Source organism: Microcaecilia unicolor, chromosome 6 (genome assembly GCF_901765095.1).
Source record: "Microcaecilia unicolor chromosome 6, aMicUni1.1, whole genome shotgun sequence".
In the NCBI taxonomy this organism is placed as follows: Eukaryota; Metazoa; Chordata; class Amphibia; order Gymnophiona; family Siphonopidae; genus Microcaecilia; species Microcaecilia unicolor.
In genome coordinates this window covers 282,724,105-282,868,283 of record NC_044036.1, presented here as the reverse complement: position 1 = coordinate 282,868,283, position 144,179 = coordinate 282,724,105, and the positions used below count along the sequence as shown (strand labels likewise).

The following is a 144,179-nucleotide window of genomic DNA, read 5'->3' as shown; positions in this document are numbered from 1 at the left end:
GGGGGCGTTTCAGCAGGGTAGTGAAGGCGGGACGGGGCGTGGCTTCAAGATGGCCGGCTTTGCCTGATAATGGAAAAAATATGGCCGGTTCTGACGAGCATTTCGCCTGCTTCACTTGGTCCATTTATTTTCAGGACCAAGTCTCAAAAAAGTGCCCCAATTGACCAGATGACCACCGGAGAGAATCGGGGATGACCTCCCCTTACTCCCCCAGTGGTCACCAACCCCCTCCTACCCAAAAAAAAACACTTTTTTGTCAGCCTCTATGCCAGCCTGAAATGTCATACCCAGCTCCCTGACAGCAGTATGCAAGTCCCTGGAGCAGTTTTTAGTGGGTGTAGTACTCTTCAGGAAGGTGGACCCAGGCCCATCCCCCCCTACCTGTTACACGTGGTGGTAAATGGGAGCCCTCCAACCCCCTCCAAAACCCACTGTACCCACATCTAGGTGCCCCCCTTCACCCATAAGGGCTATGGTAATGGTGTAGAGTTGTGGGGAGTGGGTTTTGGGGGGGATTTGGGGAGCTATGCACCTGGGAGCTATTTTTAATTTTTTTTTAACATTTAGAAGTGCCCCCTAGGGTGCCCGGTTGGTGTCCTGGCATGTGAGTGGGACCAGTGCACTACAAATGCTGGCTGCTCCCACGACCAAATGCCTTGGATCTGGCCAGATTTGAGATCGCCGGCATTAGTTTCCATTATGGGTGAAAACTGATGCCTGCCATCTCAAATCCGGCCATCTTTGACATTTGGCCGGCCCCAACCGTATTATCGAAACAAAAGATGGCCGGCCATCTTTTTCGATAATACGGTTCGGGACTGGTTTTTGCGGCGCCGGCCATCTAGATGGCCGGCGCCGTTCGATTATGCCCCTCCAAGTCAACAACGAGCAAAGTAAGAATCAAGCAAACGGTCAGGATCAGGGCAGCAGAAAGCCTTTACCTCTCCCTTTCAGAAGCTTCCAGTAACATCATGAAAGGGTCATTCCTATAATACCTCTAATTGACTTTATTACACCATAACTGACTTTCCAGAACAGAATCCTCATATTAAGTCATATACATTTTCAGACAGTTATAACAGACAATAAAGTACACTAACAATTTCATGAAGCAATATTTAAGGCTCTTGAGGGCCCTTTGCAGCCCAAGAGGAAGTGCAGAGCTTGTATGGGCAGCTGGTAAATGGAGAACTGGCCGAATCAAGAAGAGATGGATTTTACCTCAAGCCCAATGAAATAAAATAAACAGAACCATGTCGCCAACTTAATTCCATGTCTTCAAGCAATATTCATCTTCTCTGTTTCCTAAAACTCTCCCCTTCATAGTTCCTACCTTGCTCAGTCACAGAGTACATAAAATAAGTAGAAAATTAGAACTGATGAAAATTGTATGAGACCATGCAAGTAATCCAGCAACAATGAAATATTTTCCATAGTAAAAGGAAAATCTTGTACTTTTTCACGCATGTGGGAGCTTTTCAGGTTGAGGAATTAGCAAACAAAAATTGGAAAACCAAGACTGACTCACTTGTTCTATAAGGCCTGGGACCAAATGACAACCTGAGGCATTGATATGAATGAGAGTCGAAAGTAACTTCATGCCATAGTAAGATGAGAATCGTCAACCCAATGCACTCTGTAGGTATAAGAAGGTATGCATGGGATGGAAGTTGTGAACCTAACACTGGACCTCATTTCAAAAGTCACAGAAAAAATAGTTGCTGCTCAGCTTATTTAGATCAGACAAATGCACTCCATTCTCATCACAACACTGAACATACACTCCTTGTAATATTAGGCTTTATTATAACAAATCAGGATTAGGGGAAAAGATGCCTTACTGCTCTCACTTGCTGTCTCTGCTGCCTTTTATCATGTGGACCATCCTATCCTTCTTTATAGATTCTCTGAGTTGGGTATATCTGGGCTTGCTCTTACCTGGTTTCAATCATATCTTGGTGGCAATTCCTTTAAGGTTCTTTGCAGAACTCAATTTCTACATCACATTCCATTCAATATCTTGTTCCTCAGGGATCTATTCTTAGAACCATACTTATCAATGTTTTCCTGTCACCTTCAGCACTCTTAATTCAATCATTGGGTTTAGCTTTCTTTCTTTGCACAGACAACATTCAATTACTAGGTCCACTTGAGTCCTTCTCCTCTATAACAGAGCTCTCAAAGAAGGTAGATACCATCGTGGACTGGATAGCAAGAAATGGCTTAAAGCTAAATCCCTCTAAAACAACTGCCATCCTATTCCCCTGGTGCTATCGTCTGCTTGATTTACTCCTACTGCAAATCCAAGGGATACCTATTCCATTTAGCACATCTGTTAAAATTATTTCATGATGTCCTTACTTTGAACAACATATTTCTTCTGTTATATATATATATAAAAAATCATTCTTCACATTAAGTAGAGGAGTGTGGTAGCCGTGTTAGTCCACTCTTAAGGTTATCAATAGAAATCAAACAAAATAAAACATGGAAAAGAAAATAAGATGATACCTTTTTTTATTGGACATAACTTAATACATTTCTTGATTAGCTTTCGAAGGTTGCCCTTCTTCATCAGATCGGAAATAAGCAAATGTGCTAGCTGACAGTGTATATAAGTGAAAACATTCAAGCATTACTGTGACAGTCTGACAGGGTGGGAGGATGGGGGTGGGTACGAGGTATGCATGGGGACATCAAAGCATATCATTGATATTCTAACAGGATGGGTGTGGATAGGTGAGGGGTGGGGTGGGGTGATCAACAGAGAAATACAGCTTTATGGTTTATAATGGGCTAGGAACCCCAGATCTTTGTTAAGTCCTTTCTGTTGGGTGTTAAAATATTCAATCATTCTGACTTCAAAGGTCTTACGTTCTTGTATGGTTTTAAAGTTACCTTTCAGGATTCTCACTGTGAAGTCACTGGTACAGTGTCCTGGTCCTGTAAAATGCTGACCAACAGGCATGGGAGCCCTACTGGCACCAGTATTGTCCTGTAAAATGCTGACCACATTGAAACAGTTACCTATAATAAAACCCCACTTAGATCAGGATGCACTTCAACTATTGCTACATATATTAGTTCTATCCTGACTTTCATAAAATAAGATCATCACAAATCAGGAGACTGAAGAACATCCAAAACACATCAGTGAAACTCCTGTTTGGGACTAAGAAATTTGACAGGATCAATGCATCTTGTGAACACTGGCTGCTTATCTCTTACCACATCCTATTCAAAACCCTTGTCATAGCTCACCAAAGGGTCTTTTTATCTGTGCTAGCAGGTAGAAAGGCTGAAAAAAGAAATGGTCATGTGATAAGATTTCACTTACTGTGTGGCCATGCAGGGGGGAGGGGGTAAGCACTTACCGCCACCCATTGAGGTGGAGGTAAGGACTCCCGTGCTAACCTGGTTGTAATTAGGTGTACCATGCACACTTTATTTCATAAATAAGTTGATATGGAAAAAAGTGTGCATGACATTTTACATCTCCCTGGTATCATTGGAAGAGTTGCGTTGACCACGCTACTCCTTCATCTGACTAAGTATATTTGTAGTGGATCCTGTTCCTTCACCTTGGTGGTTGACCCCTACAATTAAAGGAAATAACATAAAATATAACATAAAAGCTCATTTATAAGTGTCGAGGTACTACTCTTTACCTAAGGCACAATAGGGGGGAAGTGGTATTACCATCTAGCAAGACATAGTATCAATACAACTAGGTCAACTATTTTCTTCAGTTGTAACATAGGGGTCCTAATGTGTGCTCCCATCTAAAAAGTCTTCTTGCTGAATTATGTTTCCATTATACTCTGCTTAGAAAAGCAATTCTATAGGTGGTATATCAAATAAAATCAAACTATGAGCTATATCATAAACTATGTTTTTGGCAAAACCTTGTGGCCTTTTTTTAAAATATATATTTATTAGAGTACAGAATGTCCATATGCTGTGCAATAACAAAGCTTATGCAACAGCAGCATCTTGGAGACCTGAACAAGCTCTATTTTCTGAAAACGAGTCAAACTATTAGGAAGGAAAGTATGATCCTTCCTTTCCCTCCCATTTAGCTGAAGTCCAGACATACTTTATGCAGAGAAAGCGTGCCTTCTGAAACATAGAAGCGCTGTTAATATGGTTGTGGCTTCTCTGTCCATCTGTCTATCGCAGGAGCTGTCCAAACTATGGTGCTGAAAAGTGATAACCCCCAGATTTAGCTTTTGTTTCCCTAAAAAGAAATTCTAAACCAAATTTATTGAGCACCGTTTAAGCTCTTTGTCAGCCTGATTTATTAGGCTGCCAGGGCACAGCTGTGGTCTAGGTTTCCCTGAAGGGCAGTCACAATTGAAACTCCTACCATTCAGGAAAATCCAGTTCCCCGGTTTCTGACATGACCAGGGCACATTAAGATTTTTGTCATGCCTGTCTGGCAGGCTCCTTCCAGAATTACAGAGGAAGACAACACTGGAATTTTAAGCAACTTTAACTTTTAATTTCTGTTTTCTTTTTAAAATTACTGTTTATCCCTAGTATGCAGTTGCCCTAATGACAGGCAATGTCTACAGCTGAGTTTAAATCTACCTATTTGTAAAAAAAAAAAAAAAAAATCTTCTAAAGGTTTGTTTTTTGTTTGGGTTTTTTTTTTTTTTTTTTGCTAAGGAACAGCATTCAATAAGCATAAATCACTGGAGCCAGCTATGTGGAATTTGCAAATACAAGGAAGGTGTCACCTGGGTGTATCTGTAGCAGGAAGTGTCATCTAAAACTCAGGGACACAGCTCACCTAGTGTAACCTTAGTCAGCCCAGCTATAAGTCTTATTTTAGCCATCAGCCTAATTGTTTTGTGTTTGTATTTCAGTCCTGATGAAGGATTATTGCACACCAAGCAACTGCATTAATAACTGTGAAGTATTTGCTTGAATAAAAATATATTTGACTGCTTTATAGTCTTAGAACTGAATTTGATTCCCACGGCAGCTCCTTGTGACTCTGGGCAAGTCACTTAACCCTCCATTGCCCCTGGTACAAAATAAGTACCTGAATAAATGTAAACCGCTTTGAATGTAACCTCAGAAAGATGGTATATCAAGTCCCATTTCCCTTTCCATTCCCTTATCCCCAATGCTTTACTGATGGATTCTGATTTATCTATCAGTGGATGCATCTATACCTTTAATGATAGAATTGTACAGTTCACCAGAGTGATGCAAGACATTGTATGACTTTGAGCTCAGAGTCCAGCAAATTGTACTAATTTTTGCACATATGCCACCTAATTCTATAAAGTTGTGTGCCCAAATTTGTGATTAGTATACAGATTTGCACATGCAGTTTATAGAATAGTGTCATTTGTTTACATAACTTAATTTAGTAATTTATTTATTTATGAACATTTATACCCCACTTTTTTACACTTGAAGCAGACTCAAAGTGGCTTACAATGCACAGAAGAATCAGTTACAATTACATTAGATAGAGGAGAAGGAACAGGATAAGAAGGAAAAGGGAAGAGAGACAAGAGAGCAACAAAAGCGGAAACATCTCTTCCTCCCTAAGCCATTTTAGTTTTAGGGCAAAATGTTTCCAACAGCAGACAATCTTTCCATTGGACCACAATAAAATAAAATAATGTATCGCTGTAGCCGTTTGGAAGTTCTGGAACCCAGTCTATTTGGCGGCTCTGGCCGAGTTTTTGCTCTCCATTCACTCGGATTTTTGTCCCCAGGAACACTAAAGTGTGCTCAGCTACCTTTTTTGAGCATTTCTACGTCTGCGGGAGACCCATCGCCCACGACCAAGCTCCCTCTTTTAGGGCTTCCAATGTCCCCGGCCGAGCTCTCTCTTTTGGGGCTCCCAAAGACGCCCCCCGGCCAAGCTCTCTCTTTTAGGGCTTCCAACGCCCCTGGCCGGGCTCTCACTTTGGGGGTTCTCATCAACCCCGGCCAGGCTCCCACTTTTGGGGCTCTCTGCGTTTCATTCCTCCGAAGAACCGGAAATCAGAACCTCCGAATCAGCGCAAAGTGTTTCGGTCACCATGGCAGCATCCACGGTTTTAACAATCAATTATTAGCTATAATTGGTGATAATTGATGCTAATTGGTACTAATTGGCAGCTATTCCCCTAATTCTATAAAAGTTGCTGAAAACTGCATGCAAATTTGGGCACATGCCCAATTTGCATATGTAATTCAATTGAATGAGCTAATTAGTGCCAGTAATTGGCTTCTAACAATCAATTATTGGCACTAATTAGATTTAATTGGGATTTGCATGCCTAACGTTTACACGCAATCTGAAAAGGGGGCACAGAAATGGGTGAGTCATGGGCATAATGGGAGTGTTTCTAAAATTTACACATGTTGTTATAGAATATCAGAGAAAGTTATGTGCAGTTCCCAAGGTATAAGTGCTATTCTATAAATTGCGCCAAACTTTAAGCATGGCTTATAGATTAATGCTTTTTTCAGCTCTGATTTTTTTGGCACCATATATAAATTCTAGTCCTAAATGTGTAATTGCTCTTACTTGGCATTCTCTAAGATTCACGCTGAAATTCCAGAGTGTTTAAATGCAAGGGGGCGTGCACCTGGGAGGGGCATGGGTGGGATCAGGGGTGTGCCAGGCAGTTACATGCATAAGTTTTAGAATACTTAACTGCCTACAGTTAGGTGCAAGCATTTACACCAACATGCAACTGTCATTATAGGATCCGCACTTAGCATGCATCATCCCAGTGCATAACTAATTCTATAACAGGGCACTTATAACTATGTCAAAAAAAGTAGGGAAGGGACCAGACTGAACTCCAGAGGTAGAATGTAGTAAAAAAATATGTATTGGAAAACTATTGTAGCTGGTTTTCCAATAGATATTTTTACTACAATAGTGCCATACTAGTGCTTGCATTTGTTCCTGCCTGATGATCAGAGCTGGCGAGCACTAATTGCATGCAAATGTATGTAAATAAGGGTCTCCTGCATTCCACCCTCATGATCAGTGGGCAGCATGCCAAACAAGGGCACTGCTCCCACTGCAAACCCTACACCAGCTCGAAGCTGGCATTAGGGTTTGCCAGCAAGGGAGAAATGGGCGAGACCCACTGAAGAGGTTTGACAGGTCTGGGATTTTCTCCTGGACCTGTCAAACCTAAGCCCGCCCCCCCCAAACACAAGACCTGGAGGTCCAGTGGACCTACAGGCTCACCACCCCCAAAACACAAAAACCCTAGTGGTCCATTGGAACCCCTAGTTTCCCCCTCCCTGAATATAAGGGTTAAGCCCCACCTGGCACATTCCAGGATGCACCAGGAAGGGAGAGATGTTGCCATTTTGAGAAGGCGCCTGAAGAGGAGACAGGGAGTGCTAGTCCCTCCCTCCTCCAACTACTACTATGGAGAGGGAGGGCGGGCTAGCTAGATAGTGGTCCTACTGGACCACCAAGGTGTTTTTATTCGATGTGGGGGGCTATTACCTTTGATCATAGGGGCCCCCATGATTAACGGTACAGTGTGCTGAACAACGGCACTCTATGACTCAAAACCGTACATCAGTTTAGAGTTAGTGTTAGGGCAGGAAGAAAAACAGGACAGCAGCCTGGCAGCAGGATGCAGCTCTCCACCCAGGCTGTATCAGCCTGAGATCCAGTGGACCCCCCCCCCCCTACTCTCCAATCCTTATGGCTCTGGTGATCGCAACCCCCCCAAGCCCCCACACACCCCTATCAATGAAAGGTTTTACTAAAATTCACACTGAGCAGCAGGTGGCTCTTACGTCTTGGTTGCTCAGACAGCATATGTCTACTTGATTTAGGAAAATGTTTTTTTTTAATTATTATTATAAGAAAAATGTCAGGCCTTGTAAAATCCTCAGGAAATCTTGAATGCCCCAACTTGACGATCCCTTTTCTGTCCTGATGTCCTACACACAATGGGGCTTATTATCTATTTGCACTGAAAAAAAAGGACAGATATACAAGTATAGTGCATGGCAACAGTATAAACATCTTCACAATTAGAGCAACTGCTAGACAACAGTGGTGTAAGCTAGTCAGGGCTATATCTGCCATTAGGAATGATATACATATACTGTAGCTATTTTAGGGCTCTGAGTAAATCAGGGCACCATTGCTATGATAAAACTGGGAAGCAAATAATGCTGGAATTTGTGCTCAGTGGGTATTATTCAATAAAGATATAGGGGTCCTTTTACAAAGCTGCTATTTGCATACTGATGCATGAATTTAAATAAATTAAATGCATCTCAGTTTTATGGTAAAAGCCATGAAGAGAATAATTTAACAAAATGTATTCAAATATATAAATCAATTTACAAGAAGCACCTTGCTTTAGAAAAGAGAAACAATAGAGAAGAATATTAAGGAAAATCCAAAATTATGAAACAAAAATTAAATTGCCCTATAGTCCACAATAAAGGAAGAAAAAAGGGCACAATTCCAAGAATCTACAATATCTACAAGACAAAAAGGAAGAAAAGAAGTTACAGTCTTTAAATTCATGGAGTACATGTCATTGTAACAATTCCTAATGGGGGCAGAGTGGCCACCTGCTTAGAGTCCAGGAGAGAAGCCAAGTGGACAGGTTCAAAAAACACACACTTCACATAACTCAACTTCACCATACATTTACAGGGGAAATTGAACCAAAACATGCTCCCCACTGCACCGCCCTTGAAAGTAATTTAAGAAAAACTTGACACCTCCATTGGGTCTGTCTAGAAATATCAGGAAATACAAAGAGAGTAATTTTATATACCCTTTTACAACTAAAATGCTGTTTGAGGAGCATAAATATGCTCTTAGAGATTTAGGTCAGGTATAAAAATATGCATGGTTCAAGCCACTGTGCACTCTTACATCAATTGGCAGTTGCACATGCAACTGCCCTTAGTCACTTTTCTAGAAGCTGTGTGCACAATTTCTACAGTTTGACCATGGGAGGGGCATGAGTGGGTCAGGGGCATGGCAATGAGTTATGCATAGTGGTTATTGAATACTAGACTTACTACCCAGGAATGCCAAAAGATCATCCCACACATTCCTTAATCTGCACTTCCCTAATTGCAAAGGTCTAAAATACAAACTAATGCACGCATCAAACTTTACCTACTTGACCACACAGTTATGGAACGCATTGCCGCGTAACTTAAAAACGATCCACGAACTAACGAGCCTTCGCAAACTACTGAAGACCCATCTCTTTAACAAGGCATACTACAAAGATCAACCAATGTGAATACACACAACTCCTCCACATATATTCAGGACTTCTTACAATATCTGCTTGTAACATTACTATCATGTTTTATCATTATCATGTTGACCAAGATCCTTCTGTAACACTAAATGTTTATTTTCTAATATATTTCCACCATTCATGTATTGTAAGCCACATTGAGCCTGCAAAGAGGTGGGAAAATGTGGGATACAAATGCAATAAATAAATAAGGGGTTATACATCTCACTGTCAACAGTTAAGAAAGAGCACTTACACCAGCTTTTGACATGGCACAAGAGCTCATGCCTAAGGTTAGGCTCGAAACTGTGGAATTTACTATTATTCTATAATGGCAGTTCTGCATGGAACTGCCATTATAGATTTTGCGCTTAGCACGCATCATCCCGGCACCTAAGCTTTAGCAACCTTTTGAGAATTTACCCTTAGAAACTAAATGCAATGGTGCAACTGCATAACTACAAAGGAAACATGCACGTGGGTAGGCGTGTCTTGCAGTTTTGCACATAAATTATAGAATATTATCACTTATGTGCACAACTGCCAGCTCTAGATGTGAACATTTACACCAGCCTTTGGCATGGCGTAGGTACATGCATGCTGACTTACACATTATAGAATTCACACTTAGCGGGAAATTCTATATATGGCACTGAATGTTAGCATTATTTCCATTCTGAATTTTTGACATGGAAAAGCATTCTGATAGATGCAAGGCACTGAAATGGGGCAGCAATGGCAGATTTGTTAGGCGTAGTTTATAGAATATGCCTATATGTTATTCTTGTGTCTAAAATTTAAGTTCCACCATTTAGGCCACCTAAAACCAGGCCTAAATACCTATGCCTAAGTTATGCATAGATTGGGTGTGTTCCATAATAGAGTGCATAGTTCTTTGAAATGCTTGCAACCCACCCATTCCATGCCCTTGGCCATGCCCCCTCTTCAACTGGACACATATGAACTTAAGAGCACCGCACTGTAGAATACGCCATAAGTGTTTTTCATGCGGATCTGCAATGAGGTGTGGCCATGGGAGGGGCATGGGCAGATCAGGGGCATTCCCTTAAAATGCGTGCAGTGTTATAGAATTCAGGGGATCTGTACCTACCTTGTGTGCTAAGATTTACACCTGGTTTCAGCTAGTGTAACTCCTTGCACCCAAAGTTGAGCATGGATCCCAGAGCCTATGCACTACTCTTTCAAGGATGCTGATCCTGCAACACCCGTTATAGAATACTGTTCAGCATTGATTTTTTTTTTCAGCACTGAATTTTGAGTGCAGTTTATTGAATTTTCCCCTTAGTGCCCATATGTTTTGCACCTAATTTTTGGTAGACTTTCTTGAATCTACCTTATAGTGACAATATTCAGCTGCTTTATGTCTACCTAACTTGTTTAATTTAGGATAGCACAAATAATCCTATGCATATGAACATACAAACAAACAGACAGACAGACAAATGGACCCTCCCCAATGTACTATTGCTTGAGCAAAACGTGCCTTAAAAACATTTATGCAATTGGTGCTGCCATCACCTTCATAAATGCTTTTAAATATCAGGCTGACAGAGTAATAGAGTCCATAAAACTACTGCTTGGCAGTTCTATTTTCCCCTTCTATAAATTAATTCTGCAGTGCATTCAAGGTACATAATTTCTTTTCAAGGATGTTTACTGCTGAAGGTAAGAGAGTGCTTTTCATTAGGAAGATAAATCGGTTGTCTGTTGATGATCTCAGGGTAGAAGGACACAAGAAGCCAAACCTGAGAGTATTCCTGTAGAGCACAAAACTACCTCACCTATATTTGTCAATCTCAAAAAGCAGGTTCAGGAAAAATATTTACTGCTGTTTTCCTCTTTCTCTTCCTCTTCCCTTCTCTTTTTAAAACTAAATCCCAGGCCATTCCTTGGAAACAGGATCACTAGTGGTCTGTGATTCTGCAGATGCCGAGTACCAAGGAATCTGCTCTCTGACATTCAATTTCTACCATTAATACTGGAGGGAAAGAATGCAAATGACTAAAGAATAGTGAAAATCAAATGTATTGTCCTGCAAAAGCCAGCTCATCTTTCTTAGAGACTGTCTAGAGCACTGAGCAAGCAGACCAACCATGATCATCTTGAAAAGGAACAAAAGTCCTTTAGCGTTCGATAAGAAAAGTAGCCTAAAAGAAAGGAATGAACATAAAAGCCTACATGGAAATAAATTCAAGAAAAACAGGATTTCAAATGAAGCATCTTGTTATGTTATGTTATGTTATGTTATGTTATGTTATGTTATGTTATGTTATAGGAGACTTATCACCCACCAGCTCTCTCAACTGAGATTCAAGGCGAGAATACAATAATCAAAAGAGGCTGATAAACACATTAGGAATTTCAAAGTATAAAAGAGATAACATTTTTTAAAATACAGCATTATATTCTACTTAAACTTAAACAAATACGTTTTCAAACCTTTGCGAAAGAATATTAACTCATTGAGCACAATTCCACTGGGAGATCATTCCATAACTGAACAGCTAAAAATAGAAAAGAGTGAGAAAATAAAGCCTTAAATCTCACATTCTTAATCATAGGAAAGGCCATGAGTAGCTGATTACACCTTCTACAGGTTGCATTAGAGTTTAACATTCTCCCAATTGAGATAGATCTTCTGGACAAGCACCCATTAAGATCTTAAAAACTAAACCTACTCTTTAAAATATATCTGAGCCTGTATCAATAACCAATGTATCTCCATCAATAGATGAGTCACATGATCTGTTTGAAATTTGCAAAAGATTAATTTAGCAGCCAGGGGCAGACTGATCATTCAGGCAATTGGACAGTACTTGAGAGCCCAGCCAGCTTATTTTCGAAAGAGATCGCCGGCCATCTTCCGACACAAATCGGGAGGTGGCCGGCCATCTCCTGAACCCAGCCAAATCGGTATAATGGAAAGCCGATTTTGGCTGACTCCAACTGCTTTCCGTTGCAGAGCCGGCCAAAGTTAAAGGGGGCATTTCGGAAGGGTATGGAAGGCGGGACAGGGGCGTGGTTATGAGATGGCCGCCTTCAGACGATAATGGAAAAAAGATGGCCGGCTCTGATGACCATTTCGCTGGCTTCACTTGGTCCATTTATTTTTAGGACCAAGCCTCAAAAAAGTGCCCCAATTGACCAGATGACCACTGGAGGGAATCGGGGATCACCTCCCCTTACTCCCTCAGTGGCACCAACCCCCTCCCACCCACCCCCGCCTCTATGCCAGCCTGAAATGCCATACCCAGCTCCCTGACAGCAGTATGCAGGTCCCTGGAGCAGTTTTTTGTGGGTTCAGTGCACTTCAGGCAGGTGGACCCAGGCCCATCCCCTCCCTACCAGTTACACTTGTGGTGGTAAATGGGAGCCCTCCAAAACCCACCCAAAACCCACTGTACCCACATGTAGGTGCCCCCTTTCACTCCTTAGGGCTATGGTAGTGGTGTAGAGTTGTGGAGAGTGGGATTTGGGGGGCTCAGCACCCAAGGCAAGGGAGCTATGCACCTGGGACCAATTTTTGAAGTCCACTGCAGTGCCCCTAGGGTTCCCGGTTGGTGTCCTGGCATGTCAGGGGGGCCAGTGCACTACAAATGCTGGCTCCTCCCACGACCAAATACCTTGCATTTGGCTGGGTTTGAGATCGCAGGCATTAGTTTCCATTATCGCCGGAAACCAATGCCGGCCATCTCTAAAGCCGGCCCAAATGCTGAGATTTGGCCGGCTCCAACCGTATTATCGAAATGAAAGATAGTTGGCTATCTTTTTTCAATAATACAGTTGCAGCACCACTTTACAGCGCCGGCCAAATAGATGGCTGGCCAACTATTTGGCCGGTGCTGTTCGATTATGCCCCTCCAGGTAGTCTGGGGGGCCCAGATGCTCTCCTCCCCCATTGCCATCACTGCTGCCACACACTACAGCCCCTGAGCCTCAGAGGGCCCTCCCCAGTCCCACCTTGAAGGGCCCTGGTGGTTAAGTGGCCTCTGTGGGGGCAGGAAAGAATAACACCCTTTCCTGCCCGGTGCCGCCATGTTGTAAAAATGGCTATCAATACTCCCTGCGGCAGTCTTGCAAGACTGTTGAGACAAGAGAATACCATGGGAAGTCTTGGCACCCATTTTGAAAACATGGCGGCACCAGGTAGACCAGCGTTAGTAAGCAGGATAGAGTTGGGTTCTTTCCTGCCCCCAAAGAAGCCACTAGATTACCAGGGCCCTTCAAAGTAGGACCTGGAAGGGTAAATTGAGGCTCAGGGGACTGTAGTGGGCAGGAGGGGGTGGCAACTGTGGTGGTAGGGGGGTTGTATTGTGTGGGAGGGGGCAGCAGTGGGCAGTGCAGGGGTGGGGGGGCCCAATGACCATTACTGCCAGGGGGCCCAGATCATTGTCAGTCCACCCCTGCTAGCAGCTGAATGTTGAATTAATTGAATTTTAGAAGGCATGTTATACCCAAATACAAAGAATTTTCATAATCTAATAGAGTCAAAATTGAAAGCTGTACAATGATTCTGAAATGATCTCTCAGAAAATAAGAACATAATAGATGCAATTTTTTCTATTCAAAATAAGCTTTCCAAACCAAGCTATTAATCTAGGGTTCCATCGTCAGTGAGGTATCCAACAGCATCCCCAAGACTTTGGACATCCTCTCAACATTTAGTTGTGCCCCATCATGAGTTGGAATACACTGTGGGATATTTTGCAAATTAATTTAAGCTCCTGGGCTTATCTTTTAATAGATAGCTCATTTTCATCATTGAAAGAATGTAAAGTCAAGACATTTTGATTTTCTTAGGATATTCACTTAGAGGACAGTTTTCAGAAGGCTTTACCCAGCTAAGTAAGCAGTTAATTGGTTAAAATGAGGAACTGAAGAAACTGCCCTCCATCTTTGCAGGGGAATGTACCTATGCTATTTCATTGCATGTAGACTTTTACCTGCTACAAAACAGAGCACAGCAGCACAAAATCTCTGTGGGGGTCCCCAAATTGCCCATTTAAGGGGTGAAGTTATCATTGTGGGTTACTGTTAAGACAAGTTATTTCACCACTAACATTTGCTATTTTAGTACAGGTCCCATTTTATGCAAGAAGACCTAGTTACTAATAACAGCTTAATAGCAAAATAACACATCTTAAACGGCAGCTATGTTGATAAATTCTCTGCCTAATAAAAAAGTAAGCAGTCAAAGCAATCATTATCCCCAAACAATAACAAAGCAAATATTTTGAGAAAATACAATAGAAAACAATGATCAAATTATTTCTGAACCATTAAATAGTGGATTCCCAATGTCTAATTAGTGAAAGAAACATTTTCCTTCTACATCCAATAACTCTGCAATGACTGCACAGAAATTTCTAGTCCTATTTGTCACTGCAGAATTTCCACAAAATTAGGAAATTTCAGTCATAAGATTCTGCCCACCTATCCAGATGCTGCTGCAGAAAACTGCAGTTTGTCTGGTAACATATCCAGGAAATGACATTTCTCCATTACTCTGACTGTCATCCAAAACTCCCTGTGACCTTTCACACTGAGCACTCCCAATCTCCTCCCTCTCCCCCCCTCAGTCATCCAAAACTCCTGTGGCACCTTCACAAGGAGACTTCCCAACTCCATGCACACTGCCATTCAGCACCCCTAAAATGGCCACACTGAGGCATCCCTATCCTTCTCCCGCCACACACTGCATCTAGGGCTCCCTGTAACATCCTGTCACACCAACCTCCCAGCCAGCAGTATCATGAGACCAGAAATCCCCCTTCTGTTGCCCCATATGGGGGTGGAGTTGCCTCCCTCTCATGTTATGGCCTGCTGGGATTGGGGGAGGCCAAATATGTTTTTAACCATGTCATGTGCAGATCTCAGTGCTCAGTGTTTTTTTTTTTAAGAGATTATATCTTGAAAATTCATTGAAGAAATTGGATTGCTGAACTTTCATTTCAGGTCTACTGAAGATACAGATCGCAAAACATGGCCCACGTCAGAACTCTACTTTTATGGATTCCAGCAAAGGGGCCCTTCTACTAATGGGTTGGTGTTCGTAGCGCTGGTGCTTACCTGGTGGTAATCAGGCAGCACTGGATGCTGCCCAGTTACCACTGGGTTAGCATGGGAGTCCTCATCGCCAACTCAATGGGTGGCGGTAAGTGCTCCCTCCCCCCCCCCAAAAAAAAGGCCACATGGCAAATGGTTCACTTATCGCATGACCATTTCTTTTCCTGAGAAAAAGACAACCTTTTACCTGCTGCAGTAAAAGGAGGCCTCAGAGCGTGTCAAAAACAAGCATTGACGCTAGTGCAGGCCCCTTTTTACTGCAGCTTAGTAAAAGGACCCCTAAATTTCCAAGATAAATACATTATTGAAGAGTTCACATAATGTTTGGGGTATGTTATGACTTTAATTCCAGCACAAGGATTATACTCTGTTGAATGCAATACCAAATAATCTATTCTGACCAAGGTTGTCCAACATCGAGGGCTGCAATCCACGCGGGTTCTCAGGATTTCCCCAATGAATATGCATCAGATCTATTTGCATGCACTGCTTCCATTGTATGCAAATAGATCTCATGCATATTAATTGGGGAAATCCTGAAAACCCAACCTGGCAAGGGCTCAGGTTGGACACCCCAGGTTTAGACTCTGGCAGTGCATGTGTTTATGAGGCTTTGTATAAATGTTTTCAGATGCAAGGCTTTTTGTGTTTTTGGGATTGGGAGCAGGGCAAACAGTTCTCTAACAGTGACATTGTGCACAGTTTCATTGGTGTATCATATCTTCCCCATGTGAAGGCAGCTGCATGGTGTGCTGATGCTCCCTGGCCTGGTGCCCATCTTGCCCACCATTTCAAATGACCTTGCCTCCAATCCCACATGGACACACTGCTGTCCAGCACTTTGTGAGACAACCCTGCAGTAGGTTTTCTGCAGCAGGCACATAGTAAGTTTGACCTTTACTATGGAATTTCTCAGTGCTTGTTTGCAAAAATGAGGCTGAGGTCTTTCTCCTTACATGACTCAGTTTTGAATTTATTCTGATTGGAGGGTCTGGTATTTTTTGAGCCATCTTTTTAACAAGCATCCATTGAGATTCATCCTAGACTGAAGCTAATTCTGTACAAATCTGGTGTGAGATTAATGGATGCAGTCTGGAACGTGCCACAATTCATCAAGCGTCACTCGTGGCATTTAATATCAGTATATCTAAATAGGGAATATATTGTAAATCCCAGAGCCAAATTTACAAATAATATCAAAACAGCTCTAGTAATAATTCAAAAAAATATACGTTTAATTATTATAATTACTTTAAAACATATTTCTCTAATCGGTATCACTGACTTCTTGCCCTATGCTGCTCTAAACAATATTTACGATAACATTGGTAGCAACATTGAAAACAGCACTCGTTTGAGCATTATATGTTTTACAATTATACAACTGTCTTAATTAATATCAGATTATTTAGTCTCTGTTAGATACTCAGTGAACGCCTCGCCTTCCACGTGGTCACTATGTTGAAATTAGTCAGTTGTATCGGTCCAAGAATGTGTCGCTACTTCATTGACCATCCATGCTTGTGTTTCTCATTGTGCAGCATTATATAGGACTTAGCGAAGTCAGGGAAAAACTCCTTTTCAACTTCTAATGTTTGCCATATATGCCGGTTCCCCAATGCTGATCCGCATTTCATAAGATCTTCCTCAGGAGGAACCACCGTTTTGTCTTGTATTCAGCTCCATGCCGGATAAAGGCTCCCTTAGGCGTGGGCCTTGTGACGCCGCATCAGTGCCAGACAGTCTCCCTGCTAAATAACAAATGGAAGGTTTTGTCTGATGAAGGTTCCTAAGCTAAAATCAAAAAAGAGTAAGTGAACACTACTGGCCTTTCCAAAAAAAAAAAAAAAGTGAATTGTTTGCTTTCTGAGTAACTTTCTTTGTGAGAAATCAAAGACTTTTGACCTCCGTTTTAATATAAAAACTTTCATAAAATGCAGAAATCCTGGCAAGGACCTTCGTTTCTCACTTTCACTTGGATTATTTGGAAAAGTGATGTAGTTGTTATCTTGTCCATGTGAATGCACAAAAAAAATAAGAATTGACAAACAACAACATATATCTAAGTTGAAACCTTCTTATTGGGGTAAAGATTCTTGACTAGTGTTGGGGGCTTCTCTAGAAGTCTGAACAGGTCAGAGCAAAAGATGTGGTAGCCTGAACCTACTAGTGAATAATAAATGAAATTTTATTTATTTATTTAGTAGATTTGATAGTACAACCAATGCGTTTTACATTTATTATATGCAGATACTCTCTCTGTCCATAGTGGGCTCACAATATAAGTTTTTGTACCTGGAGCACTAGAGGGTTAACCTCTGGATTTAATATATGATGCCTAGATTTGTGTGTCAAAATTTGGATGCGCTCACAAGATGCTCGTGCAAATTAATTGGCTAACAAGTCAATTAGCATCAATAATGATGTTAATTGGCACCCATTAAAATTTGTGTGCATATCTGGCTGTGCGCTATGTTATAAGGCATGGCACCCAACTGTAATAGCATGTAGCTCAAAAGGGGGCATGGCCAAGAGAGGGGCATTTCTTGCATGCAGGGCCGGTGTTAGACATTTTGGGGCCTAGGGCAGGATCCCAATCCCCTCTCCTCCATGCTCACCCTCCCCTGATCTGCCCAGCTGCTATTACTACCACACAATAAAACAACTTCAAATTACTTCTCCACACACAAAACACAGACAGATCTTCACTAAATACAGAACAAGGAATTATAAATTAGCAAAAGAAATGTGAAAGCCAAACTTGAACTTGGAATCCCAAGAAATTAAGCTCCGCAAGAACTGTAATACTGGAGAAATAAAAACAGAAATACACTTGAAATGCACTTCCTTTTGTATTTGAACAAAATACACCTGCGAAGCACATATCCCAAAGCTAACATACTCCAGTTAATAAATCCAAAACAAAACACTTTTATGTCCGGACATTTTATTTTTCCATCATTTTGGTCCCAGTTTCTCTCTTCTGTTTTCCTAGCTGTCTTCTGCTAATTCTCTTTCCATGGATACTGATCATTTGTCTTTTCTCTTCTCTCTTGTCTTGTTCCATTCCCTCACTATACCTGTCTCTGACATATTGATCTTTTTTTTTTTCTTTTCTGCCTCTCTGTCCACTCAGATTTCACCTTCTTTCTCACCCTTCTCTTTTTTCAGCTATCAATCTTCTATCTCCTTCTCTAGCTCTCCCATTTCCAATCTCATTCCTTCCCTGGTCTCCTATTCCCTTTCATCTTTCATCTACTCTTCACCACCACATTTCTACCTCTGTACTCACTATCCTTCTGTCAATCATCTCCTTGTCACCACTCTGCTTGGCCTCTCCACATGGTTCCACCATTTCCAGTATCTCCTCTCCCTCTACTCTTGTAGCCCAGCATCTCCTTTCCTTCTTCCTCCCCACCCCCCACCTTTGCAGCCTGGTATCTCCCTGTCCTTTTCTCTCCACCCCCAAGCATCTTCCTGACCCATCTCTCTTCCCTTCTGCCCCCCCCCACCCCCCACCCATGGTCCAGCATCTCTCCCTCTCTTTCCTCCTGTTCTTCCCTCCCTCCATGATCCAACAATCACTTCCTACCTCTTCCCTTCCTCCCTTCCATCCAGAGATCCAACATTTCTCCTTCTCTCTTTCCTCCTTCTCATTGTGCAGCATCTCTCCTTTCCTTCCATCCCTAGGTCTCCCTCTCCTCCTCTCCACCCCACCCCAACATCTCTCCTTTTCCCTTCCCTCTCTCCCTCCCTTCTGTCACTAGGTCTAATATCTCTCCCCTTCCTGCTTCCTGTTGTCCAGTGTCTCTCCCTCCACCCCAGAGTCCAACATCTCTTCTTCTCTCTTCCCTTCCTCCATCCCATTGTCCACCATCTCTCCCTTCCTCCCTCTCCTCTGTCCCCGGGCTCATTTCTTCCTTGTACCCTCTCTCTCACCCTGGTCTGGCATTTTCCCCGTTCTCTTAATCCCTCCTCCTCCCCGTGGCTACTTTAAAAATTCTCCTGAGGCCCTCATGGTCTGGCATCTCTTCCCTTTCTCCCCCTTCTGATCTACCTTACAAAGCATTCTTCTTTACAGAGTTTGTTGGCAAGACAAAGATTCTAATATGTTGTCCATGCCAGCTTCAGAGCTTTCCATCTGCTGTGCTTTCCCAGGTGGAAACGGTAAGTTGCATCAGAGGGGGGCTGAGTTTGGCAGCACAAAAGCTTCAAGCCTGGCACGGATAGCTTATCAGAATCACTGCCATGTTGGTGACCTCTTGTCAGGCTTCTTCCCTGGAAGCACTGGGTTTGTGAGCCCTTGGACCACTACCGTGGAGCGGCAGTGGCAGGCAAGGTCACCTTCAAAGCAGAGATGAGGCAAGGCTGGACAGGAACCCCGGACTGGAGTTCTGCGCTGGAATACACAGGACTGGAACGCACCAGATGCGTGCGCACTGGACTGGAACCCACTGGACTGGTACACACTGGAGTGGAGCCCACTGGACTGGTACACACGGGACCGGAACCTGCTGGACAGGAACACACTGGACCTAGGCTTCACCTACGCTTAGCCACTGTTCCCTGAGGGTTGAGCCCTCAGGTTCGGGCAGCCTGCAGGGCTTACAGGAAAACCGGAACTGGAACTAGCAAGCAGGAACAACAGGAATCAGGATACAGAAGTGTCCCCAGGTACCTAGGCGAAAGCAAGGCAGACAGGCAGGGAATGTCCGGGTTCCAGCAATAGTCAGGTCTGGCCACAGGCAGAGAATATCTGGGTTCAGGCAGCAGTCGGGTCAGGCAGCAGGCAGCAAGACTATGGCTTGAGCTCCAGTAGCAAGGAGTACTGGCAGCGGACAGGACTAGGGCTGAAGCTCCAGAAGCAAAGGAAAACACACACGGGAAAACCAGAAAGCTAAACACAAGAAAACTAGTAAAGCTGTACACAAGCTAACAAGAAAGCTATGCCCAAGCTAACTAGTCACAAGCTAGAAACTCACACTAAGCAAAACACAGGAGAACTAGTATAGCTGTACACAAGCCAACAAGAAAAGCTATGCCCAAGCTACTAGTAACAAGCTAGAAACTCACACTGAACTGGACAAGGTAGCAGTGCACAGAGCACTCTAACATACCAGGGACCTTAGACGATGCAAAGGCAAAGGCTGCAGGCTTTAAGTGATTAATAAATCCCTTCATCACCTGAGGAGCAGCTGCAGCCATCAGTAAGCAACTAAGGAGGCTGTCCAGGCACAAACAAGAGAGACAAGTCCAGCAGCCTGGAAGAACCGGACCGGACTGGGCTAAAGTCTGGAACGGGTAGGAACAGCAAGACAAACTATGGCAGCCACTGGCTCTGGCCACCAGCGGGTGAGAGGAGCACAAACCAAAGAGCAGGCAGAGCGCACACAGAACATAGAGAGACTTAGAATACCTAGGTGCAGCACAGAAGAGCAAACAGAGCCAGGCTGGAGACAGAGGTAGAGCTAACTCAGGCAGCACCCCCAGGTGCAGTAGGGTGGAGTAATTAGAGCCATGCTGGAAGCAGCCAGCACACAGAAGGAAAACTACTCCAGAAAGGATAGGCAGAAGCCAACTTAGAAGCCGACCCCCAGAAATAAGGTAAGTCTGAGGGTGGTCACGGCCACAGACGTGACACCTCTTTAAAAAAAGAATGCAAAAAGTGGAGGGAAAGAGAGATGCCAGACTGTGCTGGGAAGAAAGTGAAGAGATGGTAGACCTCAGAGGACCCCTGGATCTATGGAGCCCAGGGCAGCTGCTCTGTTGCCCCCCCCCCCCTCCAATGCCAGCCCTGCATGCATGGCCCACTTGGGACCCATCAAGATCAGAAATAATATCCAGCAGAATTTACCCTTTTTCCTGCCAACTAAGTCAAGTTCTGCAGCCCAGGTCCAGGCTACACCTCATTTTAAAACTAAGAGCCCTCTCAGAAAGTGGATATCTTCTACTACACTATACCAAGTCACCCACCTGGAACCTTTTCAAGATGCATCTGGTGGGTTTTTAGTTAATGTTTCATATTTCTACTCTCTTTTTTGCATTTTTGGAAAACATTGCTTGCATTGTGTCCTCAGTAACAGCTTCTTTCTGCCCTTACCCCAAAGCACTGCAGTGTTAATTGGTGCATGAGCAAAAACATACAAATCAAAGCTGACAACAATAACATTTAAAATTGATAAGCCAGGCTGAGATAAGATGTCTGGCAAGAAGAGCTGACATTTGCTGGAACTGATTGAATTTTTAGACTGCAGTTCAGAGTCTGTAATCTAAAGGAAATGATGCTCCCTAACTAATGATCAGTGGAACTCACATCATACACACCTGCATGAACATTTAGTAGCACTGTTGTACATAATCAGTCTTAATTATTCTTATCTACTCCCTTTCCAGTGGGGTTTTCAGCAGGTCTAGGTGGCTAGCCAGGTTTTTAGTGATTTTAAGAAGGCAGAAAATGCGTGATCATACAGGTGATTTCGAAAGCTCTCTAACAGTATCCAATATATTTATTTAAAAACTTGCATTCCAAGCAATCCAATCATTCTTGGCAGAGGAGTGGAGTGGCCTAGTGGTTACAGCACCCCTCTTGAAATCCAGAGGTGGCCAGTTCAAATCCTGCTGCTGCTCCTTGTGATCTTGGGCAAGTCACTTAACCCTCCATTGCCTCAGGTACAAACTTAGATTGTGAGCCCTCCTGGGACAGAGAAATACCCAGTGTGCCTGAATGTAGCTCAAGGTAGTAACTCACCTTGAGCTACTACTGAAAAAAGGTGTGAGCAAAATCTATCTATATATATATATATATATATACAGTATATATAACCAACCACATATAATTAAATATACAAATGCCTCCTACACATACAGCTCCATACCAAGAGCTAAATGAGTGGTGGGGTGCCTGGTGAAATGAACGAGGTACACAGGGTGCAACTAGAAAGTTGTTACATTCCAGATTACATATAATATTGACTATAGGATTTGCTTTTAAGATACAAATGTGGTTCCTTTTCATAAAAGGGGAGGAAAGGAGGAGACAGGCTCACACAGTGCATAAAGCAATGGAAATTCTGCTTACACAGGGGGATGGTATAGATGCTGGAATCCAAGAGATTATAGGGCTCTAAGGAAAAGGGTTTTACTGGTAGTAAGCTTGTCAGCCAAATATAATCAATGTCTTTGTTGAGTAACTAGATGATTAGATCTGGGTAGAGCACTAGGTAGTGTTTTTGGTTCTGAAGAGATATCTGCTAAACAACCTCAGCACCCTAGCTATGAGCCTTGGGAATGACTGGGTCAGGAATTGGTTGAGTGGAAGACAAGAAAGGGTAGTGGTAAATGGAGTCACTTTGAGCTAGGAGAAGTTATGTGGTTTGTTGCAGGGACTTGACACTGTTTGTTAATTCCATGAGCAATATTACAGAAGAGCTATCAGGAAGGGTTTACCTCTTGCAGATTTTACCAAGACCCTTATTTTGCATGGCACATGGTAGCTTTTACATGTATAGATTGCCTATACATGCAAATAGTGATTTCAGAATGCCAGTATTTACACCATGTACAGGCTTGAAGGGAACGCTGTTTGGGCAGGCTGAAAACCTACACAACTGTTCCCCCTTTCACAAAGGGAATACATGTGGTGACCTAAAAATTTCCACAGCACTCAAAATCAATAATATTCAGCCCCCTGAATTCCTTCCTTTACCCCAACAAGGGCCTAGGACCTCTCTGGTGTCTCTTGGGAGCAAGAGTGATCCCCAGTTGCTCCTGCCTCTTCTGGCTTTGGGTTCAAAAGGATAATGGTTGACCCTCTGTGGTAGTCTCATAGTACTATCCGCCAGGGTTAAAGTTGCCTAATAAGGATGAAATGTGTGCTGTGGCTGCCAGAAAATCAAATAGAATTAAGAATTATTTGAAAAAGGATGGAGAACAAAACTGAGAATGCCTCTGTATAGGTACCTAGTGTGTTCACCTCTTGGGTATTGTATGCAGTTTTGGTTACCCCAGCTCAAAAAGGATATCACAAAACTGAAAAAGCTCAGAGGCAACATCAGCTGCAGTACTGGGTAAAATGTTGGGACCACACCTTCAAAAGGATGGTAATGGGATGAAGTTGGTACAGAGGATGGACACTAAGAGGTCAATTTTCAGTAAAATACTTTGAGAATATTTGGAAACATCTAATCTAGACATTTCAAATTATTCTTATATTCTATGACACTTCACTATCCCCTAATTCTATAAATTGCACACACAATTTAATTGAATAATCAGCCAATCCATGCCAAGAATTGGCACTTAACAAGCAATTATTGGCACTAATTGAAATCAATGAATATGTACGCATGTAAATTTAAGTGCATGATCCATGCCTAAATTTTACACATGTCCTGGAAAAGGGGGCATGGAAATGGGAGGGTCATGGGTGTTTTGGGTGGAGCATGGGCGTGGATTTGAGTTACATGTGCAATTATAGAATAAGGGGGTTCCATGTGTAAATTTAGGTGCGGGCATTTGCACCACATTTTTGTTGGTGTAAATGAATGTGCTTAAATTTACACATGACCCCTGTGTTTAAGCACTATTCTATAAACCGTGCCTAACTTTAGGAGCGGCTTATAGAATAGCATTTATGTGTTTTTTTTGCATGCCAATTTTTTAGATGTGATTTATAAAATTCACCCCGTATGTATAGCTAGCACTGCTGAATATGCAAATATAAATTATAGATATAATACATATATATATAGAACATCTGAATATCAGGGTCTCTATGTTTAAAAAGATATATGTATAAGACTCTGAATATTAGTGCTGTAAGGATAAGTTATATGTTTGACTCTGATGGCTCAAGTGGTTTTGGTTTTCCCACATCTAAATGTAAACTAAATGTACAGAGGCCGAATATTGGCCCCCATATGCATCATTTCTATGTATTTGCAGCCTCACCCCTCTTTTTCTCTAAGTTTAGAACTATATTTGTAGTCTATGTATAAGGCCCCAGCTATTGACAAAAAAGGCTATTATATGTTCATCATGGTACAAAATGTGTAACTACGTTTTGAATATTGACATTAAATTACCAACTGCCTTCATTAGGAACTCTATGACAGACTTAAAGGTCTAAAGAAGCATGCCCTTGAGAAAATGACGGGAAAGGGAGACACCCGAGACATTGAAATACCTCCAAGGCAAAAAGATTCTTTCAGGAAGCTAGAGAATGAGCAGGGCCAGGGCATAAATTTGGGAGGGGCCCCAAAGCCCATCCAGTGGACTTTATCTCCTGCAGCTTCAAGCAGATTTGGGGCCCCCTATGGCATGTCCTGTTTGCACTCCCCTAATTGGCCCTGTGAGTGAGGAACCATGAAAAGCAAATGAAAGAAGGTGAATTCAGGAGCAAACTAAAGAAATATTTCTCTAGAGGACAAATAGTGAGGAGCTAATTACTTCCAATCTACAATTCAGACAGCAAAGTCTTGGGGAACACGACCCACCTGTATTGGAGTGGAAAACACACCCTTCTGTGGGTTGACAGTTACATACAGAAACATACAGTTACATTCAGTAATGTCCATCTAGTCTGCCTAATTGTGCAGCACCACGGACCCCACTTCCATCTTCTATTACCCCTTCATTTTTCTGCAGCTGGGGAGTTTTCTGTGTTCTAAATCCTATTTTACCTTCACTTGCTGCAGCGAAAGGCTAAGGTCTACCTAAGTTTATGAGAAGTCATTTAGCCTGATGTACCCTTTGATCTACTCCAATATGCTTCTAGAGGCAGTATAATACAACTAGATTTTATCAAGAGACTGGGGCAGTACAGCAGGTTCCTCTGATTTATCAGGACTCAGCAGGATCTAGCTTCTGGCTGCAGTTTCTGGAAACAGGACGGCACATTCCTTTACAACTCACTCTTAACCCACTGGGGTTTAAGAAAACAATGTTTGTGATACTCAGTTACAAGAAGCCACATTTGTGCACAAGCAGATTAGTTTACTAGAAAGATAAGCAGACTGGAGAATATTAAATACACCCAGATAAATGACAGGAAAGTTCCATCGCGCAGGGTATCTTAAAATATATCCGAACACTAAGCAGCCAGCATAGGAGCCAACTTTTCAAAATTATTGGGGGTACTAAGACCAGTGGAAATAACCCTTCCTTGGACACATACAAGGAATATTCTCAATATTGGGGGTGCTCAAGCACCCATTGAGTCGGCTCCTATGGCGGCCAGTATGCATTTTTGTCAGGTATTGTGGTTCAACTTTTATCTTTAAACGGGTAGTTAAATTAAGTTCTGCTGTGTCTGTCAGTCTCCTCATGGCTTATCACAATCCTCTGCTTCCTTGTAAAAGCGAACCTTCCTAAGGTCTGATTGGGTCAGTCATCACTTGCTTCTGTATCCTGTTATCCATCCAGATCTAGTTATTAGCAAAATTACCCTCTTATGCAAACAGAAATTATTAAAGTTCCCTCTTGGTCTATATGAAGGTCTCTTTGAACCAGGCTGGTTGAGTCTCCTCCCCATCTGCATCTTCTCAGATTAATCCTAAGTAAAGGGAAAGATACCCCCCTCCATGCCCCCCATGGCAGCTGTCATTCTAAAAGGCATTTAGACAAAGGATGAGTTAACAAATGATCAAGCTAAAGCGACTTCCTGCTTATTATTCAGCAAATACTAACAAACACAGCAAGTACAGACATGCAATTACATCACTGCTGTACTGACACCACTAAGTTCATTCATGTCACCACTGGTGTAATGCAATCTTGGATAATTAAGGGATTACATATTCCTTCACATTTTGATTAATATGTAAAGCTTGCTTAATGAGACTGCAAGAAAATTTTGACAAGGATGTTTGGTTTCTCATGCCATAACTAGCGCAAAGCTTTTTGCTACAAGAAACTGTGCACTTTCCTTGGCCCTAACTAGGGCTGTCAACTGGGCAGGCAAATCCATGCATGGATTTGTACATCTGATGAAGCAGAACAAGTATTAGATCGGCCCGTTCAGTTGTCCTGGGGTGAGGTGGTGACCGTACTTAGGATGTATTTACATAAACCATTAAAAACAAACTGAGTTACATCCTCCATTGCTCAGAGGAATGGAGAACACTAGAAGAACTTCAGCTTTTGGGTACATTTTTAGTGCCTCTGGCTGTACATGTAGATTGCTCTATCTTTGGATGCATGTTTGTCCGCATATCTGTTCCTGTACAACTCTTGGCTTCATATACATTTGTAAATGTATGTATGCCTGTGTATTGTGTGGAGGAGTGGCCTAGTGGTTAGGGTGGTGGACTTTGGTCCTGAGGAACTGAGTTTGATTCCCACTTCAGGCACAGGCAGCTCCTTGTGACTCTGGGCAAGTCACTTAACCCTCCATTGCCCCATGTAAGCCGCATTGAGCCTGCCATGAGTGGGAAAGTGCGGGGTACAAATGTAACAAAAAAAATTGTGCCTCACTGCATACGTGTCAGCATGTGCAGGTCTTGGTACAGTACAAGTCCAAAAACTCTGGATGCCAAAAATCCAGACACCCAAGAATCCAGACTCTTTGAAACCCAAACCTTTTCTGGTAAAGATGCAGGCACAGGAATATTTTCATATGTGCATCGCTTCTAGATCTGCCGGTCTCACTCCCTCCAATGCAGGAAGTTTACGGCATAGGGGGTAGGATCGACAAACCTAGCAGCGACCTGCATAGGGAAATGGTAGGGCACCTGCATCTTTACAGCTGCATTTACAAAGCTGATTTGAGGACAGCAGTAAGAGGGTAAGTGGGAGGGAGGGGAAATACTGTACTGTAGAGAAGACATTGAAATTGGGATCCAGAAGAGTACTTTGAATCTATGCTATTAATGTTGGAACGCTTGAAATCTTCCTTTGGTTTTTCATTATTAGTCCTCCCTCTCATAAAGTGTTCTAATTCATTCAGACATCATATTTGTTTCTTTGTATGTTTTGCCAGTAAATATACCCATCTTAATAAATGAAGCATCTATATATGTTATTGAATAAATCAACAATACTTGCCTGTTCCTCTTCTTTATTTTTAAATGTGAATTTTAAAAGTACTGCCTAAGAATCCAGACAGTCCAAGAATCCAGACTGACCCAATCCCCAAGCAGTTCAGATTTTTGGACTTGTACTGACTGTATCTACTTGAAGGCATATGACAGCCTCACATTTCATGGACAAGTATCTCCCATATTCTGTATAGGTTGCCCAAAGTTGGGTGCCCAAATTTGAGCACAGATCCCACTAAAAACCATTTATTGGTGATAATTGGGGTTAAGGACTTAATTGGCAGTAATTAGGAGTTACATGTGCATCTGCACTACACACTATTCTATAACATGTGTGCCTAAATTTCATAGATTGCAACGTTGAAGGGGTTGTGGCCATGGGAGGGGCATGGATGGGTCAGGGGCAAATTAGGTGCAATGTTAAAGAATACAGTATGGCTATTCTTATGTTCCAGTGGCGTACCAAGGGGGGGCGGTGGGGGCGGTCCGCCCCGGGTGCACGCCGCTGGGAGGGTGCCGCACGCCGGTCAGCGTCGTTTGTTTCCATGCTCCCTCTGCCCCGGAACAGGAAGTAACCTGTTCCGGGGCAGAGGGAGCATGGAAATGAACGACGCTGACCGGTGTACGGCACCCCACCCCAGCAGCATGCACCGGGGGGGTTCTTTCGTTGGGGTGGGGGGGGGTGTACTTTCGCCGGGGGGGGGGGGGGTTGCGCTGCACTGGGGGGGGGGCGCTGCACCCAGGGGGCGGGACACATTAGCGATCCGCCCCAGGTGTCAGCCCCTTAAAGGAACGCTACTGTTATGCTCTTATGCTATGGGTGCATAAATGTAATACATTTATGCACCCATATAAATAGCCATACTGGGTCTGATCTATGGTCCATCCAGTCCAGTATCCTGCCTCCAACAGTGGCCAATACAGGTCACAAGTACCTGGGAGAAACCCAATTAGTAGCAACATTTTGGAATATCAAATAGTAGCAACATTCCATGCTACCAATCTCAAGGCAAGCAGTGGCTTCCCCATGTCTGTCTCAGTAGCAGACTATGGACTTTTCCTCCAGCTGGTCACAAATATTTACACCAGGTTTCCGCAGGCATAAGTCCTTGTGCTCAAACTTGGACACAGGAATCAGTGCTATGCTGTAGAGGTTGCATAGTGCTAAGTGACCCTTATAGAATTGGCCCTTAGTGTGGATCATAACAGTATGCCTTTTACTGAATCTCACCCTATAGGTCCACCTTTCTCACTGCAGTCACTGTGTGCACTGGTGATGTTCACTATATTCATCATGGCTATCTATACATTTGCTCTCATGTAAACACATGATTTGCATGAAAGAACTGCCACATGACAGTGAGGCTGACAGAACGCCTTCCCTCTCTGTCTCATAGTCAGCAGGCAGGACTACGTGTCCTCTGCAGTTCATTGCACAACTGAAATTATGTGCCTTAGAATCAAGGCTTCAGTTCACAAATTACTGAAACTGCTCAGCCTCAGAATATAGCAAGGTGGCATCAGATACTAGGGAACACCAGCATGTGCCTGCCAGCAGCCGCAACCTTTTTCCCACTTGCTCATGGGCACTGTAGCACAGCAGCCCTAGGATAGTGAGTCACATCCTAGAAGATTCACACTAAGGCAGGGGTTCCAAACCCAGTCCTTTGGACACATATAGCCAGCCTGGGTTTCATGATATCCACAATGTAGACACATGAGATAGATTTGTATATGATGGAAGCAGTGCATGCAAATTCATCTCATGCATATTCATTGTAGATATCCTGTAAACCTGACTGGCAAGGGGTGTCTTAAGGACTGGGTTTGGAATCTCCACAATGAATATTTATTTATTTATTGGGATTTGTTAACCTCCTTGATGAAGAGATTCACCCAAGGCAGTGTATAGCAGGCATAATTTGCTACATAGGGCAGAACAGTGGAGACATCAGAGGCAGCAATGGCAGGAAGGAGAGAAAAACAGAGGCAGAGCTGCATAATGGAGCTAACCACTTGAATTTGACAGTTAGCATCATCCTCTGCAATGCTCCATAAAGCTTCTATTTCTATGCTTTTCTGATAATGCATGTGGATTTCCATTTCTGGTGATCATCATTAAAATGGCTTATTTCATAAGGATAGTTCAACATCCCTTTCTCTTGCAAACACTTGTCCAACACAAAACCCTTTATGCAAAGCCAAAACTGAATTTGTTTTGTAAGACAAGCTCAATTTGGACTAGTCAGGGTGTTTCAGCTAGCAAAGTCGCCACACATAACCAACCCCGGTATTCTATATATCGTACCTTACTTTCCATGCAAAAATCAAAGTGCACTCTATAACAGTGCGTGTAACCCAATGTAACTGGCATTAAGATCCACGCGCATAACTCACCAAGCGCATTCTGCAATGTGGTGCACCCAATAGTTGAAAAGGGGGCATGGCCATGGGCATTTCTAAAACTCATGCACTTTGCTACAGAATACACCCACTCTGGGTCAGATTTTACTTATGGTGCCTAGAAAATCCATGCAGAAAACATTTTGAGACCAATTTACACAGAGTGGGTTTCCAGCATATGTCAATTGTGGATATCCTGAAAACCTGACTGTCCCCAGCACCAGTTAGGGAATTCCTATCTTAAGATGTGCACTATAGACGATGCTAATTTTATGATTCTGTGTGCGGGTATATCATTAGAAATGTTTGATTCCCATAGGTAGTCTGCAAGCAGCTACAGTTAACTCCCATCACTTCCTCTAGACTTACTTGCACACTGAAGAAAAGATAGTAGGAAGTAGACCATGCACCCAAGAAAACCAGGACAAAAGGTCTAAAGTTTGTAGTGGGTTTTATTGATCAGAGACTCAACACAGTACTGTGTTTCGGCCACAGGCCTGCTTCAGGAGTCTTTTTTTTTTAACTGATCTGAAAGACTTTCACTATCAAATGTACCTCAGATATTGATACTGTCGGTTGGTCTTGAAAAAGATCTTTGTTGACTGTAGGACTGAACACCAAGTGCAAGTGATTCATGAAAAAATGGCTGAACACTGATTAAAGCCCAACCGACAGTATCAATATCCGATAAGACCTTTTTGTCCTGGTTTTCTTGGGTGCATAATCTACTTCCCACTGTCTTTTCTGTTGCATACCTTTCATGGGATTTCAGCGTTCTTACGCCTAGGCGGATTTTCACTGGACCTTATTTGCACACTGACCAGAGCTTTCCCCTGGCAGCAAAAGCAAGCATCAATGTAAATAAAATTGCCAGGCTATACTGTCTACCAGACACAAAGAAACTCATGAAGAAGGACCTGAGTCTATTGCCTGAGGCAGGAAGGATGTGTACATCCAGTTTGAAAAACTGAACTCCAAGCCTAGAATACTAATTCACAAGCACAGCAGGAGAGTTTGTGCATGAGCGCTCAGCAGAATGGCTTCGAACTGCAGCTGGCTGGGCTGGGGGATCCCTGTGATTATGGCTACATCCATGGCTGCAGCCTGTTTACTGGAAGACAGCACCAGTGAGTGCAGAATGCAACAGGGATTATAAGGTGGATAGTGGAATGTGAATAATTAGTTCCCACAGCTGGAGAGAAGCTGCAGTATTTTTAGAGTGGATACACTCTGTATAAAAATTACAGCTTACAGGGAAGAAGACTGAATGAGTATATGAAACCAAATGGCAAAAGAGCTGACATTGAAAGCATTGTACAGGAACTCCTCACAATATCCCTATTATATGAAAAATGTTACAATAACAAATGTCTAAATAGAATATACAAAACTTCTAGTGAAGGAAAAAAAAGTGATTAGACAGACACATTTTATTTATTTATTTAGTACATTTGTACCCCGCGCTTTCCCACATAATGCAGGCTCAATGCGGCTTACATAGTAAATTGAAATACAAAGTCATATAATAGAAATTTCAAAACATTATAGTTGAACTTGATATCTATTTGGAAGATGAGAAGAATTGATAGATACATAGCACATTAGCACCTCCATGCTAATATCAGTGCACCTAGTTTAATACAAGTTATTGGTTCATGTTCCACACTTTATGCTTCTGTTTTCAATGACATTATGAACCTTAAATCAGGTAACCACCTATATTACTTTTATATTTAATCCATATCTCTCATGTATTATAAGTTCACATATTGGTCCTTTACCAGCAATAAAGTTCATTTATTGCACTTTGTACAAGATGTTTTATTCCTTGCATTATTTTATTTCTTTGTATGCTTTACATGGACCTTTATTTATTTATTTATTTATTTATTTTATTTATTTATTTGTTACTTATATCCCACATTTTCCCACTCATGCAGGCGCAATGTGGCTCACAGAGAATTAAATAATAGTACAATCTTAATAGCTTAGTCAAACATAAAGAAGTAGGTTGGAGGGAAGAAACTAACAACGTGAACTAGGTAGGGTAAGGGACAAGGGATGTTTTAATCAACATGGCAAGTTGAGTGGTAAGTCTTGGCAAAGAGGAATGTCTTTAACAACTTCTTAAAAAGGGCATGATCCTCTTGAGTTTTAAGGTGACGAGGTAGTGCGTTCCAGTATTTGGGACTCCAATAACAGAAAGACGAGGCGAACATTTTCTTATACTTGACTCCCTTACAATTCGGAAAATGGAGGTGGAGATAGGACCGAGCAGCAGGGTTGGCATTTCTAGGCGGAAGGTCGATCAAGGGGAGCATGTAATCCGGGGAGGTCCCATAAATGATTTTATGTGTTAGGGAGCAGATCTTAAAAGCGATGCGCTCCTGTACAGGCAGCCAATGAAGTTTAAAGCGCAGGGGTTCAGCATGTGCAAAACGCCTTTCTTTAAGGATGAGCCTCGCCGCAGTGTTCTGAGCCGTTTGGAACATTTTCAATAAGGAGGCCTGGCAACCCACATAAATACCACTACAATAATCCAGGTGGGATAGGACAAGCCAGTGGACAAGGGTACGGAACAAGTCTCTGGGAAGGAGATATCTGATTCGCCGAAGTCTCCACATGGCCTGGAACATTTTTTTGGAGACTGATTGTACGTGATCAGCCAGCTGGAGATGTGAATCCAGATGCACTCCTAAAAGTCTCAGGCTTTTAGTAATCGGGAGGGTAGAGCCCAGAACTGGAAGCATTGAGTCAGATATATTAGAGTGCGTGGACGAGAGGATGAGACAATGAGTTTTTTCCCTATTTAGCCTGAAGCGGAACACCCTGGCCCAATGTTCTAAAGTGGAGAAACAGGCATCTATGAGGTTGGTAACTTCTGATATTGTGGTTTGAAAAGGGATGTAGACTGTAATATCGTCCGCATAGATGAAAGGGTTGAGGTCCAGATTAGCAAGTGCTGTGGCTAAAGGCATCATCATAATATTGAATAGTGTCGGTGAGAGGGGAGAACCCTGAGGGACCCCACAGGAGGCATTCCACGATTCAGAAGTATTGGAATTCACCATTACCTGATAGGACCTAGAAGTCAAGAAACCCTTGAACCAATGTAAAACTGGCCCTCCTATACCAAAAGAATCCAGTAGATGGAGCAGGAGTTCATGATCCACCATGTCAAAAGCACTAGACATATCAAATTGTAGCAGAAGAATTTTCCGTCCAACAGATAGTTCACGTCTAAAGTTGGATAAGAGGGTGACCAGGACGGTCTCTGTGCTGTAATGAACTCGAAAACCTGATTGCGAATGGTGGAGGATATCAAAATTAGTCAAAAATTCGTTGAGCTGAACATTGACCAGACTCTCCATCAACTTGATAACTAGAGGTATGGAAGCCACTGGGCGATAATTTGAGATGACATCTGGTTTGATCTTTGGATTCTTTGGGATTGGGGTGAGAAGAATGTTTCCATGACCTGACGGGAAAAGTCCTGCGCTTAACATATAATTGAGGTAACAAGTCAGTTCTTCAATATAAGATTTTGGTGCGACTTTTAGGAGATGAGTCGGACATACATCTAATTTGCAGCTTTTATTTGTGAATTTTTGTAGAGCAGCATTCACCTTGTCAGGCAACAAGCGATTAAATTTTATCCAAAAGCGGTCTGCAGGACAAGCACCCGAAGGCTCGGCCAAGGATGCCAGGAAGTCATCCACATCAGAGAGGCAGCTGACGGTTGAAGACCGTAGGGTAAGAATTTTCTCCTTGAAGTAAGATCCCAGTTGTGTAGCTGACGGAGGATCAACACTGGAGCGTTCTAGCTTGCGAGTATCTAGAAAGGTGTTTAGTAGCTGATATATCTGTCGTATGTCCCGGCCAGCCGCTTTCATCTTAGTTGAAAGGTAGGTGCGTTTTGCGTTTCGGGTAGCGTATTTATACTTGCGGTGACTACTTTTCCAGGCTTCCCTAGCCTGATCCGATTTACATTTTCGCCAAGTTCTTTCCATACGTCGTACCTCGCATTTCAATGCTCTCAATTCTGCTGAGAACCAGGGTGATAATCTACGAATGTACGAGGTTTTGAGCCTCAGGGGTGCAATTGTATCCAGCACAGTATTGCAGGTGTGGTCCCAGTCAGTGAGATAAGTGGACGAAGATGGTTGCATATCCAAGCCGTGATTATAAAGAGACCTCCAGAACAAGTATTTATTTATGATGATGTTTCTATCCCACATTTTCCCAAGAAAGCTTAGGTTCAATGCGGCTTACATACCAAATTAAGAGGAAACATTACAAGGCAATTAATATTAATAGAAGAATACAACTATTAAAAAAATCTTTTCATATTAGCTGAACACAGATCTAAAGAAGTGGACTTTAAGTAAACTTCTAAACGACAAATAATTGACTGAGTGTCTGCTATATTGGATTCTAGAATTTGGTACTTTGGTATGGATAGTTTTGTAAGTTAAATTTATAGAACTTGGGAAATGTATTATGAAATATTCTCTAGATGATGAAATGGCATTTCGCGAAGATAACTTAATGAGATCTATCATATAAGATGGTAAGATACCATAAAGAATCTGATGAACAAGAACATAGATCTTAAATGAAATTCTTTCACTGATAGGTTACTAACGTAGATCCTTAAGAAGAGGAGATGTTTTAATGTAATGCTGCGATCTATATATAGGGCAGGCAGCTGTGTTTTGTGCAGTTTGTAGTTTTCTTAAGAGACTCTGCTTAATACCTGCATAAATTGAATTGCAATAGTCAAATTAGATTAAGACTAACGACTGAACTAAAATGCAAAAGACTGACCTTGAAAAGAATGGTCTTAATCTTTTAAGTTTCCAAGATGAATTAAAGACATTCGAGACTACTTTGGAAATTTGGCAATCAAAAGAAAGAAACTAATCACGATCCCCAAGATTTTCATTGTTGAATCCAAAATATAAGTAACATTGAACGGCATTATCAAACGGCGCGGCCTGCTCCGCAATGGGGCGGAGCCAAGCATATTTTTGAAATACGCTTGGTGCCGGCCAAATCGCTCACCGGGTTTAGAGCAGGATCGCCGGGTTTATATGAGATGGCCGGCTTCATTTTTCAGCCATAATGGAAAGCGGGCCCGACCACCTCAAACCCAGTGAAATGCAAGGCTTTTGGGCATGGCAGGAGCCAGCATTTGTAGTGCACTGGCCCCCCTTACATGCCAGGACACCAACCGGGCACCCTAGGGGGCACTTAAAAAAAAACAAAAAACAAAAATAGCTTCCAAGTACTTAGCACCCTTACCTTGGGTGCTGAGCCCCCCAAATCCCCCCCCCCCCAAAACCCACTTGCCAGAACTCTACACCATTACCATAGCCCTAAGGGGTGAAGGGGGGCACCTACATGTGGGTACAGTGGGTTTTGGAGGGCTCAACATTAACCACCACAAGTGGAACAGGTAGGGGGGAGGATAGGCCTGGGTCCCCCTGCCTGAAGTGCACTGCACCCACTAAAAACTGCTTCAGGGACCTGCATACTGCTGTTAAGGAGCTGGGTATGACATTTCAGGCTGGCATACAGGCTGGCCAAAAAAGTTTTAGTTTTGTTTTTTTTTGGGTGGGAGGGGGTTGGTGCCACTGGGGGAGTAAGGGGAGGTGATCCCCACTTTCCTCCGGTGGTCATTCCTATCAGTTGGGGCACTTTTTTCAGACTTGGTCCAAAAATAAATGGACCAAGTCCGGCCGGCGAAATGCTTGTTTGAGCCGGCCATTTTTTTTCATTATAAGGTGAAGCTGGCCATCCCGTACCCATGCCCCCATCCCGCCTTTGCTACCCTACCAACACGCCCCCTTGAAGGTTGGCCGGCGCCGCGACGAAAAAGCAGTTGGGCCTGGCCAAAATTGGCTTTCGATAATACTGATTTGGCTGGGATTCGGAGATCGCTGGCGATCTCCCGATTTGTGTCGGAAGATCACCGACGATCCCTTTTGAAAATGAGCCTGATTATCAATCTTAAAATTTGAGATATTGGGTGATAAGGGCTAGTTACTATCATAAATTTTGTTTTACCAGTATTAAGTTTCAATTTAAAATTAAGAGCCCAGGATTCCATTAAGTCGATACCTACTTTGATTTTGTTTGCAATCTCATTTAATTCTTTGATGAATGGGATATAAATTGTAACATCACCAGCATATATGAATGCTGAAAACATGTTTGATTCTAGTAAATGGTCTAAAGGGATCATTATAATGTTGAACAAAATAGGTGACAGAGGAGAAACCTGTGGCTCTCTACCACAAGAAACCCATGATGATGAGATAATACCCAGTTGCTTAATTTGGTAAGACCTGGATTTTAAAAATCCAGAGAACCATTTCAAGGCAGTCCCACAGATTCTGTAATAGTCAATACTAATTTGACTATTTTTCGAGATTGGAGTTAAGGTTATGCTACCATTGCAAGTAGGGAATGTATCCTGAGATAGCGTTAAAGTTAGACTTGAATGTATGTGATCAATTAAAGATAAACAAAAACAAAGTATTCCACTCAATATAATCATATGTTTATGTAAAAAAGGAAGGAAAAGCCTCAAAGAGCTCCAAATCCAAAGATTTATAGAACTGATTATCCAACGATCTACTCTTCATCACTTTGCCTTTGTTTATCTTTAGAGATTTTTTGTGATTCCACACCCAATGTTTTGTTGCTTTAGGTGATCAATTAAAACCTTAGGGGCTGGTTCAAGAGATAATTAGGACAGGAGTCAAGCAAGCATTGTGATTCATTTATGGAGGTTACCTGTTGAATATTCTGCAATAAATTAACTAAATCATATCGTTTTCTAGGGTTAATTGAGTAATAAGTAATTTTAGCTTTGGAAATCATACGTTTGTATTTTCTTAGAAGATGTTTCCAATTTTTCCAATTATCATTAGTTTTACTTTTGGACCAAATACGTTTATATCTTCTGCATTTTCATTTCATTTCTAAGAGATCTACATTGTACCAGGGGAGATAATCTTGGATTAGGTCTGGATTTGGTTTTGATCGGTGCTGTGTTATCTAGAACTAAGCTACAGCTGTCATTCCATTTTTGAATGAAGTCAAAGGATGGAGGAGAGGAAAATAGTTGACTAAATTGCTCATTTGACCAAAAGTTTATAGGGTCAATTTTATCTCAGTTTGAAAGATGTGAGAATCTTTTCTTGTTTTAAGATTAAATGTAGCTTCCATCCAATTTAATGTAAATGTGAGGCAACTATGATTTGACCAAGGAATCAGTAACCATTGTGGATTAAACACAGAAAAATTAAATGAGTCTCCAAATTTGGTTGCTAATATATCCAATTGATGACCTTTGATTTGAGAAGATTGGCCACTGAAGATTGAGAATTGCCACAGCTGAAGAAACTCAAGAAATTGCTTGGTATTATGATTATTAGGATTGTCAAGGTTCTTATGTGTTTATGATTATTATGATCTTATGTGTTTACGATTTTAAGATCCATTTTTAACAAAGTGTTTGTATATTTTATATGTAGTCCTGTGACTCCTGAAGAAGGAGGGTGGTCCGCCGAACCACAGACCCATGTTGGGTCTTCGTTCTGGTTCCCCAATAAAGACTTCATTTCTGCATCCTCCTGGTTTGAGATTCTTGTGTCACCCTCTACTCCTCTTTGGTTCTTCAATATTACAACAGTAACATGGGTTTAGGTATCAAGTTTGAAGAGTGCAAGCATCAAATTCATCACCCAAAATCCTGGGCTCCATCAACATGCTTTTAAATCAGGACTTCCAAAACCAGTCCTGGGGATTGCAGAGCAAGTCAGATTTTCAGGATATCCACAATAAATATACAGGTTTATCATATGCATATTAATTGTAGCTGTCCCATAGGGATCATCTGGTAAAATGAGTAAGTCTGTGATCCTTTTGGTAATAGTCCAAGACGAATGTAATGATCCAAAACAAAAGTAATCCAAAGCCAAGGTGAGTCCACAATTCCTTGGCAAAAATCCAAAAGCAAAGGTTAGTCGGTGTCCTTCTACCAGAATCAACCAACAGGGAGTTCACGATCCTCCTCCAGAGTTCACATGTAGTCCACGACCCTCCACCAGAAAGGCATCTTACTTTCAGGAAAAAGAGAGAACCATCTCCAACTCCTCAGGTTCACCAGCCTTGGGGACTTGAACTGAATCCTCCTTTTTAGTCAGAGTGAATTGGGACTGCCTAGCAACCTACCCCCCTACAGATCCCCTATGGACCTGTGGGAAACAATATCCCCCCTTGTGCCCAACAGGGGTCTTTCTCCTTCCACAATCTTATTAGCAAGGAATGTCCATAGTTTAACTTGGACCTTGGGACTAACAACAAACCCAGGTTGGGCAGAGGTTCCTCCCCCCTCCCCCATGATGAGACATACACCCCATCACACTCAGACACAAACTTAGATTGTAAGGTTTCCAAGGACAGGGAAATACTATTTGTACTTAAATGAAACTCATCTTGAGTTAAAACTGAAACAGGTGTGATTCAAATCAACCACTATATGGGATTTATTTATTTATTTTTAATTTGTAACCTTCTCTAGCTACAATTCCAGGCAAGATTACAAACATAACCCCTGTTTACTAAGCCATGCGCTAATGCCGACAAAGACCATTCACAGGAGGGATAATTTGTAAAACAAACATATAAACAAGTCTTTCAAATCACACCAAACATATACAATATACCACTACACACAAGGTTAATGCACAGAATCTAAAACAATTAAATTAAATAACAATAAAATCTACACTGCTGCTAAGCAGCCTGGCTTCTTCAGTGATATCCAGTAAATGCTTGCTCAGATAAATATGCTTTTAACTGCTTCCTAAATGCTGCCAGTTAAGTAATAGATCTTAGCAAAGAATTCTATAGCATAGGACTGGCTTCTGGCTTCTGCATAAATGCATGCACAAGACTCATTTAGATCAGGTGGAAAAATGGAACATTACATTTTGCTCCTCTGATCTCAGAAAGCAAGGGGGCTGATAAATTTTACAAGTTGCACTGATACTAATTGGTGCTTTGCTATTTAAGGCTTTAAATACAAGAACTAAGACCTTAAACTTGATTTGTCACATTACTCAAAGCCAGTGAAAGCTAAAACGTACTGACATAATATGTTCAGACTGCCTCGAGCCAGTTAACATGCACACAGCTGCTTTTTAAACCAGTAAGGCCAAGATAAGCAACTTGAATTTAGTTCTAAGGGCCACTGGTAAGTAATGCTGGGCCACCAACAGGGGGCTAAAGTGGTCAAATCGCCTTGCATTCATAACAATTTCACTGTTAATTGAGTTTATAATTTCTAAGTTCCTTGGCTCCAATTCCACAAACCTGAAAGCACGTTGCCCATCTATCATTTACTTAGACCCACCATTCATTTTCTTCTCCAAAGTTCCATCCAAGATGTTCTCATTCTATCTTGTCTACTGAATCAGAATCCAGAGCCCTCAGCCAACAATAGGGATAGTGAAAACGGATTTACTACTACTAAAAAACAATTCAATCACCATAACTAATATAACAAACTACAGACCAGTAGCCTCCATTCCTTTGATGATAAAGGCGATAGAAGGAATAGTAGCAGAACTAACTATGGACTACCTTTCACATTTCTCCCTACTACACAAATCACAATCAGGTTTCAGACCATGCTGTAGCCCCGAGACTGTCCTTAATACCCTAGTATCAAATCTCAGAAAACAAATTAGCAAAGGGTCTAAGATCTTAATAATGCAGTTTGATATGTCTAGCGCATTTGATGTAGTAGATCATAATATCCTACTAAACATACTAGACAACTTTGGCATATGTGGCATAGTCCACAAATGGTTTCAAGGATTCCTGAAATCAAGGTCTTCCAAAGTGAAAATAAAGAAACCTTATCTTCTCCTTGGTCACCGGACTGTGGCGTCCCCGAGGGCTCTCCACTATCGCCCATTCTGTTTAATGTAATGATGTCACCACTAGGTAACGGACTAGAAACAGCAGGATTCAAAACATTCATATATGCTGACAATGTTACCATATACATAACCTTCAAGACATCTTACAAAAGGCAAAAACTTGGCTTAAATGTGATGGAAACCTGGGCCTCAGAATACAAACTAAAGCCAAATAAAGAAAAAACTAAATTCATGGTCATTACCAACCCTGAGTGGATTGGAGTGGACCTGAAAGTCACCCCGGAGAAGGCTGTGAGTATAGGCAGATGGGCTGCAAATCCTGCACAGCACCTGGCAGCTGGTGGGAGCACTTGGCACCTGGAGCACAGGCCCTGAGTTGAGCTCAGTGGCATTCTCCTGCAAAATTTGAGCTTGGATGTTTAGACCGACAGTTCTAGAGGACTAGGGTCTGCCAGGTACTATTAGAGACAGGATGCTGGGCTCAATAGGCCTTATCCAGCATGGCTTTTCTTAGGTTGATATGTTCTTAACATCTCTTTCAGTGGAGGGCATGAGAAAGCGACCCAGGTATTCTTTCCTTCTCAACCTCTTCTGCATTAGGAATAAGTCAAAGTCTCAGTACCAGAAGTGAATCCAAAACCATGTTGTTCAGAGACAACAATGCTACTGTCTACATACATACAAAACAATAGAAGCACAGACTCCAAGTGAGACAATGTAACAAAGTACACATTCTTTGCAAGAAAAACTTGCTGTTATCTTTATTTGACTGTAGAAGTCTATTCAGGATCACTCATTGTTGCATGATTTAGCCTGGCCAATATTCAATGCTATCTAACTGGCCAGAAACGGCTCCTAAGCGCTAATATTCAGCTTGAGATAGCCGGATATCTCCACTGAATGTTAGTGCATAATGGCTAACTGGCTATATCGCACGATATAACTGGCTGGCGGTGAATATTCAGTGCTTCGTTGGCTAAGTTTAGTGGCCACAGAGGATGACCAAAATAGCAGTCCTATATTTGTCTGCTATAACCTTAACTGGCCAGCATTGAATATTAACTTAGCCAGTTAAGTTTACACTGGTCAAACACACCCCCAAATTTTTGATGCTGGTCACCAGAAACGGCGCAGTGTTGAATATCCAGTCTCCGTGCTGATCATGGGAGGGCTGAATATCAGTCAGAATTTACTCAGTGTATGAGTTGTTCTACAGTCTTTACATACTAAGTGTGAATCTGTAACCCAGGAGGGTTCCACACACCTTGGGGACTGTAAGATATAAGGCCATGTGCATATTCATTATCTCAGGGGCACTGCAAGACCTTTCTGCTGCTTTATTATAGAGAGCAAGTGCATGGAAATAATAAATAAATCCTGAGATTGATTCTCTTAAAGGTTGAGATGCCATGACAGTTTTTCATCTGAAAATTATAGCACAGACAGATCATAAAAGTTCTGTGGAATAAAAAATAAAAATATGCTTAGTGGTTTCACCTGTACAGCCACCAGCAGACTTCCAAAGAAAAATCGAGAATGTGGCACTAAAGAGCAGTTTACTAACTTAAACAGGAATCCTTATGAATGCACAGCCCAGAAGTACCTTATTGCTATATCAAAAGAGAAAGAAAAATTAGGTTTCTAAAATGAATGTAAATATTAACCAGAATGTCAACAGCTTTAGCCAATAAGACTGTTCCATTTCTGCAAAAAAGCAAATCCCAACTTGTGCAAATATTATTATCTAAATTCCCAGGCCAGCAATTCTGATAAATGGGTAAGACATTAGAAGGGAAAAAAAGTACCACAAATTTAATATTATCGCCTATTCGAACAGGGAAATCATATGGCTTAAGAAGGACTTAAAGCTGCATCCAGATCATTTCAAAGAAAAGGAAACCTTGCTGAGAAAACACACTTCAAGAGCAAGAGCTTCCGATCAGGTACCGCATACAGTTCAAGCATCTCCTACTAACCTACAAATGCACTCAATCTGCAGCCCCTCATTACCTCTCTACCCTCATCTCCCCTTACGTTCCCACCCGAAACCTCAGCTCACAGGACAAATCCCTCCTCTCAGTACCCTTCTCCACCACCGCCAACTCCAGACTCCGCCCTTTCTGCCTCGCCTCACCCTATGCTTGGAATTAACTCCCTGAACCCATACGCCAAGCCCCCTCCCTACCCATCTTCAAATCCTTGCTCAAAGCCCACCTCTTCAATGTCGCTTTCGGCACCTAACCATTGTACCTCTATCCAGGAAATCTAGACTGCCTCAATCTTGATTGACTGCACTTTTTGTCCTTTAGATTATAAGCTCCTTTGAGCAGGGACTGTCCTTCTTTGTTAATTGTACAGCGCTGCACAACCCTGGTAGCGCTTTAGAAATGTTAAATAGTAGTAGTAGTAAGATAAAAAACTGGAGAAATCTAATTCAGTTGATTAGTTTCTTCAGAATCACCTCTTTTGAATGATACATCAGGGGAAAACTGGAAACAGAAAGGTGGTATATCAAATGCATGACCATGCCCATACCCAAAATCTTATGGCACGGCCCTAAATGTTTGTAGCGGAAGTAATAGAAATGTGTTGATAGGAGCAGCTATATCCCACGCATGCATGGTTAGACAAGGTGATTCACAGCGAGCAATAATCTATGCAAACAAAAACCTGATCTTTATCTGTTTGTTCATAGACTTGCAATAGTTCTGTGGCCTTTTCATTCTGTTACACTCAGCGCATGCCTCCTGTGCCTTAAATTCCGATTTCACTTGCTCAGGGCATAAGACAGTGCCTGCTGGTAGCTGCACATCCTCAAGCTCTTGTCATAAGGGTAGTTTAGGGCATGAATGGGAAGGGGTGCCCTTCTCCCTCTCCTCTCCCAAATACTGCAGGAGTTCATGTTGCATTCTCTCCCACCATTACCAATATGACTTCTTTCTCCTTCCCCCAAAGTAAGCAGTTAAGCTCCACTTATATCTCTTGCTTTAGAGTATTTTTCCTCTGAAAACGTTTGCTGCACATACCTGACTGATTCCTTGGAGACACTTAGAAGTCTAATTGTATTTCTATTTCTGAATGTCCCTATTATATTTCAGCTTTATCTACTGTAAGGGTGGGCAACCTGCAAGCTGAACGCAGCCCACCATAGAGTTTTATACGGACCACGGGAAGCATACACAGAAAATGTTATTAACCAGAATTTTGGGCAATTTTAAATATTGTATTTCACAAATATTTTCAGAAAAGTCACTCTAGCGGTATTTCTATCATTTTTAGTTAACTTTTTGCTTATTTATCGCAGGTCTCTGTGCATTTCTGCTCTCGACATTACATAATGTTGTGGCTCTCTAAGGGTAGTACTGACATTCATGCAGCCCTCTATGTATAAAGATTGCCATCCCTGATCTAGTGTATACATGTTTAGTTTATTAATAACATGGATGGCCTCTTTACAAAATACCAAAATCTCCCAATTCAACAAAGAGACAGACATAGCAATGGGAATGAAAAGGCTGTAGTTTCAGTATAAACCACTTGAACAGATACCTGACTCACAACAAGGTTATAACCTGCCTCCTCCTCCCTCTTTCTGTGGTGCACAGTAAGCATCTGCTACCTCCTAGCAAGAATGCTTCTGAGCCAGGAGGGTGGGGGCACCTGTACCCAGATGCCCCTTTCTCCACTTCCTGTGCCTCTCCCTAGCTAGATCCAGGCGCTACCCAGCCACTGATCTTACTTGGATAATCTGCAGACCCCTTGCCCCACCCCCACTAATAGATGCACAAATTCCATCAAAGCCAATAGCAGGTTGATGGGCAGGAGTCAGTGCCTGTCACAAAGAGAAGTAGAAAGACAGCTGCTCCCTCCCACTGGCCATTAAATGGCAATATCCAGCACATAGCAGTTTTGTAAGAACTGACCACAACTATCTAGAAACTGGCACAGAATATATTGGTGTTTAGCAATGCCCAGAAGTTATCCAGGTATGGCTGATATTCAGCACCATACACTAGAAACTCAGCTAACCAGTTAGGAGAGGGAATGGGACTTAATATACTGCATTTGTGTAGGTACAATCAAAGTGGTTTACATATTATATACAGGAACTTATTATGTACCTGGGGCAATGGATGGTTAAATGACTTGCCAAGAGTCACAAGGAGCTGTAGTGGGACTCAAAGCCAGTTCCTCTGGACTTCAAGCCACTGCACTCTTCCACTCCATTGCATGCAGCCTAACATGCCTGATTAGCTATCAGGCCCACCAGCACTGAATAGCTCAGGTGCCCAGATAACTTCTGGGTCTGCCTTCAGACCACCCCAGGACTAACTGGAGAGCCCCACAGAGGTAGAACTAATATTAGCGGCATTCTCCAGTTAAGAATTGCTGAATATTAGCAGTTGGAGCATCTAGTGTGCTAGAAATGTAAGGAGGGGAGACAAAAATTTCTTCAGGTATATTAGTGAAAGGAGAATGACTAAAAAGGGAATTGTGAGACTAAAAGATACAGCGAAACGCTATGTAGATAATGATGAAGAAAAAGCCAATTTGCTAAATAGATACTTTTGTTCTGTTTTCACTGAAGAAAATCCTGGAGAAGGACCAAGAGGGACTGGCAAAAGTACACCTGAGAATGGAGTGGATTGAGCACCGTTCACGGAAGAGAGTGTGTATCAACAACTTGGAAAGCTAAAGGTGGACAAAGCCATGGGACCGGACGGGATCCATCCCAGAATATTGAGGGAGCTCAGAGAGGTTCTGGCGGGTCCTCTTAAAGATTTGTTTAATAAATCCTTGGAGACGGGAGAGATTCCGAGGGATTGGAGAACGGCGGATGTGGTCCCTCTTGACAAAAGTGGTGATAGGGAAGAAGCTGGAAACTACAGGCCGGTAAGCCTCACTTCGGTTATTGGAAAAGTAATGGAAGTGATGCTGAAGGAAAGGATAGTGAATTTCCTGGAAGCCAATAAGTTGCAAGATCCGAGACAACATGGTTTTACCAGAGGGAAATCGTGCCAAACGAATCTCATTGAATTCTTTGATTGGGTAACTGGAGAACTGAATCATCGACGTGCTATAGACGTAATCTACTTAGATTTTAGCAAAGCTTTTGACACGGTTCCCCACAGGAGGCTCTTAAATAAAGTCGATGGGCTGAAGATAGGTCCCGAAGTGGTGAACTGGATTAGGAACTGGTTGCCGGACAGATGCCAGAGGGTGGTGGTAAATTGAGTTCGCTCGGAGGAGGGAAAAGTGAGTAGTGGAGTACCTCAGGGATCGGTGCTGGGGCCGATTCTGTTCAATGTATTTGTGAGTGACATTGCCGAAGGGTTAGAAGGTAAAGTTTGCCTATTTGCGGATGATACTAAGATTTGCAACAGAGTGGACACCCGGGAGGGAGTGGAAAGCATGAAAAAGGAGCTGAGGAAGCTAGAAGAATGGTCTAAGGTTTGGCAATTAAAATTCAATGTGAAGAAATGCAAAGTGATGCATTTAGGGAGTAGAAACCCAAGAGAGACTTATGTGTTAGGCGGTGAGAGTCTGATAGGTACTGAGGGGGAGAGGGATCTTGGTGTGATAGTATCCGAGGATCTGAAGGCAACGAAACAGTGTGACAAGGCGGTGGCCATAGCGAGAAGGTTGCTAGGCTGTATAGAGAGAGGTGTGATCAGCAGAAGAAAGGAAGTGTTGATGCCCCTGTACAAGTCGTTGGTGAGGCCCCACCTGGAGTATTGTGTTCAGTTTTGGAGGCTGTACCTTGCGAAGGATGTTAAAAAAATGGAAGCGGTGCAAAGAAAAGCTACGAGAATGGTACGGGATTTGTGTTCCAAGACGTATGAAGAGAGACTTGCTGACCTGAACATGTATACCCTGGAGGAAAGGAGGAACAGGGGTGATATGATACAGACGTTCAAATATTTGAAAGGTATTAATCCGCAAACAAATCTTTTCCGGAGATGGGAAGGCGGTAGAACGAGAGGACATGAAATGAGATTGAAGGGGGGCAGACTCAGGAAAGATGTCAGGAAGTATTTTTTCACAGAGAGGGTGGTGGATGCTTGGAATGCCCTCCCGCGGGAAGTGGTGGAGATGAAAACAGTAACGGAATTCAAACATGCGTGGGATATGCATAAAGGAATCCTGTGCAGAAGGAATGGATCCTCAGAAGCTTAGCCGAAATTGGGTGGCGGAGCAGGTGGGGGGAAGAGGGGTTGGTGGTTGGGAGGCGAGGATAGTGGAGGGCAGACTTATACGGCCTGTGCCAGAGCCGGTGATGGGAGGCGGGACTGGTGGTTGGGAGGCGGGAAGTACTGCTGGGCAGACTTGTACGGTCTGCGCCCTGAATAAGGCAGGTACAAATCAAGGTAAGGTATACACATATGAGTTTGTCTTATTGGGCAGACTGGATGGACTGTGCAGGTCTTTTTCTGCCGTCATCTACTATGTTACTATGTTAGTGTGCTTTGACTGGGCAGAAGCCGCTCTCCTGTCAACCTCTAAACTTTATGTTGCTTCCCTTAGGTTTGGCCAGTCTTGAGAGGGAATTGGCCCCTGCATCATAAGAATTCTCTGATGGAGCAAAAGATCCTTTCCATGCCACCTGAGAACCTTCATGTGCTCCTAAAAGGCAGCTGAGACAAGGATAGGGCACCTCTGTTTTCCTGGGCAATCGATACCTGGTCCCGGGTTGCCCTCCAAATCTCTTCTCATGATGTTGTTGTTGTAGACCCTGAACCTGTTTCGTAGTTTTTCTACAAACTGCCTCCAATTTGTCTATAGCTTTGGGAGGTAGGACTTTCCAAAGTGAACACAATAGTTCAGGTGGGGTCTCAACGCACCATCTTTGGTATTGTGTTCTGCCTGGTTCTGCTTCTACATCCAGGGAAAGGTATTTTGTATTGTGTTTGGCATCCCCAATCATGCTGAAATGATGAGGCCTAGTACTGCTAAGTGCCAGGAGTGTGCTGATGTGTTACTGCAGCCTGTATAAGACCCTGTAGAAGCTCAAGCTAAGGGATAAATCAAGTAAACTGTACCACAAAGAAAATGTTTTACTCGATGTGGAAACTTAAACGGATAAAACCTTTCTTCCCGCGAAATGTGTTTCCGCAATTTAATACAATCAATGGTATTAAGTCATCTGGACAACTGTAATGGAATCTATGCAAGTTGTAAAGAACATCTAGTCAAGAAACTTCAGACTGCCCAGAACACAGCGGCGAGACTGATTTTTGGTAAATCTAAATTTGAATCTGCAAAGCCCCTTCGTGAAAGATTACACTGGTTTCCCATCAAAGAACGTATTGCCTTTAAGGTCTATACCTGTAATTCACAGGATCATTTATGGAGAAGTTCCCGAATACATGTTAGATCTTGTGGATTTACCACCCAGAAACTGTACCAGTTCTTCCTGATCATACCTTAATTTACACTATCCAGACTGCATTGGCCTTAAATACAAATCTACCTATGCCTCCAACGTCTCCTTCATAGGCACACAACTATGGAATCAGTGGCGTAGCCAGAAAACAATTTTTGGGTGGGCCAACAGGTTGGATGGGTGGGCACCCATGCTCTGTCCCTACCCCAATCCATGCTGGACCTCTACCTTACTCCCCACATGGTCCACATCTCTCTCTCCTTTCCCTTCAGCCATCCCCAATCCCCTGCATATCCAGCACCTATCCCAGCCCCCTTTCTACATGTCCAGCACCTCACCTCCCCTTTCCCGCCAACCCCCAGCCCGCATATGCAGCTCCTCTCCCCTTTCCCCCTGCAAATCCAGCACCTCTCCGTCTCCCCTTCCATGCAACCTCCCCCCTGCAAGTCCAGTGCCTCCTCACCTCACAGTCTCCGTGTCCTACCCCTGCTGCAATGCTTGCAATTTGCTATCGTCGGTGCTGCCTGACACAGCTGAGAGACGCGGCATGACGTCCTGCTCCGGGGCCTTCCCTCTGCCGCGCTAATTCAACTTCCTGTTTACGCAGGGTGGAACGCACGCGTCAGAGGGAAGGTCCCGGAGTAGAACATCACGCTGCGTCTGTCAGCTGTGGCAGCGCGCCCACGATAGCAAATTGCAAGCGCTGCCATGGGGGTGGAAAACGGAGACTGTGAGGTGAGGAAGCAGCGCCGATAGCGTTAAAGGGAAGCGCTATGGTGGGGGTGGGAGAGGGTGTGAGGAGACACTTCGGTGACGGAGGTGTTGGGAGTCTTCTCTGGATGGGTCTGAGACCAAACTGGGCGGGCCTGGGCCCATCCAGGCCCACCCGTAGCTACACCCCTGTTAATGGAATGCTTTACCCAAATCCTTAAAATCAACTCAGAACTATTTAAATTTCAGAAAATTATTGAAGACTATCCTGTTCAAGAAGGCTTACTTCCCAGACTAATCTTACTTCTTCCTGGATTCAGCAATATTCATGGACCCTATGTACACTGTTGTGCTCTGCCCAGGAAGCAAGAGCAGTCTAGCAAATCTAATAAAGTATAAGTATAAGCTGCCTCACTGAATCACAGCCAAACAAGGTAGATAATGGACAGGGCATAATTTTGGTGCCTTGCCTCCTTTGGGCTATGTGTGGGTGGTATGGCCACACACAGTGCACTGTAGCCCAGCTCCGTGGCCAGTGGCAGCCCCTATCATCTTTCGGGGGGGGGGGGGGCAGGGGTTCTGCTACACCCTGCCTTTCTACTCAAGGCCATGATAGAAAGGGGGATGTGGATAGGGGAGGAGCTGCATGCTTGAAGGACAAGTAAATGAAGAGAATGCATTTAGAAATGCTCAACACCTTGATACCCCCAACAGAAAATTTGAAGGTGGGCTGGAAATGATGGTGTCATTGACACACATCAGTCAGCAGTGTAGTAGCCCCACATGGGAAGATATTTGCCAGCTCATTTGGATCCAAAGTGATCCTGACTTAAAATTAGTGAAGGCCATTGCTGCCGTAGATTGTAAATTGTGGCATGGGGGTGTCTTTATTTGTTTCATTACAGCTCAGTGTGAATGCAAGAAGTCTATAGAAATGAGAAGCACTAAACTGTATAAAGTGTTATCAAGCCCTATGGAGGCTCCGAGTGAATCTGGAGACATTATTGAAAGTGTGTTTGTATGTGTGCGCATGCACTCCTAAAGTCTGCCATGGCTGCTGCTAACATTCATTTGCTTTTTAAAACACATGCTTTCCCTGGCTGCTTGAAACATTTTTGCCAGGCTTTCTGAAGCCTGTCAGTGTTTTGAACATTGGCCTGGTTTTGAACAGTGATTTATATAGACACTTTTTAGAGACCTCATTTTGATGTTCAGAGACATAAGCAAATAAAATGGCTCTGAAATTGTCATCAGTTATGGTTTATATAAAGTTAGAAGGTTATTCTTTGGCCGGTATGAGAATCCACAGTGATAAGGGAGGCACCAGCATACCAGATAAGAAGAGCTGGATACTACTTAACATTTCTAAAGCGCTACTAGGGTTACGCAGCGCTGTACAATTTAACATAGAGGGACAGTCCCTGCTCAAAGAGGTTACAATCTAATAGTCTTATCATATGTTAACCTTATTTTTGGGATACAATATTTATATGTTAAATGTTAGAAGACAGATATATATATCTATATGAAGAAAATGTCCTCCTTTTTGTTTAAATTTATAAATGTATTTATATGTTTTAATTTTAAATGGCTAGAATTATATACAGCACCTTTTTAGACTCCTGATGAAGGTATATTTTAGTGCCGAAACACAGCTGTGTTTAATCGAATATACATAATCAGCTATATACTATAAGACTCCTGATGAAGGCGTATTTTAGCGCCGAAACACAGCTGTGTTGAGTCGAATTTGTCACTGTTTTTCATGGAATAAAGGTTTGATTTTCAACATACTTCTGCTCCGGTTTCTTGGAAGAGCCTACCTTTCCTACTCTCTGCTTTGTGCTTTTCCTTGCTTAGGATTTTAGCGTACCTCCACCTTTTTGGTGGTATATCCCAGACAGTGAGATTCCCCAGGGGTCTGTGCTGGGACCACTGCTTTTTAACATATTTATAAATGATCTAGAGCTGGGAGTAACTAATGAGGTAATTAAATTTATTGAAGACACAAAGTTATTCAAAGTTGTTAAATCGCAAGAGGATTGTGAAAAATTACAAGAGGACCATACGAGACTGGGAGGCTGGGCATCTAAATGGCAGATGATGTTTAATGTAAGCAAGTGCAAAGTAATGTATGTGGGAAAGAGGAACCCGAACTATAGGTACATAATGCAAGGTTCCACATTAAGGTCACCAACCAGGAAAAGGATCTAGGCATCATTATTGATGATACGTTGAAACCCTCTGCTCAGTGTGCTGTGGCGGCAAAGAAAACAAATAGAATGTTAGGTATTATTAGGAAAGAAATTAAAAACAAAAATGAGGATATTATAATGTCTTTGCATTGCTCCATGGTGCGACCACACCTCGAATACTATGTGCAATTCTGGTCACCGTATCTCAAAAAAGATATAGCGGAATTAGAAAATGTACAAAAATGATAAAGGGCAGCAAAAACGATAACGCGGATGGGACGACTTCACTATGAGGAAAGGCTAAAGCAGCTAGGGCTCTTCAGCTTGGAGAAAAGACGGCTGAGGAGAGATATGATAGAGGTCTATAAAATAATGAGTGGAGTGGAACGGGTAGACGTGTCATTTGTTTCTGCCTTTCAAAAATACTAGGACTAGGGGACACGCAGTGAAGCTAAAAAGTAAATTTAAAATGAATCGGAGAAAATATTTCTTCACTCAATGTGTAATTAAACTCTGGAATTTTCTGCCAGAGAATGTAGTAAAAGCAGTTAGCTTAGCAGGGTTTAGAAAAGGTTTGGATAGCTTCCTAAAGGAAAAGTCCATAAGCCATTAGTAAAATGGATTTGGGGAAAATCCACTGCTTATTTCTACAATAAACAACATAAAATGTATTGTAATGTTTTGGGATCTTGCCAGGTACTTGTAACCCACTGTTGGAAACAGGATGCTGGGCTTGATGAACCTTTGATCTGTCCCAGTATGGCATGTACTTATTTCAAGAAGACCCTTCTCTGCACCCTGTTTGACCATGTCACTAGTTAAAAACCCTGACCTAAGACCTCTAGCTGCTGCTGATGTGTTGGTTAAAAAAAGGTCATGGCCCCTGTGGCCCATGGCTCAGGTAAAATAGGTACAGAAGTGTAACCAGGTTTTGTCGTCAGGGGGAGAAGACTTTTTGTAAAATAGGTGCTGATACAAGGTTGAAGGGCCAATCCAGATAGGCACCATTTCATGGTTAACTTACCGGACTTCAAAAATAGAATGTTATCGAATGGACGGGGGCATACAGTATTTGTAGGATGGGCGGGACAAATTGCTTGTTCTTTTGACCGCTGTCGGTGACAGGGTGCTGGACTCGATGAACCCTTGATCTGAACCAACAGGGCGATGCTTATGTACTTATAACATCCGTTTGCCCACCCACCCCAAGCAACACCTCTGAATAGGCATTTATCCCTGTTCACGGAGGGCTCACACCGCATCTCTCACTTTCTGCTAGACAGAAAAAGCGTGAAACTCGGAGCAGAGGACAAAAAAAGATGCCTTTCTCAAGCGCAGACGTAATCTTTATCATTTGTCCGGACCACACTCCCTCTCTCTGTAATGAAGTGGGCTCAGCCGGGGGGGGGGACGGGTCTTGTCCCCACAGTCCCGCCCTCGGCCGGGAGCGGCTCTTCTACTCCCTGTTTCTACCCCAAAAACCTTAGCCTCGCCCCAGCCCGGTCCTTCCCTCTCAATTCTCTCTCAGCCGGAGGCGATTCTTCGCTTCCTGCCCCCGCCTTTCTCTTCGCCCGAGGGCGGTTCTCCACTTCCCGGCCCCGCCCCTCCTCGCCCGAGGGCGGTTCTCCGCTTGTTGTCTCCGCCCCCTTTTCTCCGCCCGCGAGCTGTTCTGATTTCTGCCCCGCCCCTTTGCTCACCCGGGGGCGTTCTCCTCTCCCTGTCCACCACGCCCCCGCAGGTGACAGGCGGCCGGCGAGTCGTTAGCGAGTTGTGTGTTCCCGCCACCCTGAGTCGGCTCGAGAGCGCAGAAAGAGCCGGAGCTGAGCGCGGGCCCAGCGGGTGGCGAACGGATGGACGGCTGCTGGCTGCTGCTGTTGGGGGCGCTGCTACTGCTCCTGCCCCCGCTCCTTCTCATGGAGGCCTTCGGTGCCCTCCGCTTCCGACTCAAGATCATCTCCTACTGCGCCCTCTGCGTCCTGCTCTCCGCCCTGGCCGTGCCTGTCTGCCTGCTCAAGAGTGGGGGCCGAAGCGCCGACAATATGAGGCGAGTCCGGTGGGGGGGCGGATACTGATAAGATGAGGCGAGTTTGTGGGGGAGGGGGAGGATACTGGAAAGATGAGGCGAGTACGGAGGGAGGGATACTGATAACATGATGCAAGTCCGGGGGGGGGGGGGGACACGTTGATAATGTGAGGAGTTGGGGGAGAGAAACAAAGAGGAGACATTAATGGCATGAGACCAGTCCGGGTGAGGGAGGAAGTTAAAAAAGGAAGGGCACTGATAAGCTGAGAGAGTGAAGGGAGGACACCGTTAACAGGTGAATCCAGGGGGGGGGGGGGGGGGGGAAGAAATTCAGAGGATAATGGAGGAAACCGACAACATGCGATATCTGTGGGAGGGAGAAGGGAGATGAGGGTCGGTCAACACGTGAAGCAGGTGTGGAGGAGGATGAGAGGAAAAGATGGGGGGAGGAGGGGGGGGAGCCTGGAATTAACAACGTGAAGTATGGATGTGTGGAAGACTGAAAAGCAGGGCTAAAGAGGGGAAGAGCCAATAACACAAGATGTCCTCCGTGGAGAGAGGGAACAACAGATTGGGGAAAAGGGGAGCCCACAACATACGAGTCTTGGAGTGGAGAAGGGAGAGTGAAAGAGGGGGGACCAGGTGTAGAGGAGTAGAGGCACTGTTTTAAGAGGTAAGTCTTGAAGGACCTGTAGGGAAGGGGAGGGGAAGCTGTGAATCTGGGCTAGGGGTCAGGCAAGATGATGCAAATCCTGGGTTGAGGAGGGCATAGTGAAAGAAAGATGAGCCCTGGGAAGAAGGGTAGATGAACAAGGAGGGATCAGGAAAAGGGGAGCTGAAATGGTGAGATATCAGGGGGTCAGGGGATATCCCTCTGGAGTTTGGGGAAACAACAGGGGGAGGAAGACAATCCGAGGTAAGGAGAGAGATTGGCACCCAAGCTCTCAGATTGGACTTTGGGTAGATAATGCTGCTTCCCTCCTCTCAGGGGCTGGGGTGGTGGGCTATGGATCTTTATTCTCATCTGATTTTTAGGCTTTATGGTACCAGGTGAATGAGTGTGTCCCCTGTGGGAAAATGGTCCAAACCCTTATCTTACCTTAGATCAGTGTGTTTTATTGCATGGCCTAAATCAGAATCTTGCCCTGTGAGACACACTCCTTAGTTATGTACCCTGCTGTGCTCTGCCCAGGAAGCAAGAGCAGTCTAGCAAATCTAGTAAGGTATAAGTATAAGCTGCCCCACTGAATCGCAGCCAAACAAGGTAGATAATGGACAGGGCACAATTTTGGTGCCTTGCCTCCTTTGGGCTATGTGTGGGTGGTATGGCCACACACAGTGCACTGTAGCCCAGCTCCGTGGCCAGTGGCAGCCCCTATCATCTTTCGGGGGGGGGGGGGGGCAGGGGTTCTGCTACACCCTGCCTTTCTACTCAAGGCCATGATAGAAAGGGGGATGTGGATAGGGGAGGAGCTGCATGCTTGAAGGACAAGTAAATGAAGAGAATGCATTTAGAAATGCTCAACACCTTGATACCCCCAACAGAAAATTTGAAGGTGGGCTGGAAATATGATGTCATTGACACACATCAGTCAGCAGTGTAGTAGCCCCACATGGGAAGATATTTGCCAGCTCATTTGGATTCAAAGTGACCCTGACTTAAAATTAGTGAAGGCCATTGCTGCTGTACATTGTAAATTGTGGCATGGGGGTGTCTTTATTTGTTTCATTACAGCTCAGTGTGAATGCAAGAAGTCTATAGAAATGAGAAGCACTAAACTGTATAAAGTGTTATCAAGCCCTATGGAGGCTCCGAGTGAATCTGGAGACATTATTGAAAGTGTGTTTGTATGTGTGCGCATGCACTCCTAAAATCTGCCATGGCTGCTGCTAACATTCATTTGCTTTTTAAAACACACGCTTTCCCTGGCTGCTTGAAACATTTTTGCCAGGCCTTCTGAAGCCTGTCAGTGTTTTGAACATTGGCCTGGTTTTGAACAGTGATTTATATAGACACTTTTTAGAGACCTCATTTTGATGTTCAGAGACATAAGCAAATAAAATGGCTCTGAAATTGTCATCAGTTATGGTTTATATAAAGTTAGAAGGTTATTCTTTGGCCGGTATTAGAATCCACAGTGATAAGGGAGGCACCAGCGTACCAGATGATAAGAGCTAGATAAGTCTTCTCACTGGGTGTGAAACCAGAATTGCTGTTTCATTTTACCATTCTCGAATTTGCTGCTGTACTACAATAAATAGCGTGAAAATGAGAGAATATCAGGCCTGTGGCAGCTTTTAAATAGTAGAAACCACATTTTTTTTTGAGATTGCAGAATTGGTTTGATACTGATCTCTACTAGCATGGTCCACACCATCTAAGGTCAAACTTTCAGACTGTCATTTTTATTGCATTTCATTCACCACCATATTGGGTACCTTTGTGATGCTTTGTTATGAGTATACACCGTCCTTCAGCAGTAGTAGGTCCTTGGGTTGTCATAAGTTTGGAATGTGTAAATAGTGAGACTAACACATTTAAACAGGGCATTGAGGGGTGTAACCTGCACAGAGCAGCAGGCACAGCTCTGGGCAGAGTGGATGGAACACTTAGGATTTTATCTGCCGTCATTTAGTATGCTACGCTCCATGTGTTCACCTCTCATAAGGGCTTGATCTATGCTGGGATAAGACTGAGACTGTTGTCCTGTTGATGCCCTCTGTTAGAAAGTCCAGTTTGAGTGGGGCAGTGTTGTATGCTGGATGAGGGAGAGTGGAACCAGGGCAATTGGCTCATTCTCCATGAAAGAAAGAGAGAACATCCTAGAGAGGAATATTTGCAGAGCAAGACATGAAAACAGTATCTGAGAAATATCTAAACTGCCGGGATTCCTACCACTCCCTCCTGAGGAATGCATATCTTCTTTCCAAAACCCTGCTTGCTATTGTGTTCCTGAGTGCTAGTCTGATGATTTTCTGAGCAGGAGCTGTGAACAGGAGAGAGCTGAAGGGCCATTCCAAAGTCAGCCTTCTACAGACAGTCAGCTGTTGCAATCTCTGCTCTTGGGCTGCTGTGTAGTTTCAACGCTTAATACTTTGGACATGTGCAAGGGAGAGAAACACTTTAAGCTGATTTATGCATAGTTCTGAAGGCTGATTGATAAAAGTCTGTGGTACAGGGAAGAGATTAGGAACTTAGCAGCTGAAATGATTTTAGACCTTCAGATGCAAATATTTGGAGCCTCTACTATTAATGTATTTTGAAGGATATTTGTCCTTTTGGAAATGATCTTGTCTAGAAAACAACAAAATATAAATTTGGTCACTACAATAATCAAATTAATACTTGCCATGTATTGAAGTTTACATAGTCAGTAGGAAAGCACTACAACAAAAGGCTGTATTTGCCTTTTTAAGTCATTTTTTTTAATCTTTAGGTTTCTATGGCCTCAGCCATGTTGGCAGGTGATGTCACACATACTAGAATGCCATTGGTTCATTGCAGTCCGTGTGTGTGATTTCATTGGGTGTTCTTACCAATATGGCTGCTCCCAGAGAAGCAGGGATACAGCAGAGAGAAAACTTCTAGGAAGTTGATGGGCAGAGCGTTGGAAACAGTGTTAACAGTTGTATGGAGCAAGATATTATTACCAGTATTGTATTGTATATTAATAAAGTATAGTGTGACCTGGGAATTGAGATCTGCAATTGGATGCAGGAGTTCATCCCTCATAGCAAGTAGATAATATTGGTGGTTCTACAGACTAGAGTGTCCAGAACAGTCAGATTTGACTGTGGACTGTTCTTTTGTAACTGCTTTTTTCACTCCATGTTGTTGGACACCTTGTGGAATGAGTAATCACTTCAGTTCTTGGCTTGTGCAATGTGTACCTACTGCAACAGATCTTGGATTTTCTAATGACCCTTTTTATTCTTAGTTAATCTGTTACTGGAAAAGCTAAACAATTTCTTTTGACACTGTACTTGGAAATACATTTTAAATTGTCTTTTGATCATGGGCAGGTGATTCATAGAGATGACTTATCACCCAGCATATGTGTGAACTTTGTACTAACATGTCATTGTGCAGTTGTGTAATGACCTGGCAGTCTGGCACATGGGAGTACAGAATGCTTAAAATATAAAGCAATACAGTTTACATTGCCTCATCCCCAGTGCAGTAATACAATTCTCATATGAACACCTGGGCCTAAAATGGCATCACCTAGCTGACTGATTTTGCTGCTGTTTAAGACGATAGTAATGTGTTTTTTTTTATCAATCAGGCTGTCAATTAAAAAAAAATATTTGAGTAGACTTTTAATGTAAGATCATACAATGAATAGTGTCAAAGTAATTCTATAATAATTTGGCAGATAGAACAATTATCTATTTCAAGCCAACTATGAATTTCTTCCCCTGGGTTTGTCTCCTCAGACTCCCAACTGGCTTTCAAATACTAAATTTAGTTACCAATATATCCCAAACTATAAATGCTAATAAATATTTTTTTCACCCTCTTGCGCCCTCCCCCCCATTGTCTTGAGCAAGAAAATGATAATGCACACAATATAAGAGAAACGAGAACAGCTTTTCAAATAACTACTGAACTAAATGCTGAAGGTGTTTTTTTAAATGTTATACCACTTTCCCAGACGACAAAATTGATTTATGATACAAATATCTTCCAGTGAAAACAAACAACAATCGCAAAGTAAAGAGAAATAACATACCTGTGCATAGTAACCCCCAGACAAACAGCATTTCCATTAACAGAATAGCATAAGATGCAGATGAAGCAGTTGGGTATGAGAGCAGCACACACTTTAGGGGAGTTTCGCTTCAGAGGTTTAACCCAGACATTGTAAACTGATGACTGCTCCAGCAGCAGCAGTTTATCAACCACCTTGGTTCTGTTTTCATTTGAACTGTTGATCCAGTTGGAAAACAGATAAAGACCATACAGCCTATCCAGATTGCCCATCAATATCGCCTGTTAAGCTGTACAATCCCTTCTTCTCCCTCAGAGATCCTCTGTACTTGTCCCAAGCTTTCTTGAATTCAGATACAGTCTTTGTCTCCACCACTACCACTGGTAGGCTGTTGCATGTGTCCACTACTCTTTCCATGCTCCCTCCAGCCATGGATTTCCCCATTCTGGACAATTGCCAAGGGTAGCTTAAATTGTAGTTGTCTATAATTTGATGCAAAGGTGCACCTGTGCTTGTGACTATGAATTCTGCACCATTCTCCTTCCCTCAATGAGTCCTTAAAGTCTGTATTGTCATAGCTCAATTTGTGGTGATCTGAAATAATTGTACTTGCGCCTCACTTCAAGATATACCCTCTCCAGTAAGCTTCTGTTCAATCTTTATGCAAAGAGAACCCTCTCTACCTCTGAAGAGAGATCTAGTAAGGTTCATTCCCTGGCTTGGGTCTTCCACTTCTTAGGGAAGCTGTGAGACAGAACAGCCATACTGGGTCAGACTGATAGTCCATCTGGCCCAGTGTCCTGCTTCTAATAGTGGCCAAACCAGGTCACGAGTACCAGAATCTGAGTAGCAAGATTCCTTGCTACCGATCCCAGGGATAAGTAGTGGCTTTCTCCGTTTTATCTCAATAGCAGACTATGGACTTTTCCTCCAGGAACTTGTCCAAACCCTTTTTAATCCCAAATATGCTAACCGCTGTTACCACATCCTCTGGCAATGAGCTCCAGAGCTTAGCTATTCATTGAGTGAAAAAATGTTTCCTCCTGTTCTTTATAAAAAGTTTTACCATGTATCTTCATCGAGCGTCCTTTTGTCTTTGTACTTCTTGAACCAGTGAAAAATCAATTCACTTCTACTTATTCTACACCACTCAGGATTTTGTAGACCTCTGTCATATCTCCCCCTTAGCCATGTCTTTTCCAAGCTAAAGAACCCTAACTTCTTAAGCCTTTCCTTGTATGAGAAGAGTTCATTTCCTTAATCATTTTGTTCGCTCTTCTTTGAACCTTTTTAAATTCTGCTGTATCTTGTTTGAGATATGGTGATCAGAATTGCACACCTTACTCAAGGTGAGGTCACACTTTGAAGCAATAGAAAGCATTATAATATTCTTTGTCTTATTTTCTCTGTCTTTTTCCTAATAATTCCTAGCATTCTGTTTGATTTTTTGGTCGCTGCCTCACACTGGGCAGAAGATTTCAGCGTATTGTTTACAATAACACCTAGATCTTTTTCTTAAGTGCTAACCCCTAAGGTGGACCCTAGCATCAGGTAACTGATTTGGATTATTCTTCCCATTGTGCATCACATTGTATTTGTCCATATTAAATTTTGTCTGCTATTTGAATGCCCAGTTCCAATTTTCTAAGGTCCTTCAACTTCTCACAGTCCACATGTGATTTAACAGCTTTGAATAGTTTTGTGTCGTCTGCAGATTTAATCATCTCTCTTGTTTCTATTTCCAGGTCATTTATAAATATGTTAAATAGCAGCAGTCCCAGTACAGATCCTTTCGGCACTCCACTATTCACGTTCTTCCATCGAGAGAAATGGCCATTTAACCTTACTCTGTTTTCTATCTTTTAACCAGTTCCCAGTCCATAACAGAAAATTGCCTCCTATCCCATGGCTTTTGTCAGCAGTCTTTCATGAGGGACTTAACAGCTTTCTGAAAATCTAGATATACTAGATCAGTGGTCTCCAACACCTGGCCCCACAGTCCATCATTGCGACCCTCGCTGTTACTGTGGGTAGAGAAAAGACCCTGTGAAGCTCCGCTGGGTCACATGTGCCTGCGAGGTCACATTGGCGTGCATGCGAATGCATGTGCAGGGAGAAGTGAATTGACTGGCATGTGCAAGCACATGCATCAATATGACCACACAGGCACATGCAACCCAGCGGAGCTTCACAGGGCCTTTTCTCTACCCACAGTAACAGCGAGGGTCACAAGGATGGACTGGGGGGGCCACATGTTGGAGACCGCTGATCTAGTATATCTAGATTTTCAGAAAGCTGTAGGGCCTTTTCACTAGCTACAGTAGCAGCATAACCTCCCAGCAGTGCACCTCTGCTCCAGCCTAGCTGCGATTTGAAAATGCCATCATCAGCAAACATAAATGTGCCCCTGGGAGCACCTCCTTTTCATGTCATGGTGGCCAACTTTCGGACAACATTTTACCCACATAATTCACTCGGTTGAGCCTGCCATGAGTGGGAAAGCGCGGGGTACAAATGTAACTAAAATAAATAAAATAAACATTGCTTTCTTGTCCTTGACATAAGTATAAAAATAATGTCTTTCCTTTGGGCTCATGTGGGATGGGGAGGATTAATAGTCCCATTTGCAGTTTTGTAACTGTTAACAAACCAAAACAAAGTGATTTTGTTTTTTTTTTTTTAAATTTGAATGTCGTAACATTTTGTAAGCCACATTGAGCCTGCAAATAGGTGGGAAAATGTGGGATACAAGTGCAGCAAATAAATATCCTTAATCTTTTGGTGGCCCCTGTAGCTTTCTCTTGTCCGCTTTATGGCTCTTACATGAAAAGGGCTGGAGACCACTGTACTACATCAGCTGGCTCACCTTTATCCACATGTTTGTTCATGCATTCAAAGAAATGAAGTGTACTGCCTGTGAATTGGAGCAGAGGGACCTGTGTTCATTTTCCGGCTCCGATCTTCTTCTCCCTGGGGAAGCTGTGGAGACGCTGCACACTGCCTGCGAGTGGGAATGAGTCTTACTGTGCAATGGTGGTTGCAGGGTCTCACAGAGAGCCTTAGTACCCGTTCCTTGGCCAAGGGCTGGTTCTTCAGTGACTGGACTGAAATGAATTTGGAGGGCATGTGAAATAGAGTTAAAATCCCCAGCTACTTAGGCCTGAAGGCTCATGATGCCAGGTTCTTGCTTGCACAGTCAAAGCATCAGGAGAAGGGCCTGGGTTCTAAAGTACTTGGATTTAAAAGCTGACTGGATGGAATGTCAGTAGTGGGGAGCAGACCTCACACAGTAAGATCTATCATTTTGTTAACCACTTTAGAGTATTTTGGGAGCAGTTGTTGTAACAGCTTCATAGCCCACATAGCTCAGCAATCACTGTTTCAAACATAGTGGAGCCCAAAATATTAACACTGTACAGGTGAAACCCTGAGAGCATATAGTGCAATGACATAGAGGGGCATAATTGAACGAAAACGCCTATCTCCATGGGCGTTTATCTCCGAGAACGGGTCAGTGAAGGGGCGGACCGAACCGTATTTTCGAAAAAAATAGACGCCCATGTTTTATTCAACAATGTGTGAGCTGGGCGTTTTTGTTTTTCAGCGATAATAGAAAATGAAAGCGCCCAGCTCAAAAACGAATAAATCCAAGACATTTATTCGTGGGAGGGGCCAGGATTCGTAGTGCACTGGTCCCCCTCACATGCCAGGACATCAACCGGGCACCCTAGGGGGCACTTTTACAAAAACAAAAAAAAAGGTCAAAGAGCTCCCAGGTGCATAGCACCCTTCCCTTGTGTGTTGAGCCCCCCAAATCCCCCTCAAAACCCACTGCCCACAAGTCTACACCATTACTATAGCCCTAAGGGGTGAAGGGGGGCACCTACATGTGGGTACAGTGGGTTTGGGGGGGGGTTGGACGACTAATAAGCATTAAGCAGTACAATTGTAACAGGTAGGGGGGGATGGGCCTGGGTCCACCTGCCTGAAGTCCACTGCACCCCCTAACAACTCCTCCAGTGACCTGCATACTGCTGCCAGGGAGCTGGGTATGACATTTGAGGGTGAAAATAAAAATGTGTGAAACATCATTTTATTGTGGTGGGAGGGGGTTAGGTACCACTGGGGGAGTCAGGGGAGGTCATCCCCGATTCCCTCCAGTGGTCATCTGGTCATTTAGGGCACTTTTTGGGGCCTTATTCGTGAAAAAAACAGGGTCCAGGAAAAGTGTCCTAAATTCTAGCTAAAAACGCATACTTTCTTCCCATTATCGCTGAAATGCGCCCATCTTTGTTCGGCAGATAACCACGCCCCAGTTCCGCCTTCGCCACACCTCTGACACGCCCCCATAAACTTTGTCCGCATCCGCGACGGAGTGCAGTTGAAAACGCCCAAAAATCGGCTTTCGATTATACCGCTTTATTCGTTTTTGTGAGATAAACGTCCATCTCCCGATTTAGGTCGGAACTTGGGCGTTTTTCTCGTTCGATTATAAGCTGGATAGTGTTAGAGCACAGAATAGGGTAAATCCTATTTCATGCTTTCCTTGCCAGAAGAATGTGACTGAGAATTTCACATTGTCCCATTAATGCAGAGACGTTTCTCCTAAGGATGCCAGGCGCACTGGGTTCTCCTTCACTTTGCATATTCTTAAATAATCCAGATCCTCTTCTGAGGCAGCATTCACCAGGGGCATGTCTGCACCTAAACATGAAAACCCTGAAAATGCAAGCCATTCTCGGATAAAAGCTGTGCCATTGCTTTGCAGTCTGAACTAACTCTGAAGCCTCGCACTACAGGTCTTAATGTTTTCAGGATAGCTGCTAAGAATGAGCTGTACAGAAGGTCTCTAATATATGCAAATATGTATTATGCATATTGATTATGTCTCTCCCCCAAGCCTGACCTGTTTGCTGAGGCTTTTGGAATTTGTTGAGACACGATATACTTTGTGAAATGAGTTTGTCCTTGTCCATTTTCAAGTATTTACATCACCAAAACCTATTGACTTTTATTTTTGGTCATGTGGTAAAACATTTTAGCATTCTCTCTTTCCCCCCCCCCCCCCCCCTTCAGGGATTACTTTATTAAAACCACCATAACTAGCAGGAACTGTTCCTTGTCATTAGAAAGACATAGGTTTGAGCTTGAGTAGAATCTGATTTACTCTTGTGATGAATGGAGGGTGTGAGTGCGCCTGTGAGCCCCAAAATTCACCAAATTAGGACACCTTTAAAAACGTGAAGGAAGGATAATTAGACTGCCATTTAAAGTACCACATTTGAAACCTTTTACATAGCTGTTGAACTCTTCTGAACTTGCCCATTGACTGTAGTGATTATTAATAACTGATCTTTCTTCCTTATACAGTGTTGTCCGAGCCTTTGGGCGCGTTATGAAGTATGTGTATGGCATGAGGTTTGAAGTGAAAGGATTGGAGAATTTTAACATCGAAGGACCATGTGTTGTTATTTCCAACCACCAGAGCGTCCTAGACATGATGGGTAAGATGCTGTCTCACAGCAGGGAGAGAAGGGTTTTGGAAGGGGTAAATGGATAGCAGGACTCTAATTTCCTACTGGGATTCTCCGAAATCTGCTGCAGATAACAAAAGTTGTGATTTTACGATATGTAGGTGGTGGGTGCTAAAGTATAGGTTGAGAGAAAATGTTGGCCCCTTTTTTTTTTTAATTTATAAAAGTCTTTATTGAATAATGAGAAATGTGTGTGTTTATTTTTTTGTGTAGGGTTGTTTGAGATTCTCCCAGACCGATGTGTTCAGATAGCTAAGAAGGAGTTATTGTATGCTGGCCCTGCAGGTATTGTGGCCTATTTAGCAGGTGTCGTCTACATCAACAGGAAACGAACAAGTGATGCAAAAAGCATTATGGCAGAAGTTGCGCAGACCATGTTAAAAGAGAATGTAAGTATAACATTGATTCTGTAAGCCTGAGCACCAGTGTACCTACATTTGATGTTCTCTCTAATTTTTGCTGGCCCACGTGCACATAAAAAAACATTTTGTGTGCAAGTATTCAGCCTCGACTTGATGTATGCAGTATAGCTTATGTTCACAATAAAGAAAGCCAGCAAAAATTTTGTGCACACAGTTTAAGTGTGCGCGCTCCCTTTCTGAGCACACATTCACTGCTTAGAGGGAACACATTGCCTACAATATGTATAAAGAATGGTGTCTCAACTGTGTGAAGAGTGCTAAATTCAGAATGTACGTGAGAGAATTTTCAGTTTTTCTGTTTTTGAGCTCTTGAGGTCCACAGACCTCCCAACGTACTTTGGTAGCTTCTCATTGAATACTGATTGATTGTTCTGCTTTGTAGATTTAGTTCTGTGATAGTGCTGCAGACTGTTGTGTGAAGGGACCTGGGTTTTATTCCTGGCTCAGATCTTCCGCTCCCTGGGTTGGCTGGTGGTGCTGTGGAGGCGGGGTGGAAGAGGAGCAAGGGAAGAAGCTACAGTCATTGCTCAATGGCGACACCTAGTGGTTCACTTTTGGGCCCATGATTCTAGAAGGAGCCAGGTTGTACAATCCCTGGCCAAAGACCATAGCTGGAGTAGGTAAAAAACTAAAGTAAGTAGGAAGCAGATAATGCTAAAGGATCTTAAAACAGCTAGGGCATGATTGGAAGAGACCTACGTGTTGAGAGATGTCAACTCTGTTTCTGTCCTGAAAGTATGATGATTGTGCTGTGGTTTTAAGTTTTGGTTAGTATTTAAACAGCAGTTATACAGTCTGCGCTGTGATAAACATACAAATCAGATCATCCCAAACAGCGTCGCATAACCTTTTGTGGTTATGACCTGGGCGGGTTTTCCATAGGACTATATTGTTCTGCACCACCGGGGGGGGGAGGGGGGTTGCATGCTTTCTGCAGCTGCACAGATTGGGGTCATGACCTCAGAAAGATTGGCTAATGCCAAAATAACTACTTTTTTTCTGATTATTTAGAGGCCGTATCCCCCTAATTCTACAAAAGTTGCCGAAAATTGCATGCGCAAATTTGGATACGTGCCCAATTTGTGCATGCAATTTAATTCAATAACAATTTAATTATTGCCAATAATTGGCTTTTTAATAAACAGCACTAATTAGATTTAATTAGCATTTATGTGCGTAAATTTAAGCACGATCTAAAAAAGGGGGCATGGAAATGGGAAGGCTGTAGGCATAACTACTACTACTACAGGGCATTCCTAAAATTAACACGCATTGTTCTAGAATAACAGGGATACACGCATAATTTAGGTGCATACATTTGCTCCACGTTTCAATTGGTGCAAATGGCTGCACCTAAAGTTTTGTGCGATTCCCGGGCATAAGTGCTACTCTATAAACCGTGGCTCATAGAATAGCGCTTTTTTTCAGCGCCATATATAGAATCTAGCCCTATATGTATTTAGTGGATTTATATAGCGCTCAAATTTGCACACACAATTTACTTAAGCCCATTAACACCAATAATTGGGCACTAACAATCAATTGGTGCTAATTGGCAGTTATTGGAATTTGTGTGCATCTTATAGTTGGTGTTGTATAAAGATGTGCGTGTAAATTTTTCTGTGTGGATCCAAAAGGGGGCATGGCCACGGGAGGGACATGGGCAGGTCAGGGGCATTCCCAGAATTTACGTGCAGTGTTGCAGAATAAAGCTGATCTGTGCCTAATTGAGGCGCGAGGATTTACATCAGGTTTTACTTGGTGTAAATCCTCACGCCTAAAATTCAGTGCAGATCCCAGCGACGAATGATTTTCTGTAAATGGAACCCAACTCAGATCGCCCTTTATAGAATAGCGTTTAGCGCTCATTTTTTTCGGCTCCCTGTATGTATTGTTTTATATGTAGATCAAAAGGGGTGTGGTGACAAATACCTATAAATGATGCCTATAGATGCCAGTATTCTCTATATGTTTCATTCAGATTTAGTAAAACCAAGTTTAACTTGGGCCATCTGAGCTGCCAGTACTTGGGGTTTTATATGTATATCAGATATTTTACATATATGTATATATATACTTATATTCAGTTGTGCTAGCTATATGTGTAATGTCGCTGAATATTTTGAAATATTGGACAGCCTTTTTGGCAGAGATTATGATTTTATAAATTTGATATTTAATAAAGAAAAACTCAAACTGGCGTGAATGGGTAACAGTGTTCACTTCGTATAACACTGCACTCCTGTGGTTGCTGTACTGTTCTTAATCCCTTGTGTTCTTGCTGCTGTTTGCTTAATTTGAAAGCCATTGCAAGTTAAAGTGAAAAAAAAAATCACTAATGTTTTTTCCTTTCTTTCCAAGTTGAAAGTGTGGGTGTATCCAGAGGGAACCAGGAACAACAATGGTGACCTGCTGCCGTTTAAGAAGGGGGCCTTTCACCTGGCCATTCAGGCACAGGTAATGCACAAGGCTGAAGTGTGCAATAAGCAGATGGTCTGTGTGCTCTGTCCTAGAAAGCTACATCCGACAGAGTACTGTCTCTTCTTGTATGCAAGAAGTTTTGCTTTTTGTTTTCAGTGAATGACTCTAGTCCTTGCTGCTTGCCAAACGGACAATGCTGTCCTTCCATTGCTTAGAATATTTAGGTTAAACAGGTTGATTGTCCCACCTTAGAGCCAGGTCATCCTGTGTGAGTACTGTTTGCACAAAAAGGATCATTTCATTCCTACAGCTGGGATGTGGGTAATTTTTAGAACAAACTTGCAACTTTTCAAAACCTAGCTATTTTTTTATTTTTATCTGCTTTGAACATTCAGGAAGCTCATTGGATGCTTTTGTGTTGCCTTTCTTATTTTCTGGGACAGCGCCTTACAAACACACTACTGCAAGCTTTGCTAGTTCAGTCTGAAAATAATATCCAAACCCTGCCACTATGAAAAGAGGCTGTGTGATGGGACCATATAAATGTAAAACGTGTTCCCTCCTGAGCCCCTGGAACTATCCCTTTTTCCAGAGATCACCTCCACACTCAACTTTCAATGCTTCAGACTGTATGAGGAGGAGAGGACAGTGTAAGAAAGCAGAGATGTAAATAACAGAGAATGAAGGTTGCGCGCCACACCTGGAAAGGCAGGAACTGTTTGATGCAGACAATCCATATTCCCTCCAGCTCCCCCACCAAACCCTGAGGTTGGGCCTTGTGTTATGTAAGTGAAACCATTTTTTGCCAGCACCCATCCTGTGGCAGCTATAGTGTGACACCTCTTGGTGATTTTTCCCATGGAGGAATATACATAGGTGAGTTCCATATGCCCTGTCCCAGCAAAGCCACTGGAATGTATTGGTTTAGGTGGCATGAGCCAGCAAGGCATCTCTACAACCCATCTTTCAGTAAGTTTTCCTTCAGAAACTGGATCTTTTGTGAACCATAGAAAGATGGTAACATAATCCGGCCTCCTTTGTGCGTATTTCTGAAGATGCACACAAATGAGCGTTACCATGCAAAATTGCAGTTTTTTTACAGGATTTCTAGAGAGTATTTTCTCATCATGCAGCATGTCCATGATTTATTTATTTTACTGGGATTTATTAACAGCCTTTATGAAGAGATTGGGCACTGATAGATAAACTGCCTCCATTTTATCATTTGCTCAAATAGATCTGTGAACTTTTATGATATTGCTGGTGTGGTCCAGTGGGATCAGGTCCCATGCTGCTTTTTAGACCCTTATATTCAAAGCATTTATGTCCTAACTTTGAGAGTTAAGCTCCTGATTTAGCCTCTTTGAGAATTTCCTAGGGTTTAGCACCGAAATTTCACTAAACTCCAAAATTTAGGAGCATAACGGGGGAGGGGGGCAGCAGGCGGCAACAATGGCAGATTTAAGGCAGGGAAATAATCTTAGGTATTAACCCTGATTTTCAGCACTAGGCAAATGAATGGAAGAACTGCATCTTTATAAGCAGCACTTTTAAGGTCCTAATTTGAGATTAAATTTAAACTGGAAACTTTGGCTGAAAACAGGAAATAAATTTAGGAGCTCAGCTTTCTTTGATTTTTGAGCCCAGTTTCTAAGGCTTGGACAATCATTTCATAAGGTGTGAGTTCAAAGCACTCCACTAGATGGCAGTGTCTTGCAGCATGTCACTTGCTGCTACCATGTCCAGTTCAAGCAGTCTCAAAACTATGCAGGAAATTGTCTTTTTCCAAGGTGGTACTTCTTCTGCCTTTGACACAGTATAGCTATTCTTATGTTCCAATCAATGGTCCATCTAGCCCAGTATCCTGCTTCCAACAGTGGCCAATCCAGGTCACAAGTACCTGGGAGAAACCCAGTTAGCAGCAACATTTCAGTCTTTCTTTGAAATGCTAGATACAGTGTAGGGATCCATGTTGGATACTAGAGGTTACAGCTTGGCCGATCTTGAATAGCATTGTGTATATTGGCATCATGGAATTCGCTGGTGTGACAAAAGTCAAAACAGAAAATGAAATTTAAAATGTGACTCTATTGAAAAGGTTCAAGAAGCATAAGGGTGAGGGAATCAAGGCCATACTGCTGGATTCTAATGACTGGTGGGTCAGGTATCACATAGCAGGATGAGCTCTGGGATAGCCAGCAGGGGTTCATGGAAAGTCCCATGTCTAGTGCCCTTAATTTGATTGAATTTGTGTGCTCTGTTCTCTTCAACAGTGCTGCTACATCTCATTAACTGCCTGGTTCTGTCAGACTTTTCATTTTTAAAAGCTACTGAAGAGTTAAAGCTGGTGTGTATTTTAAAGCTAAACCTTAAGTAGTCTGTTCCCCAACACGCGCACACACACTAGCACACATCATATTAGTTGTGGTGCTTGAATAGTGCAGGGCCAGCACTGTTGGTGCAAGCTGCAGTTTTACTGCCAATTCTAGACCTCAAATTGTGCATGTAATGCTGTGATCCACCGAGAGTTGTAGGATTGTGTGGACTAGAAGTGTTGTAAATAAATCAATATCTGGAGGGTTCTAAATGCACCTGTGCATAGGGGATGAAAGAACTGGATAGCAGAGGGAAAGGTTGAAGATATTGAGGTTCAGTGACCCGTGCAGGCTTGCACTGTGGGACAGTGGTGTGATTTATTACCAGATTCCGTGAGCTTTAAACACACGTGCTGTACTTGTTACTTATGAGAGACAAGAATCCTATTGCAGCATTGCTCCCTTGACTCATTATCCACCTGTGGGTGCATTCAAGTTGCTACTGCTTTATGTTCCTACTGGCATTGCCTGAGACACAATCTTTCTTTAGGTAAAATGACAAGATCATTGGTGGGTAATGAGAGAGGGGAGCACAAGGGATTCTGCTGCTTTCCAATAAGTAATGAAACACCAGTGGAACTAAGGAGGTGGCAGGCGATATATCTTCCCAAAGGCTTCTCGGAGACGGTGCAGAGTCCTCAGATGTTAGGATGATTTGAGGACCTGCTGTATGCATGCATTGTTTGCGCATGAATGTTGAAAGGATGGCCAAAATGGAAAGGTAGAGTATTATTTTGTTCTATGTCTGGGGTCTGAAGTCAGAAGAGCCAACTCCAGGAGTCTTGTTTAGAGTATGATGAAGGGGGGATTGAAGGAGCCAATCCTAGTTTCCTGATTTCTTTCTACCAGCAGGTAAAAACCTCAGAACCCAGGCTTGTCTTGGAGAAATTAGGACTCTCTTTTTTTTTTTTTTTTTTTTTTTGCAGCTTAGGTGACAGCTCTGTGAGTGCTTGAGACCCCCAGGATTGTTGGCTGCTTTGATATGCAGCAGCGCACAGCGTTTTACAGTGTTAGTAAAGGTGTAGCTTAGATTCGGTCCATTTAACACAGACCTTTCTGGTTCTCCTGTCACAAATACTGCATCATTTTCTGATTCAGAATTATTGCTGCCCAGATTGGTTGAACATTTGTGTGTGTGTGGGGGGGGGGGGGGGGGGGGGGAGGGTTGCTCTGTTAACTTTTTAGGTTTTCATTCTACTCCTATCTCTGCCTACAGCCTTGTCCTCCCCCACCTTTCAGGAGCAGCCAATTCTGAGCTTATTCTGCTCTGTGCTGTACAGACATTTTGACCTCTGCTGGGAGGTGGGGTTGTATTTTATTTCTGCTGCTAATGGTTATCACCTTGTTCAATATGCAGTGCTTGTGTGTCACAGAAACATGGTTCATGAGTGAGGAGCTACGTGCATCAATTTTATGCCGAATCCAGACAATCTAACACCATGCATTCATTTGAATGACACCATAGGTCTTCACTCCCAGTCCTCAAGGGCCACCAACAAGTCAGATATCAGGATATCCCTAACGAATATGCACAAGAAAGATCTGCATGCTTCTTCCTCCATTGTATGTGGCTCTCTCGTTCATATTCATATTGGCAGCCTGCGAAGACTAAGCTACTATTGTGCTTCTAGTTCACCCAGGGAGCAGAAGAGAGGGTCAAAAAGTACACAAGCAAAGACTGGAACTATCAAGAGATCTTTAATAAAAAGACCCGGTTCGTGTTTCAGTATACAAACACCTGTGGGGGTGGGGGGTCAATTGGAGTAAAATTGCTCAAATCACCCCTCCCCCCATTTGTTTTTTCAGATAAGAAAGCAAAGGTCTAGTCAAGCAGAACTTAAAAATGCATCTTGGAACTCCTGCATCTGTGTTCCTTTGTCTTTGCACGGTCCAGATTACTCTGAAGATAAAGCTCTCATTCTCTGTCCTGCTTTCACAGTGTTTTCCAGCCTAGTGTTTAGAGCAGCAGGCTGAGAACCAGGGCTCTGATTCCACTGTAACTCAGGTACAGACTTAAGACTGTGAGCCCTCCGGGGACAGGGAAATAACCCAGTGTACCTAAATGTAGCTACTATTGAAAAAAAAGGCATGAGGTGAATCCAAAATCCCTCCTGAGGGGCATTCCTTGTAGTATGTAACGTTACTTTTTATTTCCTGTGAAGACTGATGTAGCAACTGAGTCACTTTTCGTGTCTACCCATGAAATATCTTAAAACACAAGCTGCAATCGGAAATTTTAAACCGTATGTACTAGCCACTGGAAATTACTAGAACTCATTCCATTGCCGTCAGCAGCCTGGCTCACTTTTCATCCACCTAAGCAAAATAAGGATAGAAGCTTGTAATTGTAACAGTTCTCTTTCAATGATCATCTCTGTGAAATTTCAGAATGAAATATCACAAGCTATGTGTTTTGGGTTTTTTTCTTACATTTCCTTTCTTTTCTTTAAGGTACCAATTATTCCAGTTGTGTATGCTTCCTATCACACCTTTTATAACCAGTCCAGAAATTTATTTAGAACAGGTATGTATTTCACATGCCCCTGGGATGCTCTGTGTGTTCTGGTAGTGACCAGTGGAGCAGTTGTGAGAAAAATCAGTGGTACAAAGGTCAGCAAATTGCCTGCTTTCATAAGAACATAAGCATTGCCATACTAGGACAGGCTGAATGCCCATCAAGCCCAGTATCCTGTTTCTAACAGTGGCCAATCCAGGTCACAAGTAAGATCTCAGAATAGTAAAACAGATTTTATCCTGCTTATCCTAGAAATAAGCAGGGATTTTCCCAAGTCCATCTTAATAATAGCTTATGGACTTATCTTTTAGGAAATTATCCAAACCTTTTTTTAAACTCTGCTAAGCAAACTGCTTCGGTAGTGCTTTAGTGACATACTAGTAAAACTGTGGTAGCCAAAGAGTTTTTATGGTCATCACTAGCCCTCTTGCACAACAGTACGTAATTATTAAGTCTCATCCAAAGCTTCTCTGGGCCTCTTTTCATGTGTTCAAGGAAGATTTAGTGCTTGGCTGAACATTTTTAAAGTGCATGAAGGAGTGAGCTAGCTGAGACTCTACAGACAGTGAGTGATGCAGGGCTGAAAAATTGGCCCATGTGAGAAAAACAGTGCTGCTCAGTGGCAGGGCTGGCCCTGCTTCCATCTAATATTATGAGACTGAAGATGGGGGCACCTGAGAGATTTGCTTTCTAGTTCTTATGTTAAGGGCCACGAGTGCGATTTTTGGTTATAACTAGGGTTTCTGATTTTAGCTTTTAACCATTGAACATCCCTAATGCAAAAAAAAAAAAAAGTTAAAATAGGAAAATCTCCACTTCCCACAGTACTCTTTTCACCTCTCCCCTGACATATCTTGTAGCCCCCGCTCAGTTTTATTTTACCTTTTCTGCACTGATTCCTAAGTGACAAAAACATACATATTTGATTTTGTAGATACCCAGCAATGGTACCTGTGCTGTGACAACACTGATATACACAGATATTTTTGTACCCTCAAATGGAAAATAAATACCAAAATGTACAGTTTCTAAATACATAAGAACAGAAGCCCTACATGTAAGAGAGTAATAATTACAAAGTGGTAAACTATATGAAACCTCCCCTGCTTGCACCGTCTGCCTCTGAGAGCCAGAATCTGCTGCCCTCCTGGTGAGTTTCCTTATGGCATGAGCCAGAGGGGGTGGGGGGGTTGCTCTCAGTCCCTTGGTCAGATGTTTTATCAAATCATTTTTAAAGAATTAGTGAACCTCTGCAGGCAGAGTTGACATTTTAAAAAAATTAAACTGTGATATTCAGATTCTGCACTACTGTGTACAGTAAGGCTTCCTTTTGGAATTTGACGACTGGTAGATATTACAGAGGAATGGGGAAAGACTAAACTGAATTGAATTCCTCTTCTCTTCAAATTGCCAGGTAAAATTAAAGTTGAAGTCCTCCCCAGAGTTGAGACTAAAGACCTAATGGAGGAAAATGCATCCGAGCTCACAGAGAAGTGCTACACTATGATGAGAGAGACCTTCTTCCAGCTCTCCAACAAAGCAGATGAGACCCGTGGCTCAGTCCTGGCAGCTCAGTAGGGATCCAGATAGTTCTTAGAGGACCCAATGCCTCCCAGTGCCAAGAACTGCCATGCCGTGCCTTAGGTGATGGACCTCGCAGGAGAGGAAATCTCTGTACAAAATATAATTTTGTGTTTGTTATACAAGTGTTGCAATACCTCTGTTCAAACGTATTAAGGGATTGTGGGGGTGGGAGGGGTTGTAATCCTAATTCTAATATATAGCTACTCTTTGCCAAAGCTGCATTATAAGGAATGAGAAGTGTGTACTGAAGTATATTCTCCTATCAGGTTGGAAGTGCAGAGATCCCAGATTGGGTCATTTCAGTATGGGATTTCAGTTCGGCAGCTTTGGAAGTACACACTGTCCTTCCCCCCCCCCCCCCCCCCCTCCCTCCTGTGTTTGAACATCTCTGGAGTTTGGGGCCAGCGTGCGTGGCATTTTGGGGCATGGTGCATTCTATTCTAGTATACAGTGTTAACCACATGAAAGCAAAACCTCAGCCCAGTTTAAAACTGCACCAGTTAAAGGATGAAAAGCAATCCCTAAGCCACCGAACAGGTCACTTTTGCACAGTGAAGGCAGTGCAGGAGTCAGCACAGAGATGTCTGGTTTGGTTCTAATGTTGTGGTGGACTCCAGATGGCAGAGATAGGTGGCATCACCAGTACATCTTGACAATAGCAAGGGTTTGTTGGTTTCAATGACATGTTTGTCAGTTGTGGGGCACCACAATGGTATGAAGAAGGATAATCATATTTGATATTGGTGCTGTTTGCAGTGCCTGACTAAAGTGTCTGCCTTAGTACCTTTAACTCAAGTGTTTCATCCTGCATCACGTTTCCAAGGCAGTATAATGCATTTGCTACTGAGAATTATTTTCTTCCCCCCCCCCCCCCCCTTTGTAAAGCTCTCTTCTTTCCTTCCCCACCCCAAAACGGCTACAGGAGCTATCATTTGGCCAAAAGGCTGGCACTTCTGAGGTGCACCCTCAGTACTGCATGATGATCACTAGGAGGCGCCAGAGCAGTAGCTGCCATTGTGCCCGAGTGATGCACCCATCTTCATCTAGCCCCAGTGGACATGGATTAAGGGTTAATTTCAACTTCATAAGCACAAGTTGTTTACCAACCAAATGCCCAGATGTCAAACAATGTATATTGTATATTTTTTATGGAGGCTTTTTAACTGTGTCTTCTCAGCTGCTATGTATTTTTTCAAACAGCTTTATTTCACTAAAAGATTTTGCAGGTGCAGTGACAAAAGCCAGTGGTGTGAAGCTTTAAATAATACATGTTTTATCTCTGTTCTTTTTCCCTTACCAAAGTGTTGATTATTCAAGAGGGGCGATAAGAACGAATCTGATATGTGTGACTCTCTAGTGGATCTTGAAATAACACAGCTGTTGTGGCGTGACAAAGGTGTATGTAGGACGGTTTCAAAAGAGGCGGCAAGCATTTCCGTGAGATGAGAAAGAAACACGGAACTCCAAGCTGCCACAGGAAAGCTGAGATGTAGGATCAGTGAGTGAGGCGAGTTAGGCTAGTTTTCATTTTGGATTATTTGCTTTCAGCAGGGCCAGTCCAAGTTTTGCTTGGCTGGAATGCGCAGCCCTGGTTGGACAGCATCCGTGTGAAAGGCTGTTCAGAATGCGCACCATTTATAACAGAAAAATGCTCTCTCCAAAAATGGCTTGCTTTCCAAATTTTCTGGGCTACGTGTCTTGGTCACAGCTTGTCATCCTGCCTGCAACTATAACATGGCTAAAAATTACAGAGGGGAGGGAGATATGAAAAAGTAAATTCTTGACTCTAGGTGATGCATATAATACTACCTAATAGTGCATAGGTCAGGTAAAATGGGCAACTTAATGCACTGTGGTGTAATATTTTGAAGAGAAATACTTTTATAAAAGTGTAGTTGACAACAAAGAAAACTAAATTACAATATTGATGGTATTTCGTGTACTGGTACATGGATTTTCTGAAGGGGCAAGGCCCACATTAACAATATAGTGTAGTGGAATAGTTTCCAGGAAAACAAGAGTTAAATAGGATTAGTTCACGCAAAGATGCATTAGAAATATTTCTGGGCTCCAGTGTTCTGGTTCTTAATTTGAACAATGTAATGGTGAAAAGGCAGTACACCACAGCAGTTTAAAACTGAGGAGTGTAGTCAAGCTTTGTGGAACTCTGTTTTGGGTGAACTGTTTATAAAGCTATGGGAATCTGGGCTTTCTCTCCCTTCCTAACCTGCTGGACAGGATCAGTCTGCACAAGACCTGCATCTGTTTCAACACTGACCCTACAGCATTTTAAATCTTGCCTGTTCTGTGTTCTTGCACTAATGTTGGTTAACAAACTGTCCTTCCCTCTAGAAAAACCTCCCCCACCCCATTGCAGTTTGTCTCACTGACTGAGTGAAAATATATATATTTGTTTCCCCTGCTCTGAAAGCAAAGAACCCAATACTGTAGAGTACAAGAAATGCATTTTTTGGGGGCAGTGTGTCCATCTCAGGGAATTGATTGGCTCTTGCTTGGTCTTTGTGTCTTTCAGTGTTCTCCAATCACATGGTATAGAAAATTATATAAAGCAATTGTTTGGATATAATGTATTTAAGTTATTTTTATGTTTTCTTTTTGTTTTTACAATCTGTGCCAAAAACTTGTTTGTGTTTAAAAAAAAATGATCATTGTTGAAATGAGAAATAAATTTTCTTATTGAAAAACTTAACCGTTCATAAATTTGGTTAGCCTTGTTTGGCAGGGAACAAAATAGCTGAAGCATTTTCCATGATGCCTGTGTACCCTTAAAATGCAGATTTTATTGATTTACCCAGTACTGAGTTTGTTTCTAGGGATAGTCCCTGAGCTTCACATATATGAGACTGTTGTGGTATCCTTTCCACTCGCTGTAGACCATGAGCTCCTGTGGTTGGAATAGGAAGATAATTTAGCAGTATGAATAGTGAGCCATTAGGGTGATTATGGTAATCATTCTGATTGGGTTGCTGAGTTAACAGCTTATTGTTCAGTTGGCCATTGACTCTGTGCCCAGAGCAGCAGATACATTTTCAGCAGTAGGTTTGTTAATAAGACACCTGAATTTTAGAAAGACCAGCTAGAGCATTGATTAGTAATATGCACAGTGTAAGAAAGTTCAGCTAATGTATGATTGACGTTGATGTTAAATGATGACCGTGAAATAAGTGCATTACTATAAGTGGACTTTTATTATCTCTTCCATCCATATTACTGAAGAAACATACATAGAATTGTAAATAAGACCTCTAGTGGTGTACCATTTACAAGAAGCACATGTTACTCTAGAGCCAGGACTCAAGATTCATGTCACCATTTGGGTTTCTGCCAGGTATGTGTGACCTGGATTGGCCACTGTAGGAAGCAGGATACGGGGCTAGATGGACCATTGGTCTGATCCAGTATGGCTATTCTTATGTTCTTATTGAGTGTGAACCCGGCTTACAAGTCAGAGCCAAGCATGTCTGTGACATCGGTGGAAGTTTGGGGGAATTTTCGGTGCTCATTTTTCACAATTTGATCCAGAAGACTGACTAACATGGGGTTGTGGATCGCTCATGGCTGTTGCTCTTCTAGGTCTTTTGGACACCTTGGTACCTTTTTGGAGCTCAAAGACACCAGTCAACTGTTCCTCATACCATCACCAGGCTTGGTAATTTGGGTAATCAGTCGTGTCACATGCAAATTTCTTATGATGACCAAAGCCATGTTTGCTTGCTAGTCTCAACTTGGATGGATGGCAAATAAATTATTTCCTGTGAGCAGACCTACACTGGGAAAAGTGAAAATGCTGAAAAGGTTCTCTCTACTGGTTCCTTAAGCAGCTCATGCCATTCAGGCAGTTGGATTGCTGAACTACCACATGGTCTCAGACCTAAGGGCTCTTCTGTAAGTTGGATTTGGAGGTAGCCTAACCATATATAGATGCATGGGAGTTGTGCAGCCTTCAACCTTGAGCTGGGCCATATGACAATACTTTCATTACTAAGTAAGGGCACCTTAGCAACTGGAGCCTATATCACATGGGCCCTGTGTCTCGGGAAGCATGTGCTGTCCTGCAGCCGCATTCAAGTCACTTGTCTGGACGGTCAGGAACCTGCTCCAGTCTTCAAAACCCATGTTCTTACAGGTTCATAGATGACGAGGTGTGTTTTCTGACAAATCCAGCTTAAAGTTCATTCTTGCACGAACCTTATAGGTAAAGAAAAGCAGATAAAAACATGGAAGTCAATACCAAACTTTCCCAGACTTTACAAGTTCAACATCTTAGTACCCTGCAGGTTGGGGGTGGCCAGATAGCATCAAGGAAGGCTGGAGGTTGTGGTAACACCCTCACTTGGTTTGGTAACTTTAGAGCAGGGCTGGGCAACCACTGTCCTCGAAGGTCACAACTCATCAGGTTTTCAGGATTTACCCAATGAAGATTTGTTTGCATACAATAGAGGGAGTGCATGCAAACAGATCTCATGCATATTCACTGGGGTAAGTCTGAAAACCTGACTGGGTTGCAGCCCGCAAGGACCGAAGTTGCCCATTCCTGGTTTAGATTATTAGAAAGGTTCATGGTAAAACATGGTGCCAGCAGGGGTGGGGTACCAATTGCAGAACTTGTATGCTCCTCTAGGCAGAATCATAAAAAGACCAGAGAGAAAAATGCACAGAGGGAGAAGGAGTGATATAATTTACATATTTAATAAACTGCCTTCTTCAGAGGCCTGAGGCACAATATTGTACAATTGGCTGCCAGTTGGGATCAGTCCTTGTAGTTTGGCCAGGACTAACTGGCAAGTTAAATGGGCTATGTTTTTCAGTCCCCATGCATTATGTTAGTGTGTCTCATTAAACAACAGCATGTAGATGATTTGTTCTTGCAAGAGAGCATTTCAAAATGATTGTTCCAGTGCAAGAATAAAAATGTTATGGTGGTAAAATCCATCTTGCCATGTTCAGACAGGAGCGAACAAATCTTATGCTTCACATACCATTCTCTGTGCAGAGAGCATTTCAAAATGATTGTTCCAATGCAAGAATAAAAATGTTATGGTGGTAAAATCCATCTCGCCATGTTCAGACAGGAGCGAACAAATCTTATGCTTCACATACCATTCTCTGTGCAGTAAGGGCATGTACTTTCAACCAGTAAACCAGAATAGACATGAGAACAGGCATCCGAGAGCAAAGTGCACATAAATCCTTTATTTTTATATTTTTAACTGAGTCACATTAAATAAAAGCAATTGTTTTGTGTGTCGAGGCATTTTGGTGTTATATGAAAAGTTCTAAATTCCAGAGTTTGATTGTGAGCCCTCTGGGAACAGGGTAATACCTAATATAGCTGAATAGAACGTAGCCTTAATCTACTACTAAAAAGGCGTGGGTAAAAACAGATAATACAGTACATACAATGTTAGATTTAGTAAACGGTCTGCAAAATCCACACTTGGCGCTAAGCGACCTTTATAGAATAGCACTTAGAGTGGATTCCTGTGACCAGTTGTGGGTGGCCTTTATTGAATCCAGGGTATAATTATTAGTTATGAGCTTCTGCTTTCAAGAAAGGATCTAATCACTGTGCATTTTGCACTACAATAATATTAATAACTACCCTGAGACTGTGTAGTCTAGAGAGACCACCTTGCAAGGGAGAACTCTTACTCAGCAGCTGAGAATTATTTCAGACTCTTACCCAGACAGTCACAAAACTTACTTTGACTACACTTCAGAGTGGGGAACAAGATAATCCATCTGGTAGGCTACAATTCTTTTTCCGTTTATTTTATGGTGAGACTTATGTTTGTGTTGGGTTTGCAAGGCACAAATAAAATAAAAGGGAGGGGAAAAAATCAGATTGTCTAAAAAAAAAAAAAAGCTTTTAAACAAAACTAGTGATCTACTTGTGTCTTTGATGTGTGATAATTTGATGTGTGATAATTACCCTGCCTTCAGAGGAACCAAATGTCTGAAACATTGGCTTAGCTACGTGGGGCCTGAGGGGGCCTGGGCCCCCCTGCCGATGATCCCCTTGAACCCCCCTCACGCTATCAACTCTCCCCCGCCATCGCCGCCCGCCCCCGCATCAGATACCTTTTTTTGCTGGCGAGGGTCCCTGAACCCCGCCAGCCAAAGAGAGTCTTCAGCTCTGGAGTAGTGCCTTCGTTCAATGAAGTTCCTGCGAGCAGCTGTTTCGATGCCTTACGTCCTGCACCGTGCATGTAGCCCCATGCAGGACGTAAGGCGTCGAAACAGCTGATCGTACCAGGAACTTCGTTGAATGAAGGCGCTACTCCAGCGCTGAAGAAGACTCTCTTCGGCTGGCTGGGTTTGAGGACCCTCGCCAACAAAAAAGGTATCTGATGTGGCGACGGCGGGGGAGAGTTGGTGGCGGGAGGGGGGGGGGGTTCAAGGGGATCGTCGGCAGGCCGGCAGGGGGGGTCCAATGTGGCAGGGGCGGCGGCTAAACAGTGCCCCCCACCTTGGGCTCTGGCCCCCCTCCCAGCGACGTCTGGCTACACCCCTGGAAACAGCTTCAAACCCTGGCCTGCTTAAAACACAAGGACACATCAAGACCTTTCTTCCTCATTCACTTCACCTTAATGATTTTGCTTGAAAGGAGACAGAGAGCTATGGTAAAGCATCACCCTCTGGTGCAGTGTGCCACAAGCATGTATCCATGGGCTGGCAAGACAGCTGCTATCTTCCCAGTTGAATAAGGCGAATATAGCTGTAGGATTTTGTCATTATAGGCAGTATAAGATTAGCTTGCCATAAATAAAATGATCACTAAATCATAAGTACAGAAGTGGAGTGGAGGAGTAGCCTAGTGGTTAGTGCAGTGGACTTTGATTCTGGGGAACTGAGTTCAATTCCTACTGCAGCTCCTTGTGACTCTGGCCAAGTCACAACCCTCCATTGCCCCTAGTACAAAATAAGTAACTGAATATATGTAAACCACTTTGAATGTAGTTGCAAAAACCTCAGAAAGGCAGTACATCAAATCCCATTTCCCTTTCTAAACCTAAACTGACATCTCACACATTCATACACATCAATAACATAAAATATAGAGTGATTGTGAAAAGTGCTCAGTTCACTTGTGCAGTCACCATTAAAATGAGACTGACTGAAGGAGAACCATCATCAAACTAATTAAATTCTTACAGATGCATGCAAAAATGCAGAGCAATGGCAATAACAAAACCATTAGACATATACCACCTAACAATGCTAACACATCCCTGCACTTCTACATCTATGAACAAAATAATAGTGGATTAACATGAGATCCTAAAGAAATATTTTACTTACCTCAATATCCTGCTTAGCACAGATTTATTTATTTATTTGCTACATTTATACCCCACATTTTCCCACCTATTTGCAGATGGATAACTCTATAATAATTTCAGTGGTTTGAAACAACTTCAAATCCAAAATCTAAATCCTCAGCACAGTCCCAAGGGTCCATATATACCCATATGTGAAAAACAATTAAAAAAAACCTCCCATTTTTATAATCCTTCATTTCCTGCACATATGCTATTTCTGGAGTAAATATATAAATCCCGCAAAAGGCACAGTGAAAGAAAAACTGTTCACAGACGCCCAAAGCCACATACATACTCAAATCTCACACAAACAATAAATGAATAGCAAATACATATGTATAATAATAGAAACAACTGCTCACCAGCAAGTACTTCAATTGTCTGTGTGTGGTTCAAAAACTGCTGGTGACTCATGGACAAAGACCTGTTTTTATTATTATACATATGTATTTGCTATTTGTTTATTGTGTGTATGTGGTTTTGGGCGACTGTGAACAGTATCTTTCACTGTGCATTTTGCAGGATTTATGTATTTCCTTCTGAAGGAAATGAAGGATTATACAAATGGAGTTTTTAAAAAATTGTTTTTCACTTATGGGTGTATATGGATCCTTAGGACTGTGCTGAGGATTTAGTTTTTGGATCTGAAGTTGTTTCACGCCACTGAAATTATTATAGAGTTATCCATCTACATCATCAGCGCTAATCAGGATCTTGAGATAAGTAAAAATTTTCTTTAGGATCTCATGTTAATCCAGTATTATTTTGTTCATAGATGTGTCTAATGGGTTTGTTGTTGCCATTATTATTGACATTGCTCTGCATTTGTGCATGGATCTGTGAAAATGTGTATTTGTGCGGTGGTGGTTCTTCAGTTGGTCTCATTTTAATGGCAACTGCACGAATGAACAGCACTTTTCACAATTTTATGTTATTGATTTGTATGTGTGTGTGAAATGTCAGTTTAGGAGAATAATTCTGTACTTACGATTTAGTGATCATTTAGTGATACAGTTATTGAAGGTTTCCCCTGTATATTTAATAAATAAAATGATGCCAATAAAATGTACAACATCCGATGAGAAGAGATGACAAGACTGAGAACTATTTAAACTTGTGAGCTTTTGAGAGCATATGAAATCAAATTTTATGGAAATCGGGACCGCATAGGCTTTGCAGGTACTTTTTCTAGCTTAAGATACTTTTTTTATGCATATATTGCAACAGTGACTGAATTTTAGCTTAGATTAAATCTGCTTTTTAAGGTTTCCTGACTGAACATCTTGAAAGCTGTTGGACTTACAGGTCTCCAGCCGCTCCTCCAGAAATGAGATCTGCTCACTGAGTGAGTCGATTCTGTCAAGCTTTTGGAAGGAATGGGCCAGCCAGCTCATCTGGTCCGAGCTGTCCTCATCCAGGCCCAATGGACGCAGGCTGTGGAAAGCAGCCAACAGCTGGTGAAGTTTCTTGGAGAGAAAGAGAGACAGGAGCACTGAGTGCTGTCCTCCCAAATAGATTTGATGCATAAGGACACCTGTTTTCAACATCTGGTTAAAGAAGAGAAAAGCCATCTTCATTGCCATTTCAGCCTACTGAATGGGGCTATGGCAAATTGTCAGCCTTTCTTGGCCATCTCCAGCCAGAGTGACACCTACTAAAAACCACAAGGAGGAAGAATCTCCCAGTGAAAGGAATAGCTGGAGCCTCTTGCAGTGCTGATATATCATAGTGCTAGAACCACAGTAGGATGGAAATAATCTATAAACATAAATAATATATACAGACAGAACGAGAGAGGCCAGAAGATATAAGGCCAGAACGTCAGTGCTACATCTGAACAGGGTAAGGGAGAGAGCATGTGAGGAAGAGGCCATGCCTGCTCCTGCCTTAGTATATTATATTTATTTATTTATTACATTTGTACCCCGCGCTTTCCCACATACAGCAGGCTCAATGCGGCTTACATAGAAAAGAAGCATTACAAAGAACATGTAAGAGGCATATTATAAACTGATAAGCATAGCTGCTTACATAGTAAAAAGCATTACAAAGGACATGTAATAAGAATATTATAAACTGTATGTGGGTATTTAATGACATTAGGGCACTGGTCTTCACCCCTCTAGTCTTCAAAGGCTGCCAACAGACCAGGTTTTTAGGTTATTCCTAATTTAGGGCACTGGTCTTCACCCCCTAGTCTTCAAAGGCTGCCAACAGGCCAGGTTTTTAGGATATACCTAATTAATATGCATAAAAGAGTTTGCATGCAATAATAGACATGCAAATTTTTGTCATGCATATTCATTAGGGATATCCTGAAAGCTTGACCCATTAGTGGCTCTTGAGGACTGGACATGAAGACCAGTGATTTAAGGTTTGCCTGTACTTGTCTTGGTAACTGAAGTACCCAAGTGAAGTGCAGATATTCATTCTCTTTTATTAACAAAGCCACACACCCACCCAAGCTCTTTCTATGGAAATGAAACTTGCTTACCTGCTCTAGGATGTCCACCCTATTCCTGAGTTCTTGTGTGTCTCCCTTCACTACATCTGAAGCACCTGTTGTGTGAATGACAAAGAAATGAGGGTGATCAATTTCCTGACTGTCCTCAGGCAAGACCACACAGAGAGGCTCATTTTCAAAGCACTTAGCCTCCCAAAGTTCCATAGAAACCTATGGAACTTAGAGGCAGATGCACTAAACGTTTTTCATCGTTAAATGAGCCCTCAGGGAAGAATTTCCTATCCTTTCCATGCACTTAAGCCTATTTTCCGACGACAGTAGCAGCTAACGAAAACGGAATGGAGATGAGCAATTAGTGTGAAAACCCCATTGAAACGACATGCACTAACCTTTTCCGATTGCCTTTACGCAGGAAAAAGGCAGGAAAACTAACGAGAGGTCTGGACCTCTCGTTAGGACAGCTCTGTGCCAGGAAAAAGTGTTAATTGAAAAAATAAACAAACTTTGAGCCAATCCCAGCGCATTAGCAGAGCTAAAAGCGCTGTGATTGGTCCAAAGGACCTCAGAAAACACATAAAAAAATAAAAATAAAAAAAGGATCGGGAGGGGGCAAGGGCGCTCATCAGGAGCGTCCTGTACGGACGGCCTTGCCCCCCCCCCCCCGCTGCTCCCCACTTTCCGCCGCTCCCCCCACCCCGAAAAAGCAAACTTCTAGAAGCCCCTGCCCCCCTCCCTTCCTCAGTACTCTCTGTCACCTGTGCTCCGCCTCCCGACATCCTCCGTCCGTGCCCCGCCCCCTTTTGGGGTCGTCGCCGCCATTCCCCTCCTCCATCGGGCCCCCCTTCCTCTTACCGGGCCCGTGCAGCGCCTCTCTCCTCTGTCCGAAGGCGCTGCACGGGCAAGAAGAACGCTGAATCAGCTGATGCCTGCCTTCGCGATGGGCGTCTTTCTCCTCCTGGGCCCGCCCCTGTCTGACGTCAGTAACCTACGTAGGTTACTGACGTCAGACAGGGGCGGGCCCAGGAGGAGAAAGACGCTCTATCGAAGCTAGGCGAAGGCAGGCATCAGCTGATTCAGCGTTCTTGCCCGTGCAGCGCCTTCGGACAGAGGAGAGAGGCGCTGCACGGGCCCGGTAAGAGGAAGGGGGGCCCGATGGAGGAGGGGAATGGCGGCGACGACCCCAAAAGGGGGCGGGGCACGGACGGAGGATGTCGGGAGGCGGAGCACAGGTGACAGAGAGTACTGAGGAAGGGAGGGGGGCAGGGGCTTCTAGAAGTTTGCTTTTTCGGGGTGGGGGGAGCGGCGGAAAGTGGGGAGCAGCGGGGGGGGGGGCAAGGCCGTCTGTACAGGACGCTCCTGATGAGCGCCCTTGCCCCCTCCCGACCCTTTTTTTTATTTTTGTTTTTATTTGGGAGCCATGTGCTTGCGATTTGACTGTGTTGTGACTGTTTGTGGCATGCGCAGAGCAGCTAACATAACGCTTGGCTGCTCTGCGCATGATTTGGGGGCCGATTAACGATGTGTATTGTGATTCTTTGATACATTGTACGTTTCACTACCGATCTCAGCATGTGTGACTTTTTTTTTGGTGCATTTTTCGTTATTTTAAAATCGTTAGGGACTTTAACGATTTAGATTTTTTTACGTTTGGTTGCTGCATCTGCCTCTTAGCCTTCCAAAGTGCTTTGAAAATATGCCTCTTCAGTGTCATATCTCTATTCATTTCTTCACTTACTAGAAGAACGATTTTTAGTCTTCTCAATATTTTCTTTGGAGAAGTTAAATTCCAGTCTACCCAAGTGTGACCAATTGGTCGCACATGGGTTTAAGCAAGCAATTTACTTATTTAATTAATAAATTATTTAATGTTAATTACCTGCACCAGGAAAAATATGAATTTCAAGACAGTCAAGAATATGAATCAGTAGAAGGGGACTATAACAGAAGTGGCTTACATTTTAAAGCTGAAGTGAAAATAATATGATTCATATCATACGAGATTTTGTATTGGAAATTCTAGTTCTAAACAAATTTAAAGAGACCTGAATGTGTCTCTTCCATGTGTGTTTATGCCTGTTCCTTCACTTAGAATATCATGGGAGGTATATTTTGCTAGTGCAGATCAAAGATTTCCTAGTATTGACAGTTACAACAAAGCAAGACCTCTTCAAATCTGTAAAGACCGGGTCTTCCCTTAAGTCATCCCCAGCATGCTGACCAAAAGAGTGAACCTGCTCCACACCAAACCAATCTGAACTAGCAGATGAAAACTGCCAAGAAATGGTCCATTTAATTGGTGTTTTTCATTCTTGCTCCTGCATCTTGAGCTTTCCCTCAGTCAGCTGTTGGCTACATATGACTATCCCAAAGAAAAAGACCCCAGTTTTAGAGAATCTCTTTTTCTGAAGCAAGCAGGGGGTTAATTACACTAAAAACTGGTGCCTGTCTGTTTCCAGTTTGGATGCTGATTCATAACAGATGTTTCAGTTGGAGAATAGTAATACAAGACATACAACTTTGAATATATTAAGGTCATGTATTTTGGTGGAGAACCTTAACCTGGCACTAATGACTTTAAAAACATTCAGGCCAACTTCTTTATATCAGCTATTAATGTCTTTCCTTTGTTTCTCACTGCATTCATTTGGGGAGATTTTAGTCTGGGTCTGCAGTGGGAAGGGGGATGGATGTCATTGTGTACTCTGAGATAGTGAAAGAGGAGATGCTGGGATTATGGCAACAGCACAGCAGACTCCAGAGGGTGAAGCTAGCAAATAAAACAGAGTAACTCTGGCAGTGCCATGGAAAGAGCAGTAGGCTGGGAACAGACAGCATTCTATTTAAAGCATAATTACCAGAGGAGCACACAAAAGCTAGATAAGTCTCCTACCCTCCTCCCCCTTTTAAAAATACCTTTTACCAACATTTCATATTCGTCTTGGGAAGGTTAGCCAATGATCGCAAAGTACATTTCGGTATCTTCAGCTCAGCAGTGCTCAAAGGTTACCAGCTACAATGGACCCCTTTCCATTTCTCACAAGTCAACATACAGTCCTTTGACTTCATGCTGAGTGCTGTCGGACAGGAATAGTCTTATTCTCTTTCTTGCCCGACCCAGAAGAGACAAGGAAACGGAAAAGCAGGCAAAGACTGGTATCCAAGTTGGCAGTGTTGACCACTGCGCATTATTACTCACGGTACGAGTTTGATGTGTCACAGCGCGTACCAAAAGTAATAATGGACAGTCACCAACATTTTTCAGTGATCCAACTCTTCATGAATAGCTGAAGTCTGAGTCTTCCTAAGGAATGCTTTCTCGTAATGGATGAGTTTTCTGGAGGCTGAATCCTTCAGATGCATGAGTTCTCCTAAAGGATTCCTGGAGGGTAGGTTCTTCTGAAGAATAAGGCTTTCTAAGTAATGGGTTCTTCTAAGGAATGCATCTTTCTGAGAAATAGGGTCTCGTAAGGGATGACTCTTCCAGAGGATGCATCCTTCTGATTTGGAAATAGTGAAAAGTTTCTCTAAGGCTTAAATTCTCTGCAAAGAAAAGTACTTGTATAAGAAATATACTGCATAGACTTTACCAGAACAGTTTGCTAGTGGTGGATCATCGCTATTTTCACTGTTGAGTTTTGGTACCAATTGACAAGATTTGCCATCTGCGGAGAGCCTGTACCCTTCAAGACATGTACATTGGTAACTACCAGCTGTGTTCACACACTGATGGCCACAAGCATGACTCCCGCTGCTGCACTCATCCACATCTGAAATCAGACAGTAAAGCATGGGTTATGACGTTCTGTTGTATAAAACAACATGATGGTTTAATTAGGAGCCTAGTAAAACACTAACTCATGATGAGACAAATAAAATAAGCCTGTTGTAATGGTTTATGGTATTTGACAGAACTTTTGGTATTCTGAAAATGGTGCTGATGGTATGACCTAAGTGGTGTGAGGGAAGCTGGGTGAGCAAGGAGATTCATTCCTTCTCATTGATAGCCCAACTTCTATATCTTCCCAGCCTAAATATCCCCCGAATCTGTTTATCCCATACAGAGAGGAAATAAATCTGAGCGTATGGATTTTACCCCAGATCTTTAAAAAGTGGCAGGTGTTTGTTGATTAGGACCAAGCAAGTTTCTAGGTGTGGACAAGGCAAGACTCATTTGCAGTTTGTTCTATTTAAAAAAAAAAATAATGCAGTCTAATGCAATACTGATGTGTTTTGCTGTAAGATATGCTATACGCAATCTGCTGGGCCAATAACTTGTAGAAGCAGGCAGGGAGAGGTTGGAAATCCTTTCTGTTGACTGTGTGAAGCTGTTCTCTCTCACACACCTATCTACTCTGCTAATTAGTTGGGTTTTTTAAATCACTACTTTGCACATTCATTTTCTGCACAGCATTGGGACTAAAGATGCTTCTCCTAGGAGCTGATGTTTATTGGTTTCTGATGAAGACTTAGTTCCTGAACATATTACTGGCAGCTTTCATTTATTGCAGTTCCTCTTGTTCATGGAAAGGCCACTTTAGAGCCTCTCACCACTATTAAGCCATTCTGGAATAACAAAATCCATATGTTCCTGTTTTGAGACTCTCAATGCCCAAATCCTCAGTTAAATGGTTAAAATACCATTTTCTGCACAGTGGGTTATTGCACAAAGGAAATGGAATAGCCAGCTTGGAAGATCTTCTTCTGGAGATGATACCCTCAGTTATTTAGCAGGCAGTATCAACCAAGGATAGTCCTACTTCTTGAGAATCAGATTCCATCATCTAGAAGTCAGGAAATAGTGACACACATGGCACCCAAAGCCATCTGTTTAAAAAGTGGCTTTGTCCCCAGGACAACACAGTACAGTGCTAACAAAGAAACTGGTATTTTTTTTATTACATTTGTACCCCGCACTTTCCCAGGTTCAATGCAGCTTACATATTATATTCAGGTACTTATTTGTACCTGGGGCAATGGAGGCTTAAGTGACTTGCCCAGAGTCACAAGGAGCTGCCTGTGCCTGCAGTGGGAATTGAACCCAGTTCCCCAGGACCAAAGTCCACCACTCTAACCACTAGGCCACTCCTCCACAGCCTAGATGCTGAAGGAATCCAAAACAAGGAGTTTATTTGGTATATAAGCCTTTTGTTGCCTTATACTTATGTTTCTTACATGCTTACTACTATATTGTGTATTTATATTTTACTGAACCGGAGCCTGCCTCTTCAGTATTGTGTAAGCCACATTGAGCCTGCAACTGAGTGGAAAAATGTGGGATATAAATGTGTTAAATAAATAAAATATAAGCCTTTTTATCTTTTTACTATTTCAATCAAACTAAAAAGAAAAGAGCAAACTCACAACACTTCAATCCCTAAAACAGAACACTGCCATCTGGTGGCCTTAAAATAGACATCAGTCTCTATAATATATTAGGCTTTCACATATGTCTGTTGGATATCTTAACTAAGGTTTGGTAGCCTACTGTCCAAAGAGCTAAGAAAACATCGATATTAATTTCCAGTTAAATCTAGTAAGGTATTTGCTTATAGATGGTAAATACTGGCAGTGTTAGACAGTAGCAGAGACTTAGGGGAATTTATTTAGTCCTGGATTACTGTTGATATAAAAATCCATCAAAAACACAGGGTGTAGAAATATGACACAGGTGTGCATGTCCAGGTGCATAAAATTCTTGAACTGGTTTAATATCCATATTTCTGTATTACCTGTCTGGCATGATTTTCCACTCCATCCCAGAGGACAGTCACATCTGTGGACATCTGTACATCTTCCACCATTCTGACAAGGAATTCTGTAAGGTCCTAAGAGTAAACAATATATTTACAAGATCTACAGGTCTTGCTCCAGTGTCATTACGTTTTAAGCAAATGCTAAACTGAGAACAAATCTTTTAATGTTCCTAGAAACTGAACAAGTAAATGCAGTGCATATGTCTCTTATGTACTGGAGAACGGATGATTATATTTTAAAAGACATGTGAACAAGGCATTTGAGCACAGTTCTGTCAGTGTTGGGTCATGTGCTTTCTAGTAAACCAGATGCGGTTGAAATTTTAATCATAGGGCAGCATAAGAACTGGATGTTGTACATACAGCCATTGAAAGTAATAAATGGGGAGAACCAAAGTTAATCCAGCCTGTTGGAGATTAAATGAAATCAATTCTATTAAAACAATTTGACTTGCTATATTTTGTAGACTAGACAATTCAAGGCCCATTTTAAATAGTCTACAGTTTCCTATTGGCTCCCTCTCATGAGCCCAGCTGGTATTGGGGAAACGGGCGTTACCTATGTGGCAGATGTAAGGGTGTTGGTTGGTCCTCCTCCACCCAGGGCAGCATGCATACAACTGCTGAGGGATTTTCCTGAAAACCTGACGATAAGCAACTTTGTATGTGGTTCTGGAAGATATTCAAGAATGAAAACCATGTGATAGCATTTCTACAATGCAATTAGGACTCATCCTTCCTGTTTCTTCCCCTCTTTCTAAAGCTGGAATAGCTTCCAACTCCAGTCAGACCAAAATTAACCCTTGATACAATTAGTTCAAAGACAGTTGGTGAAGGAATTGGTTAGAGATAATACCTTTATGAAGCTACTGCATGTTTAAAGATAGGAGTGTTGACGCTGCTAGGGTCCTCTCCTCAGCCAATGTACAGAAAACTAAATATTTGTTAATTTAATAGAATCATCTCTACCCAGCCCTTATGTTGTAGTTGGGGGGGGGGGGGGGATATCTACTTTTGGGCAGATTTACTAAGCTTTTTTCCACCCATACACACAGAATAGGAACAAGGTCTTAGTAAACAAAGGCTTGTACTTTGAATTGTGATAGATGGTCTTTTTTTTTACCTTTTGTGATAAGGAAGTGGTCACCAGTGTGGTCCCCCCCCCCCCCCCCCCCGAAAAAAATGTCCACTTTAAGGAAAACAAAAACTGTTTAAATGAGTTGAGGAAGCGGAACCAGGCCCTAAAATTCCCTTTTCATCATGATCCTGTTCACCAGTGGTGGTGGTGGGGGGGGGGGGGGGAGAATTGGAGAGACTCAGTAGCTCAGAGGCCCCTTAGACGCTCTGTGCTGTTCTTTAATCTATGGTTGGTTGAGGGGATTTCCACTTAACCTACAATTTCCATTCCAATTGAAACCTGCTTCAACTCTGCTCATTGTCTTTGATGATAGGAAGGTTCAAAATGGAGGCACCCCGGAGCCCTGATTGAACCATCCTACACCAGAAATTACACAATAACTAGCAGTGGAAGTTGCATCCAGTCTTCTTCAACACCTACATTACCCAATTAAAGATCACCAAAACAGGGGTTCTGTCATTACCCTATTTGAGAGATTTATTTAAAGCAGTTGTAATTCACAGCCAAAGGCAGCTTGGTACACTGATCTCTTTAACTTGCTTTCTATTTACATGTTTATCAGAAAGCATGCTTCATTTTGCACATTACCTGTATGTACTGCAGAGTCTGGGCCCCTCACAGGTCTTCATATAGGGCTTGTGAACTGCTTCCACATAGGATTGTGTGTGTAATTCTGTTCCACTTTCTGTGGCAGCACTGCATATTCGACGACTAACCTCAGAAAACACACAGTAAAAGTTATGGGAGGCATTCAATTAATGTAGTTGTAGATCCTTTTTCTTGTATTTTAATGTGTGCACCTACGACACTTAAGAAAGCATATTCACATTAGGAAACTATTCCCTAATTCTATAAACTTCTGTGCACAATTTTATGCTTTGTGCACAAAGTTACATGAGTAGGGTATAGAATAATATACTACTACTACTACTACTATTTAGCATTTCTATAGCGCTACAAGGCATACGCAGCGCTGTACAAACATAGAAGAAAGACAGTCCCTGCTCAAAGAGCTTACAATCTAATAGACAAAAAATAAATAAAGTAAGCAAATCAAATCAATTAATGTGAACGGGAAGGAAGAGAGGAGGGGGTAGGTGGAGGCGAGTGGTTACAAGTGGTTACGAGTCAAAAGCAATGTCAAAGAGGTGGGTTTTCAGTCTAGATTTAAAGGTGGCCAAGGATGGGGCAAGACGTAGGGGCTCAGGAAGTTTATTCCAGGCGTAGGGTGCAGCGAGACAGAAGGCGCGAAGTCTGGAGTTGGCAGTAGTGGAGAAGGGAACAGATAAGAAGGATTTATCCATGGAGCGGAGTGCACGGGAAGGGGTGTAGGGAAGGACGAGTGTGGAGAGATACTGGGGAGCAGCAGAGTGAGTACATTTATAGGTTAGTAGAAGAAGTTTGAACAGGATGCGAAAACGGATAGGGAGCCAGTGAAGGGTCTTGAGGAGAGGGGTAGTATGAGTAAAGCGACCCTGGCGGAAGATGAGACGGGCAGCAGAGTTTTGAACTGACTGGAGAGGGGAGAGGTGACTAAGTGGGAGGCCAGCAAGAAGCAGATTGCAGTAGTCTAAACGAGAGGTGACAAGGGTGTGGATGAGGGTTTTGGTAGAGTGCTCGGAAAGAAAGGGGCGGATTTTACGGATGTTGTAAAGAAAGAAACGACAGGTCTTGGCGGTCTGCTGGATATGAGCAGAGAAGGAGAGAGAAGAGTCAAAGATGACCCCAAGGTTTCGAGCTGAGGAGACAGGGAGAATGAGAGAGCCATCAACAGAAATAGAAAATGGGGTGAGCGGGGAGGTGGGTTTGGGGGGGGAAAATGAGAAGCTCGGTTTTGGTCATATTTAATTTCAGGTGGCGTTGAGACATCCAGGCAGCAATGTCAGACAAGCACGCTGAAACTTTGGTTTGGATGCAAGGTGAGATATCAGGGGTAGAAAGGTAGATTTGGGAGTCATCAGCATAGAGGTGGTAGGAAAAGCCATGGGATGAGATTAATGAACCAAGGGAAGAAGTGTAGATAGAAAAGAGGAGGGGACCAAGAACAGAACCCTGGGGTACGCCGACAGGCAGAGGGATAGAAGTAGAAGAGGATCCACCAGAGTGAACACTAAAGGTGCGGAGGGAGAGGTAGGAAGAGAACCAGGAAAGGACAGAGCCCTGGAATCCAAGTGAGGACAGGGTATCGAGAAGTATGCTGTGATCGATAGTGTCAAAAGCAGCGGAAAGATCAAGAAGAATGAGGATGGAATATTGACCTCTGGATTTAGCCAGTAATAGGTCATTGGAGACTTTAGTAAGCGCAGTTTCGGTTGAGTGGAGAGGGCGAAAACCAGATTGTAATGGGTCAAGAATAGCATGTGAGGAGAGAAAATCAAGGCAGCGGCGGTGAACAGCACGCTCAAGTAATTTGGAGAGAAAAGGAAGGAGGGAGATGGGTCGGTAATTAGAGGGACAAGTAGGGTCAAGTGAAGGCTTCTTAAGGAGAGGTGTGACCACAGCATGTTTAAAGGCAGCAGGGACAGTCGCAGTGGAAAGTGAGAGGTTGAGAATGTGACAGATAAAAGGAATAAGAGTAGGAGAGATGGCATTAAGAAGGTGGGTGGGAATGGGATCAGAGGAACAGGTGGTACATTTTGAGGAAGAAAGGAGAAGTGTAGTTTCCTCAATAGTAACTTCAGGAAAGGAGGAAAGGGAATGAGGGGAAGGAGAGAGAGGGGAACGGACTAGTGGAGGGAGAGCTGGTGAGGTAGAGAAAGCAAGGTTTATCTTTTGAACCTTGTTGTGAAAGAATTCAGCAAGGGTCTGAGGAGATAGTGAAGGGGGAGTTGGGGGAGGGGGCACCTTGAGGAGAGAGTTCAATGTGGTGAAGAGAAGTCGAGGATTAGAGCCAAGAGAGTTGGTCAGTTGGATATAATAATCCTGTTTGGCACGTAAAAGAGCAGATTGGAAGGAGGTCAGCATGAACTTAAAGTGTAAGAAATCAGCAAGGGCCCGAGATTTCCGCCAGAGGCGTTCGGCGGAGCGGGTACAGGAACGTAGGTAGCGGATATTAGAAGTCAGCCAAGGTTGGGGTTTTGTACGCCTTACAGGGCGGGTCATCAAAGGTGCAAGAGTGTCTAAGGCAGAGGATAGAGTATTGTTGTAAGAAGAAACAGCCTCGTTGACAGACGTGGATGGTGCCACAGTAGAGAGGAGGTTTGAAACATGGGAGGATAGAGATGAAGGGTCAATGTCGTGAAGATTCCTAGATAAATTAGATAGGATAGGACGGGACTGGGAGGGAGGAGATTTAAGTGTGAAAGTTATAAGATGGTGATCAGAGAGGGGAAGATCGGAGGCAAGGAAACTAGAGGGTGAACAGTTGGAGGAGAAGATGAGATCAAGACAGTGACCATTTTGATGAGTGGGGGAGGTGGAGCATAGTTGGAGATTAAAGGACGACGTTAAAGCGAGTAACTTGGAAATATAAGAGTTGGAAGGATCATTAGCAGGAATATTAAAGTCACCAAGGATGAGAGAGGGGGAGGAAGGATCATGGAAGAAGGCAAGCCAGGCATCAAAGTCACTGAGAAAGGATGAAAGGGACTTATCAGGGGGACGATAAATGACCGCTATTCGAAGAGGCAGAGGAGAGAAAAGGCGGATAGAGTGGACTTCAAAGGAGGAAAAACAGTGAGATTGAGGTGGAAGAAGGGGTTGAAATCTGGAGGAGGGAGAGAGAAGTAGTCCAACACCGCCCCCACGGCCAGCAGGGCGAGGAGTATGTGAAAATAGATAACCGCCATGGCACAGGGCTGCGACTGAAGCAGAGTCATCAGGGCAGAGCCAGGTTTCTGTTATATACAGTTGTATACATAATTTAATAGCATAATTAGCTGCTAATTGGAATTAATAACCAATTATTGGCTGTAATTGTCTTAATTGGCACTAATTAGCAGTTACACACATAACTGCCACTAGATGGTATTCTACAAATTGCCTGTACAAAATCCATAATGAGCAACTGCAAGGTGACATGGACCTGGGAGGAGCATAGGCAGGTCATGGGTAGACAGCCGCATGGGAATGGTGATTGCGGGATTCCCATGGAGAGGGAAGAAGTTGCCTCGGGATTCCCATGGGAGTGTAGTCAACATCTCTGCTGACTTCAGAATGAGGCTTGGAATGCACTGAGAGGGGCAATTGGAGCACCAGAATGAGGCTTGCAACATATGGAGAGAGGCAGCTGGAGTGCCAGAATGAGGCTTGGAATGCCCGGAGAGGCAGCCAAAACACCAGACTGAGGCTTGGAACACTCATTGGGTGAATACCATCTGCAAAGCCACAGGAGGCTGTTGGGGTTGGGAGCAAGTAAATAATAAGATTGACTCCTGCAGGTACGGGTGAGGATGAAGGAGGAAATGGATGAGTATGAAATGGATCATAGCTGATAGGGGTGGGTATGGGTTAGATTCCACTGAGGATGGGCAGGGATGGGTGAAAGTTCTGTTTTTGTGCAACTTTGTAGTTAGGGTTGTGCCTAGTACAAGATGGTGGCTGCAGCTAGAAGGATGCTAGGCTTTATAGAAGCATAACCAGCAGAAGAAAGGAGGGTTTGATGCCCCTGTACAAATCATTGGTGAGGCCCCAATTTGAGTATTGTGTTCAGTTTTGGAGGCCATATCTTGCTAAAGATGTAAGAAGATGAAGCAGTCCAGAAGAAGGCAACAAAAATGATATGGGGCTTGTGCCAAAAGGCAGGTGAGAAGAGACTGGAAGACCTGAATATGTATACCCTAGAGGAGAGGAGGGACAGGGGAGATATGATACAGACATTTAAATAGTTGAAAGGTATTAATATAGAAACAACATTTTCCAGAGAAGGGAAAATGGTAAAACTAGAGGACATAAATTGAGGTTGCAGAGTGGTAGGAGTAATGTCAGAAAATTATTTTTCATGGGGCAGGTAGTTGATGACTAGAATGCCCTCCCGAGGCAGGTGGTGGAGAAACAAAATGGTGGTAGAATTTGAAAAGGCGTGGGATGAACACAGAGGATCTCTAATTAGAAAATGAATGGTATATAAAACAAAACTTAAAGGGTTGCATATGTGTTTGCATGTCAAGTGGTGCTTAGATAGCAACTCTGACTGTAAAAACTAAGGCCAGTGCTGAGCTGGCTTTTACGGTCTATGTCCTGCATATAGTAATCCAGTTTACGTGGGCTGGAGAGGGCTTCAACGAAGACTCCAATAATTTTGAAAGTGAGGATAGTACCGGGGAGACTTTTACGATCTGTCTCCTGCAAGTAACATGATAGATTTGGATAGGCTGGAGTGGGCTTTGACGGCAACTCCAGTAGTTGAAACATAAGGACAGAGCCAGGAGGACTTCTACAGTCTATGTTGCAGAAACACTTAATCTTGAATTGATAATGAATGTGACTGTTGGGCAGACTAGATAGACCATTCAGGTCTTTATCTGCTGTCATTTACTATGTTACTATCCTGCTTATTTTCGAAGGAGATCGCCGGCCATCTTCCAACACAAATCGGGAGATGGCTGGCGATCTCCTGAACCCGGCCAAATCGGTATAATCGAAAGCCGATTTTGGCCGGCACCAACTGCTTTCTGTCGCAGAGCTGGCCAAAGTTAAAGGGGGTGTTTCCGCAGGGTATGTAAGGCGGGATGGGGGCGTTGTTAAGACATGGCCGGCTTGAGACGATAATGGAAAAAAGAAGGCCGGCTCGGATGAGCATTTGGCCAGCTTCACTTGGTCCATTTATTTTTAGGACCAAGCCTCAAAAAAGGGCCCCAATTGACCAGATGTCCACCGGAGGGAATCGTGGATCACCTCCCCTTACTCCCCCAGTGGTCACCAACCCCCTCCCACCCCAACCCCCCCCCCCCCCCCAAGCTCCCTGACAGCAGTATGCAGGTCCCTGGAGCATTTTTTTGTGGGTGCAGTGCACTTCAGCCAGGTAGACCCAGGCCTATCCTCCCCCTACCTGTGCATCTAAATTTTAGGCGCAAGAATGGCACATGTGCATATTCTATAAAGTGCGCCAGGCATAGTTTATAGAATTATGCTAACCATATAGTTTTACAGTGCCAATGTTTAAGACGCCATGTATAGAATTTCCCCCTCAGTGCGCATTTTCTTCAGTGCTCAAATCTGGGCACCAGTTACTGAATTTAGTCCATAGCTTTGCAGTTTAATTTAGAGCAGCCTTTTTTCTGGCATAAATTAAAGCGCTTATCTCTAAGGATTGTAGCTGAATAATGCTGCTTTCCATATATTTATTAATTTTATTTATTTATTTGGATTTTGCTCACACCTTTTCAGTAGTAGCTCAAGGTGAGTTACATTCAGGTACACTGTGATTCACCCTTGCTCTGCTCTAACTCCAGCCGGGCACCATCCATATAACGCTGCGGAAAGCCCCTTAGAATATTGACTGACTTTTCAGAAGATATCAGAACAGAGTTAAGCATTTGGATAACACAGGACCCCTCCCCGTTCACTCTCACTCCAGCTCATGCAAACAGACAAGAAATGCCCATAAAATGTCAGACAAGGATTTTTTTTTAAACTGTTTGATCTGTGAGAAACTGAGGGGCCCTTTTTACAAAGGTGCGTAAGGCCCTACGTGTATGCAGCGCATGCCAAATCAGCATTACCGCCCGGCTACTGTGTGCCCCGGGCAATAATTCTGAATTTGGCGCACGTTGAAAACACGCAGTAGAAAATATTTGGCACTTACCTGGCAGTAAACAGCAGTGTGCACATGCTGCATGCCTACCGCCCGGGTAGCGCGCGAGACCTTACCGCAAAATCAATGGGTGGCTGGTTTTTATTTTGCCGCATGTCCATTTTCCGGTCCCTTAAAAAAAGGCCCTTTTTCCAGGATGTGGCAAAAATGACCCAGCTTGCGCCAAAAAGATGAGCTCGCACTGCTGCAGGCCACCTTTTGCCACGGCTTAGTAACAGGGCCCTTAAATGTACAAGAAATAGTAAAACAACCACCTCAGCTAGTCAGAAAACAATTTCTTTCTAAATCAAAGCAGTATTTTTTAGATTGACAATGACATTATGCACTAAAAATAGAGAGCTATACGTCAACCCATTCCCGAGCCCAACATGCTATAAATAGCCATTGAAATGTTATCATGATGTTGGATATTGGACAAAGCAAATGTATGTACTTAGTCTCCACAAAAAAAATATATATATATCAAAATGGTAATGAGCTTTGAAGCCAAGATAAACTATGTAACTATTTGGTTCTTTTGTAGTTGGTAGCCCAGAGATCACGCAGCTGTATGTGGTTTAGCACTGAGCCTGGCATGTGTCACATCAACTCACCAACCCATTCCTGTTTCCTTACTAGTCATCTCAGAAACTGAAGCAAAGCTCCACATATGGTGAAGAATACCAAGGACATTATTCCATAATAAGCTATAATAATTGCAGCAGCAATCCATAAAAAAAAAAAAAAACTAGAGAGTGCAACATCCAGTACCAAACAGCATCTTTTGCTGATGTGGTAAGTGTACCTTGGTTATGGATTTTGGGGGCCTGGGGTTCAGTGAATCTAGCATGAAAAGGATCATCCCTTTTCAACAGTGGTTCTCAACCCAGTCCTTGGGACACTTCCAGCCAGTTGGGTTTTCAGGTTACCCACACTGAATATGTGTGAGACATTATCTGTATGCACTGCCTGTATTATATGTGCTAGGACCGCTGCTTTTTAATATATTTATAAATGATTTAGAGATGGGAGTAACTAGCAAGGTAATTAAATTTGCTGATGACACAAAGCTATTCAAAGTGAATAGGTTATAGAATACATCCGGTCCACACCTAATTTAGACATTTTTCTTCTCTCTTGTTTTTGATATGGCTGTTGTGTATAACTCTGTCCCATAAACAAATGGCATTCTTTTCTAACTTATTTTAGCCTGTACACTACTCTGGCTTATTTTGGAAGGGCAGTATAGCAAGTTTTTTAAATAAAGACTAAACCAAATTTTAAGTGCTGTAACTGCCTGAAACTAAATATAGTCACATGGACTTTATAGAGTGCACCTAAGCTTAATTTTTTTCAGTGGTGATTTTTAAGGCACGATATATAGAATCTAGCACTATAGGTTTTGCACACTAAATTTGTAGAATAGCGACCAAGTACAGTTATGCATGTAACTACAAATTAGTTCCAGTTAAGTCCAATTATCACCCATTATTAGCTGTTGCTAGTGCCAGTTAGCTTAGTTACCAATTAACTTATGCACATAATTTGCAGATTATTTCTATAACCTGTGCACGCTAAAAATTCTATATAGCACACCTAGAGATCCATGCCAAAATCCAAGCATATTCTATAACAATGCGTGTAACTTAATTGGCATAACAAGATAATCAGTGTTGATAACAGCTCTTAACAAGCAATAATGAGCACTTATTGTCAATAATTAGAATATACATGCATGTAGTGTGCCTAACTTGGACGTGGTTATGGGCGGGGAAATGGATATTTCATGGGCGTTCTGAAATTTACACACATAGTTATAGAATATGGCCCAGTGTACCTAAATCTACACACAGGGATTTACACCACATTTTCGGTGGTGTAAATGGAGTCACATAGTTGGCACTGAGATATCAACTAAGCGCATTCTATATACTTTGCCTAAATCTAGGCGCTGCTTATAGAATACACTTAGAGGGGCATAATCGAACGCGAACGCCCATTTGTAAAAACGTCCATCTCCGAGAAAGGGTCCGTGAAGGGGCGGGCCGAACTGTATTTTCGAAAAAAATGGACGTCCATCTTTTTTTTCGAAAATACATTGGATTAGGGCGTTTTTTGAGCTGGGCGTTTTTGTTTTTTAGCGATAATCGAAACCGAAGCGTCCCAGCTCAAAAACGACCAAATCCAAGGCATTTGGTCGTGGGAGGGGCCAGCATTAGTGCACTGGTCCCCCTGAGATGCCTCTATGCCAGCCTCAAATATCATACCTAGCTCCATGACAGTAGTATGCAGGTCCTCAGAGCAATTTTACTTTAGTTGGTGCTGCGCGGGACCCATACAGAGAGGAAAAATCGGAAGAAAAAAAAAAACAAGCAAGCAAGTGCAGTCAGGGACGTCCAAATTAAAAGATAGTAAAAGTGGGAATTGAACCAGCAACCTTTTGATTACAAGCTCAGTGCGCTAGCCAGTGCACCACTGATTAAGGGACGTCCAAATTAAAAGATAGTAAAAGTGGGAATTGAACCAGCAACCTTTTGATTACAAGCTCAGTGCGCTAGCCAGTGCACCACTGATTATATGTCCTTCCTGTTCCATTAAGTCTCTTCAAGTTTCTGTCAGCCAATCACAGCTCATTTAGCTGACATCTGTGTCAGCTAAACAGCGGTGATTGGCTGACAGAAACTTGGAGGGACTTAATGGAAAGGGAAGGACATCTAAGCACCTGAATAATGTGGCTCACTGGCTAGAGCACTGAGCTTGTAATCAGAAGGTTGCTGGTTCGATTCCCCTTTTACTATCCTGGTAATTTAGACGTCCCTGACTGCACTTGCTTGTTTTTTTTTTTTTTTCTTCTGATTTTTCCTCTCTGCATGGGTCCCGCACAGCACTAACTAAACTAAAATTACTTCGGGGACCTGCATACTGCTGTCATGGAGCTGGGGATGACATTTGAGGCTGGCTTACAAGTTGGAAAAAAAGTGTTTAACATTCGGGTTTTTTTTGGTGGGAGGGGGTTAGTGACCACTGGGGGAGTCAGGGGAGGTCATCCCCGGTTCCCTCTGGTGGTCATCTGGTCATTTAGGGCACTTTTTTGGGACCTGTTCGTGAAAAAAACGGGTCCAACAAAAGTGACCTAAATTCTCTCTGAAAACGCCTTTCTTTTTTCCATTATCGGCCGAGCACGCACATCTCTGCTCAGCCGATAACCACGCCTCAGTCCCGCCTTCACCACGCCTCCGACACGCCCCCGTCAACTTTATGCGTTCCCGCAACGGAGTGCAGTTGGAAACGCCCAAAATCGGCTTTTGATTACACCAATTTGGGCACCCACAAGAGAAAGATGTCCATCTCCCGATTTAGGTCGGCATTTGGGCGTTTTTCTCTTTCGAAAATAAGCCTCTTAGTCAGCATTGATTTCCGCACCGATATTTTAGGCACCATATATGGAATCTCTACCTAAGTGCAAAAATGCACATGCAAGATAATAGAATTAGGGCGAAAGTAGCAGTAGTTTATGGAGACTCCCAAAACGTCTGGCATATTTGTGGCACCTTAGGACTTGAGTTTGCCATTATGACTTCAGTCGATTTTCCATTTAACGTGGTTCTAGCACCTAAATTCCTCTAGAAAGACAGGAAATACAGTGATTCTGGCCCACAGTTCAAAACAGGAGACACAACCTGGCTTTTCTTGATGGCTTCTTTTAGGGGTAGCTGTGCCAGGAGCTGGCTGACAGCTATACTTTCCCTTTCCTGTTGTTTTAACATCACAATGATATGATTTCTCTTTACAACTGGTTGTAACATTCCTCCTCTCCACCTTCCATCGCCTTTTCTGTTCTTTTTCTAGTTTTTTTTTAATAAGTAATGATTTTCAGTGAACTGCTCTTGTGTTTAAAATGAAAGGCAATAAATCAAATTATTAAACCAAACTTGACATACTCCAGAGCAAGTTTCTGGGAGGTTTACTGCATGTTTCCTAAGATTTTCTCTAAACATTTATTCGTATTTTGTGAGAATGCTGGGACAGTGTTGAAAACTAAGTTTTGTAGAGCTCAGGTCTTCGTGGAAGTTTCCTGAGAATAGTCAAAACGTCAGAAGCAATGGATGGAGTTCAAGACACATAGACACATGTAGGGCCAATCACAGTCACTCAGTGGAGATGCTGTATATTGTTTTGCTGAAGCCCTGGGTTCAATTTCTGGCTCACATCATTTACTCTCTGTTTTGGCCATGTCCAGGGATACCGCAGAGGAGTCCTATTCATTGCATAATAGTGACCTCTAGTGGCCATATGTAAGGTTTAAGGCTCATGATTGCAGGTTCAAGAAGGAACCACAGCTATGATCCCTGGCTGAAAACTGCCACCACAATGAGCAGAGATAATATATTTATATTTCACCTATATCCCATTGCTGGATTTAAAGTGCATATAGACAGAATAGGAGAAACCACTGGGGATTAGGGCTCAGAAACAACAAGTTTGTATTTCTGAACTTGTCTTCTATGTTCTCAGCTGTCTCTCACCTTAATAGAGCCATTCTCATTGTATGTAAGAGAAAAGATCCTTGGTATCTGCAGAGCTCTGATTGCAAAGAAAAGCTTACCCAGAATGGTACAAGTATTCATTGCCAGCTACATCAAGGATTAAGATAAATCCTGCAAGGAAACAGCTGATTCTGCACATTTCCTGTCCGCAGCGTGCTCTTGTGTGCTGTGGTCCCTGTAACTCTTCACTACACCAGGACCACCTTCAAGACCATGGACCCCTTCAGCAGGATGCCCTGGAATTACAAGAAAAGTTATCTGAGGATGGAACTTCTATGTAGCAGTCCTGTTATAAAAAACAAAGTCTGCTTGAAAACAAGAAACCTACCTCTGGACAACTGGATGATCAGGGCAGCCAAACAGAACCACTATAATCACAAGGAGCAGTGGTGGGATTTCAACAGGATGCCTAGCCTGGTGCTCTAACCACTAGGCTACTCCTCCACTACCACTGATTCACTCTGTCACATGGGGCCTGATTCACGTCTGTTTTAATACTCACATTCCAAGGTATTTCTGACACCTACACAGATACCAGATGCACCCAAAAAACTAATTAATCAATGAGCCATTAACAATCAACTATTGATGCTAATTGGCACTAATTAGAACTTACATGTGCATCTAGCTATGCACTATTCTATAACACTGCACAACTCAAAAGGCGCATGGCCAGGGGAGGCACATGGGTAGGTAATGGGCATTCTGAAAATTTAGGTGCAGTGTTATAGAATAGGGTTATTTTTTCATATCCAACTGCCCTTGGTTTCAGCAGGCATGTCTTGTGCCCAACATTGGGTGCAGATTTGACAGTTGCTTAGCGCTAAGTGACCTTTATAGAATTAGTGCATAGGGCTGGCGCTTAAAAATTCTGGGTGGAAAACATTTTCGCCTAAGTGTATTCTATAAGCTGTGCCTAGATTTAGGCACAGTATATAGAATATATGTAGTCTATATCCTAGCACCTAAAACCATGTGCATCCATTTACACCAATGAAAATGTGGCGTAAATCCTGGCATGTAGATTTATTCACAGAGGGTCATATTCTACAGCAATGCATGTAAATTTTGGAACACCCATGTAATGCCCATTTCCCCACCCATAACCAAATTCCTTTTTATCTGCATACATTAAAAGTTAGGTGCAGTGCGTTAAACAATATGCTTAGGAAGTTGTGCACATAAATTGTAATTAGTGCTCATTATTACCCAAAGACCCAGTGTACCTGAATGTAACTCACCTTGAGCTACTATTTGAAAAAGGTGTGAGCAAAAATCCCAAGTAAATAAATAAATAATTGCTTGAGAGGCCCTTTTACTATGCTGCGGTAGGGCCTACGCATCAGCTGCATGTGCCAAAGTGAGGCTACTGGCAGGCTAGCGTGCCCCCACCCCCCCCCCCCCCCCGGTGGTAATTTTGGATTTGGCACGTGATCATTCCGGTGGTAGAAAATATATTTTTTATTTTCTACTGCATGTGGCATTTCTGGAGATAAACGGCAGTTGGCCTGCGCTGAATGGTTACCATGTGTGTAACGCATGAGCCCTTACCACTAGATCAATGGGTGGTGGTAAGGGCTCAGGCTGTAAATAGTTGCACACTAGTTTTAATTTTAGTGCACACCCATTTCCCAGCCCATTAAAAATGCTCTTTTTCCCAGATGCGGCAAAAAATGCCCTGGCGTGCACCAAAAACATGCATCCATTCTACTGTAGGCCACTTTTTACCACAGCTTATTAGAAAGACCCTTAAGTGCTGTTAACAACGCCGATTGGCTTGTTAAGCCAATTAAGTTACGCGTGTTTTTATAGAATAAGCTTGGATTTTGGCACAGAATGCAGACGTTAACGGCACCTAATTTTGGGCATCATTTAGTGAATCCCTCACCTAATGTCTCTTTTGCAGGTAATACACTTCTATAGGTATGAAACAGTTTCTGAAACTAGCATTTTAGCAGCCAAACATCAGTTAAGTTAAAATGCATAGAGTCTACAGTGTTCTTCCAAAACATTAACAATACTTCTGGACAATAGATAAGAGAGTTATTTCTCTTTATAGTAAACAAAAGTATAAGTCAGATTTTCAAATACTGTTACAACTGGGCGGTGGCTAATCACAGTGCTGCTTTAACAATAATTAATAACATCATTGAGATTTTAAGAAGTCCAAAGATTAGAAATGATCTTTTTACCCTACTTTCTGAAGGAAAAGAAGACTAAACTGGTCTAGGTCTATGTGTCTCCCCATAACAATAGTTCTGTTTGATTTCAGTACCTACATGGGGTGAGAAGAAGATCATGTGACAGGGGAAGATTTTTTTTGTGGTTATTTATTTATTTATTTAAAATCATGTTTATACCACCTAACTGGTTTACAATCAATAAGATATCATAATACATCAATATAAAAACAACAATACAACAGGCATACATATTTATACAAAAAGTTTATATACTGCTTCTCTGGCTCTAAAAAGAGGCCAACCACAGCAATGTGCAATATAAATTTAATATTACCTATGCCATACAAAAACACACAAAACAGCAGGGTACATATAAATACATCACAATAAAAAATTTATAACAAATTATTAAACGCAGAACCATGCAACACTAAGCCACTGGGTATTTCAATCACTTTACTTAACACATCAGACATCCAGCCAATAATTACCACATCAATCTAACCAAAAAGCCATATCCCATAATCAATAATATAGATCAAAGCTGAATAAAAAATAGAATCAGAATTTGGGAACGGATACAGGCACAGATGCATGCAAGCGTCCTGGAAAGCAGGTTCCTTTGGGTCTGAGTAGAATTTCTTGTTATATTTCAAAAGCAAATGCTAGAGAAACCCATAGGAATATCCGGGTGTCTCTAGTGTTAGTATGTGCTAATTTTTAGTGAATGCTAAAAACGCCTACAGCGCGGCTTAGTATATAGGGCTCTAAGTGTATTCTGAACAAAGTGCGCCAAACTTCTAATGCGCGCAGGCAAAAGGGAGTGTGGTTATGGATGGGGAATGGGCATTTTGTGGGCATTCAAAAATTTACGATCATAGTTATAGAATATGACCCACTGCAAGTAAATCTACGGGCCAGGATTTATGTCATGTTTTCATTGCGTAGTTTTAGGCACTGAAATGTCAATTAAGCGTATTCTATAATCTAGGCGCCGATTATAGAATACGCTTAGTCGACACTGATTTCAGTGCCGATTTTTTAGGTGCCATATATGGACTCTCCCCCATAATGGGCAACATTTATGTGTGACAGTTTAAACGTTATATGACTATGGTGCATCACATAAATTGGCAAAAGGCATTACTCCACTGTATATGATGCATGCACATACTTAAGAACCAAGCTTCTAATGTACATATTTGGAATAAAAACAATCCCAATCACAGTAGAACCCAGGATAGGCTGGGAAGGAGAGCAGAGAAAACTTGGACCAGTTGTTGGGACTGAATTGCAAGCTCCATTTTCTCACAGTTTGGATCTTTTAGAACAATGTTTCCCAAGTCAGTCCTGGAGTATCTCCTTGCCAGTCAGGTTTCAGGATATCCTCAATGAATATGCATGAGATTGATTTGCATACACTGCCTCCGTTGTATGGAAATCTCTTTCATGCATATTCATCGTGGATATCCTGAAAACCTGACTGGAAAGGGTGTACTCCAGGACCGACTTGGGAAACATTGTTTTAGATCCCCTTCAGTGCTGAATATTCACACATTCATACTTACGTTTAAATATTCTAAATCTGCAAATATTTGAATAAATCCAAGTGAATCTGAATAAATCAAGATTGTGAGGTGGATGCTCTTATCAAGTCCTACCTTCACAAATCTGAACCTGGCTTTGAACAAAATTTGAATTACAATTCATATTAAAGGTCACATGTGCTTGGAGTCTGCATGTCAACTATCACATAGCACTGTTATGCCAGTTCTAGGGTGCAGAGGCTTCATTCATACCCAGTATAGAATAACAGGTTCCTACTGAGGTGAAAGATAGAAATCGGATCTATTTGGTTTTAAAATCACCCCACACCCTCCCATTAGGTCAACAGCCAGACATGCAAGAAGAAGAAAAAAAAATGTACTGATTCAAGCAGGCAGAGGCAGAATTCCTAGCAGATCAGTAACAAGTAATTAAAAGAAGCTTTTGACCTTGGGTCACAGAATTAAAATAAATAAAGAAATGGATCTTGAACCATGATTTTCAAGGAATATTGTAACATAATAAATGGCCAGAGATAAAACCCAGCTGGCCCTTCCAGTCAGCTCAGCTGAAATTCCTCTCCTTGTCTACCACCTTGGGTAGATGAGCATAAGACATTTCTGTACTTAAATCAACACCAGCCCCCACCCCCTCCATCACCCAACCACTGACACTGCCTTTCCCTCCTAAATCCCTCCTAAGTATGCTCAAAGACTGTTAAAACTCTTTTACTTTCCGAAACTTTCAATTGCTTCGTAGCCAGATGTTTAAACTTCATAAAACGGTTCAAAGAATGTTTTTCTTGAGAGGTTGCAAACACCAATGTACCAAGTCATTGCTCTCTTTCTCATTAGCATAGTATTTTACAATTTCAGCATCTAGAAAGAAATTATTTTTAGACCCTACGGGAAACAGCTTTGATTTTCTTCTTGAATAATGAAGATTCAATTATATGCTCCTAAATCACCTGTTTTCGTTGAGGTAATCATGCCACTTTTTATCTCAGCCACACCTCATCCTTAAAGATTGTTTGAAATGGGGGTTCCTGCTAGTCTGTGCTTTCAGCCTCATGCTGAAAGGCTAAGCCCTGTCTGAAGCAGCATCCTCTTATCAGTCTGTGAATAACTGAGGACCAAAGCTCACTCCCAGCAGAAATGAAGGGAGGTAGAAGGTCTGTGCCCAATCCATTTTCAAGAGACTGGGATACAAATCCCACATAAATCCTATAAGGGGCCAGATACTCAAAATCTAACGTCAGCGCTAGGAGCAATTAGCGCTAGAACTGTATGCATGGTTATGTACACAGCATGCACAAAACCCTCCAGTGTACGTGCTAATCTGTGCGCTGAAGATCAGCACAAATTGTATTTAAATGCATTGAAATGGATTCAGATCACCTCTCCCAGGTCTCCCATTTAGCCATCTCTCTCCTCTTCAATCTGTTCAAAATTCTGCTGCACGACTAATATTCTACCAGTGTCGGGATGCTCATTTTAGCCCTCTCCTCAAATCACTTCACTGGCTTCCTATCTGTTTCCGCATACAGTTCAAACTCCTCTTATTGACCTATAAGTGCATTCATTCTGCAGCTCCTCAGTACCTCTTCACTCTCATCTCTACCTACATTCCTCCCCGGGAACTCCATTCACTGGGTAAATCTCTCTTATCTGCACCCTTCTCCTCCACTGCTAACTCCAGACTCCGTTCCTTTTATCTTGCTGCACCATATGCCTGGAATAGACTTCCTGAGCCGGTACATCAAGCTCCATCTCTGGCCATCTTCAAATCTAAGCTAAAAGTCCACCTTTTTGATGCTGCTTTTAACTCCTAACCCTTATTCACTTTGTTCAGAACCCTTATTTTATCATCCTCACTTTAATATTCCCTTATCTCTTGTTTGTCTGTCTTAATTAGATTGTAAGCTCTTTCGAGCAGGGACTGTCTCTTCATGTTCAAGTGTACAGCGCTGTGTACGTCTAGTAGCACTTTAGAAATAAGTAGTAGTAGTAGTAGATCAGATGATTCTGTATTCACTCCAATGCTCAGAAGACAGCGCAGAAACTAACACTGGCCTTAACGCGAAAAACACACCGCTAAGTCGGGAATGGCATTCAGGTTTGAGGAGATGATTTCGTCTGCATTTTTCACATTAAATTACCAGTTTTTGTCTTCCTTTGAAAGAAGAAAGAAGTCCATGTATAGTGAGAAAACGTCTTCGAGTCTGATCAAAACCGAGGGTGAGGACGGGCATTGGCATGTTTTCCTGAGCCTCTTAGGGGATTTAAACTACAAAAACTTTTGGCAAGGGGAAGGGTGCCGATGTACTCTTACACTTCCTGTTTTGCCTGGTGCATGCACACAGTTTTGCGGTAAGCGCAGCTCTCGTGCACGTGCGTCAGTTCCTTCCCCTTGATTTCACTTTACTAGTGCACATAAAATTTGCATCCCATTTGCTTTGGGCATTTGGGAACTAGTTTTTAGTTCTGTTCCTATGCAGTGGGATGTACGCTGTTGCCTCTAGCGCCAGAGTTTTGGGCATCGGGCCCATGGAGTCTGCTTTCTATCCCCCCACAACCCCCCCCCCCCTTTTTTGTTTTAAATGCTAGAGTTACTGAGTTTATAAAGAAAAGCTAGAATTATATCTTCAGCTATGAAGTGGGACTAAAACCATGGAGAACCATGAAGAATGTGGGGCCATGTACAGAATCTCACTGTGGGAGCCTCATCTGTATGAATCTCTAGGATGAAATACCACTGCTCTGATCATTTTTTCACTTAGCCAGTTAGGCCGGGAGGGGGGGGGAAGCCCTGAGGGGCTCTCGCTTTTAGTTCCCAGGGCTGCCAAAGTGGGAGGGGGCAAAATTCCCCAGGTCCGGCTTCCAAGGGGGGGGGGGGCAGCATCAGCAAACTTCTTCCCACTTCCGGGTCTGACACTCTCTCCTGCTGCTCCTGTATGCCGAGACCCAGGTGATAGCATTAATGCGATAACCCAGGTGATCCAGGCTATCTCATTAATACAATGATCCGGGTCCCAGTACACAGGAGCAGGAGACAACTGACCAAGGAAGGCAAGGGACGGGGGTGATGCGAGTATATGATGCTAGTGTGGGATGGCGGTGTGGCAGCGGCCCAGGTGAGGGGGTGGTCTTCCCCCGGGCCCGGCTGTGTGTTTCGGTGGCCCTGCTGGTTTCAAGTGCCCAGTGAGCACCGGGTGCAAGCCACTCCAGAGACAATGGCGGCAGGTGGGGAGTTTGACCAGGGTGGTACACTCGTCAAACCATAATGCAGGTGTTGTAAAGTGAGCTAAGGGAGGACAGAAACCTCCCATGGAGCAGAAGGGCAAAAAGCTCACTTAATCTGATTTTCAGTATGGGTACAGACCTTGAAAGGGGGCTTCACGGTCTTTCTGACTTTTTGATTTTTAATCAGGAGGTGTCAAAAAAGGTTACCACAGGGATAACTGTCTTATGGTGGCCAAGCATTCATAACAATGTTGCTTTTTGATCCTTCAAAGTCGGCTTCTCCTTCCTATCATAGTGAAGCAGACTGAGAAGCAGGACCATGTGTGAAAAACAGGAAGGATCAGGAGCATCCCAAGCCAGAAATGTGCCCTGTGCAACACACCCTGTAGCATTCCCATCCCGTCCACTGAGTCATGGCTAAGCAGGGGAGGCAATAGACAGAGCACAATTTCGGCACCCCATCTCCTTTGTGTCCTGCGCTGCTGCTGCTGCACTGCCCACACATAGCTCACTACTGTCCTGGATAGAGTAGGGCCAGCCCTGACTAAAGTCATAATTGGTTCAGCTTGTTTCATAGACATGGAGCTACCTGTCCACCCTTGAGTAAATATTCACAGAGCTGCCAAGCTGCCTGTTCCAGGAGGGACACTTTTTGTCCAGTCCTGGTTTTAAACTTACATCTCAAAGCAGTGTAGTATTTGTAGTCCATAATTGTATCCATTGAAATCAGTGCTGCAGATCCCATAATGTACCAGGATGAGGTTGGCAGAAATCCAGGACTGGCCAAAAAGGTATCCCTTCTGGAAAGGGTAACTTGGCAGCTCTGTTTTCAGTAGTGAGGTCATAGCATTAGTATTATAGCAATGTTAGTTGAATGTTCTAATTGTGGGCTTATTATTTATTTATTTACTAGCCGTTGAGCCCGTAAAAACGGGCTGGTATTGGGGTTTTCCTTCCTTCCCCCTCCCCCCCCCCCCCGTGAGGTCGCCACCGCTACCGTTCCCCCCCCCGGAGTCGCCGCCGCCGCCGCCATCCCTCCACCCGGCCCGGGCCCTCTCTCTCTCCGCTACTAAACTTACACATCCATTTGCCGGAACGCAGCACGCACATCAGCTGAGCTGCCGTCGGCCCTTCCTTCTCTGCCTGTTTCCCGCCCTCCTGTGACGTAACGTCAGCGAGGGCGGGACACAGGCAGGGAAGGAAGGCCGACAGCAGCTCAGCTGATGTGCGTGCTGCGTTCCGGCGAATGGATGTGTAAGTTTAGTAGCGGAGAGAGGGCCCGGGCCGGGTGTGCGTGTGTGTGGGGGGGGGGGGCAACGGTAGCGGCGACCTCGGGTGGGGGGGAGCAGTATCAACCTCGGCAGCGCAGTTTCCCTCTCTGTCCCGCCCTCGTCATCACGTATTGACGCGGGGGCGGGACAGAGAGGGAAGTCTCTATTGCGCATTTGCGAGTGAGTCGGTCACTCGCCGTTTATATGTTTGATTACCTCATTTGTACCCCCACAGTTTCCCAACAGTGTCAGGCTCAATGAAACCAGAGAATCTTAGAATGGAGTCAAAGTATAGATAGAAGATCAATCCGACACTGTAAACCTTGATAAATAAATTTTTTTGTGTAAGTGGAGAGTTCTCAGAGTATAAACTCACCCAAGCGAGACTACACCAAAGTGATTTATGTCTCTAAGGGTGGACAAGCTTCTCCGTGGTTTATATTTTTGTGTAAGCAAAACCACATACTCGTGCTCTTATCACCAAATAGTGAACAACCTGATCTAAAATTCTAAAAATTGTCCAAAAGTGTCGGAGTTAATCAATCCTATCTATTACTCCATTCAACCTCATACATATTTATCAAAAATACTAGACCTCTATAAGGTCTTCAATATTTGTAATTGCAATGAGGCACTTATCATTTTATAGTAAATAGCTCCCCTCCTGGATATTCAATGGATCACTCCAATTGGATCTTGCATATTCCATTCCAGCAGAGTCTCTATGATTTATTGAGGATGCATGAGCGCCTCTACGTGAGGATAACAAAGTCGTTGGAATTGTCCTTACAGAGAAGACAAGCATTGTGGAAAGGACAAAGATAGAGTAATTGCGACATCTCACCCTGCTGGAATGGGTCTAGTATTTTTGATAAATATGTATGAGGTTGAATGGAGTAATAGATAGGATTGATTGGTGATAAGAGCACGAGTATGTGGTTTTGCTTACACAAAAATATAAACCATGGAGAAGTTCCATGATCGAGAAGCTTGTCCACCCTTAGAGACATAAATCACTTTGGTGTAGTCTCGCTTGGGTGAGTTTATACTCTGAGAACTCTCCACTTACACAAAAAAATTTATCAAGATTTACAGTGTCAGATTGATCTTCTATCTATACTTTGACTCCATTCTAAGATTCTCTGGTGGATACCTTATATATTTTGATTCCTACCAGGGATTTATTTTGGGATCATTATTTTTGAATAGCTGGTCTACCTACTATATTAGACCGTAGCAGTTAACTCTTATTACATAACAGTTCCTTCAAAAACTTTCATTTACATAGTTTGCTGATTATCCATATTATCAGCCCACGCTGTTATCACTGTACTCATTACTGCTTCCAGAGCATTCTCCTCAACTCCACATTTAACTTTGCAAAACCAACAGGCTTCACTTTAGTAGGCATATGGTTGAGTATTGAACATAGATTTATGGATATCAGCTTGTTAGCACCAGACACTGACTGCATGAGTGGTTCTGAATATGGGACCCCATCCCCCATGTATTTTCCAAAGCAGTTCTTGCAGAGGGCCCCGGAACCCAACTGTACTTGTAACAAACTCTTCTGTAGCAAACTGACTGACGCCAAGGAAGATGCAGAGAACATGGTCAGTGTGGTGTCATGAGAAACCACGTGATTACTGCTTCATGTGATATTTAATGTAATTCTCCCACTCTGAGCTCTTCGATGAGAAAGCTAGGAATAAACAAATGCTGATAATGATACTCGGCAGTATTAAATTACAGACTCCTGCCCGAGTAAAACATCTCAACTCTGATTTTCTTTCACATCTACCTGCCGGTATCTTGCTGTGATTCAAGAAAATAGCAATCATATGCACAGCCCTCAAACCATGCTGTCTTCCCGTTTCATTAAGAATGAGAACTAACACTAACAAGCAGGTAATAACGGCCAATAGCACAGTTTGCTTCGGCTTCAGAAGCCCCTGAATACAAGGTCAGCATCAAATTGCACCATTTATCTCAAGCCTTCTTTAAATGCCCCTAAAATACCTTCTTCCTAAGATTTAGATACTTAAACTGACAATGATTACCCCAATATTATTATTCTCAGATGAATCCTGCACAAAATGGACATCATATTTTGTTATGTATATATTTACATAAGGAAGACACTTTCCAAATGCCATTTATCCAGGTAAATGGGCTATTTAAAAACTAAACATCTTCCCTGCAGGTAAAAGTACCCACTGGTGATTATTTAGGTTTGTTTAGCTGTCAAAATCTATAGATTTGCTTTGGCTACAGCTGCTCCTTGCTGCCCTCCAGAAGCCACCACCCCAGGCTACTCCATAGTTTGCCTAATGGCTAAGCTGGCCCTGGATAAGAGAGACTCAGCAGGCTGTACCATGATGAATATACTGTAGTTACAGAAGAGGACAAATACCTTAGCCACAGAGAACATGAAATAAATTGTATCTTTCTGGTGTTAGTTTTATACAGAAAAATTGTATGGCTTAATGCAAGTGGAGGAGTAGCCTAGTAGTTAGTACAGTGGACTTTGATCCTGGGGAACTGAGTTTGATTCCCACTTCAGCTCCTTGTGACTCTGGACAACTCACTTAACCCTCCATTGCCCCTGGTACAAAAATAAGTACCTGAATATATGTAAACTGCTTTGAATGTAGTTGCAAAAACCTGAGAAAGGTGGTATATCAAGTCCCATTTCCCATCACTTCTTCTCACAAAGAGTGGAGGAGTGGCCTAGTGGTTAGGGTGGTGGACTTTGGTCCTGGGGAACTGAGTTCAATTCCCAGCACAGGCAGCTCCTTGTGACTCTGGGCAAGTCACCTAACCCTCCATTGCCTACCACATTGAGCCTGCCATGAGTGGGAAAGCGCGGGGTACAAATGTAACAAAAAAAAAAAAAACCTCAGCAAAGTTTTGCTCCAGGACAAAAACTGTCTCCTACCCATGGGAGGTGGTGGAGAGGAAAATGGTAAGGGAATTCAAACATGCATGGGATAAACATAAAGGAATCCTCCTCTGAAGGAAGGGATCCCCAGAAGCTTTGCCAGCAGTGGGAGGCAGGGCTGGTGGTTGGGAGGTGGGGATAGTGCTGGGCAGACTTATACGGTCTAAAAGACAGGTACAAATCAAGGTAAGGTATACACAAAAAATGACACATGTGAGTTTATCTTATTGGGCAGACTAGGTGGACCGTGCAGGTCTTTTTCTGCCGTCATCTACTATGTTACCCGTTTTGCAGCTAAGTCTAAGACACTGTTTCCCATAAATCTGGTCCTTTTGACCATTATAATAAAATAAAAATAGCCTTAACAAACCAGAAAGAACATAAATATTCACTCCAGACACCTTGGTACAACCTACATTAAACTACAGTTACTGTCGCTTCTTAAAAACACAATCCAGAGTCGTCAGCTTAACAAATCGGAATACAGAATCTATAGCCCATCGAAGAGCCCATAATACAGACGATCTTACTTAAAATAGAGAAAATCATTTATTCTCCCTCTTCTTTCTAATGATTGATTTTATTTATGACCATAAAATCCAGAAAGGGAGCTAAGGTGTGTTCTCTATGGCATATCACTAAAATGTCTGTCAAACTATCATGTATGAACTTGGTAAAAAAAGAAATACTTTACACTTCTTTTCTAAATATCATTATCAAGAGATTTATATTGGTGTTTATACTTGCACAGAGATATATCTATATACCTACATAGCTAAATATATCTATAGAGATGAATAGGCTTATTTTCTTAAACATCTGTATTTATTTTAAAATAGAGAATCGGACAAGAGCAATGCCCTAGACTCCAAGTGATATCTGGTTTTCCTCCTATTCCTGGTCATCAGGGTTCCCTCACGTTTATCCCAGGCTTTCTTGAATCCTCTTACCGGTTTTGCCTCCACTAGCCCCACCCACCACTCTTCCCAATAGTTTGCCATCATTTGCTGAGAAGAAAATACCTGCGTTTGGAGAACATTTTATTTCTCACCCTTGTTTCTGACACCTCTCTAAAAATGAAAGCTATTCATTCTTTCTTTTCCGATCTAAAGAAGAAGGATTACCTTCGTTAAGTTAGTCCAATAAAAAAAAGGTATCATCTTATTTTCTTTTCTATATTGTCTTGATAAGGTTATCTTAGGCCACTCCTCGGAATTCTAACACCTGTCTTGTTCTGTATATTGTATTGTAACATTTATACCCCGCGCTTTTCCCGCTTATTAGCAGGTTCAATGCAGCTTACAAATATAACAGGTTTACAAGATAACGCAAACACATAAACAAACACTTCATAAAAGGTGGCAGAAAAGTTGAAAAGGGCTCTTCTGACATACTGATTTACAGTGTGAATCAAAGCAGCATAGACACGTAATGATATAACAGGCTGTTATCAGGACCATCGCTCTGATCTCAGAAGAAAGTTTAAAGGGCACTTTCCGCAGGACTGGAAAAGGGTTAAGGGTAGGTGCTGACAGCGCGGAGGCTCACTGTTACCAGAGGGGGGCGCTCGCCCTCCTGTACTGCTAGTCTTAGCTTATTGTTGGAGGGCTGCAGATATGTCCGTATCAGAGCCTCGTTAACAAAAGCCTGCTGAGAGTGGCCGGCTAAGGGAGGTGAGTCTTCCATCGGTGTCTATCTAAAGCCGTCCGGTGCTTGCCTGCAGCCCCCTCCCCTCGTGACAGCTGCAGTATCCTGCAGTGGGGATGGAGTGATTTCATTTGATGCCCTTGAGAGCTGAGTCTCATCCCCCCTCCCCTCTTATAGGCACTTACTGATTGTATTAGCGGCAGCTAGGGAAAGCCGGCCAGGTCTGTCTCTTCTCTTCCACCCGGTGTAAACTGCTGTAACTCTAAAGCGCTGATGCTGCGAAGCAGCGAAGGGATACCGGGGGAAAGGGAGGGGGATCCCCTCGCCCACGTGCCAGCAAGGAACCCCCTCCTCCTCCGGCAAGGGGAACACCCTCATTGTGACATCAGGGAGGAAGCCCACCTGTGCACGAGCTCTGGCTTCCCGCCGGCTCTCTTTATTGCTTTCCCGCTGCACTTTTGCTGCTTTGTGGGTTGTAGCCCTTTTGGCTGTTTATTGCTTTAAGGTTTATTTTCCAAATTGTCATTTGTTCTCTCCTTAAGGCTTTTCGTCTCCCCCCCCCCCCCCCCCCCCCCCCCCCCGCTCTCACTCTTAAAATGCAGCATTCCCCACTCCCTGTATTTCTCTGATTTCCCCTTGCTGTTTGTCATTACTTGCACAACCACACATTCATTTATTAAGCTTTATTTACCTCCTTTTTTGAAGGAATTCACTCAAGGCTGTGTTCAGTAAGAATAGATCAAACATGAGCAGGAGGCAATTACAGCAGTAAAAATATTGGAATAACAATACAAAGTATGGCATGGTATACTACTTGCAGTGTCAAGGCAATACCTAATAGAACATTATAATTGATAGTGAAGGGTATAAGCAAAGATGGAAATATAGATAGGTAAGAGAATATGAAGAGTTAGAAAGTAAGGCAACTAAAGAAAGTTGCACATGAGGTCAGAGAGATGGTTAAATATTATCTCAGCTAGGGTAGGAGTGGATAAACGTGGAGGGACATAATCGAACGTCGCCGGCCAAATAAATCGCCAGCAATCTATGTTGGCGGCGGCGCTACAGCTGGCTGGAACCGTATTATCGAAAAAGATGGGCGGCCATCTTTTTTTTCCGATAATACGGTTTAGCCCGGCCAAATGCCTTGGAGTTTGCGGGGTTTGAGATGGCCGGGTTTGTTTTTCAGCGATAATGGAAAGTTATGTCGGCCATCTCAAACCCCAGCCAAATTCAAGGCATTTGGCCATGGGAGGAGCTAGCATTTTTAGTGCACTGGCCCCCCTGACATGCCAGGACACCAACCAGCCACTCTAGGGGTCACTGCGGTGGACTTCAGAAAAGCTCCCACATGCATAGTTCCCTTACTTTGGGAACTGAGTCCCCCAACCCCCCCCCCCCCCAACCCCACTACCCACAAATGTACTGCACCCACTAAAATTGCTCCAGGGACCTGCATACAGCCTCTAGGACTTATTGCTGCTGTATAACTTTGGCACACCAGTTCACACCTGAAGACTAATCTCTCTGAAAAAGTCCTTTCTTGAAATAAGCACGTTTACTCACAGTTAACTGCAGATCAGAGGTTGTGCCCCACTGGCAAAGAGTCCCCTGGTACTAAGATTAGCAGTAGGTCAGAGCTGGCACAATGGTGTACAATGCTCTCTTTCAGCACCATTCAAGGTAAGAACTACGTTCTCTAACGTGGGTAACACAGGAAAGGGAACTAAAACTGGCTTACAAAAATGGCCACTACCGCATGGACTACAACAGGAAACAAAACAGGGCACACTCTGACCCAGTTAGCAGGGGGGAAAAGCACCATGGGAGTAGAGCCCAGTACCCTAAACCCACCACAATGCATTGCTAATGTGACTCTGCAGGGCACCTAACAGAAAAGGTGTCACACTCACCTGAGAGCCACATCGCAACCAGGGAAAGGCTGTCGGAGGTACGGCATTTGAGGCTAGCATACAGGCTGGCAAAAAAGGTTTTTAGTTTTATTTTTTTAGTATGGAAGGGGATTGGTGACCACTGGGGGAGTATGGGGAGGTCATCCCCCATTCCCTCCAGTGGTCATCTGGTCAGTTGGGGCACCTTTTTGAGGCTTGGTCATGAAAATAAAAGGACCAAGTAAACCCGGTGAAATACTGCTTAACGTCGCATTTTTTTCATTATCAGTGAAAGCCGGCCATCTGGTAGCCACGCCCATGCCCGCCCATGTCCCACCTTCGCTAATCTACCGACACACCCCTTGAACTTTCGCCGGCGAAGCGACGGGAAAGCGGCGATGCTGTCTAAAATGGCACTTTCGATTATACCGATTTCGCCGCTTTTAAGAAATCGCCGGCCATCTCCCGATTTGTGTTGGAAGATAGCCGGCGAGCACTTTCGATTATAAGCTGGATAGTGACATACAGGGCATCTTGGGCTGATAGTGAAGAGCAATTCAGAGTCAGTGTTAGACAAGCAAGGGTACAGGGTAGAAACAGTGATATGTGCCCCAAAGCCTACCTTCAAGGAAATTATACTCATAGTAATTGTCCTGGTTGCCACCCCATAATGCCAGCCCTAGAGCAAACGGCTTAAATCCCCTTCTTGCAAACCATTGCTTTAGGTTCTCACTTAGCTGTAAGCTCTTTAAGGCAGGGACATCTTGCACCTAAATACTTGTCACTACTGTGCAGTGCTGAATGTTCAGTAGTGCTATAAAAAGTGGTTTATCTCCTCATGTTTTGTCCTTTTCTGTTCATAACCCTCTTTTCCCTTGTTTTCAGTTGCTTTTATTTCTTCACTCTCACAGTGTGAGAGAGAAGTTTCTTGTTTTCCCTCCCCCTGGTAGACAGAGCCAGTAACTGAGTTTAAGAAAGCGTGGGATAAGCAAAGAGGATCACTGGTAAGGGGAAAGCTGGAGATTAGCTGGGTCTCTGGCACTGTCACTGTATCAGGAATAATATTCATCACTTTCTATATTTATCTTTTCTTTAAGGGAAAGAGGATGGGATTTGATATACTGCCTTTCTGTGATTACAATAAAAGCGGTTTACATATTATATGCAGGTACTTATTTTGTACTTGGGACAAGAGAGGATTAAATGACTTGCCCAGAGTCACAAGGAGCTGCAGTGGGAATCAAGACTAGGTCTCCTGGTTCTAAAGTCACTTTACTAACCCTTAGGCTACTTGACATTTGCATGAGTGGGAGCAGTAGAAGCCAAGATCTAGAAACATGATGGCAGATAGCTCATCCAGTCTCCCCATCCACAGCAACCACTATATCCTCCTTTCCCTAAGGGATCCCACATGCCTGTCCCATGCCTTCTTAAATTCAGACACAGTCCTCATCTCCATCACCTCCACCAGGAGGTGATTCCAGGCATCTACCACCCTTTCCATGAAAAAGTATTTCCTTAGGTTACTCCTGCTAGCCCTCCTTCTCTTACTGGAGGCAGGAAGCATGCTCAGTTTTGGGTGATCCCTTTCTCTTCTCACTCTTTAGTGTCAACATTTGGTGCATTTTCTTTTTCTGCTTTTTGTTATCCCATGGCATGTTTCAGCCAAAATCAAGTATTTTCTCCCATATTTTTCTTTTCAAGAGGACACTTAACTTTCTGCACCTTGTTGCCCAAGAACAGCCAAGACAGGGATGGGAGAATGGCAGTGAGGAAGAAATGTGCTGGAGCAGGCACCAGCCAAAGGGCGAGTGAGGTGCTGGACCTACTTTTATGTGAGATGGGGAACCCCGCAGTTTAAAGCTGTATCCCAGCTGCATCCTTGGAGCTTGCAACTTTAATTTCACTTTGGCAGTAGTGACTCCTCTTACCACTCTGGCCACTTCTGGTAATGATACTCCTATACGGTCTGTGCCAGAGCCGGTGGTGGGAGACGGGGCTGGTGGTTGGGAGGCGGGGATAGTGCTGGGCAGACTTATACAGTCTGTGCCAGAGCCGGTGGTGGGAGGCGGGACTGGTGGTTGGGAGGTGGGGATGGTGCTGGGCAGACTTATACGGTCTGTGCCAGAGCTGGTGGTGGGAGGCGGGGATAGTGCTGGGCAGACTTATACAGTCTGTGCCAGAGCTGGTGGTGGGAGGTGGGGCTGGTGGTTGGGGGGCGGGGATAGTGCTGGGCAGACTTATACAGTCTGTGCCAGAGCCGGTGGTGGGAGGCGGGACTGGTGGTTGGGAGGTGGGGATGGTGCTGGGCAGACTTATACGGTCTGTGCCAGAACCGGTGGTGGGAGGCGGGGCTAGTGGTTGGGAGGCGGGGATAGTGCTGGGCAGACTTATACGGTCTGTGCCCTGAAAAAGACAGGTACAAATCAAGGTAAGGTATACACAAAAAGTGGCACATATGAGTTTATCTTGTTGGGCAGACTGGATGGACCGTACAGGTCTTTTTCTGTCGTCATCTACTATTGTTACCCAACTCTTTTGGGTATAGCTGGAGCTTCCTAAGTCACAGTGGCACTTGTTATACCACGTGACTCAGTCTAACACTAAATTACAGCTACCCTTAATATTCTGATACCTGCTACTGAGGCAGTAACTGCTGCCATGTCTGCAACAGAGACAGTCCTTTTATCGGGACCACCCTTTCTTCCACATCACTGGATGGAGATGTTAAAGAAGATGCCAGGGTTACTGTCTATCCTCTACAGTGATTGTTCTACATCCATAGAGTTGAAGCTGGAAACGGATAAGTCATCACTGCACTGAAGCTAGGGAGTGGAGGAGGTGGAAAGAGGGATCTCCCCTCCCCCCCCCCCCCCGACAAGGGAACACCCTATGAGTGACAGCAGAAGCAAGGAAGCCCACCTGTAGCTACAACTGATATATGAATTAAATCCTTTCACAGCTGCTAGCAGTATACCGGGACCTGGTTAACCCCCACAGCTAGAGAAGTTGATCAATATGATATTGTAGGGTGTCTACTTGTTGTTGTTTCTTTTTTGGGGGGGGCATCATGTTCTATATTTCTATGATAGGTATGATGTACAGAGAGTACCTGGGATTACATATTCAGAATCTTTGGGATGAAAGCCACTGGAATAAAGAAATTTAGAGTCATGGGAAGCACAGTGAGAAAGAAGGAGGTGCATCCAACGTGGCATTCAAAATGTCATCTATTAAAAATTATGCCCAAACTTTGTAGGAGACAAGGCAGGAGTCTTGGTGTAAACAGATTTGCAAATATCCCCTCCTTATGATTATTCACTCATAAGGAGGGGATGTTTCTGTCACACACTACACAAGTTATACAAGGAGGTGACTCAACTGTAGCCACTTGGCAAGAGGCTTCTGGAACTCACACTGGATATGCAAAATACAGGACAGATGATTATGTCTGGCACCAAGTACAGGAGATGTGGGTCCAAAGAAGGCCATACCATGCCGTATAGTTTCCAGAAACTTCCCAAACCTGTCCTGTCATTCTGCAACCAGCTGAGTTTTCACAATATCCACAATGAGTAAACATGGAAATTAGTGTGTACTGAGGCTACAGTGTATGCAAATTCATCTCATGCGTATTTATTGTGGATATCCTGAAAACCTGAGTGGCTGTGGGGCTGGGACCTCCTAATCTAAAACAATATTTCATAGTTTCAATAATATTGGAAATAGAAATACTGTTTTTAAAGAATCTCTTCTATTGTTGGATGAATTGCATATTCTACAAGGTCAGCCTTCTGGGAGAAATTCTATAAAGTGGGCTTTATTAACATTTATATGTAAATGATTAGAATAATAGCATATATGGGCTTCTTACCATTTAGTGCGTGCTAATTCGGTTAGTAAGCACTAAGCTTTAGTAAAAGGGTCCCATAGAATACTATGTTACATGTGCATCTGCAGCAATTAGGCATGGCCATGTAAACCAGCTTTATAGAATTACCTCTATATAGGGCCCTTTTATTAAAGGGTTGGCACATGGCAGGTGCTGGTGGTAGTTCTGCCCCCAGAGCATGTCATTTCTGGTGGTAGCGTAAATATTGAAGAATATTTCTGCAGGGGGTTACCCGGCAGTAATCGAGCAGCATCGCATGCTTCCTGGTTACCAATGGGTTAGCACGGGACCCCTAAGTGCTCCCCCCCCCCCCCACCACACACACAAAATGTCCATGTGGCTAGTGCAAACTTACCGCACAGCCATTTCATTTTTGGCTATTTTCACCCGCAGCGGTATAAGGGGCCCTGGTGCGTGACAAAAACGTTCATCACCACTAGCGCAGGGCCCCTGTATTTTCAGCTAATGGCTAATCCATGTCGGTCGGTCAAAAGTGAAATGTGATTTTCTCCACTAGGTGGCACTATGCATACTTCAGTTTAAACATAAAAGTCCCCTAAGGGTGCTGGAAAACAGTGCATTCTTGCTGATAAATGTAGTTTTAAAATCTAGTCATCTTTGGTCATGACTAATGTGTAAATGGCTTCTCCTAAAATGCAATCCAGCAAGTCAAAGCAGAATCTACATGGCATGCAGTCCACTTCTACAGATTCCAGTGTGAGATTTCTTCATTCACAATTAGGTTTATTTGTTCTCTCTCTCTCTCTCTCTCTCTCCACCCCCCACCCAAGGATGTGCCCCGATCAAAAAGTACCAACAACAAAAATCTTTAAAAAATAAAGTTCATGCTATTTCTAGTATCTGTGAAAAGTTTGAATTACAACTCTCAGTCAGTGAATATATAATTCACAGAGGGGTCCTTTTACTAAGGTGCGCTAAACGATAAGATGCACCTAGGAATACAATAGTCTTATCATTTAGTGCACGCTAAATACATTAGCGCACCTTAGTAAAAGGGCCCCAAGTACACGGAAATCAAGATTAGCCTTTAGAATGATTATTAAGGACGGGATCTAAAGTTACTAATTCATATCCTATACATGATTTATATAACACAATTGTCTTGGGGGGGGGGGGGGGGGGTTAATGTTTGCATTATGTAATTTACAACTTCATTTGTTTCTTGCCTGCATTTGACTAGCATTATCCTGTCCATATTTTTTCTATGAATCCCTAGATATGCAAAGCTAGTATTTGAAATATGGGGTGAGCTGCCTGTTGTCCTTCAATCACACTAGCTGCTGTTGAAGATTAATTATAAGTGTAAATAAGCTACCTCTTATCTGGAAAAAAAAAAAGCAACGAGCAAGTGGCTTACATCGATGCATTTTTAAAAATACTACCAGCAGTCTCTTAATTGCCTTCTTTTAACATTTTCTACAGGGGGTTTAATCCTCCTGTTTGGTGATTTTTGTGTCCCCAGTGACAGGGCACTGATTTCAGCATCTTATATAGGTTCTCAAGCTCAAAGAAAAGGGACCCCTTCAGCTCATGGCTCAGACCTTATGTTTGGCCACTTGAACAAAAAGAGGCAGAGAAATTTCCAAAGGCCTAAAATGAGTGTGGTCAGATTGCTAGTTGACCTGCCCTACTTGCTCTGCCTAGTGAGGTATAAGTCATTTAAAGCGAGCAGCTGCAAAGATGTACAGGGCATATTGCTATGGGTGAAGGGCTCTTGCAACTAACACAGGCTGCTACATAACTCCTTCTGAGTTTAGCTTTTCAAGTCATGAGAGTAAGAAAATAATACAATGTAAGAGATGCAATTGAAGACTGCAGAACCTTTCTGCTGCCAATGCTCGTGCAGGACTCGAATGTTAAGTGAGAGTAAGGTAAAGCAGTGAGAGTAAGAGAGACTATTTGAAAATTCCCCACCCTTCCTGTGCTGAAGGTTCTTCAAGATTATGACTATTAGGGTGTATAGTTGTGCTTTAACTGATGCTTCTCAGAAGCTTGCACTCTAGGCAACCACCTATTCCTGCCTAATGATTAAAGTGGTCTGGTGAATGAAGCCCATAGCTGGGCATCGCTGGACAGCAGGCATGTTGTGGGTGTTGGGGGAGAGGGCAGAAGGCAGAAGGCAGCTCTGAGGTTCAAGTAGTTACTACAAGGCCTGGGACAAACAGCATCCAGAGTTTTTTAAAGGAGCCCCAATACTTAGATAGATATGATACAAGCAGACTGCCAATCATTATCTGCTGGTATATTCTGTGTTTTTATATCGTGTGATGTTTCCCAAAGGGTACCCTGTCAAAATAGCCCCGACAAAATGGCCCCGACAAAAAAGCTCCAAACAAAATAAACTCCCGACATAATAGCCCCTGACATAACAGCCACTGTCAAAACAGCCTGCCCACAATAGAGCCCTTGACAAATTAGCCCCCTGACAAGAGGGCCCGATCAGGCTGCTCAGAATATGGTACTGCATTTTTTTCTAGGGGGCTATTTTGTCAAGGGTTATTTTGTGGGAGGGGCCATTTTGTCAAGGCTTATTTTGTTACAAGGCTGTTTTGTTGGGGCTATTTTGTCAGGGCTATTATGTCGGGGTGCCTTCCCAAAAATGTGTTTCTAATTCCCTATGGCTTATGAGGGCAGTTTTTAGAGCAATTTGTCTGGTATAGGTGTAGTTTGGCAGACATATTGGGGCAGTGTTCCTTCCATACGCTACAGGTGCTGGTGATGAATTTTCCCCCTCCTCCTCTGCCAGTATGACCTTCTTATTCCTTGCTCCCTTAAACCAGTGCTTCTCAATCCAGTCCTCAGGCACATCTAGCCAGTCAGGTTTTCAGGATATCCCAAAGTATATGTATGAGATAGATTTGTACATAAGAACATAAGTGTTGCCATACTGGGATAAACTGAAGGTCCATCAAGCCCAGTATCTAGTTTCTAACAGTGGCCAATCCAGGTCACAAGTACCTGGCAAGATCCCAGAACAGTAAAATAGATTTTATGCTGCTTATCCTAGAAATAAGCAGTGTATTTTCCCAAGTCCATCTTAATAATGGCTTATGGAATTTTCTTTTAGGAAATTATCCAAACCTTTTTTTAAACCCCGCTAAGCTAGCTGCTTTTACCACATTTTCTGACAACAAATTCCAGAGTTTAATTACACATTGAGTATGCATTGCCTCCTTGGTATGGAAATCTCATGCATATGCATTGTGGATATTGTGAAAACCTGACTGGCTGGGTATGTCCTCAGGATTGGACTGAGAAGAACTACCCTAAATTATGCATATGATACCCAAGTGGACTGGCCTGGCTGAAAGCTGCTGACCTCACTGCTGTATTTTACAACTTGCATGCTTTTAGCTGGGGTAGTAACAGATGTTCCAGGTGAGAGAATATTTAGGTCAGGGCAGGTAACAGTGTACAGTATTTTAAGAACAGAAAAAAGCACCAACGATCAAGCATAGGAAAGTCAAGAGTCCTTTATTAAACCCGATATGGGCCGTGTTTCGAGACAAAGCACCTGTGTCAGGGGTCAATGCAATCAACGTATGTAAATTACTGCGCTAAAAGCCCATAAAGTGAGCAAACCAAAGCAGATACAGAAGCGTGATAGCCACAGTGTAGAAAAGCGCATCGTTGCACTCCGGCGTCTTGAAATTGGGGCTGACTTTATGGGCTTTTAGCGCAGTAATTTACATACGTTGATTGCACTGACCCCTGCTGCAGGTGCTTTGTCACCGAAACATGACTTTCCTATGCTTGAACAACCCTTGGTGCTTTTTTCCAGTTCTTCTATTGTTGTGTGTGTTTCAACCCTCTCTTCTGTTATTGTAGTGTACAGTATTTTACCATTTTTAAACTCTCTGCAGGTTCTTTTATTCCCACTCTACCCATCACATACTTAGCAGATGCACACTTGAAGCTAATTTTCAAAGAGAAACTGCCCAGGTATTTTCCCTTTGAAAATTAGCTGGCTATTCTACAGGTATTAAAGTGTGAGTATTCACTTGCAGCAACACATGCTCTTCAGATTACCTCCCTACATGGGTGGGTTCCATTTTCATCATGTAAGACTCTGAGAATTGGTAACCAGATGAAAAAGAATGACAGCTGATATTTTCTAACATTTTCACAAGGGATTAAGTATATCACTGGAAACATACTCACCTCCATGCGTTGCCCTCAGTCAGCTGTCAAGACTTTGGATATCCTCTGACAAGCCATCCTAATATCAACCTGTTGGGAAAAGAAGTTTCTGGTTTCTGCTCCGTTGAAGCCTGAATTGCTACATTCATGGTTGCATTATTCTGTTAGTACAGGGGTGGCCAACCTCGGTCCTCGAAGGCCACAACCCAGTCAGGTTTTCAGGATTTTCCCAATGAATATGCATGGATTTATTTGCATACAATGGAGGGAGTGCATGTAAATAGATCTCATGCATATTCATTGGGGAAATCCTGAAAACCCGACTGGGTTGCGGACCTCGAGGACTAAGGTTCCCACCCCTGTGTTAGTGTGTATGTTTGAAACACTGTTAAAAAATTAAAGTGCAAAACAGAATACTTGGAAAAGACAGAATATGACTTACCATTGCCAACATTTGGGATATATTTTCTCCATTTCACAGACTGTGAAAAGGGTTAACAAACAAGTTGCAGGTAAGGATTTTTTTTTTTTTTAAATTGGACTAACTTAATATGACTAGCTATACTGCCTCCATCTGCTTAATGGAGAAACAGCACAGTTACACTGGACTTAGCTAGCCACAGATGTATTATTTAAGGGGCCCTTTTACTAAAGGGCATTATAATCTGAGCTTAGTGAATCTTTACGTGAGACTTTCCCGCATGCTAAGCCTAGATTTAACGTGGCACCTTTAAAAAACATTTTCCTTTTGCAGGCCGTGCACTAATGCTGCCATTAGTGAGCTGCTGTATCTGCAAAAAGTTAATGTGGGAGCACTTTTTGCCTCCTATTTAGGAGATACTATGTCCTGTGTTAAGTCTGCTGCACTACCCAGTTAGTTTGTACTAATTAGAATGTGCTAGTTGAATAACAATCCCTCACCCATTCCCTGCCCGTGACACACCCCTTCTGGAAAATATATATTTTTTAAATGCACACTTAGGGCGAGGTTCTATATATGGCACCAACATAGTGGCACCGAAAAAAAGCGTTATTCTATGTCGTGCTTAAAGTTAGGCGCAGTTTCTTAAATAACGCTTATGCCCAGGAATCATGCCTAACTTTAGGCGTGGCTATTTACACTAACTGAAACATGGTGAAAATGCATATGCCTACATTAGGCGCATAGTCCCATTATTCTATAACAATGTGTGTTCATTTTAGGAATGCCCCCATTCTGCCCATGCCCCCCCCCCATTTCCGTGCCCCCTTTTCAAATTGCATGTAAAGTTTAGGTGCAAATCACATGTCTAAATTTATATGCGTAAAGTTCAATTAAATTTAATTAGTGCTAATAATTGCTTGTTAAAAAGCCAATTACTGGAGCTAATTGGCTTGTTATTTCATTACATTGTATGCACAAATTGGGCATGTGCCGAAATTTGTGTGCACAATTTTTGGCCACTTGTACAGAATTAGGAAAATGGAAACTTCAATTACTGCTTTTCCACAATTTACAGCATTATTTTCTTGCACATTAAGGGGTCCTTTTACTAAGCTGCGGTAAAAAGGGTCCTGCGCTAGCGGCAGGGCCATTTTGCCACATGTTGTAGCCCTTTTTACTGCAGCAGGTAAAAAAATGCCTGAAAATAGCCATGGCCATGCTGTAAGATTGCTCTTACCACTTGGCCATGCGAGGGGGAACCCTTGCCGCCACCCATTGAGGTGGCGGTAGGGGTTCCCGCTCTAACCCAGTGGTAACTGGGTAGCGCACAGCGCTGCCCAATTACCACCAGGTTAGCGCTGTGCTAGAAAATAGCCAACTATTTTCACTAGTGCGGCAAATGGCATGCGCTGGGGCTGGAAATACTGCTGGCGCCCACGTTGGGACAGCAGTAGTTCCAGATTAGCATGTGGTAAGCCCGCATTGGGCTCACAGCCACTTTGTAAAAGAGCCCCTAAAGGCCTCTTTTACTAAACCACGTTAGTGATTCCCAGCATGGCAAATGCACTGCCTGCAGCCATTCAATTTGAATGGGCTGCATCACATTTGCCGCACGGGAATCGCTGGTACAGTTTAGTAAAAGATGTCCTAAGTGTGTTAGGGCTCAATGCCCTTTGATCAAAGGGCAAAAAAAGGGGGAGAGTGGGGGGAGATAGGCTCTTTCCAATCAATAGGGGAGACGTATATTGGAATAAAATGTAATATTTATTATAACAGGTTGACTCAACACAGCCGTGTTTTAGCGCCGTAGCGCCTTCTTCAGGAGTCTTCCAACAATATATTAAGTAACACTATGGCCACGCTTGTTGTACGCATTCTTGCCACTGCTCCGAAGAGAAGGAACTGCATGCCCTTCGTGATTTGTTTTCTCTTGGAGTATAAACCATTCAAGTACTTAATATATTGTTGGAAGACTCCTGAAGAAGGTGCTATGGCGCCGAAACACGGCTGTGTTGAGTCAACCTGTTATAATAAATATTACATTTTATTCCAATATACGTCTCCCCTATTGATTGGAAAGAGCCTATCTTCCCCCACTCTCCTCCTTTCATTCCCTATTTTTTTCGTGGGGATTAAGTGCACCTCCACACTCCGTGTGGCTTTCTTCCTTTGATAAAAGGGCCCCATAGCTAGGAGTAAGAAAGTGCCACCTACAGCTTGATTAATAAGGCAACCACAGTCCAGATGCTGCAATAAACCAGCATGTGCATTAGGAATCCCGGGTGTTCCCAGCAAACCACTCTGTTCTGTCCTAAATACATCTGAAATGAGGGTCTTTCTAGAATACTAACCCCCTCCAGGAAAAAGACTGAAAGTGCAGTATCAAAACCTTTCTCCAGCCCATCCTGCTTTCTGAAAGATTCTCGGGAGTTTTGAAGAAAGATCCTCACAGTGTTACCCCTTCCTTTGGTGGTGACTCTGAGGACTAGCATAGTCTGATCATACCAGGTGACTTATTGCAACGACCCTTCATCAGCATTAAGGAGCCCTGTTACAAAGGCGCAGTAAGGCTACCAGCAGGGTAGTATGGGAGCCCAGTGATAGTTCCAAATTTGGTGCACACGGTTTCCCACAATAGAAAATAATTTCCTATTTTCTACCGCGGAGGACATTCCTGGCGGTAATTGGCATTGCGGCCACATTGCCTCGTACGGCCCCATTACCGCAGGGTTAGTGTTATAATGGCTCAGGCAGTAAATAACCATGTGCTAATTTTAATATTAGCACATGCCCCTTTACTGCCCCATTTTTAAAAAGGCCTTTTTCCCGCCATGGTAAAAAGTGGCCCGGCGCACGCCATTTTCAGACACCAAAAACTAGCGCAGGCCACTTTTTACCGCTGCTTAGTAAAAGGGCCCCTAAGAAAGACTGCTGTAAAATACAAACTGAAGACTATTCTTTTGTGTGCGTTTGTGTGCATTTGATGTTCATATAGTTCGTTAATTAAAGTCCATTTTGCAGAGGTCAGAAATAGAATGTGATACCTGGAAGAATAGTGTGAATTAGTTAGAATGATGGGCACTGCATTTCAGAACCCTCCTTATTTAACACCAAACGAAACTCTAAACTTACCAGAGCCAGCTAAGAAAAGCAGAGTTAATGACATCTAAAGAAACAGGAAACGGAGAATGCAGGAGCAGGTCTCATACTGTGGTAGCTAATGAAAATATTGCCACTCAATCCACTATGGTGGCACTTTGCAAAATATAAATAAATAAATAAATAAAATAAGACTTTTGGGTGTGTAAGGAAACTGAGGGGTCCTTTTACTAAGCCACAGTAAAAAGAGGCCCGTGGTAATGTGGGCGCGTGTTTTTGGCGCTTGCTGGGCCATTTTTTACCGCTGCTGGGAAAAAAAGGCATTTTTCAATGGGGCAGTAAATGGCCATGGACTAAAACTAAAAGTAGCATGTGGCTCTTTACTGCCTGAGCCCTTACCTCCACCCATTGACCTAACAGTATGGGCTTATGCGCTACTCGTGCAGTAGTCATGCAGCACACGCTGGTGTAGCCATGCTCCTGATTACCGCTGGGAATGCCCCCATGGTAGAAAATAGAAAAAATATTTTTTACTGTGGGAAACAGTGCGCGCCAACTTCGAAACTACCGCAGGGCACCTGCACTACCCCTGCGGTAGTGCTGATTTGGCGTGCATTAGCCCTACTGCCTGCTTAGTAAAAGGACCCCTGAGGGACCAAAGAAACTTGTTCAGTGGAGAAAAGTCATAAAGGGCTAGATTCTATATATGCCACCTAAAAAATCAGAGCCAAAAAACCGCTTAAGCCAGTGGTTCCCAACACCCCAGCCAGTAACGTTTTCAAGATATCCACAATGAATATTCATGAGAGAGATTTGCCTCCAGGACCAGGTTTGGGAACCACTGGCTTAAATGGTATTCTATATGTCGCGCTTAAAGTTCAGTGCGCTTTGCAAAATAATGTTTACGCAGAGAGATTGCACGTAAATTTAGACATGGCCATTTGCACCAATGAAAACACTGTGCAAATGCCCGTGCTTAAATTTACGCACTGAGCACCGTTATTCTATAATTACACATGTAACTCAAAAGCATGCCCCCAAGCCACCTTGAAACGGCCATAACCCTCCCATTTCTCACCCCTTTTTCGGACTGCACATACATTTTAGGTGCAGATGTTGTGCCTAAATTTACATGCATAAGTCCAAAATAAATCTAATTAGTGCCAATAATTGCTTGTTAAAAAGCCAAGGCTTGGCACTCATTGGCTCGTTATTCTATTAATTTGCACATGTAAATCAGGAATGTCTAAATTTGCAAGCACAATTTTTGGCGACTGTTATAAAATCAGGGGGAAAGTGGCTTCAGCAGAAAGATAAGTGATCCAAAATACCGGCTAACAATAAAGAAAGGATTAAATAGAGAGCAAAGTACGATATATCCCTCATGACTTGAGTGGACGCCTGATGAAGAGCATTGGAGGGCACTGAAGGGCTGAACCGAGCTATCACATTTACCACTTCTTATTAATTTCCTTATTTAAAATAGTTATTAGCTGTGCACTTTCCCCAAAGGGATCCAAGTTATTTATAAACGATAAAACATACTTTACACAATGACATAGAAACAATAAAATGATAACATTATTCTCTTCACCCACTCCCAGGAGTCCAGTAAAGCAGCTACTTTTTAATATTTAAATGTGATGTTGAACTTTTATATCTTTCTGTCTTAAAAATAATATTTAAAAACTCATTCACAAGTTAATCTTTTTGTTTGCAGCATTTGACTGTAGTCTGGGTGTTCTGAATTATTTCACAATTGAAAACCCATTGTTTCAGTGGAAAAAAGTCTGCATCCTGTCTACCTATAAAAAAAAATATTATTTCAGTTTCTACATCTTGGCAGGGAAAGGAACACGTCCCACTGCGGGCTGATTTAGATTTTTTTTTTTAAAGACATTTGCAAAAGATAAATGAATGCGGAGCTACTGGGACAGTCTGTGATTCTGTTCTATCTAGTTCTACTCATTAAGGGGCCCTTATCAAGTGGCAGTAGGACTACTGTGTGGTAAAACAGTACTACCGCCGGACACGCCCAGGCGCCTGGCAGTAGTTCTGAGTTTTCCGCATGCCGTTTCCCGCGCTAGAAAATAATTTCTGTTTTCTTGCGTGGTATGGGGAGTAGGCGTTTCCAGCTGTAATCAGGCAGTATGGGCACACTGCCACACGCTGCCTGATTACCACGGGTTAGCACGTGAGCCTTTACCGCCTTCTAAATATTTATTTATTTAGATTTATTTTTTTATTTAGATTTTGCTCACACCTTTTTCAGTAGTAGCTCAAAGTGAGTTACATTCAGGTACTCTGGATATTTCTCTGTCCCAGGAGGGCTCACAATCTAAGTTTGTACCTGAGGCAATGGAGGGTTAAGTGACTTGCCCAAGATCACAAGGAGCAGCAGTGGGATAGCGGTAGGTAGCGATAAGGGCTCAAGCAGTGAATGGCCACTGCTAATTTTGATATTAGCGCACGGCCATTAATGACTCAAAAAATGCTTTTTTCCTACCAGGGTAAGGAGTAGCCTGGCATTCGGCAATCCCACGCACCAACATTACTGCAGGCCACTTTTTACCGCCACTTGGTAAAAGGGCACCTTAAGATTTGGATTTTTTAATTTGCACTTTCATGTTTCAAGTTTATTTAAGATTCAAGTTTATTAAGAGGCCCTTTTACTAAAGGGTTGGCACACGGCAGTGGGCTTGCCACACGCTAATCCAGAACTACCACTGGGCTGCCACAAGAGCCTGGCTCTAGTTCCCACCCACCCCCAGCACACACCATTTCTGGTGCTACAAAAATATTTTCTATTTTTTGTAGCGCCAGTGTTTACCTGGTGGTATTCGGGCAGTGTTGCGCACTGCATGGTTACCACGAGGTTAGTGCAGGAGCCCTTACCGACACCTCAATGGGTGGCGGTAAGTGCTGCCCCCTGAAATGGCCATGCGGTAAGTGGTTCGCTTACCATACAGCCATTTCTTTTTACAAAAATGAGACAGCCTTTTACCCACTGCGGTTAAAGGGGGCTTCAGGGCGCATCAAAAAATACATGCCGATGCTAGCACAGGCCTCCCTTTTACCACAGCTTAGTAATAGAACCCCTTAGTGCTCGATATGCTGCAGAAAACATCTAGGCAGTTTTATAGCACACGTCTGGGTCATTAGCACAGCTTTAAAAATTAACAGCTAGAGTTATGCATTCAGGGACATGTTATTACCTTGCACTCGTGCTTTCCATTTTGAAATGTACATATATTGCTTGGCTATGGATCAGCAGCCCATGCTACTAGGAGGTATGGGAAAGGGCTTTGATCCTGGCAACCTGGGTTCGATTCCCACTGTAGCTCCTTGTGACCTTGGGCAAGTCACTTAACCCTCCACCACCCCAGGTACAAAAACTTAGATTGTGAGCCCTCTAGGAACAGAGAAAGTACCTGCATATAATGTGTACAGCGCTGCGTACATCTAGTAGCGCTATAGAAATGATTAGTAGTAGTAGGCATGCGTACTATGCTTTAGCCTTGAAAATTAGTTACAAACAATTGACAACCTAATTCCCATAACTTTGTTGCTTGTACAATGGGCACCTTGCAAATAGGCAGACTAATTAAAAGTGCCTCTATATTTAGTCCCAAAAGACACAGAAAATTACTAGTATTGGCTGTTTAGATGGGGTCTTTGTGATTTTTAGGGTACTGTAGCAAAGATTGAGGAGCTCTGTCATCCCTAGAGAAATCTGGAGTCTCTGCAGGTTGTGATAACTGAAGGATCAACAGAAAAGGGGCACTTTTCAAATATACACATTGGGGAAAAGTCTCTGGCTGCCTCTTCAGTTTAGAAATGTGCATTCATTATTTTGTTTTATTATTTGAGATTTATTCACCACCTTTATGAAGAAGTTCACCCAAGGTGGTATACATGAATTGGGTTCTTTTTGGCACACTGAAAAAAAAAGCATGTGCAAAATTGATTTAGCATGAACTAACAGTATATTTCAATGATTTAAAAAGTTCTAACAATGGGGAAAAAAAGTCTTATAAACAAAAAAGTGTGAAGCGAACCAAAAAAAATGAACAACAATTGGGAAAACAACCTAAAATGAACTGAAATTTTTTTAAAAAATTGCCATTCACCACATTTCATGTAGTTAAGTTTTCTACTGAAAATAAGGCGCAATGACTTACAAATACTATCCGAGTTATTTTCAGATCCCACCCCTGGGAATACCTCCCTGAAATGTGGTTAAAAACTGCGTGCTCTGTGGAACAGTGCACATGTATTTACTGTATTAAGAGAAACGCAAGTTTCAGATAGCTAATATCTGTGAATTACTTACGTTAATGAGTTTGAAAATTATCCTCAAAAATATGATGTAAGATATGAGCTCTTGAGAGCATATTTGAAGATGGGACCTGTGATCTTAAAAGCTTTTCTTGGTCCTCTACAAGATGACAGAATCTGCTAAAGCTTTGTTTACTGTCTAATGTATGGCAATTTTATAGCTCTGATGTTCCTGGTTTTCCCCTGATGCTTGCATAGACTTGTAGCTGCGATTTCGCTCTGGAAAGCAGGATCACCAATCCATGCATTCAACCAGGAACAACTTGTGCCTTATGATCTGGTGGTCTCTGGTCACCTTGCAGTAGTTAAGGGAATGTCCAGAGGCAAAATATTTTTAATTTGTTTTCAGAATTACTTCCAATATTCAGACCTTTTTCAATTTACACATTGGCTTCATAGAAGTTTTAACACACATTAGCATTTTTTAATACATGCAAATTAATTTTACATGTGCTAATTTACAGGTATGATTACTTGCTAATGCTATTACAGTACATTATTTATAACTAAGTCTTACTGAATAAAATGGGAACTACAGTAGAATAACGTTTAAATTAATATGCATTAAATTAACTCTAGCTGTTAATTATTTAATGTTTGCCAGCAAACCAAACGTATGCTAAAAAAAAAAAAAGTGCATCCCTCCTCTGATTAGCAGCATATACCTTACCATGACAAAATACCTGAACAGATCCATGCATGTATCTTCTGTACAGGGATGCTGTGTGATGATTGAAGAAATCACTACCTTGTTTATCAGTTCTGTGAAACCTATGACCCACTTGGTAACCGCTTTTTTACCTGCTTCAGATTACTGAGGAGGATTTGAAGAGTAGACCAATGATTAGTGCAGTGAGCTCAAAACTGGGGGAACTGTGTTCATTTCTCACTGCAGCTCCTTGTGACTCTGGGTAAGTCACTTAACTCTCCATTGTCCCAGGTACAAAACTTAGACTGTGAGCTATTAGGGACAAAGAAACTACCTGTATATAATATGTAAACTGTTTTGGTTGAACCACGGAAAGGTGGCACATATCAAGAATCTAATAAGCATAAACAAACTTCTGATTATTATCTTTTTTTCATATATGGTTGTAGCCCAGTATAAATCTTCAATTTTTTTTTTATTGACTTAACCTTTTAATAGCTTGTTTCAGGATAGAATAAAGTCTTAGTGAATCAGGCCCTTAGGCTTTCTTGCCATCCCAGACATTTTGCCTCTTGTCATTGGAACCATCCCCCTTCACCTTGGCTGGGACGCAGCCCTCCTCCCCACCCCTCACTTACACCATACCTCCAGTTCTGCACCTGGCTCCCTCCATGCGCACCCAGCTGTGTGCGTGCCATGTGGCTGGTGCTCTTCTCTCCCAGACACCTGACCGACGGTTCCAAACATGGTGGCACCCGTTAGACTTTTGTGCTGCTTCCTCCACAGCTCCTGCCACATCTCTTCATTTTCTTTGCCTCTCCTCTGTCTGTAGCCCTGGTGCAAAATGAGAGGAGGCAGTTGGGATACTTTAAATAAGTGCAGGCAAGGCTTTTTATTCTGTCCTTCCTGTGTAAATCAGGATTGGGGATGGACAATCCCAAACCGGATTTCCTGTGTGTGTTTGGAGCTGATAAAGATTTTTGGTAGAACAAACACTTCAGGCCTCACACAGTCAGGGCCAGGGTCTAATGAGATTGCACAACCCTGGGCACCTTCAAATGCGTTTTGAAACTGAGCACATAAGGACAGACAACGCTGTGTTTTCAGTTAGCATGTTACTGTGTGTTTTAGCTATATTTAAAACCCAGATCTTTCTATTTCAACAGAGAAGACAGGTTTGTCAATAATTTGGGGGGGGGGGGGGGGGGGAAGCCATTCCTATCCTATGTTCCTGGAGCTGCCACTTGTGTTATTAGATGTTCAGAGCTCTGGTGGTTGTACAGGAGGAAGCTGAAGTCTTTACAGCCTGTGACATCTTTTATAAAATGCCCACCAGAATTATCCAAAGATGATGGTTTACAGGAGCTCTGCAGGCCACAAAGGTCCTTGTTTGAGAACACATTATCTTTCGATCCTTCTGCTGTGATCTAATAATGAACATCACAACCAACAGAACAGTGAGGATTATGAGAACTTGACATGCAGACTAATGAATCCTTAGGCCCAGGGGTATATGGTGCACTATTTCATGTTGGCGTGTACTAATTAGAGTCAACATAAGCTTTTATCAAGAGAACCTTTCCTATGTTGGCCACAACTATGTGTTTCTATAGCATAACGCTCAGCCTTTACCCTCCAGATAGAGTAATACACAGGAAAAAGCTCTGTATAGTATCACCCCAAGTTAGCCCCAATGTCTGCTGTGCAGCTGAGGAGTCAAATATCTGCAGGGATTTGGGAATGAATTTATTTATTCATTTGGATTTTGCTCTTGCCTTTTCAGTAGTAGCTCAAGGCAGGGGCTTAGCCAGACTTCAGCAGGAGGGGGGTCCAGAGCCTGAGGTGAGGGGGCACATTTTAGCCCCCCCCCCCGGCGCCGCCGACCCTCCCTGCCATTGCCGACCACCCCCCCTGCCGCCACCACCACCACCTTTGACCCCCCTGCCAACGACCCTCTCGACCCCCCCTCCCGCCGCCAACCCTCCCCCAACCCCCACCAGCCGAGTTCCTCTTCTTCCTTCGTTCTGTTTCTGAGTCTGATGTCCTGCACGTTGTATGTGCAGGATGTCAGACTCAGAAACAGAGCGAAGAGGACCTCGGCTGGCGGGGGTTGGGGTCCCCCGCCAGCAAAGGTAGCAGACGGTGACGGCGGGTTGGCGGCAGGAGGGGGGTCGAGAGGGTCATCGGCAGGGGGGTCCAGGGCCAAATCTACGGGGGTCCAGTCCCCCGTGGCCCCATGTAGCTATGCCCCTGGCTCAAGGTGAGTTACATTAAGGAACACTGGGTACTTCTCTCACTGGAGAGCTCACAATCTAAGGGACCCTTTTACTAAGGCGCATAGGCACCTATTCGCGTCCAGCGTGTGTCAGTTTGGAACCACTGCCCAGCTACCTCGTGCCCCGGGTGGTAATTCCATTTTTTACATGTGTTGATAGGCATGGCAGAAAATATATTTTTTATTTTCTACCTTGTGGCGCTAACCAGGCGGTAATCGGCAGTGTATGTGCACTGACGTTTACCACCCGGTTAACTCGTGAGACCTTATTGCTAAGTCAGTGGGTGCTGGTAAGGTCTCAGGCCCAAAATGGATGTGCTCTGATTTTTATTTTGCCGCACATCCATTTTCAGCAGAAAAAGGTCTTTTTTGCAGGTGCACTGAAAATACATGTGTCTACAGCAGCGCAGGTCATTTTGCAGCGCACCTTAGTAAAAGGACCCCTAAGTTTGTACCTGGGGCAATGGAGGGTTAAGTGACTTGCCAAAAATCACAAGGACAGGAATGGGATTCAAAATGGCAATGATGGCCCCTAGCAGTATTCTCATAGTATCACTGCTAGGTGACATCCTTCCATATAAGGAAGTTATATAGAAGACTGACACCTAGTGGTAGTACTGTGAAACTGCCAGTGGAGTCATTGGCATCATTTTGGATCCTGGTACATTCCTGGGTGGAAGCAGAGGGAGACTCTTCTGCCATGAGCCACTGGACTACCCTATAGACCTCTGGGTCAGACTGGGGGAAAATCAGGCCTTAGGGGGTAGGGCTTGTGCTCAGGGGCTGGGGTATATGACTCAACATGGGGATCAGAAGGGGGACATGAACAGTGAGAGATTCAGGGGGTGGGTTTGAGCCACCATGGCAACTCTGTATATATTTATTTATTTATTTTGGTGTAGCCCCGCACCGTGTTACATGCTATGGTAGATGGAGTAAATGGGAGCACTCGCACTGTCACTGCATGTCATGCAATGCCTGTCTGGTGAGTTTCTGCCCTCTGCGGTATTGCAGGGCAGATGCTCAGACTTTGCATTTGCCAGGTGCTAGTTTTTGCACTTAACATATGAGAAATGCAAAAACTTTCTACACTTTAGTAAAAGGGCCCCTTAAACCTGATCAGCTATCTAATGCCTACTTTTTATTGTCCAAGGGGTAGAACAATAAAATTTAAACTAAGGCCAAAGAAATTTTAGGGCTTATATTCAAAACAAATAGTCCAAAAACATAAGGTGGCAGAAGGATATTTTTCTCTCAAAACATCCAAATTGTTGAACTGGCCACATCTAGATGTCAAGACAGGTGCTCTAACCTCTAAGCCACTCCTCCCCTGTGCTAACCACTAGGCCACTCCTCCACTCCCTCACAAAGTAACAGCAATTGAAGGCTAGAGGTTCTTTTGCCTGCTGGACTTCTTGGTGGGGTTTATTCTGAAAATGAAACATCCCTCTTTGACTGCTGCTTGCCCATAAACCAAAAATCATCCTGAAAAAGAAAAGAAATACACGAGTTTGTGTTAGTCTGCAAGATGCGTGTAGTTACAGTTGGATTTTAAGGCATCAAAAAATGTGCTGTGTCTAAGGCAGGAAATCCTGAAAATCAGAATGATAACAAAATCCTACATTTGAGAGATAAAATATAAATATCTGGAAAACACCAATGTCTTTCTTGTTCTTGTAGGGTGGGGGGACAGGGGTGGAATATGGAAGAGATCCTGCTGAAATATGATGAAGTATGTCATTGGCACCTGTATTAGCTGAGATGTTTGCATATCAGTGTGACTTCCTGATAGCTTGCACACATCACTGCATGATGTGGACTTTGGAAATACTCTGGATAATTACATATCTGAAGGTCATAGCTTCAACTCTCAGCCTTGTGAAGGGGATTCAGCTCTTTTCTTAAAGGAAGCATAGTGGTGATTCATTTACTGAAATAAAAATTTGATGATCTGAATGTAAGATTGGAAGGGTAGGGATAAAGGATTAGAAATGTATAGCTGGCACATGGAATAATTCAAAGTTTGCTTTCTAATTCAGTGTAATATTTTTTATTGGGAATAGCCTATCTCTTTTTCCCAGGCTTTTCATTTATGATAAATGTATGATATAATACCTTTTGTGGAGCGGTATTTCTGATTGGTTGGTTTAAGGGGCATCACAATGTGTTTTTATATGATTTTTATGTTTTATCTGTTTTTAAACTTATATATGTTTTTACATATAAAATGAGTTTATCTTGTTGGGCAGATTGGATGGATCGTACAGGTCTTTATCTGCCGTCATTTACTATGTTACTATATATGTATGTTACTGTACCCCGCCTAGGCAGTAAGTGGGTTAAAAATGAATAAATAAATAACATTCCACTGACAACAGTCAGCATTTTGTTAAACACTGCTGCCATTTGGCTGAATTGTACCCAGGTATTAAGTGCCAGGCCCTATCCAGGTAATGAGCACAAGGCAGCAGCTGGGAGTTGCCCAGGAACCACCAATATTCAACAGCGGTACCCGGATATCTACCAGATTACAGTACAATCTCAATTATCCGACCTTTGCTGATCTGACCATCTGGCATATCCAACAGACCCCAGTGATGTCACCATGTCGCCATTAAGAAGTGTGCGGCTTCTCTTTCCATTTTCCGGTGTAGCAAAGAGGGAAGTTTCGTACCTGAGACAATTAGTTTCATACCCTACTTTTACCACAAAATCAGGAATGCCATGCCTTCATTTATGCATTGTTTGAAGTGTTACCATTGTTTTCCACATTATCCAACTTTTCCCTTATCCGACAATGGGTCAGTCTCATTTATGCCGGATAATCGAGACTTTAGTGTAACTTAGAACAGCCATTTTCCTGTTCTAAGTTAACCAGATAGTTGACTCTACCCAGACTCCATCCCCAAACCCCTGTCACTAACCAGATAGTGCTGCGGCAGTCTGCCAAGATTTTCAGCAGTGCCACGCGGTTATGTGCTGTTGAAAATTTGGGGTATGTCCCAGTCAGCACTACTTAACCAGGTAGCTGAATATCAGAGTCACTAAGTTTAACATCAGTTTGAGCAGATAATAAAGAGTAGAACTGTTTGGGGAGGCATCACAGCCCTCCCCTTTAAACGATATGAAATATTTCTCTTACATAAGTACATAAGTACATAAGTAGTGCCATACTGGGAAAGACCAAAGGTCCATCTAGCCCAGCATCCTGTCACCGACAGTGGCCAATCCAGGTCAAGGGCACCTGGCACGCTCCCCAAACGTAAAAACATTCCAGACAAGTTATACCTAAAAATGAGGAATTTTTCCAGTCCATTTAATAGCGGTCTATGGACTTGTCCTTTAGGAATCTATCTAACCCCTTTTTAAACTCCGTCAAGCTAACCGCCCGTACCACGTTCTCCGGCAATGAATTCCAGAGTCTAATTACACGTTGGGTGAAGAAAAATTTTCTCCGATTCGTTTTAAATTTACCACACTGTAGCTTCAACTCATGCCCTCTAGTCCTAGTATTTTTGGATAGCGTGAACAGTCGCTTCACATCCACCCGATCCATTCCACTCATTATTTTATACACTTCTATCATATCTCCCCTCAGCCGTCTCTTCTCCAAGCTGAAAAGCCCTAGCCTTCTCAGCCTCTCTTCATAGGAAAGTCGTCCCATCCCCACTATCATTTTCGTCGCCCTTCGCTGTACCTTTTCCAATTCTACTATATCTTTTTTGAGATACGGAGACCAGTACTGAACACAATACTCCAGCTGCGGTCGCACCATGGAGCGATACAACGGCATTATAACATCCGCACACCTGGACTCCATACCCTTCCTAATAACACCCAACATTCTATTCGCTTTCCTAGCCGCAGCAGCACACTGAGCAGAAGGTTTCAGCGTATCATCGACGACGACACCCAGATCCCTTTCTTGATCCGTAACTCCTAACGCGGAACCTTGCAAGACGTAGCTATAATTCGGGTTCCTCTTACCCACATGCATCACTTTGCACTTGTCAACATTGAACTCTTATATCGTAAGAGATACACACAGCAGCTATGAAAATCCCAGCCAGAGTAGAAACATACAATCCAACAGCAAAAATAACTCCATAATCCTGAGCAGCACTAAAGCCCTGCATTCAGCTGAGAAATTCATTTTGGCTGTATCTTCTTTCAGGCAATATAATTGGAGAAATTCAGGGGGTCTTTTACTAAAGGTTAGTTCATGTTATCTGCCACATGATCTGTGGGCCCTGCTGCAGATAATCTTTTGCTAATATTTAGTAAAAGACTCCCTCAATTTTTGGCCCAGTGTTGTGGAATGCACTGTCTTTAGATATAAGATACATTTCTACTGTTGGAGCTTTTCATAAAAGAATGGAAGCTCATTTACTTAGAGAAGCTTTTGCCAGTTATTTTAGGCTCTTATTTGGAGACCAGATTTATTTATATATGTATTTACTTACTTAGGGGCACTTTTACTAAGTCGTGTGGAGGGCCATAATCGAACGGGGCCAGCCATCAATAAGGGCAGCCATCTGTAATGACGTTCCCGTAAAGCAGCGTACCCGACCGTATTATTGAAACAAGATGGCCGGCCATCTTTCGTTTCGATAATACGGTCGAGACCGGCCAAATCTCAACATTTGGGCCGCCTTTAGAGATGGCCGCCATTGGTTTTCACCGATAATGGAAACTAATGGCGGCCATCTCAAACCTGGCCAACTCCAAGCCATTTGGTCATGGGAGAAGCCAGCATTTGTAGTGCACTGGCCCCCTCACATGCCAGGACACCAACCGGGCACCCTAGGGGGCACTGCAGTGGACATCACAAATTGCTCCCAGCTGCATAGCTCCCTTACCTTGGGCACTGAGCCCCCCAAATCCCTCCCAAAACCCACTACCCACAACTGTACACCACTACCATAGCCCTTAGGGATGAAGGGGGGCACCTACATGTGGGTACAGTGTGTTTTGGGGGGGGGGGGGTTGGAGGGCTCCCATTTACCAAGTGTAACAGGTGGGGAGGGGATGGGCCTGGGTCCACCTGCCTGAAGTGCACTGCAGTACCCACTAAAAACTGCTCCAGGGACCTGCATAGTTCTGTGATGGAGCTGGGTATGACATTTGAGGCTGGCAAAAAAATGTATTTCAATTTTTTTTGGGGTGGGAGGAGGTTGGTGACCACTGGGGGAGTAAGGGGAGGTGATCCTCGATTCCCTCCGGTGGTCATCTGGTCAGTTCAGGCACCTTTTCGTGGCTTGGTCGTGAACAAAAAGGGACCAAGAAAAGTCGGCCAAATGCTCATCAGGGCCGGCCTTCTTTATTCCATTATCGGCCGAGGACCGCCATCTCTTAACCACGCCCCCGTCCCACCTTCGGTACACTGCCGACACGCCCCCTTGAACTTTGGCAGTTGAAGCCGGCCAAAATCGGCTTTCAATTATACCGATTTGGCCAGCTTTAGGAGAAGGCCAGCCATCTCACGATTTGTGTCGGAAGATGGCCGCCCTTCTCCTTCGAAAATAAGCAGGATAGGCACCAATGCGCGCCCAACGTGTGTCAATTTTGAGCTACCAACCGGCTACTGCGTGGCCCTTACAGGAATTTCATTTTTGACGTGTGTCCGCTAAGCGTGCCAAAAATAATTTTTATTTTCTGGCGCATGGCAGAAACCGGGCGGTAATTGTCATTCTACATGTGTAGACGATTACTGCATGGTTAACACATGAGACCTTACTGCTAAGTCAATGGCTGGTGGTAAGGTCTCAGACCCAAAATGGACGCGCACCAATTTTTATTTTGCCGCACATCCATTTTCAGCAAAACTATAAAAAAAGGCCTTTTTTATAGGCACGCTGAAAAATGGATCTGTGCGCACCCAAAACACGCGCCTACACTAGCACGGCCAATTTTTCGGCACACCTTAGTAAAAGGGACCCTTATTTAGAGGTCCTTTTTCTAAGCTGTGGTAAGGAAGGGCGTGTGTGGGGGCTGAGAGTGGGTGTTTCTGATCTAATCAGTGCAGCTACATTACCACACGCTGATTAGCACAGGATTAGCGCATGAGCCCTTACCACCTACAAAATAGGTGTCGTTAAGTGCTCACACACTAATATTTTGTAATGGCCATATGGAGAAATAAAAAAATTGGCTATTTTGGCCTTAGCGAATGGGAAAACCCTGTTTAAAGTTGTACTAAGGCCACTTTAAACCACAGCTTAGTAAAAACACCCCAAATTTATTTAAGATTTACTAAGCCATGATAAAAAGTGGCTTGTGCTATTTCTAGCGTGTGGATTTCCTGCGTGCTGAGACCACTTTTAGTGCAGCTGTAAAACGGACACAACTTCTTTTATTCCATTAATGACCATGCGCTAATTTCCCAATTAGCATTTGGCCATTAGCGCAGGAGCCCTTACCGCCTGCTATTTGGCTGCCAAACTTAGCCAGCGATGCACCAAAAATTGGCAGATAGCTGGTTATAATCAGCCATCTGCTAGGCATTAACTGGCGATATTAAGCAGGAGACAACCGGTTATCTCCTGCTGAATATTGCCGGATATCCGGCTAAGTACCATTTAACCTGATAGGTGCCGTTCTTGGCCAGTTAAATGTTTTGGAATATCAGGGGGTATCTGTTTGTGCTCATTTTGTTTTGATGAAATGCAAATTTGTTTTGTTATTTTATTATGAATGTAAATATTGTAATCTGCTTAGATTTGTGGATTATCAGTGGTTTTGTTTTGTTTTAATTTATTTATTTTATTCACTATTTAGGCAATCCTCCCAATAATGCCCAGAATGGGTTACAAAATTAACATACACAATCAAACAGATTAAATGAAACCTTTAGAAATATTATGATTATATCATACAAACAACAGATACCCATAAAATCATAAAAAACATAAAATCTTAAAAATCCTTTTAAAGACCAGATCTGCTGTGGCCAATAAAAGGTGATCAAGAACATGGACCCACTGTCTTGCTTGAGTTTCAGCAAAGTCTTCCCCACAAGAGGAATGGGAGGATATGCATGCAGAAGACCTGTCCCCCAATGCAGGAGGAAGGCATCCAACTCTAGCCTGTCGTGGGCCTGAAGTCTGGGACAGAACTGAGGGACCTTGTGATTTATTTATTTATTTGTTGCATTTGTACCCCACATTTTCCCACCTATTTGCAGGCTCAATGTGGCTTACATAGTACTGTCAAAGGCGTTTGCCCAGTCGGTGGATAACAAATACAAAGTTGTATAGTGATCGTATGAGGTATAAGTGGAAGATCGGAATGGATGAAGATTGTGTGATGTCCTGTTCGATCATAGTCATGCTGTGTTGGTAGGTGAAGAGGGTTATATGTGGGGTCGTTGGGGTAGGCCTTTTTGAAGAGGTTGGTTTTTAGTGATTTCCTGAAGTTCAAGTGGTTGTGGATTGTGATTGAGCTGAGTGGTAAAGATATCCACCGAGGGAGTGCCCCACGTCCAGAAGATCTCATAGGCAACGCCCATGTTGAGAGACCACTTGTGTGGTTGTATGACCCTGCTCAGTCTGTTGGCCAGACTGTTGCTTTTGCCTGCCAGCAGGGCCACCGAGAGACTGGACCGGGCCCGGGGCAAGGCCTCCTGGCCCCGCCCCACCACCACTACCCCCCCCCCCCCCCGAGGCAGCTGCCCCCCCCTCCGTCCGCCACCAGGCCGGGCCCCCTGCATTGAAATCACAGCGCCTCTCACCTCCATGTGAAAGTGCTGCAGGCAGCAGAAGATCGCCTCCATTTGGGCCTCCTTCCCTCCCTTTGTCCCACCCTCGTCTGACATAACTTCTGCGAGGGCGGGACACAGGGAGGGAAGGAGGCCCGAAAAGAGGCAATCTGCTGCTGCCTGCAGCGTTTTCACATGGAGGTGAAAGGCGCTGTGATTTCAATGCAGGGGGCCCGGCCCGGTGGCAGACGGTCGACGACGGAGCCAAGGGCGGGTGGGTGAGACTGCGGTGCCGGACCCCCCTTGGAGGCCCGGGCACGGGGAATTTTGTCCCCCCTGCCCCCCTCTCGGCGGCCCTACCTGCCAGATAAGTGGCTCAAAGGAACATGCCATGATGGCAAGCCCAGCACCACATCCAAATGGCCTCCTGATCCAGAGGGCGAGATCTGGTGCACCCTTGCTTATTGTTGTAATACATTGCAAGATGGTTGTCTCTTTGAATGAGCACAATTTGATGAGACAGCTGATCTCTGAAAGCCTTTAGAGCGTTCCAAATCACCCAGAGCTCCATGATGTTAATCTGAAGACCTGTTTCCTGGATGGACCAAGCTCCTTGAGTGTGAAGCACATCCACATGAGCTCCCCAACCTATGTGAGATGCAACTGTCATCAGCACCTTTTAAGGAAGTTGGAATGGGAGTCCCAGAGTCTAATTGGATTAAATGGTCCACCAGAACAGAGAGTGAACACGCTCTGGAGACACTCGGATGACATCTTCTAAATCCCCTGTTGCTTGGCTAGGGTCCATTGAGCGGATCTCATGTGAAGGCATGTCATGCGAATCACATAAACTGTGGAAGCCAGGTAGCCTAACAGCCTCAACATCTGCCGAGCCGTGACCTGCTGAGAGGCTCAAACCTGAGAAGCCAGAGTGACTAGAATGTTCGTTCGCAGTTCAGGGAGAAAGCTTGAACCTTTTACGTATCGAGCAGTACTCCAATGAACTCCAATCGCTGGGCAGGGTAAACTTGGGACTTGGGGTAGTTTAAAACAAACCCTAGGAGCTCCAGCACCCGAATAGTCCTCCGCATGGACTCCCGAGCACCGTCCTGCAACGTGCTGTTCACCAGCCAGTCTTCGAGGTAAGGGAACACATGCACTCCCAGCCTGCGTAGTGCCACTGTGACTACTGCTAGGCATTTGGTAAAGACCCTGGGTGCTGACTCAAGGCTAAAAGGCATGAAATGAAATAAAAGTGGGAGGGCGACCAAGGATTCCAAAGACTGAAAGGATATATAATAATAAAGATGTTTATTGAGGTATAAAGACTCGACACAACGTCGTGTTTCGGCTGTTAGGCCTGCATCAGGAGTTTTAATGCCGAATGCTTTTGAGAACTATTTGATGAAGGCAAATCCTCAACAAAGGATTTGCTTATTGCAGCATTCTATACAAGCGTTGTGTCAGAGGAGACAACGAAGCACGCTCACCTTCACAACGGTCTTTCTAAAGACCTCCCTTTGTTGAGGATTTGCCTTCATCAAATAGTTCTCAAAAGCATTCGGCATTAAGACTCCTGATGCAGGCCTAATGGCCGAAACACGACGTTGTGTCGAGTCTTTATACCTCAATAAACATCTTTATTATTATATATCCTTTCAGTCTTTGGAATCCTTGGTCTCCCTCCCACTTTTATTTCATTTCTTGTTGTTGTCCGTGGGGCGTCTAGAGTTCTCCGCCTTTTGGCGGATATTTTTTCTCAAGGCTAAAAGGCAACATGCGGTACTAGAAGAGACGTGTTCCCAGCAGAAAATGAAGATACTTCCGGTGAGCAGGAAGTATTGGGATGTTAGGGTCAGGTTCAACACTGGCCGGTCCTGGGGGCCCTGCCCAGCACTCGGCGTCAAGACAGGTGGAGACTCACTCGACGCACTACTGCTCCCAGTGTCTACGGTCGAAACAACCATGAGAACCGATGCCCCTGATGCCGATGAAGTCTTCTATGTCAGTGTCGATGCTGATGCCAACGTCGAGGACTCAGACCAAGCTCCAAACTTCTTTTATCTGTGAGCCTCTTGGACATCTGCAGCCTTTAAAAGTGGACTAACATGTCTATCACACCACTAGTATTCTATAAATTCAATCTTTGCGCCAAGATGGTGTAATAAAATGGTCACTAAGCGAACTTGGTGGTACCTAAACCGAGGTACTATTTTTTAGAATTACCCTGATCTTTTTTTTATTTGAGTGATAACATTGGTAGGGTCAGCTGATAAATCACACAGCTCAAGTCAGAGCTACAGCAGGCAGAGACACACCATAAAGAGGCAAAGATCCAGTCCAGAAAGGGAAACATCAAACCCCAGGATGGACAAGAGATAAGGGGACCAGAAAGCATGAGTCAGGCTGGAGCAAGTAGAGGTCATGACCTTGAAGCAGGATAGTTCTGCTAGTAAGCATCATTTGACTTTTATTAGCAGAGGAAGCTGAAAGGGCTTGACATAGAGCTGACAGGAGAGATACAGATGTTCCAGGAGCCTCTAAATTATAAGAATATGTTATTTGAATAAAACTAAGAGGAGTGACTGCAAAGAAAGTTACCCAGATCTGAAAATGTGATATATTCTGATCACAAAAAGAATGGATGTACCAATGGAATGATAACAAGGAGAATGCTTTTGAACCTGAGTAATCAATCATTTAGTATCAAAGGACAGAAAATGAAAGAGATACATTGGTCAATTTGTCTGCAGAATGGAAATAAATATCAATTCTATCTATCTATCTATCTATCTATCTATCTATCTATCTATCTATCTATCTATCTATCTATCTATCTATCTATATCTAATACATAGATATACATAATCTCTATATCTCTATCTATCTATCTATATATAAAGTGATAACCTTTTGACTTGTCTATAGTGACATCCCTGGATTCTGTATATGGAACCCAGGTTTGGGCACCCAAATTTAGGCATGATCCCGAGAGGTGCACGCAATAATTGGATATTAACAATCAATTATTGACATTAACTGGTATCAGTTGGGATTTACATGCACATTTGGCTGTACACGATTCTATAATGCTGGCCGGCCAAATCCCATAGCGTGCAACACAAAAGAGGCATAGCCATTGGAAGGGCACGGGCATTTTAGGAGCATGATAAAGAAACTGTAACTTCAGGGAAGTTCATCAAGAAGTGTACTAACTTATTCCAGTAAAAAACTGTTGGCTTATATTGTTTTGTTTGCATTCAAATGAACCAGCACAACAGATATGAAACAGCAGAGCAGCAAAATGCTGTTTTTGCCCAGGATCC

General features: G+C 43.1%; 2 protein-coding genes across 4 annotated transcripts; one reads left to right on the top strand and one right to left on the bottom strand.

Moving 5' to 3' along the window:
• Positions 1-51,763: 51,763 nt before the first annotated feature.
• Positions 51,764-74,330, top strand: AGPAT2 (1-acylglycerol-3-phosphate O-acyltransferase 2). Its single transcript, XM_030207646.1, has 6 exons — positions 51,764-52,078; positions 62,140-62,273; positions 62,517-62,692; positions 65,087-65,182; positions 69,973-70,045; positions 71,451-74,330. The coding sequence occupies exons 1-6, from the start codon at positions 51,885-51,887 to the stop codon at positions 71,612-71,614; spliced, it is 837 nt and encodes a 278-aa protein (XP_030063506.1). The 5' UTR covers positions 51,764-51,884; the 3' UTR covers positions 71,615-74,330.
• EGFL7 (EGF like domain multiple 7) lies at positions 72,487-131,731 on the bottom strand. 3 transcript variants are annotated; one of them, XM_030207643.1, is made up of 10 exons: positions 131,528-131,731; positions 122,394-122,462; positions 99,658-99,834; positions 88,907-89,029; positions 87,740-87,852; positions 87,157-87,252; positions 85,015-85,194; positions 81,458-81,522; positions 80,267-80,429; positions 72,487-75,829 (listed from the first exon to the last, which is right to left on the bottom strand). In XM_030207643.1, the coding sequence occupies exons 3-10, from the start codon at positions 99,735-99,737 to the stop codon at positions 75,807-75,809; spliced, it is 843 nt and encodes a 280-aa protein (XP_030063503.1). In that variant the 5' UTR covers positions 99,738-99,834; positions 122,394-122,462; positions 131,528-131,731; the 3' UTR covers positions 72,487-75,806. The 3 variants fall into 3 exon arrangements, with proteins under 3 accessions (XP_030063503.1, XP_030063504.1, XP_030063505.1); XM_030207644.1 differs by lacking the exon at positions 122,394-122,462; XM_030207645.1 differs by lacking the exons at positions 122,394-122,462; positions 131,528-131,731 and adding an exon at positions 112,613-112,708.
• Between the last annotated feature and the right edge of the window lie 12,448 nt (positions 131,732-144,179).

Bases quoted from the DNA above. Each gene is read 5' to 3' on its own strand.
- AGPAT2 (XM_030207646.1), top strand. From the start codon at position 51,885: ATGGACGGCTGCTGGCTGCTGCTGTTGGGGGCGCTGCTACTGCTCCTG. The intron at 65,183-69,972 runs GTAATGCACAAG...CTTTTCTTTAAG, and splicing joins ACCTGGCCATTCAGGCACAG to GTACCAATTATTCCAGTTGT. The intron at 70,046-71,450 runs GTATGTATTTCA...TCAAATTGCCAG, and splicing joins CAGAAATTTATTTAGAACAG to GTAAAATTAAAGTTGAAGTC.
- EGFL7 (XM_030207643.1), bottom strand. From the start codon at position 99,737: ATGTGCAGAATCAGCTGTTTCCTTGCAGGATTTATCTTAATCCTTGAT. The intron at 89,030-99,657 runs GTAAGCTTTTCT...TTCTGAGGTTAG, and splicing joins GAATACTTGTACCATTCTGG to TCGTCGAATATGCAGTGCTG. The intron at 75,830-80,266 runs GTAAGTCCAACA...TTTACCTATAAG, and splicing joins GGAGGAGCGGCTGGAGACCT to GTTCGTGCAAGAATGAACTT.